The sequence below is a fragment of the Urocitellus parryii genome, chromosome X, assembly GCF_045843805.1.
Source record: "Urocitellus parryii isolate mUroPar1 chromosome X, mUroPar1.hap1, whole genome shotgun sequence".
NCBI classification, from domain to species: domain Eukaryota; kingdom Metazoa; phylum Chordata; class Mammalia; order Rodentia; family Sciuridae; genus Urocitellus; species Urocitellus parryii.
The window spans coordinates 70765769-70909947 of NC_135547.1; the positions used below are offsets into that span (position 1 = coordinate 70765769).

The 144179-nt window shown below is 40.1% G+C and overlaps 1 protein-coding gene and 1 pseudogene across 1 annotated transcript; one reads left to right on the forward strand and one right to left on the reverse strand.

The window, feature by feature from the left end:
• Positions 1-28926: 28926 nt before the first annotated feature.
• Msn (moesin) lies at positions 28927-100485 on the forward strand. The gene is made up of 13 exons (XM_026379491.2): positions 28927-29124; positions 72151-72234; positions 84444-84539; positions 85848-86122; positions 87691-87774; positions 88404-88550; positions 89557-89653; positions 91370-91533; positions 94694-94824; positions 95095-95255; positions 96702-96794; positions 97138-97362; positions 98105-100485. The coding sequence occupies exons 1-13, from the start codon at positions 29113-29115 to the stop codon at positions 98267-98269; spliced, it is 1734 nt and encodes a 577-aa protein (XP_026235276.1). The 5' UTR covers positions 28927-29112; the 3' UTR covers positions 98270-100485.
• Positions 100486-134944: 34459 nt separating this feature from the next.
• On the reverse strand, positions 134945-135700 carry LOC113175240 (serine/arginine-rich splicing factor 10 pseudogene; annotated as a pseudogene).
• Positions 135701-144179: the final 8479 nt, after the last annotated feature.

The window sequence follows — 144179 nt, forward strand, 5'->3', positions numbered from 1 at the left end:
TGAGACTAATGTGAATGTTCATGTATATAAAGTGTTTGGCACAATTAGAACTGTTAACTATGATTATTATATAGGTACAGATGGCATGGTCCTCACCCTCAAAATGGTTATAATCTCATGGAGAACAAAGACATGGAAACAAATAATGTTAATCCAGATTGCTAATCAGAGGAGTCATGATTCAGAAATTCTGTGACCCCAGTCTAGGGATAGAAACTGCTGAGGAAAAATTTCACAGTAGAACTGATACTCAGCTAAGACTTGAAGAATAAGTTAGTTTAGCTAAGCAAAAGGAAAGCTGGCATGGATGCACTTCAGGCAGAAATTACAGATAAAGAATACTGTGGTAGACAGAAGACGATTAAAATGGCTATAGGTCAGCTATGGCCATAGGGAGAAACCTGACACAAGGCTGGGGAGGAGGTGGTGAGGAATTAAACAAGGACTCACAGGCTACAAAATAGAGTTTGGACTTCACCCTGTCAGCACTGGAAAGCCATAGAATGCTCAAGAATGTCTTTGGCTAATGAGGGGACTTTGGTGACACCACTCATATCCTAGGTTTTCCTGCTCAGATGCCTGCTGACTCCTTCCTGGGTCCCTGGTGGGCTGGATATGCTCTTTTTCCAAGGGTTTCTGTTACCAAAAGCTTGTTACATATTAGGCATATTTATAATTCCTCTCTAACCCATCACCAAACAAAGCCCAAACATGGCCACAAACACTTAATTCATCACATATCAGTTCTTATTAAGACAATAAATGCAGACTTTCATTTTTTAACTCCCTACTTGAGTTTGCCCTTATTTTCCCCGGCTTCCCCTAGGCTTTTTTGATTTCTACTTTTGTTCCTGCTCTGGTGAAATTCAGAAAGCCCTAGATTAGGAGCTGGAGGTGTAGAGGTTTAGCTTAGTGGTAGTGTTCACCTAGAATGCTTAAGGCCATAGATTCATGAGGGCCAGGGGGCTTGGACTGAACAGGACATTTGCATTCCAGGCCTGGTCTTCCCAGACTGACTATTACCTTGGGCAAGCCTCTTCTCTATCTGAGTCTTAGTTAGATGCTTGTCTGTACCAGGAAAGCATGTTGACCTTAATTTCCCAACATTCTCTACAACTTTTTGCCATAAAAAAATCTTTTCATACTTGTAGTTTCTAATGGCACATTCTCATGCAAATCTCATGGGTTTCCATTTTATTAAGAAAGGGGGTGGGAATAGAGTTCAGTTAGAGTGGAAATGCTTAATACCACAAAAAAGTCTTGGTTTCAGAAGGATGAATTATGTTCTCAAGGTCATAAAACAATTTAGGGTCAGAGTTGGGCCTTAAACCTACATGATCTGATGCCTTACCACCAGACCATTCACTCTTTTTTCACCCTTTTGATCAATTACTTTTATTCACCTCCTTACTTTCTCCAACGGAACCGTATAACTTTCCCCCTATCAAATGAAAATTTTTTTGCTACATTTTTATATTTTTGTCCAGGGATCCAAAAATCTTTGGCCTGTCGAAGGTACTGAGAAGAAACAGTCTGAGAAGCATGCAAAAAAAAAAAAAAAAAAAAACAGGAAGAAAACAGGTTCTTCCCATTGTCCTACACTGCCACCCAGAGCCATGGCAGCAATGCCAGGTAAGTACCTTAGAAACATAGATGATAAACAGATTAGGATGTCCCTGCCTATATGCAATTCAAAAATTTTAAAACAACAACAACAAATCAGTGAAATCAGGGTGAAGAAATACATTGTTCTCATCCTTCTCATGACAACAAATTCAAAGTGTTTAAAAATATTAACTAGGAAAACATTCTCAATTTGAAGGGCTGATTTTTTGTGCACTTCCTTTTTTGCAATACTGTGGATTGAACCCTGAACCTCATGCATGCTGCTTAAGTCCTCTACCACTGAGCTACAGACCCAGCCCAGAATACATGTTTTGAAATTATGTCTGTATATTTGCAATACATGATGGATATGAATAACTGATGATATCACTATGAAAATATGGGGGCTGCTTGGGCTTACTGCCATTCTTACTTGGGACCTATGTGTTTCCTCTGGTGTTCCTGTCAGCAACCTAGAGGCACTGGACTTCAGAGAGACCACCTCCAGAGTCTAGCCCAAGGCACCAGCCTCAGAATGTTGGCTTAATGCAAGGATCTAGGATGGTGGAGAAGTGCTAAGGAGTAATATTGACCAAATTATATTGTTATATTTTGTGCATTTGTTATTATATAACAATAGATCCCATCATTATATACAACTATTAATGCACCAATAAAAATGTGGAGAAAAAAAAAAGATTTAGGATGAGCAAGGTACGAAGGCTACCTTTTTTTCTGACCCTTTCTGGCTTCCATGGTCCCTTGCTCTTTGCCTCTCACTCTGTCCATCTTTTTTTCTATTTTTCTCTGATTTTATCTTGTCTTCTCTATTCCTCCCTATCTTTCAATCTTTCTTTTTTTGCCCAGTCACTCAAACTCTGCTTTTTTTTCTGTTTTTCTCTCTGCCACTCTCTTTCCTTCAATCTTTTTCTAATATTCCATTCTCTTTCTTTCTTTTGTGACCTACATGGGTGTGTGTAATCTCAACTTCTCCCTATGTCTCATTTTCTTTCCTGTTCCAAGGCTCACGGGGACCTTCAGAGAGAATAAGCTGCTCTCTCTGTAGAGAAGTTAGGGGTGGAGATTTAGGGCTAAATTTGAAAGTTTCAGTTAGGGAAGAAGGAGGGAAAACTGGCTTATTCAGTCAGGGGATGGAGCCTGGGGTGGGAACTTGGCAAAGACTAAAAGTTCCAACGTTCAGTCTGTGTTCTGGCCCTGCAGTCTCTGACTGAAGCCTTGAGGCTATTTTTAGAAGCTTTCAAAATATCCCAGAAGGCGGCATCTACCCCCTCCATTCAGCCTGGGATGCTGGAGGATTCATTGAAGATAGAATAACTGAGGCCTGTCCTATACTCTTCCTCATTTCCACTAGCCACTGTGAAAACCATCCTAACTTTGTCCCAGATTTGAGCACCACGGAGGAGAGGGAAGGTAGCAGTAGATGATGAGCCATGCAGAGATGGGAAGGGGTGAATAAAGTGCCTCAAATCCCAAGATCCCAAAGCATCCTGGAAGGGATTCTAGAGGTCAGCTAGTCTTGCTCCCTCAATATTTATATGTGATGACTAGAAAGGGCACTATTAATATCTTTCAAGAAAGAAGGCAAGAAAGAAAAGAATCTCTTAAAACCATTCCTTCACCTCTGCCCTAGTTTACTGTCTCTGGTAGGGATTATAGCAACAGTTTGGTTTCTCTGCCTCCAGTCTCTCACTGAAAATCTAGTTTCCACCCTGGCCAGAGAAACCTATCATATTTTTGGGTGGGGTGGAATTGGAAAGGCAAATTTGACTGTGTTACTCCAACTTAGAGTCTTCACTAGATCCTCAGTATCTACTGGATAAAATCCTAAATCCCTTACCTGGAAGGCAAACCCATTTGTGATTTTGCTCCTTTTACAAACTTCTCTGACTTGATGTGTTTTCCTTTGGGACTTTCAAACTCTGATATTCTCCCAAACCAACCTTATATTCCCTCTTTTCTCTCTCCTCTCTTCTCTCTTCTGTCTTCTCTCTCTCTCTCTCCTCTCTCTCTCTAATTTTTTTAAGTTAATACATGCCTATGGGTAGAAATTCAAACAAATTGTACAGTGAAATAAAAAGTAAAACTCCTCCAGTTTTCTAGGCCCTATTCCCATCCAAAGATAACTATCTCCCCAAGTATTCTCCTTTATCCCTTTCACAGTGATTCAGCCTAAAACATATGAGCTCCCAAATAAGGACTTTGCCCTTGTTACTTCCTCTGTCTGGAATGATCTTTCCCCAGATATCTTGCTTCTTCCCTCAGTTCCTTCCTGTCTCTGCTTAATTGTTGCCTCATTGTTGAGGTGTTCCTTGACTTACCTTATCTAAATTTGCAACTTCTGCCACATCTCTTATCTCCTTCCTTGCTTTATTAATTAGCATTTATCATCATCTAACATACTATATATTATACTAATTTTATTGATTTATTATCTGTCTCATTCACTAGGACATATATTCCATGAGGGCAGTAATTTTTCACCATGTCTATCTCCCTAATACATGATTGAACACATGCTACATCATGGGTTTTAAATAAAATATATAACTGATGTTCAACAGTTATTAACCATAAATTCTCTTGGGTAGTTCAGAATGTTTCTGGATTCTATTCTGATCAATTCATTTGGTTCTTCTTTCTTTTTAAAATACAATTCTGTAAGTTTATGTATACTCTCACAGTTCTGGTTGTTCCCTCTGCCTAGCATGAATTTTCCCCTCACTTGTCTATGTGGAGAATTCCCTCTTTTGTAAAATCTTTTCTACTACTCCAAGTCTGGATTAGATATCCTCCTACATTCACCCACAGTCTCATTGCCATTTTTTTCTATTACCTCATGCCTGGATCATCAATTTACACATCAATCTTTCCTGTAAACTGTAAGCAACCTGAGGGACCAGGAATTATTAATGGTGGTATCTATGCTTAACATAGTCCCTGCCATTTAGTAGGTGAAAGGAAAGCAAGGAAGCAGGAGATGGGCGAGTGAGAAATGAAAGATGGAGACCAGGCAGAGATATACAAGAATTTATTTGTCAGAGCTGACAAATAAAGGTCATCTCTCTATAGGAGAGAGGCAAAACAGGCTTGGGGTTTGGGACTTTTATGGGGCAGGCTCAGGGATTAGAGCCTGATGGGTCCTAATGCAGGCAATTGAGGGTGGGGTTGGTATGAGGGAGTGATAAGCCTTTCTCAGAAATGCCCTTGGGCGGAAAGTGAAATTTTTCCTTAAAATGGCCATCCAGATGCTAACCAAGGACCTTATAGTAGGAGCAACCATAATCAGACAGATGTGGATTTTAATCCAGCTTTGTCACTTCCAAACTGTGTAACCTTGGACAAGTCACTTTATCTCCTGAATCTTGTAATATAGGCATCATAATATTCAGCATATGGAGTTGTGGGAGATAAAATAACTCCACATGCATAATGTGCTACAACAGCCAGGTGTGGTAACTCACCAATGATTCAGGAGGCCCAGGCAGGAGGATCACAAGTTTAAGATCAGCCTCAGCAACTTAATGATACCCTGCCCCAAAATTAAAATATAACTCAGTAGTAAAATGACCCTGGACACAATCCCTAGTACCAAAAAAAGTGCTGTATCAAATGTATAGACCTCTAGTTACTTCACTTGCCCCTCATGAGGGAAGTAGGACAGCATATGAGCATCCTTTTTCAGGAGAACCATCAGAGGTCCTGAGATGTGAAAGTTTACTTTCCTAGATGATAGGGTAATTAAGTGGCAGATCCAGTATCCAAATCTGAATCTTCCAGATTGGAAGCTTGTTCTCTACCTGGGAAGTAGAAACAGTATAGACTGCAGGGCTTCTGGCTCCTAAGCCATTATGTAGGTAATGTGTGTGGCTCATAGAGAAGACTAGCACCTCCTGGACTGCATGGCTAGCTTCACTGAGGGAAGTAGAGTACAGGTCCAGCCTCTCCTTAGCCCTGGGTTGCTTGGCTACGTCAGCTTCTTAACCAGTGAGAAAAGAGGCAGTCCATATTGTGTGAGGTTGGAAGAAGAAGAAATTTAAGAGCTTTCTTCTAGGAATGGCAGCTGAAGGCTGGGCCTTCTCTAAGGGGAATTTTGAGAGGAAAGGAGATCATAAGAACTGCTGCACATAGTGCCTACTGTTTGCCAGCCACTCACTTGTGTGTCTATTAATTCACATAATAAGCATCTACTGAACGCCTGCTTTCCAGGTGCTTTCCTGGATGCTGGAGGAACAGCAGTGAATGAGACCAGAGGGGGAGGACAAAAGTAGCAAATAGGTGATAACTACAAAGAACTCATGGTAGTCCTTCATTTTATGGAGAGGAAATTGTAATTCAGACTGTGAATATGAATTGCCCATACCACACAACTACTGTTGGGATCCAAATGTGAAGATTTGTTCAGTTTATTTTTTAAAATTTTTATTTTTTTTTATAATTTTTTTTTACAGTACTAGGGATTGAATCCAGGAGCTCTTGACTACTGAGCTTCATCCTTAACTCTTTTTTTCTTTTTAGACAGGATCTCAAAAAGTAGTCCAGGCTGGCCTCAAACTTGTGATCCTCCTGCCTCAGGCTCCTGAATCTCTAGGATTACAGGCATGAACCACAAACTCAATTTTGCTCAACTTTAACCTGGTATTTGGCCAGGGATACAGCTCAAGGGTACAGCACTTCCTAGCATGTTTGAGGCCCTGGTGTGAAAAAACAATACTGAAAAAACAGACAAAAACAAAACAAAACAAACCTACTATTGTTTTGGCTATACTGTTCCACCTCTCTGAATTGGCTGCCTCCAAATCATTTTTTTTCTATTGCTTTCAGCCTTCACAATGTCATCACTAGAAAGGCACTCCTGTGGGGTAACACTTCTTCAAGAATTCCCTATTAACATGTCAGAACAGCATACCTTGGAAATATTAGCATATTTCAGTTTACAATTTTAATCTAGCAGTCACCTAGCAGGAAGCAAATGGGATTAGGTAACAGATGGTAAGTTTTGGTGGAAGGCAAAGGAGGGAAGAGGAAATGTAAAGTAGCTGAGAAAAGGGTCTAAATGTACTAGAAGAAAATATAGGACCTGGGAGTGTAGGTCAGTGGTACAGTGCTTAACTAGCATGTGCAAGGCCTTGGGTTCCACCCTCAGCATCACAAAAAAATCTACAAAAGAAGAACTATAAACCACTAACAACATGAAAAGACACTTAATCTCAGTAGTAATCAAATAATAAAATAAATACAATTTTTTCAGTCTAGTACATTGGCAGAGATTTAAATGACTGATGATACCTGGTGTTGGTGGGCATGTGGAGAGAAAAGTACTTATACACATTGTAAGTTATGCAATGTAAATTAGAAAAAACTATCTGAAGGTTGGTTGACCACAGGTGTCAAAATTCATTTTTTACCCTTTTGCCCACTAAGGAATAAATGTGGATGAGTGTATAGAGATATATGCATAAGTATATAGAGATATATCACAATGTTTTTTTGACAGTGCAAAACTAAAAACAACCCACGTATCCTTTGATAGCAGAATGGGTAAATAAGCTATAATACATCCATGCAATGAAACACTATGAAGCTACTTAAAATGGTGAAATAGACCTATATTGATACAGAAATGCCCCCAAAATACTTCTGAATGAAAAAAAGCAGTAAAACAGCATGCAGAATGTAAATTATTGTGTGTGTGTCTGTATAGAGTATTGATTTAACATTCCAGCTGCCATCTTAAATGTTAACCACCATCTTATGAGATAAGTTTTGCTTTCCTATTTCCTCTTACCCAACTCCCCCCACCCCCCTTAGTGACCTATGACATGGTACCATAACCCTAAGCCAATCCCAGAAAGACACAACCCCTCGACTCTGGAAAGCCCCATGGTGCTATCGACCTAAACTAACCCCATGCTATTCCCCACCGACCTAGCTCTGACACAAGCACCGTCCCCCTCCGGCCTATCCTATAGTGCCACAGCCACAACTACAACTTCAAACCCCTACCCCATAAAAGCTGAACACCCAAACATCTCAGGGCCTCTCTCCATCTATGGAGAGATGTGCCTTTATTTGTTAGCTCTGACAAATAAACTCTCCTGTGTATTTCTGCCTGGTCTCTGTCTTTTATTTTGCTTGCCCATCTCCCAGTTCCTCACTTTCCTTTCAGTGTGCACATGCACACACATGTGAATTATCCTAGACAATATTAATAGAAACATCATTTCTAGAAGAAGGGAGGTAACATTTCATTTCTACATCAGGCAGTTCTCCAGGGTCCAGCTTTGGGCACAGCATATTAAAAGGTACAAAGATAAGTGACAAATTGGAGTCTGTCCAGAAGGAAGTGAGTAGGCTGGGAGGGAGTGGAACCTGAGTCAGGGAAACAGTTGAAGGAGCTGGAGCCAGAGAGGATTGAAACCCCAAGGAAATTTATTTTGATTTACATAAAAGAAGCTCTTTGTATGGCTCAGGTCTTCGTGATTAAATATGTCTAGCTAGGGATGAGGAGTGAGTGAGTTTCTCACTCAGGAAGTGTGTTAGGAGAGGGTCAGGGAGTCAGTTGGATGACCCCTAAATCCCTTTCCTTTTAGCTTTCAGACTTGACAAATGTTGTATACTTGCACTGCCTGCCTGAGACTGATGAAAAAGGCAAAGATAGGGGGGCCAGGAAATAAAGCCCATTGGAACCTTCAATGAGTTAGAGCAAAGGCCACAGTCAACTTGATTTTCTACCCTCAACCCCTTAAAAAGATCCCCCATCTCCCTGCCCTACCAGCCCCTCCCTCTCATGGCCTCTGAATTGTAGAAAAGATAGGACTTCTACCACAGCTTGGAACTCCCCCCCTTCCCCTCCCTCTGGGTCAGAGTTTAAATTGGCTCTACTATTAGGCTGAATAGGTAGGTGGTTAAGTAGGTGGTGTGGTTCCAAGGGCACTAGACCTACCCCCCTGTTTCAAGATATCTCCTCAAGGTCTGATTTTTCATTAGTGCTCTGTCCTTTGAATCTTGAATGCTTTCCAAAATTCCTTTGCAAAAATGCCAATAATTCCGGGAAGGGGATCACCTTAAGCTGCCAGGAAAAGGGAGGGGTGGGGAAGGGCTCTGCATTCTGCAAGGGCCTCTTTTGAGTGTCTAGAGGAAGTTTTGTAGGCTGGTAGGCTGGGCAAGGAAGGAGGGGAGGAGGCCCTTAGGGAGGAGTTTTCTATCCAGGGGCCCAAGTATTCTGTGGTTAAGGCTTAGAATGGTTAGACTCTGTAGTTCCTAGGCCTGCCCACACATTAGAATCACCCAGAGAGTTTTTAAAAATATTGATGCCCAGACTTCACTCAAGCCAGAAGGTTCCAATTTAATTGGTCTGGGGTGGGATCTGGGTATAGTTATTTTTGTAAAATCTCCCAAGTGATTCTAATGTTCAGCCAGGACTGTGAGCCACTAAACCAAGAGAAGCTCAGACAGATGCAATCTAGCCTGAAGGAGAAGAAATAGGGGCTGGGTAAGCTTCTTGATTCCTTGTAGGGCAGGACCTATAGAAAAGGGAATGGTACTACTCCCCTGTCCCTCCAAGTACCAGCCCCTGCCTCAAGGATGATTGAGGGCTAGTAGGTTAGTTAATTTCCTGGTTTTAATATTAAAAATTCCCACATCCCTGGAAAACTGGAAAGATTGATCATCTTACAGAGGGCGACTGTAAGTATTTAAATCTTAAGTCATCTGAGCTCTTATTGGGATAACCACCTTTCCCCTCCCTCAGTTTTCTCTTCTGTAAAATGGGACTAGTCTTTAAACACTCATTCTGCCTCTCTCCTGGCTACTGTAAAATGGAATAACATTAGTGAAGGGGCTCAGTGATTTGTGAAGCACTGAACCCACTTCTAGATGAAATGTTATAAATAATGAGCAAAACCTGACAGACTGAAAAGATCGTAAGATGTTTGTCAGTTAAATCTGTAAAGTCCACTGTAATGGCAGACTAGCTTTCATTTATCCTTTTCTTCTTCTCCTATGGGTTACTTTACCTCTTCCCCCAACTTTAAAAAAATATTCTAGGATATCAGGAGGTCTGGGATGTGGCTCTAGCATGTGCAAGGCCCTGGGTTCCATCCTCAGTACCATAAATAATAATAAATAAACAAACAATCCTAGGATATCAGGGATCAAAGGGACAACAGGCAACTTTCAGTCCTATCCCACCATCAAACAGATAGATTGAAACCTAGAAGGTAAAATAACTGACCCAAGATCATATAGTTCATTAGGGGCAGAACTGAGGTTCAAACTCGACATAACTTAATGCTTAGCCCCTTCATTGCAGAGTTGTGTATTACTTCTCAAGCACTGCTCTGACCCCCATAAGCCCATATGTCCATTTGGGGGTATTGTATTTAACATCTCCTACAAACATGCTCTCAATACAAAGAGAAAAGGGACTATGGGAAGCTCAGCATGGGGGAATTTAATCCAGCTTAAGGCAACTGGCTATGGTCAGGGAAGACTTCTCAGAAGAGATGAGCTGAGACTAGAAGAAAAGTAATAGTTCTTCAGGTAAGCAGAGAGGGCCAATGGAGGAAGGACATTCTAGGCAGTGGAAACTGCATATACAATGGCCTATAGGAGTAAGAAAACATAGTTTTTTTCACTCCACTACAGCATTTGGTATAACTGAAAGTCAGGGCTTGGGTAGACAGATAGGAGATAAAACTGGTCATATTTACCCTGATTCTGGACTTTAGCCTGTAGGTGTCAGAACACCATTGAAAAGTTTTAAACTAGGATCAGATATTTGATGCTATTTAACCACTTGTAACTCCAGGGCAAACAGAGAGGGATTAACAAAAACAATGGGAAAGTTACAGAGCACCCTCAATCTCAAAACACAACTAACACACTCCTGGCCCAAACCTCTGAATACTGGAGCTGACGCCTAGCCCTGACTCATCCTTGGGATACTGGGCTGGGAGGAGGTCCAACCCCACCCTCTCATGTCTGGGCTGAGTCTAGGCTGAGCCATGTAGACTCTGGGCCCAGGCTGTCAGACCTTCAGGCCATCCCTCTCAGAATGTGCTTCTCAGGCTGGTCTGGGCAGAATCCTCGAACCTGGCAGGGACCAGTACCCCAGGATCTCTGTTGTGGTTCTTGTTCTCATATATATCAGTGCTGTTTTTTTTTTTTTTTCAGTCTTTTCTCAGGTTTCATGTAATAATCCCTTGTACTTCCAGGTTCCCATAACAGAGTTCTCTTTCTTTCTAGCCCATGGAGTTTCCCTGAATCATGTTCTTGAGGGAAGTGGGTGTCCAAAGCATTGTGGCAGCACAGAGAAGGAAGAGAATTTGGATGAGTTGTGAGGCTGAGGGTGGAGTAGCTACACAGAAAAAATGACACTTAACTTGGGTTGTGAAGGTGAGTAGGAGGTGGTCAGGTGGAAAAAGATTATAAAACTGAGGCACAGAAGGCTTGAAGGCACAGAATTTTGAACTTACATGGGAATGCTTAGTGGCTCCAAGAGAGACGACATACATGGTGTTGAAAAGGAGAACAGGCATAGGGAGGAGACTTGAGAAAAGACTACTCAAGGGTCTCTTGAGAATCACCACCTTGATACTTCATGGGTACCTCAAATTTACTATGTCTAAAAATGACATCATTTTCTCCCTACTTCCATAAATGAGTCCTCTCCTAAGACTCCAAATCTCTGAGCCTTGTTTATTCTACTTCATTTAATCTGGCTCCAATTTATTCTCTTCTCTCAATTCCTGATGCTACTGTCCAAATCTATAGCTGAAAAGTGAGCACCTCTAGGTTAAATCCCCAGTACAAAATATAACAAAACAAAAATCTTAATATTATACACAAAGCCATTTATGAACTTAGCACCTCTTATTCATTTGTACTTACTGAGTACCAACTATATTAAATGCCAAGCACTGTACTGGGCACTGAAAGTGAATATCTATCAATACCAGACAGTTCTTATTCTCATGGAATTTATGGGCCACTTATAGAGACAAACATTAATCAACTCAACAGTCAATTAAATGTATACTTACAAACTCTGGTAAATTCTCTTAAAGAAGGGTGGACAGATCTTTAAAGATGTGACAAGTGTCCTGATACGTGGCAGGGTTTAGAGAGTTCCACAATAATTGATTTTTGAGGGGCTGGGGTTGTAGCTCTGTGGCGGAGTGCTTGCCTAACATGTGTGAGGCACTGGGTTCAATCCTCAGAACCACATAAAAATAAATAAAGTAAAGGTATTGTATCCATTTACAACTTAAAAACATTTTAAAACTGATATTTGATTTAACCAAAGGGTTGGATTAGTGTTAATTAGGTAAATAGTGGGAGTGGGGAAGCATGTGCCTTCTCAAGAATAAATAGTATACAAAGATCTTCTTGGGGGATAGGTTGGAAGAAGCATGACACACTTTAGAAACAGAAAGAAAGGTAGTGTGGCTAGGAGGCAAACACCAAGAGGCAGAGTTGGTTGAGACATACACTAGAGAAATAGGCAGAAACCAGATCATAAGATAATTTCCAAGGCCATGACAAAGATTCTCTGTTTTTCATCAGAAGAGCAAAAAGAAGGAGCCATTGAATTCGTTTAAGTTGGACAATGACACGATCAGATTTACATATTGAAAAGATACCTCTGACTGCATTGTGGAGAATGGGTTGGAGGAGTGCCAGAAAAGATGTGGGGAAATCAGTTAGGAACCTGCTGCAGTTATCCATATGAGTTGACTGGGACCAAGGTATTTAGAGTGGAGATGGAGAGAATCAGGCAGATTTGAGACTTACTGAGGAGGCTCAGTGATAGGAATTGGCAATAGGATGAAATGGGGGTGAGTGGGGACAAAGGAGGTATTAAGGATGATTCTTAGTTTCTGGAAGGAGATAGGTTTGAGAGGGAAGATCAGAAGAATTTTTGCAAATGCTGAGATGGAGGCATCTGTGAGGTGGGACATATTTGTTACATGGACCTGGTCCTCTAGCTTCATCAGTCTGCTTTCAGATCTTTACATTTCCAAGATCTCTCTTGCTTCCTTTACAATTAGATATTGTTCCTTCTGCCTGATGCACCATCTTCATTTATTCCCACAAGCCTCCCTTTTCCCCTTTCTAGGAGAAAAGTGTCTTTGTACATTTATACTGCTATTACTAACACAGAAAGCACTCAATATAACAAAATACCTCAGACTGAGTAATTTATAAAAAACAGAAAAATATTTTTCATAGTTCTGGAAGCTGGAAGATCACAGTTCAAGATCATAAAGCCAGCAATTTCAGTGTCTGGTGATTGCCTGGTCTTTACCTTTAAGATAGCACCTTTAATGCTATATCCTCATAGGCAAGAGAGGATGGAAGGGCAAAAAGGAACCTAATTAATTCCCTTCATCTTTCTTATAGAGTTATTAGTCACCTTCATGATGAGAGGGCCCCATGACCTAATCACCTAAATGTCCCTCCTTTTAATATTGTTCTTGGGGCAATATGCTCTTGGGGGCAATAATTATGTTTCAACATGACTTTTGGAGGGAATACAAACATCAAATCACAGACAAAAGAACAACTAGGGGAAAGTCTCCAAAGTGTATGAATAGGCAGCGTGAGTGTGTGTGTGTGTGTGTGTGTGTGTGTGTGTGTGTGTGAGAGAGAGAGAGAGAGAGAGAGAGAGAGAGAGAGAGAGAGAGAGAGAATATACAACAGCCAAGAGAATATAGTAGTCGAAAGTGTGGGACTGACTGGCAGTGTAAATAAGTGGTAGAATGCAGGTTTAGTGTGTATGCATGAGGTTCTAGGTTCATTGCCTAGCAACGAAAACGAAATAAAAAATGTAGACCTTGCATCAGAGCATCTGGGCTCATATCATATCATCTTCAGGGGCCAATGACCTTGGACAAGTTATTCTTTCTTGGCTTCAGCTTCTTCCTCTATAACATGGGGATAACAATAATAACCTATGATTTGAAGTTGTTCTGAGGATGAAATAATTATGTATATCAATTCCTCACATATAAAAAGCACTCAATATTGATCATAGTTATTGTTGTCGAGTTTTTGTGGGTATTGGGAGGGGTGGACAAGGTCAATGAATATACCAATCTGACTAGAAAAATTCAGTGGAATTTATTTTTTTTTCATTTGATGTGTTAACTTGTTAATTTGTTTTGAGATGGGATCTGGCTATATTGCTCAGGGTGGCCTTGAACTCCTAGGCTCAAGCAATTCTTATGCCTCAGCCTCCTGAGTACAGGTATGTGCCACCAAGCCCAGCTTCAGTTGCACTTAAAGGAAGAGATGTGACTAGAAATAAAAGGCAGGGCCTGGTGGTAGACAGGGAGAGAATGCCAAAGATCATACTGCCCAGATGTTAGTGAGTGAGCTTACAGACCTAGGCTGGGATGCTAAATCCTGTGACCTTTCTATGTAATTTACTGCCTATTTTCACTAGGAAGAAAATGGAGGGAAAATGGTTGTTAAAAGGCAGGGCAGGGCTGGGAATGTGGCTCAAGCGGTAGCGCGCTCGCCTGGCATGCGTGCGGCCCGGGTTCGATCCTCAGCACCACATACAAACAAAGATGTTGTGTCCACTGAGAACTAAAAAATAAATATTAAAAATTCTCTCTCTCTCTCTCTCTCTCTCTCTCTCTCTCTCTCTTTAAAAAAAAAGGCAGGGCATATCACTTCAGCAGGGAGAAGGAACAGTGTTCAGGATGTGGTCTCTAGGTCCAATATGCAAGCTTGTATTTAAGGGAGCACTGGATGTACGTGGTAGTTAAAAAACAACAACCAAAACATTAGTGAGTAGCACATGTGAGGCACTGGGTTCAATACTCAGCACCACATAAAAACATAAATTTAAAAAAAAACAGAAGTATTGTGTCCATCTACAACTATTTTTTTTAATTACTGAGTTTCATATCTAGAGAATAGGATTCCAGTTCCAGCTTTTATGGTTGTATGGTCCTGGGCAGGCTTATATGTTCTCTGAGCCATTTTGTAGAAGGGCTAGGAATCCCTACACTGTCAAAGCAAAAAGCAAATGAGCTAATACAAAATAACATGTGGGAAAACAGACTGTCACTGCTACCATCCACAAATAACATATGAGCAAGCTCCTGGCATTGCACATGGCATATACCAGGTGCTATAGGAAAGATTCTTGGATAAGCAGCATAATCTGATTATATATATATATATATATATATATATATATATATATATATATATACACACACACACACACACACACACACACATATATATACATATGTATGTAAAATATGTCCTCACAGGCAGAGAGGATAGAAGGGCAATGCTATGATACACACACACACACACACACACATACACACACGCATGCATGCGTGTACATGTGTGCATGTGTGTGTGTGTGTGTGTGTGTGTGTGTGTGTGTGTATGTGAGAGAGAAAAGGAGAATGCATGTACATTCTTGCATGGATAGACAAAGGGAGTCCATAAGACTCTCTTTCTGAAAAACAAAAGATGTACCTGAGAAATAAATGATGTATGTTCTAGGTTATCTCTCCTTTCAGGTGTTCAGGTGCTGACTAGGGAGGCATTGGCCTCCCTTGGACTTAGCCTCTTAGGTGAAATACCACTCCATATTGAGGGACATTGTGAAGGATTGATGTATAAGGCATGCCAAGATTTCACCCATTTATCTCTACTCTGTGTCAAGTGGAGGGACTGTGGTGGCAAGAAGAAAAGGTCCTGGCCTCACAAAAATCATGGTTTAGCTGGGTGTGGTGGCATATACCTATAATTCCAGCTACTTTGGAGGTTTAGGTAGCAAGCTCAAGCTCAAGATCCTAGGCAACTTAGTGAGACCCCATCTTAAAATAGAAAGTAAAAAAGGGTCGGGGGTGTATTTCAGTAGTTAAGCACCCCGGGTTCAATCCTCAGAACCAGAAAGCAAAAAAAAAAAAAATGTGGTCTAAACTAGATATGGTGGTGCACATCTCTATTCCCACTTGCTGGGAATAGAGAAGCTGAAACAGGAGAATTTCAAGTTTGAGGTCAGCCTGCACAACTTAGCTGAGACCCTATCTCAAAATAGAAAATAAAAAGGGCTGGAGATGTAGCTCAGTGGTAGATCACTTGTCTAGCATATGTGAGGCCCTGAGATCAATCCCCAGTACAGAAAAAAAAATAATCACAGTCTCATTGGGGGTAATAGTTTTCTGTAACTACTGTTAAAGTTATAATAATTTTAATGAGTTTATAATAAACTTAGTGGCTAAACACAATTCTTTTTTACAATGCCGGAGGCCAAAAGTCCAAAACAGGTCAGCAGAGCTGAGTTCCTTCTGAAAGCACTAGAGAAGAATCCATTTCTTTGTATTTTTCAGCTTCTTGAGACTGTCTGCATTCCTTAGCTTGTTGCTCCTTCTCCTTCTTCAAAGCCAGCAGTGTCACATCCAGTTGTCACATCACATTACTCTGATTTCCTCTTCTGCCTCTCTCTTCCACTTAGCCATTTTGCAGGTAGGGGGATAGGGGTCTTGCTATGTTGTCCAGGTTTGCCTTGAATGTCTTTCCTCAAACAATCCTTCTATCTCAGCTTCTGGAGCAGTTGGGACTATAAGTGCACACCATTGTACTTAGCTTCACTCTTCCACTCTAAAGACATGTGATTGTATTGAACCCACTTTAGCAATCCAGGATAATATCCCTATCTTGAGGTCAGTTGATTAGCCACCTTAATTCCAACTGCAAACTTAATTCATCTTTATGATATTATATAACATATTCATAGGAACATCTTTGAGGAACCAGTATTCTAACTACTACACAGAGGTAGATATTCAACAAGTAAACACACAGATAAAATACTCTTTTGCAAACTACAATAAGTGCTGTGAAGGAAACAAAAGAAAAAAATTATTTTGGTATGAGGGATTGGACCCAGGGGGTTTAACCACTGAACAACATCCTCATCTTTTTTCATTATTTTGAGACTGGGTCTTTCTAAGTTGGATTTAGGGCCTCACTAAGTTACTGAGTCTGGGTTTGAATTTGTAATCTTCCTATCTCAGCCTCCTAAATTGATGGGATTACAGGTGTGCCACACTTCTTGCAGGAAACAAATCTTTGAGACTGAGAAGAAAGGGTTGTTTTTTTTTTTTTTTTGAGAGGTGAGGGCATTCTACCTTACAATGACTGAAGAGAGAAGTAATATTTAAGCTAAGACCTGAAGCAAGGGAAGAAGCCACCTTTGCAAAGCATCAGAGGAAGAATTTTCCAGAAAAAGTGAACCAGAGGCTGGTGTCATTGTGCTCTCCTGTAATCCCAGTGACTTTGGAGACTGAGAGAGGAGGACAGCAAGTTTGAGGCCAACCTGGGCAACTTAGCAGGACCCTGTCTCAAAATAAATAGATAGAAAGACATTTTTTAAAAAGGGCTGGGAATAGAGCTCAGCAATGAAGTGCCCCTGGGTTCAATCTCCAGTACAAGAAGTAAAAAAAGAAAATAAAAATAATAGTGGACCAGGCAGAAGAAGCTGCATCTTTAAAGGTATGATACTGTGCAGGGAGTAGAAACAACCCAATTCTAGCATTGCCTAGAAAGTGGGAGAGCTCAGGTGGCAGAAAACTTTATAAAAGTAGAATAGATGATGAATGAATAAGTGTGATGATGTGAAGGTGTCTCATTACCTCCATTCTCATCCCCAGTGAGGTCTATGAGGTCAGAGCCTGAAGATTGGAAGCATCTCCCCTAGGTCATCAGACAAGCTCAGATCCCCCAGGGTGTGCTGTGCTCATCCAGGCCCCTGAATGATGGATATAACTAGAATGAGGAGCATCAGAGAGCGGGTGCAATTGCAGCACAGGGACACTGCCAGCCAGTGGGTGGATCCCAGACAGAGGCCTTTGCCCAGGCAGCCAGGATGATCTCATCTCTATGGCAAGCATCATCAATCAGGAGGCCTGGCACTGGGCAAGTGTCTAGGAGATGAAAAGAGAATGTAAGCCACAACCCTTTCCTTCAGGAGCTTTCGCTGGAGATCTGAATCTGATTTCACAGGAGGGAGATCTCCCCTGTTTGCAGATCAGTGCTGGACAAGAGAAACCCACATTTCTCCTGGGTCTTAGATCCTGCTCTTAGCAATGTCCAGGTTGACTCTCAGCAGAGAGACCCACCAGACAGCTTCTGTACCTTTTTCCCTCTCCCTAAAATCTTCTTGATTTCTATTTTTCAGATTTATTCCAATCAACAGACTATAGGACCATTTGTCTCTTTACTAACTTGCTTGATTTTGTATTATTCTTGCATCTGCAGGCCCAGTGGAAACACTTGCATAGGAGTCAGGAGAACTGAATTTTCCCTGAGCAAATTCATTCACCTCTCTTAGCCTTAGTTTCCTGACATATAAAGTGGGGACATGTAGCCTAGATGATGTTAAAGGTGTGATATTTTAGGATTCTGTTTTCACTCTTTTACAAGGATATAGAATAGGTGGAGTTAGGCAGTTATGAAGGAATATTCTCTAAGATTCAGTGGTTCTGTGAGTTAAACACAGGGTGGCCTCTATTTTGTCAAACATTCTAATACACAGAATAAATGGCTGGACATCATTGGAGCCAGTTATCTGGAAGCATATTTAAGGCTTTGTTGAACTGAGGAAAGTAGAGTCAGAATGCTTGGCTTCCAATCCCAAAGGCCTTGGAGAAGGGGAAGCTGAGGAGTTGGCAGTGGGGTGTGTGTGTGTGTGTGTGTGTGTGTGTGTGTGTGTGTGTGGCGGGGGAGGGGGGAACAGCCACTCCTCTTTCCCTGCAGCATTAAACTGCCAGCACCACATCCTCTGGAGTCACTGGAGAGGCCCAGGAACTCAAGATGTGGCTGGTTTGAGGCACACTTCAGACCCTGGGGAGGGCCTAGCATTTTCCCCACCAAGACACAGCCACATATGGGCTCACATCTGCATGGACACATGGTTCAGTGGAATATAAAACAGTACTTTTGGCTCAGTGGGAAGTAGCGGGAAGGCTCTTAAAATATAGTTAGGGATGTTTTGAGAACTGCATTTCTCAGCTAAAAGAATACTAGTATTCTTTCTAGTCTGAGACTAGGGTTTAAGGAATAAGAAAAATTATTTTAGGAAGGTGGGCTATGAGAGGAAGAGGCTCATTTGGAAATATACATTAGGCACAACGATATACTATAAGCAAATTGACACAATCAGGCAAGCATGGGAGCATATGGACAACACCCACATTGCTAAACAAAGGTACATCTGGGATCAGGAAGACATTGGAACTTATATTACGCCCAAAATACACATAGCTATGATGCCTCTTTTTCCATGTGCAAGCACTTGGATTTGTGAAACACTTCTCATATGCAACCTTATATATCCTATTGACACAATCCTGGGAAGTGGTATATATATATTTTTTTCAATTTTTACAGGTGGGGAAACTGAAATTTGGGTTAATTAGGTGATTTTCCTAAAGTTATCAAAATAATAAATAGCAAAACTGAAACTAAAACCAGGTCTTCTGTTTTCCAGATATGCTTTTCCCCCCAGTATTGAGGATTGAATCCAGAGGCCTTCTACCACTGAGTTACTCCCTTGGCCCTTTTTATTTTTACCTCAAGGCAGGGTTTCTCTAAGTTGCTCAAGCTGGCCTTGAACTTGCAATACTTCTGCCTCAGCCTCCTGAATTGCAAGGATTACAGGTATCTCTGCCACTGCACCTGGCTCCAGGTGTACATTTTCTCTCTCTCATACACATAGAAAAAATTGATACAGCTAGCTCCATGCATGTATATAAAGGCATGCATGTATGTATATAAAAGCATAGCTTGGCATGGTGGCACACACCTGCAATCCCAGCCGCTCAGGAGGCCGAGGCAGGAGGATTGCAAATTCAAAGCCAGCCTCATCAATTTAGCAAGGCCCTAAGCAACTAGGGAGACACTGTCTCAAAACAAGATATAAAACTGGCTGGGGATGTGACTTAGTTGTTGAGTGCCTATGGGTTCAATCCACAGTACCCTCCTGCAAATAAAGGCATATACATAAAGATAAAGCATGTATACCTCCAACAACAGTAGGAGTTGTGGGTCTGTGCTGTCACAGAGGCCTCAGCAATGGGGGAGTGGTCTGTTCAAAGCCATGGGACATCCTCCTTTATATTTCTTGTCCAATCACCTATATGCAGCTTTCTAGCCCCATTGAGGTGAGAGCTATTTATCCTGAGTAAATTTTCCACTGACCCTACTAAGATGAAGCCTTTGATTCCCATAACTCAATACTTAGAATGCAAGGAGTGGTGGAAAGGAGACATTTCACTAACTCATTTTTTTTTTTTTTTGTCTTTCTCACCAGTTAGTGAGCTCTGTGAGGGTAGGAACTTCTATCTTTTCATGTCTATATTGACAGAGCCTATTACAGTACCTTGTGTATAGTAAACATACACACAACATTTTGTTCAATAGATACATGAATAATAAAAACAAATGGCCTGATTTCAAGTCCTTATTTGTAGTGTGATCATGGCCAAGTGACTTTACTTTTTAAAATCTCAGTTACCTTATCTGTCAAATATAGAGTGACATCTATGCTGTCTACCTAAGCTGTTCTTAGAAGTGAATGAAAAAATGATTTGAGATGTTTTTGTTTGTTTGTTTGTTTGTTTATTTATTTACTTATTTATTCATTCATTCATTGTACTGAGAATACACCCAGGGCATTTAACCACTGGGCCACATCCCCAGGCCTTTTAATTTTCTTATTTATATTTCGAGACAGAGTCTTGCTAAGTTGCTTAAGGCCTTGGTAAGTTGCTGAGGCTGGTTTTGAGCTTGCAATCCTCCTGCCTCAGCTTCTCAGTATTACAGTGTACACCACCACACCCAGCTCACTTGAAGGTTTTCAACATATTGGTTGAAATGATTTCATGATTCTCAGAGCATAGAAATCTCCTCTCGCAGCCCTGCTGGCTGGGCAAAATAGCCCGGGGGGGGGGGGGTGGTGACGAATAACTTGTGTACGTTGATACAGCAGGAGTGGAAGCCATTTATTGTAGGACAACAGAGGTATTTATACATTTTGCACAGCTTATCTTAATTAGCATAAACTAGATACATCAGCCAACCAATAAGGAATCTCCACACTTAATGGCTTGCTTTTGTTACTTCGCAAACCACTCCCTCTGGCATTTTGCCAGGCACCATCCAGACTTGTTTACAAACTCTAACATTCCCCTGGCAAAATACCAGGTATTATTTTGACTTGTCTACAGACCTTAACATCATCCAACTTTTGTTCACACACCTCCAATTATGAGGACCTCAGTGCTCTCTGAGTGACTCTCTGTAGTTTGTGGCAAGCACTGCCCTAAGAACCCTTTCACTTGTGTTGCATTGTAGTTTTCTCTCACTGGTGCTAAATTCACTCCTTGGCATGCAAAAATCCAAAGACATATATAACATCCCTGTGAATCTTCTCAATATTTAACAGCTTCAGATCCTTCAGTTATCCTAGGTCCTTGCTCCCTCTCTAGCTATCTCACACCACTATGGACAGACTTGTGTGTGTGTTTGTGTGTGTGTGTGTGTGCATGCACACATCTCTTAAAGTTGGGCAGCCATAGCAGAATACATTTCTTCAAACAACATTTTTTTTTAAATTTTTTTAATATTTATTATTTTTTTTTTTTTTAGTTCTCGGTGGACACAACATCTTTGTTGGTATGTGGTGCTGAGGATCGAACCCGGGCCGCACGCATGCCAGGTGAGTGCGCTACCGCTTCAGCCACATCCCCAGCCCCTCTTCAAACAACATTTGACTAGGGCACAAGAAGGCAGAATGGCCCCCTTTCTTCTTTACACAAATAACTCCTAAGTTTGAATCAACTCTCTTAGCAGCCATAACCCATTTTTAACATCTATAGAATTCACTATCAAGTAAAACCTCAGAGATGTTTTATCCATACTGCTGCTACACCACATCTTTCCTATCTTTTCTTAGTGAGGTTGGCTGATTGGACTCAAGCACAATCTTTACATTTGTTCCACTTTTAAACTTTATTATTATTTGTGCTTGCCGTAAACTTTTTGGACCTTGTTTTTGTTGCCCAATTAATATACATTCTTTCCTGATTATTCTTATTTTTCCTTTCTCCCTCCTCCTCTTTCTTTTCCTCTTCTTCTACCTCTTCCTCTTTTTCTTTCATTTTTACTGTTTTACATTATTACAAAAGTAATTTATGTTCATCGGAAAAATCAAAATATACAAACCATATACATTAAGAAGTAAAAATACTCCTTTTAGTCTCTTCCTTCTTCCCAGTTCCATCTGCAGAGATAACTATTATTATCAACTTTCTCCTTTTCTGTTGTTGTTCTTTTTTTTTTCTTGTACTGGGGATTGAACCCAGGAACACTGTACCACTGAGCTACATCCCAAGCTCTTTTATTTTTTTTTTTTATTTTGAAACAGGGTCTCATTAAGTTGCTTAGGGCCTCACTAAGTTGCTGAGACTGTCCTTGAACTTGTGATCCTCCTGCCTCAGCCTCCTAAGTTGCTGGAATTACAGGTGTGTACCACTGTGCCTGGATTTCTTTTTCTAGGAACTTATAAACGAGTAAAAACCTGGGTATTTTAAATCATAAATGGGACTATCCTATTCATATTGTTCTGTGACTTAACAGTGGATCAAAAGTCTTATTTTCATTGTAGCTCATGTTTTCAAAAGGCTGAACTGCATCCTGTTGCTCAAACCCAGAACCTCACAAATGCTAGGCAAATACTCTAACACTAAGCTACATATTCAGCCCTACCATAATGCATTTAGTCAGTTCCCAAGTGATGGTCAATTAGGTTGTTTCCTTTAATTATTATAGCACTATAGTGAATGTCCTTGTAAATGCTTTTTGTGTGTGTGTGTGTGCATAGTACAATGTTCCTCTAAGGTAAACTGGAACAAAGCTGGCATAGTGTGTGTGTGTGTGTGTGTGTGTGTGTGTGGTTTTGGTTGTGATTTGGGCCAGAGGAAATATGAGATAGGAGGCTCAGTTCCATTGGTTTTGTCTCCTAACAGGAGAAACTGAGGTAATGTGAGGGAACTCCAGTTCTTAGAGAATCTGGACATAATACAAGTTGATAAGCCCATAGGGCTGGAAATGATAAGAACAGATCCTTCCTCTTCTCTGGTCTTGCTGAGAAATCTGGCCTGACCTCCCAAGGATAGACCTGAATGGAACACATGATATATATGACAAATGTCATTGCTGTAGCAGTGGAATGAAGGAAAGAAGAGCAGTAGTTAACAAGAGAGCACTATGGACCTACTGAGGGTGCTACAGGATTGGGGGCAGGCAGAGAGCACAAGGAGGGAGGAGCAACTGAGGGAGGACTTCATGCTGGAACTGAGACCCAGGAAGACCATTGCTGCATGTGGTGAGAGTATCCTGGCTAGAGGGCAAGGCCTGTGCTGAGGGTCTACACCAGGAAGAGAGAGCTGGGAAGGGAAGTGTGTGTGTTGGGGACCGGGTCGCCTGCCAACTGAGCACAGGTGAAGGCTGCCTGTCTGAAGATCACCATGGTCCCCGTGGTGGGGGCTGGGGTAGGGCAGCATTGAGGCAGGGCAACCAGGGAGGAGGCTGTTTGGACAGCTCAGGCCAGAATCTGTGAGGGCTGGCCTAGGGCATTGGCAGGGGAGATGAGAGGGAGAAGCTGGGAAGGACAGACAGACAGAGAGCAGGGCTTGGTGACCGATGGCAAGGGTCAGGCAGAGGGGAATTAAAGATGATGACATTGTGCACACAACAGACGGTGCTAACAACAAAACCACCAACAGATACAGTCGCTGGGGAGGAAGAGGGCAAGCCTTCCTCATGGAGCCTTGCATAGAAGCTAGCACCTACCAGGCACCCAGGCGCTACTGGACAGGTGGGCAGGGCGGAGGGATGGGGAGTGTCCTTCCAGGTGTATGGAGTGTGAACTGCATGGTTCATGGAGGGACCACGTGTCCAGTGGACTGTCTGTTCTCTCAGCACCCAAGGATTGGTCAGATATGCCCGGCCACTGGGCTGGGGGCTAGGGACTTGACTGAGAGAGTATCTCTGCGGGCCAGTTTTGTACTCCATGAGGACCTTGGTTCAAACTGAATTGATATTGGCTGGCTGTGGGGAGCTCTTGAAAAGCTTCCAGCTTTATTAGAGGAAAAGCTAGAGTAACTCTCTGCCCTCTCACTGTGGTCCATTAGTGTGATTAATAATAAATATTCTCAGGCACTCGATATTGGCAAGAAGCCTTATCGCCACTGTTTGTTATTACCCACCCACCATCTCCAGCTATCCAGTCGGACCACTCAGGTGCAGGGTGATACAATTTCAAAAGACATTTCCTCCCTTGTGTATGCCTGGTCACAGCTCAGGACTGAGACAGTCACAGGTTCCGGCTGATGGAAAGAAGGTAGACTTCAAACTGAGAGGACCTGGGCCCAGATCCCTGTCCCACTGTCCACTGTATAAACCATGTGACTTTTGGATAAGTCACTTCACTCCTCAGAACCTTGATGTCCTCATTGTTATCACTAAAGATTTTTGTGAGGGATATATGAGTTTAGATATTGAAATGATCTCCCCACTGTTCAGCACATGGTAAGTTCCTCATTAATATTATCTTCTTTCCTCTCACCCAAACTTTGTTTTGTGTTTCCTAGAAGTGAGTAAAAACAAGTGGTTAAAAACAAGATTTCCCTACTGCATCATCTATGCTTTAAGTCATATTGTACCACAAGGAGATCTTGTTCTTTAAGTGTATTCTTAAGTCTATTCATATATATATATATATATATATATATATATATATATATATATATATATATATATATATATATATATAACTAGGGATTTAACCCAGGGCACTCATCCACTGAACCACGTTCCCAGCAGTTTTAACAATATTTTATTTAGAGACAAGTTCTTACTGAATTGCATGAGGCCTCTATAAGTTGCTGAGGCTGGCTTTAAATTCATGATCCTCCTCTCTCAGCCTCCTGAGGTACTGGGATTACAAGCATGCCTGGCCTTAAGTCTACTCTTAAAGTCTATTCTTTTGTTTAAGAGACACAAATTGGGCTACTGACCTAGAGGAAGAAAGAGAGCAAGATGTCAGACATTAAGACCTACATCAAAAAGAATGACTTTATGACATTTGCCAGTAAATGGGTGGATCTGGAGACTATCATGCTAAGTGAAATCAGTCAATCCCCCAAAAAAACAAAGGTTGAATTTTTTTCTCCAATATGTGTAAGTTAATCCACAATAAGGGAGAGATTAAAAATGAATTTCAGTGGAGGAGACAGGGGAGTGAAGAGAAGGGAGGGGGATAGGAGAAAGGAAAGACAGTGGAATGAATCTGACATAACTTTCTTATGTACATACATATGAATGTGCCACAGTGAATCTCACCATTGTGTACATCCACAAGAAATTATTTTAAAAAATAACTATGGGTAAATTGCAGAAAGATCATTAGAGGGGAGGGAGCAGTGAATGTGGGGAAGGAAGGGGAAGGGAAGGTACTTGGGACTGAAATAGAACAAGATATATTCCATGCTTTTATAGTTATGTCAAAATTGATTCTACTGTCAAGTATAACTACCAAGAACCAATAAAAATTTAAAAAATACCCGATATCAAGCTGATGTCTGTCCTCTTTCTCTAACACATTTCTTTTCTATGAATGAGAAGAGCAGCCTCAGATGCTTAGTTCATTCCTTCCATGATGATCAACAAATGTGCTGAATAAAGTTCAAGGGACATAATTTAAACATAAAGAAGAACTTCCCAACAATGATGAAAATGATAAGCAGCTCCCCAAAAATTCTTATTGGTGGGGAACTTTCAATTATGCTACCAATCCAATGTATTGGGTGGAGGATTTTGTCATCAAAGTATCCCAGGATTCAGGACTGCTTCCCACCCAAATCCTTTGTGGGTATTGTCTGACCTGCACTGCACTGTGTCCTCTGAGAGAAGAATACCATTTAGAATGCAGAAGCTTCTTTACTGCAGTGATCTTAGATCTAGGGTGGGAATGATATATGGGCAGGTGATTACAAGTCCAATTTCATTTCTTTCTTGAGCTTGGCATAGCCTTCCACATAAATCAACCTTATGAAGTTCTTATTGCCATTCCCTTGACTTTGATACCCAGACTCTCTGCAGCTCTGGAACAATCTCAGACTGCAAAGAATCCTGAGCCTTCTCAATTGGACCCCAAGTCCTGCAACCTAGAGCCCAGGTCAAATCACCTTCTTTTGTATCTCCTGCATTCTGATTATGATAGTCCCAGCTTTGTTGGACTTTAGCTACAAAATGTCCCTGTTTCATCCTCTGCACCCCCTCACCCCAACTTAGCTTTACTGTTTGAAAAAGGCTTGCTTGTTCTTCAACTTTCCAAATTCAGATCATCTAAAACATCAAATACCTCTTCTCCTAGGGTAGCCAACCTTTATGCAGATAGCTAGCCTTTATTTCCATGTATTTCTTTCTACAATCAAGGGCATAAACTTCATCATATATAAACTTAATTTGGGGAACTAATCTGGTCCCAGGAATATTGGTCTAACTTTCAAGTCACATAAGATCATAGTGGGAGGAAAGACCAAAAGTTACATATAGGCATAGGGTAGTATACAAAGAAGTAGGAAACTAAGGTACTGCAGCTGCATCTGCTTTGCTTTGAAAACATGGAGACAACTGGGATGAATGCTTTCTAGCCAGAGGGTTTCTTTTTTTTTTTTAATTATGATCAGCTCTAATCCCCAAATTTATTAATTAAATATATTTTAAAGAATATATGTATGATCCTTTAAGAAGACAGAATCATAATTTTATTTTTCTTATTATTCAAGTTAGTTTATTATTTTATTTTTAGTTAAAGCTTTTCAAATCTAACTTCTGAGCACTGTCCGGTTGTTCAATCATAATCACCATAACTGACTTTGTTCTGGTGTAGTAGGGAGGGGGCACCTACTTACCTGGTTCTACCTTTCTTGCTTGTACTATTGTAAGAGCTTTATTTTTGCACTAGGAATTGAATACATTCTCACTTTACCACTGAGCTACATTCCCTGTTGTTGTTGTTGTTGTTGTTGTTATTATTATTATTATTAGTAGTAGTATTTTGATACAGAGTCTTGCTAAATTGCTGAGGCTGGCTTTGAAATTGCAATCCTCCTGCCTCAGCCACTCTAGTCATTGGGATTACAGGTGTGTGCCAGCAATACCTGGTTGCAGTAACTTTTTGATTTTAACTCTTTTTCTCCTCTATTATCTCATTCTTCACACCAGTAGTTAGGCCTTGGGTAAATCCTTTCCTTTCTGATCTTCAGTTCTCATGACTCATATTGAGGGCTGAACTAAACAGAATCTGATAATCTGTGCTCTCTATTTTCCATCCTTCTCTTTCCCTGAGATCCAACCCCACTCTGTCCCTCAATCCCTTTTTCCACTTACTTTGCTAGCTCCTGCACCCTTTGACACCACACCTACACTTGGACTCTTGTACCCCCTTTCCCATTTAGTAGTGTGTTTAGCTGCTGACACAGTATCTAACTCTCCAGTGTATATGTGTGTACATGCACACAGAGGTGGGAGTTGGCATGGAAGGTGGGAATAACACATAGGGAGTTTCCACTTTCTAGAATGTTGGACTCTCCAATCAACTTCTCCTTTGCCTTTAGGCATTTAGCCTAGTGCTGAGCTCTGTGGGCTCTAGATGAACACAAATGAAGGAATCCGTGAGTTCCTTGAGCTCCTGGGGAAAAGGGGGCCATGGCAGTACCAAGGAGTGCCATTGCTAATCCAGTTGTTGAGATTTTCTGATAAGTGCTGCTCGTCTTCAGAATAAATGTTCACCTTAAAGAGATGGTCTTAGTGGGAAACTTTGTTTATCCTAGAATCCATTAATGAATCTTGGCAGTAGTGAGAAAAACTGAGGCAAATAGATTCATGCACACTGTTAAGTTGAGAAAATCAAGGAAGAGGGAATAAAACTGTTGGTTTCTGAATGTAAACGAAAGCCTTTATGTAGCCCTACTAGGTTGCCCTATTGTCCTAAGCACTCTACATCCTTTCCCATCCTTTTTATAATGAAAGGACCTTGGAAGCCCAGGGGTTCAATCCTTCTTACAGAATGGGAAACTCAAGACCAGAGAGGAGTACATACTTAACCATGACCATACAGAGGTACAAGTAGAGGCAGCGCTACAAGTACAAGCAAGGTGTCCTGACCACCCCTCTCAAATGTCCTTTCCACTGTCCCACACTAAGGTATGTGGTGCCCTACTTCACAAAAGATACTCAAACCATGCCTCTGCACGATTGCCAGTGGAGAGGAGAATAAAGGACTATGGCCAGTTACTTTCAAACTAAAACTCAGACTTAACCAGGTTAACTGCAGGCTACAACACTGCTGTACAAGAAGTACAAAGGGAGTTCATGGACACACCCTAAGGGACTGGAATAGAGAGGTACATCTCACCTGAGGGAATTATAGCTTCATCAAAAAGGGAATGTGTTGGGGAGGGGGCTGAAGAAAGAGGACGCTGATTTGAGAAGAGTGGCGGCTGGGATATAGAACAAAAGTGAGTAGAATACAGATGTGGGGGAAAAGGTTCTTGTGAAAATGAAGACCTAACAAAGATGCAGAGAAAATGAGTCCTACAGAAGAGAATAGATGAAGTTTGGCGGAAATAAGGCATTTAGTCAAGAGACGTTTCCTGGGGGGATATAGGATCTTGAGACCTCTGAGGAGCTGTTAGATTGTAGGAGGATAGTTGTGGCTCCAGGGAACAGAGCTGAAACCCAACGATGGAGGTCACACAGAAAAAAGAGTTCAGACGCGCCCAGGAGGAACTTTCTAAGAGGCAGGATTGCATTGAGGAACAGGCTGTGATAGATAGTGAGTTCCTCATCAGTGAAAAGTTGCAGTCAGGGGCTGCCTAAGCATCTGCTAGGGTGCGGCCCAGGGTCCCGCTCTGGCTCTGAGCGGGGGCGGGGCAGGATGGCCGGGACGTGTGAGGCTGGGGACTGAGAGGGAGGTGGGAGACGAATGGGCCTGGTCGGGGGTGAGAGCCCCATTTAGGCAGCCCAAGCCCAGCCTGGCCCCCCACGTGGCCAGGCTGGCTGGGCTGGGCAGGGCCGGGCTGGGCGGGGCAAGGCCAGCGGCCCGCGGGGAGGCGGGGAGGCGGGCGCAAGGGCGGGGAGCGGCGCGGAAGCCGGGCCACATAAAGGAGCGGGCGGCGCAACGGGGGTGGCTCTTTCCTGGGTGGGGTTTGTGAAGTCGTGGCCCGTTAGCAGGAAGCCGAGCAGTCTCCCCGACGCTAGAGAGGGACCCAATCCGAGCCCCCGGCCCCCGGAGTCTGAGCCGTGGGTACTACGTGCTCAGCGCTGCCCGACAGTTTCTAGCCAAACTTCCTCAACTCCGCCGCCTTTGCCGCCACCATGCCCAAGACGGTGAGTGCTGGGGGTTGGCGCTGTAGACGCCTGGGGTACTAGTTGACCCTCGTAGCCCTATGTTAATGGTCATGGGCTTGGCCGGCCACCGGCCTGCCTGGGACGCCACACTCTCCCTCCGCCATGGCCCGAGGTGGGGAGGAGACCTGGTCCTGATCTGGTGCGCCCTAGTGAGTGAGGGGATGTCCAGGCTAGAAGTGCGGTCAGGGCGGGGCCGGCCCCTTTTCTCAGGTTCCAGTTCCCTGCATCCGGGATGCGACAGTGGGGAAGGTTTCCTTGGCGGGTCGGGGTACCCTCTTCCCCCAAAGGGCCCTGGACTCGGGACAGAGGACTTAAGTTGTGAGGAGTACACTTCCTAGGGCCCAGGAATTGGCGCCTTTTTGGGGCAAGGCTGCCACTTTTCTAGAGGGGCTATGAGAATAGAAGCAGGGAGTAGAGACGGAGCTGCTCAGGGCGGATCCTGCACCCCCCCCCCGCCCCCACCTTTCATACAGCCACCCAGGGCGGCTCCTGCTGTTTCCCACTAGGAGGTGAGGAAAGAGATGTAGAGGGACTCATCATCCATATAACCCCCTTTTACCCAGGAGTACTAACACTTGACTAGGCACCAGTCTCAGGAGAGGCCTACTCAGTCTACTGGGAGAGAGGACCAGTTTCTTCCTCCCTTTTACCTGCCAAATCCCTGGCCTTCCCATTACTTAATGCCTCTCTATCCCCTCCTGACTGCTCTTTGAGGTGTAGTAGGTTCTCTCCTATGGGGCCACACCTTTCTAGAATGGTGGTTGATTTTGGGATCTGGTCTCCACCCCACTGGCTATTATGGGAAGAGCAGAAGCCTCTAGGGAGTGGGGCCTAGGGGGGCCGGATGCCCAGGAGGGAGGGGCGGGGGAGGGGTGTGCCTGACTAATGAGCTCTGCTTGCTTTTGTGCAAGTCATGCCAAATGGCTGCTGGGGCCCTTCCCTTGTTCAGGAAGGCACAGTGACCACCTTGGCTTGAGTCAAGCAGCTTATTGGGCTGACCTACAAGGTACAGTGTTCCCATATATATATGCTGGGATTGCCTGAGCCTTGTAGATTGGAGATAGTGACTAGTAACCTTGAGAAAGGTTGTGAGCCCATGGGATGAGAGGAGAAGACTGGGGAACCCAGTTCTTTGGGTGCATGCTGAGGTTTAGTAGCCACATTGCTATATTCCAATATCATTGTCAAGTTATTGTTGCCTTTCCAGAACACTGTCCTTCAGAAACACCAAGTTTTCAACAAATATATATTTTCACCATCTCTTTTGAATTGCCTGTGGTTTTATGACATGGGACTTTTCCACATTTTCTAACCAAACCCCTCCCCCTACAAAGTAAGAGAGTGGTTTTGCAAAAGGATGAGAGAAAACCCACTGACTGCCAACACAGAGGACTACAAATATCCTCCAAGAAGCCTCTTTTCTGTCTATCTCACTCTGTTGGTTCTTGCCTCTTCTTAAGGTATGGCTTTGTCCAGTTTGATTTAGACTCCATTCTGTGGCCTCTCTTCTTTAGTGGTATATCTCATCCTCAATTCTGAGACATCTAACTTTAAACGCAACTTGATGGGTCTGGAAGTCAGCTCAAAGTTGCAATAACTAGCCCAACTTAGTCAAAATAGGAAGAAGGAGTGCTGATCCTTTCCCTAAATATGGAGACAGAGGAATGTTTGGAGTCATGCCTGGGGTGCTAAAAGTACCTGAGTTCTGAAGTATTTTTATGCATATTGAGAAAGAGAGAGACCCTCATTCTGTTAAATCAAGAAATGGCAATTTTTTTGGGGGGGAACAACTATGTCATGCCTGTTAAGACCATAGAAAAAGGGACTTTGGAGACTATCTAGTGTAATCCTCTTTTTCAAAAAATATTAATAAGAATATTTAGGCCTATAAGAAAGTACCCTACCTAAGGGCGCATGGTACTGAGCCGCAATTGGGGTTCAGGCCCACTAATGCTCACTCCGTTGACCCACTACCATGACCCATTCATTGGTTCTTGAAGTTTGAGTTCACTTTCTTGCAGAAAGCAAATTGTGTACTGTTCTCAGGACTTCTTTGTCACCAGATGAAAGGAAATATGTAATTTGGGCAAAGTGACCTATGCTGGCATTTGTGTGGTCTCTTGGTAAGATTTGGGCGTGTCACAAGGTGCCTCTTGTTACTTTTCTTATTCCTCATCCCAAGGCTGAGCCATCCAGGGACACACCCTAGTTCACTGTATACCAGCCAGTAACTTTAATGAAGAGGGGAAAATTCCCTTTTCTCACCACTCCTTCTCCATTGGTGTGCTTTAGGCTATTTCTGGAGTATGACAGATAGACAAAGGTAGTGGAAAAAATCAAACCCATTCATTCATATGAACCATGTCTCTGGTCTCTCCAGGGCCAGTTTCACTTTTAGAGCCAATTGTTTCTCCTAGTTAAGCCAGCCTCCCTTAAATGTGTTAAAACATGCACAGCCCCCTTCTTGCCATTCTTGGACTCTGCTTCTGGTTGCCGGTTTCCTGAGTCTGCCGTAGTAGCCAAAATAGAGGAGCTTATTAACTGTCAGCTGTGATTTCTGGTGATAAGAAAATTATGAGTAAAAAGGTTTTTCCATCTCCCTACCTCATTTAACATTTTTTTCCCCAAATCAGAAAGATTTGGCAGTTATCTTGGATTCCATAGAAAGAAATTATTTTGAATTTTCAAAATGTTCTTGAGTTTTTTGGCTCTCCCCTTATGATTTATTAAATGTCAACATTTAAAAGGCTTTCTACAAGTATCAAGTCCAGTCCTTCCCATTGTACAGATGGGGAACTTGAAACTTATGATAGGGAAGGACTAATTTAGATGATATAGTATGTCAGTGGCAGTGCTAGGACTTGAGTCTAGTTCTTAGAGGGTCAATCTTGGTAAGATCTCTTTGATTTGCTGGGGTTTTAGCCATAGAGCAACAGGTCAGGGGAATGGTGATGGAGTGGTCCTTTGATGGCATCATCCATGTTAGCAGACATAGAGCATAGCTCCTTGAAGTATTTGAGAGCTTCTCAGTCTATATTCAGCTAAACTTTAACAGGGGCTATGTAGACTGTTTATTCTCCTTCCATTCCTAACATTACTTGAGCCATTCAAGTGGCACTAAAGTGGTACTTTGTAAATAGGAGGCAGAATCTAAGTCTTTCAACCCTTGAACCAGACCTACCTATGGACTTCAGGGTGGAGCAAGTGATTAGGAATGGAGGTTGTACGAGAGAGGCTTCTACCTCTCATTTTTTTTCATGTTTTAGTTCACTGCACACTTCTTGAAAGCATGGATTATACTGACCCATCTTTGGGATTTTTTAAGGCTTGTCTTTGAAGAGCATTCTGGGTACAGAAGGGCTGGTTGGGCAAGAGGGCCTTTGTGGGATCCTCAAGGACACCAACTAATCTATGTTCCCAAGTTAGGCTTGAGGAAGGAATGTTGCTCTGTCAGTGGTATTGACCATAAATCTGCTAACTTTCCATTTTTTACTAGATGTTGAGGGTGGTGTTCTTTTTTCTCTCTTACCTCCTCTTCTCATGCAACTGCTTTACAGAGGTCATCTGGTCTATCCCTCTGTCTCTAAACCTAATTCTCTTTGGATGAGATGAGATGACAGCTATGATTATTCTGAACTCAGTTCTAATAGTGTTGCTTGGCAACAGCTTCTCTTAGGTCCCTTTGTGTATTCCTGGGAGTCACATTCCTACTGGAATTTCTAGACTCAGTGTCCCTGGAGGGGAGAAGATTTGTACCAACACTATCAGGGTTGGGCCTTTCATGGACAGAATTGCTCTGATCTTCAAAGATAGACCTGTGTCAGTCTCTGATTTTTCTAAGATAGAACTGGATTTATCATGTGCCTCTTTCTTAACTCAATCTTTTCTTTCTGCTACCCTACATCATTCTTTTGCCCTGAAAGGAAACACACACACACACACCAGAGTACAAAGGTAGTCTTCTTTGGGGAGTCTGTTGGTCAAGTGATGGGGCTGGTGTTTTCATGATTGACTGGCTTTGCTCTTCATCCCTCCTCCCATTTCATGCTTGGCAGAGCTGAAAACCTTTTTAATTCCAGGTTCCAATGTGTGGTATAGGAACTGCCACTTTGGAGGGTTAGCTCAGGATTATGTGAATTTGAAAGGTGTGTGCTGGGAAATGGAAAGTAAAACTATATTGAAATTTTTTATTCCTTTTTTATGTAAGAAGATACTTATTCTTTTTTTTAGAATAGTTTTAGTTGTAGTTGGACACAATACCTTTATATTTATTTTTATGTGGTGCTGAGGATTGAACCCATGGCCTTGCATTTGCTAGGCCAGCGCTCTACTGCTGAGCCACAACCCCAGCCCCAAGATCCTTATTCTTGTCCTCTGTAAAGTGATCCAAATGAAGGCCCTTTCTTAAGTTCTTTCTTTAGTCTCTCAGTGTCTCTAGTACTAGGTAAAAACTCAAGGGACCAATCTAGTAATGATGTTCTTGAGAGCCTTGATGGTACTCCTTTTTTAATATTTATTTTTTAGTTTTAGGTGGATACAATGTCTTTATTTTATTTTTATGTGGTGCTGAGAATCAAACCCAGTGCCTCACACATGCTAGGTGAGCACTCTACCACTTGAGCCACATCCCCAGCCCTTGGTGGTACTCCTTGGGGCTTCTGTTCCTATCTTCATTTCTTCAGACAATCTTTCCTAAAAATTTGAGTAACTTCTATGTACCAGGCAAAGTATCTTCTTTCCTAAAAATTTGAGTAACTTCTATGTACTAGGGGATACAACATTGAACAGTTTACTAAAATGTATCTTGTTTCCCTAAACTTCTGGAGTGCTGTTACTTCCAGAGCAAGTTCAGAATGGAGATTTTCTAATTTGGGAGTTGATTTGTTTCATTAGTAGATCTGACAAGACCCGGGTGAGCACTCTTGCCTCTTTCTTCCCAAGTCCTTGGAGGGGAAAAAACTGTGCTTTACTAAGGAAAGAAAGAAATGGAGAGAAAATATAAGCTTTATAGGTTTCCTTGCCTTTCTTCAAACATTTCCCAGGGCCTGCCTGAGGGTAGGGTAGACCCCCTACAGTTCTGCTGAAAGGCCATGAAGATACTAGGTCAAGTTTCAAATTTCTTTCTAACCAGGTGAGAGTGATAGATACCTTGGTAGACACTGAGAAGCTGGAAGACATAACCAAAGCTGGGGACTAGCTGTGTAGAGCACAGCTTTTCAAATACACTTAAAATAACCCAGAGCTTCCCAGCCTTAAGCTTTCCTTTAAGTGATTGTTCTGGTTGGTTAGGGTTTCTCACCATCCAGAGGTATTTCACCACAGGACATTTAAGTTGGCCTTAAACCTTCCAGTTTAGCCTGTATGTTTTCAGTGAGGACGTCAAGGCACAGATTTGAATGAATTAGTAATAGGCCAGGACTAAATCCAACCTGCCCAGCTGCCAGTATAGGGGAGGAACTTTAAATACCTTCTTTCTAAAAGGTGCTCACTCCAGGGAGTTCTATTTTCTCCCTCTATGCTGGAGTTGACTTGACCATGATGGTCAGGGAAAGAACAAGCCCTGAGTGTTTGGGCTTCTTTATACAGAGATGATTCAGGCCCTGATTTTAGGTACTCTTTATAGAATTTCCTAGGAAGATATTTTGCTTTGGCTGTAAAGGATAGTGGAAGCAGATGTGTAGGCTGAAAAAAAGGGAAACCTGCTGTGTTTTCTTGCTAGAGACCAGATCATGCTGTCCTAAGAATCTTCAGGGAGTAGAGTTATATATTCTCTGGCTTGATGGCCAGAGGGCTTAGGTAGCTTGTTAGGGGTTCCATAAATTGGAAAGGAGAACTTGACTTTCTTAAATCCCAAGTTAGTGATCTCCCACTGAAGATCTTCCCACTGCTTTGGGAAGAAAAGTCTTTTCACCCAGGGGGCATAAACTTCCAGAGAATTGGCTCCATGGTGATTACATTAACAAGATGGCTGCAATGGAGTTCCCCTAAATACCTTCTGCTGTGGCAGGTTCCAGTGAGTGGGTGACTCAGTTCTTCTGGGACCTTAGAATGACTTTCTTCTCTTCCTGCCTGCCCCTAACCCAAATTCCCCTCTTTCTCTTTGCCCTTTTTAGTTTAGAGCTCTGACTTCTTTGAATTCTGACTCAGTGTTCTACACTTGACCTGTCCCTTGAGTTAAAGAGAACATTATGGTACTTTCCTTTCCAGTTTGGTGACAATATTTGCTGCCATAGAAACCCTTTTGGATACAGACTGGAGACTCCTGGCCTCAACTCTTCCCACTAACTTCTAGGTGCTTGTAGGCGAAGTCAGTGGTAGGTAGCTAGCCAAAAATGGACTTTCCAGGCTTTCATAGAATGGGAGCACACAATAGTATTGAAAAGAACAGACTGTAGAACCAGACTGCTTGGACTCAAATGTCCAAAGTGTGAATAACTAGCTGTGTAGCCTTGGGCAAGTTACTGAATATCTTTTTCCTTCCCTTCCCATCATTTCTCTTTCCATTTTTCTAAAGTTTTGTTCTTTCTTTCTTTCTTTTTTTTTTTTTTTGAGATGGGATCTCACTGTGTTTATCCATGCTCATCTCAAACTCCTGGGCTCAAGTGATTAATCCTCTTCCCTGAGCCTCCAGAGTAACTGAACTGTAGGTATAGAACACTGTGTCTGGCTAAATTACTGATTTCTGTGCTTCATTTTCCTTAAAAGTGAAGATAATAATGATTCTTGTATCATAGGGTTGTTGTGAGAATTAAATGAGGTAACTCATTATAAAGTGCTTATGACTGTGCCTAGCATCTAATAATGCTATACAAATATTAATTATATGTATTATTATTATTATTATTAGTATAACTGTTATATACTGATATAATGTTGATATGATTATTGGTAAAGTGAATAAATGATTTATTATTAATATATTTAATTTTTTTAGTTGTAGGTGGATACAATACTTTTATTTATGTATCTGTGGTGCTGAGGATCGAACCCAGTGCCTTAGACATGCTAGGCAAGTGCTCTACCACTAAGCTACAACCACAGCCCCATGATTTATTATTTATTATGTCCAACCCTCTGCTAGATAGGATGAATAAGAAGGAAAGCAGGAAGCTCCATTCTCTTCTTTCTTATTTCTTTTTTATATGGGGGAATTTGGTTTAAGAGCCACTTGAAACCACTGAGCCACATGCCTATCCCTTTTTATTTTTCATTTTGAGACAGAGTGTCACTAAATTGCTTAGGGCCTCACTAAGTTGCTGAGGCTGACCTTGAATTTGGCAATCCTCTTGCCTCAATCTCCTGGTTGCTGGGATTATAGGCATGAGCCACTGTGCCTGGCACAGGAAGCTCTATTCCTATCATTTATTGAGTGACTTCTGTCAGCTTTCACTGTAGATGATATAAACAAATGAATAGATGAGGTAGTTGCTGCATTCATATCTACTTAAGGGCCTGGATTGCAGCTCAGTGGTAGAGTGCTTGCCTAGCATGTGTGAGGCACTGGGTTTGATTCTCAGCACCACATATAAAAATAAAAAACTCCATTGACAACTAAAAAAACTATTAAAAATCTACTTAAATGGGGATTTAGGGTTAACCCAATTATAAACTGTTTGAGACAAATGTATGCCTAGGATTGTCTATAGATTTTGATAAGGAAGGGTTTACTAGGATAGTAACAAGGCCTTAAAGGATGTATATACTTGGGGCAATGGATATTCTGGTTGAAAAAGTGATGTGACTTTTGTACATGGATATAAAACATGTGACCCTAGATTAGCACCCTCATGAAAGTGAATTTATTTGAAATAAAGGCAGGCTTAAGGTACTGATTCTATCAAAGGGAGCTGCAGAAATGTACATGGATACATATACTAAGTTGTTGGTATCTTTCAAGAATTATTTAGAGCCAATAGTCTGTTCTTAAATGGCAAACCTTCTGAAAAGATCTGTGGGCTCATTTGTAAAGAAGAATGAAAGTATGTCATTTGCAGGAAAATGGATGGAGAACATCAAGTTAAGCAAAATAAGCCAAACTCAGAAAGTCATGGTCATTTATTTTTTCACATGTGGAAGCTAGAGCAGAAAAAATGGAAAAGAGAGGTTTGGGAGCATCTCATAAAAATCAAAGAGAGACCAATAGAATAGAGGAAAGGGACAAGGGGGAGGCAGGAGGGAAGGGAAAGAGGAAATACTAGGGAAATATATTGACCAAATTACATTGTTATATAATGTGCAAGTATGAATATATCACAAAAATCCCACTATTATGCATAATTATAATGCACCAATAAAACATGGCAAATTGTTTAAAGGTTTTTTTTTTTTTTTTTTTTTTTTTTTTAAAGAAGTCTGTGGGGAAGACTGTACCGTGGGTTTTCCAGAATTGTGTGAATTAATTTTTATAAATCTGTTGTCTTTTACCCAGTACAGTGGCACATGCCTATAATAAACAGCTTGGGAGGCTGAGACTGGAGGGTTGCAAGTTCAAGGCCAGCCTCAGTAACTAAGCGAGGTCCTAAGCAACTTAATGAGACCCTGTCTCAAAATTTAAATAAATAAATAAATAAATAAAAAGGGCTGAGTGTGTGGATCAGTAGTTAAGTGCCCCTGGTTTCAATCCCTGGCACCAAAAACAAAACAAAAAACAAAACAAAACAAAATAACAAATCTGTTATCTTTCTTGTCCAAGTAGGTATATAAAAGGGTCCTTCCTTCATGCTTCCATCAGAATCAAGGAATAGAGCTCATTGAGGACTCTGTTTAGGTCAGCAGACTAGAAATAGCTTTCACTTCTTCCAGTGGTTTTGCTGTGAGATCAGGTATTTGGGAAAAGGGGGAGATAGGAGAAAGAATTCTCAGTGTATGGTTGTGATAAGTAAAGGACTGTGGCACTTTCTGGCCAGGGACCAGTTGTGGCATTTGTGTCTTTGAACCTGGAGACAAGGCCTTTTGGGTGATTTTCAAAGCACAGATTTGGCTGTGGCTGATGACAGAGACTCTAGAGTTGTTGCTCCTTTCAGTGGACTTGTAGCATAAAGTAAGGGCTACTAGTATGGTAAATGGCTCTGTTTCTGCTTAGTACAACTGTTTTATCAGGGAGCTCCTGGGATTAGTGACTCCCCCACAATCTCTGTGTAATACTCTACCTCTGAACTACATTCCCAGTCTTTTAAAATTTATTTGAGATAGAATCTCACTAAGTTTCCCAGTCTGGCCTTAGGTTTGTGATCCTATTGCCTCAGCCTTCCAAGTAGCTGGAGTCATAGGGCATGCACCATTTCACCTAGTGGGATTGGTGACTTTGAAGGCTGGCATTTCTTCCCATACCTGGCAACACTTTTGCCTTGTGGGAATTTGCTAGATACTTTGTGTGTTCAGGGCATTGATCAAGACCAAATCAGAAGAGTTGAGATTGTGAATATTTGGTCATAAAAAAACAAATATTAACTGAGTGTGGTGGCTCATTCCTATAATCCCAACAGGAAGATTGAGGCAGGAGGATTGCAAATTTGAGGCCAACCTCAGTAATTTTAGTAAGACACTGTCAAAAATAAAAAAAAAAAAATAAAAAGGTTTGGCTTAGGAGTAGGGTGCCCTGGAGTTCAATCCCCAATACAGAAACAAAAATAAACAAATAAACAACAACAAGAAAAAACACCATAAAATCCAAGGAGGGAGAAGAAGGCTTATCTAGGCAGGTTTGGTCAGCATTTTTTTTATCCCTCTTTAGTTTTGGCTTCCCCTAAATACCTGGGAAAAATGAAGTAAGTCAGTCTTTCTTTCTTTCTTTCTTTCTTTCTTTCTTTCTTTCTTTCTTTCTTTCTTTCTCTCTCTCTCTCTCTCTCTCTCTCTCTCTCTCTCTCTCTTGTACTGGAGATTGAACCTAGGGGCAGTTAACCACTGAGTCACATCCTCAGCCCATTTTTACTTTTTATTTTGAGACGGGTTCTCACTAAGTTGCTTAGGGCCTTGCTAAATTGCTAAGGCTGGCTTTGAATTTGGTATCTTCCTGTTTCAGCCTCCCAAGCTGCTGGGATTATAGGTACGCACCACCACACCCAGCAAGTCTTATTTTTCTTGACTTAATTATGTTTAGATAGTTTTGGATCTTACTTTTTTGGTCTAATCTGCCCCACACCTGGCCCAGTCCTTTTTCAGAACTCTCAGCCTTTTTTTTTGATGAAGTATACAAAGAGGCTCTTTCTTACTTGTAATCTTTAACTGAGATTGACTAATCTGTGGTATGGAGTTGGAGGGCGGGTGTCAAGGTAAACAGCCAATATGGTATCATTAGTTTGCTATCTTTAAGGATTTAAAGTGAGCTGAACTCCTCTTTAAACATCATTGTAGATACTTGTGAGAGACTGACTAGCCCATAGAAGTTTCCTTAATGAAAACAAAAGTCATGTGACCACTTTGCCTTTTAATTTTTCATTTCCCCTACATGAACATATCAACAATATTAGTTGTATGTAGATGTAGTAGAGAAAAGCCCCTTTTCTCTGGTTCCTTATTCTCCTTGGTTTCTGGACCATGGTGGATCTAGCATATGCTTGGTGAGAACAGAACACTAGCCGTTTTTGAATATCGCATCTCTGCTTTGGGTACTTGGCGAGCTGTTTGAGGAGGGCCTGAGGTGGGTCTAGGAAAAATCTAGCCTAGTTGTCTTTTTCGCTGCCATAGCTTGGGCATTTTCCTAAGATTGGGAGTTTGCCTCCTGGCCTTAGTCCAGTTGCCAGAGGAAACCGATGACTAAAGGCTTCCTCCCTGCGACGTCAGCTTCTGGAACCTTTCCTGATGATTCCCTACCAGTCAAGTCTGCCTTATTTGGCTATTTTTCTCCCCCCTCAAATGGCCCCCTCACCTCAACTAGTCCCCTGTTCTCCTTCAGTACAGGGAACGCCTTCTTCAAATTTATGCAAGGCTACCTGCAATCTTTTCTCCTTGGTTAGAGCCCTAACAGGGGTAGGAATGGGGAATGAGAGAGAAAGATGAGAGAGCTCTGGAATGACTGTGATTTCCCCACCCTACTTTCTTATCTGTTCTTGTTCTCTTGACCCTGCATGGTCACCCCTCTCTAGCTTCTTACCTAGAATTCTGACAATCTAGGAGTGGTCTTGTTTGGCCTGAAAAGGCTTAGAGTGTGGGGGTTGGGTGGGGCTGGGACTCTCAACATCTGAAACTATTCCTTTGGAGTAGGTAAAGTAAGTAAGTAAGTTGGTAAGTCCAGTTTTTGGCATGTAACTGTTGTATGCCTAGCATTCTTGCTTGGATTTCCCGAGAGGGCTTAGTCCAAGGTCCCTATCCCAGCCCTGAGCTTAGGTTAGACGAGTTGAGCCTTTGACATTTCAAGCTTGGAGCACTTGTCTGATATCTTTCTTTAAAGTATACATTTTAGTAGAAATGGTATAGTGGAAAGAATAGTGGACTGAATCAGCATATCTAAGTTTTGGTCTCTGCCTTTGTGACTTTGGACACATCGTTTTTTATGAACCTTAGTTTCTGTCTCTGTGAAATGGAGATACTATCTTTTTCTGACATTCTGATAATTTTTAAGAAATTCTGAACCCTTTAAGAGAGGGTTCTTGGAAAGAGTGTAACAGCAAACAGTAATGATTGTAGAAGTTGCCATTGTTCCCCTTTAGAATGGCATCAAGGGTGTTATTTTCACCCCAGCTATCAATATATAAGTGGCCCCATTTATTTCAGTGAGCTCTGCTCTGAGCTACCACTGAGCTTGCTGTGGGGAGCCTGGCTTGGAGAAGCAACTGTTGACTGAGTGCCTTGGGTGGGGCCTTGGAGTCCAGCCTGCAGACTACGGTTGCTGGCTATTTTTGGTCATTGGTGACTCCAGGAAGAATACAAGACCCTTGGATTGGTCATTCTTCCATCAGGGAAGGGGAAGACCAAGAAACAAACCAAAACTGAGCGTAAATGAGATTTGACTTCCTCTACCCCCCACCCCTACAACATCCTTCTCCTTGAGGCTATGAAATTGCTTTTGGCTGAGTCTTAAATTGCTAAGCTCCCCTTCCCCTTCCTCTGTCTGAGTCACTGGTGTCTATGTTGCCCTTGGATGAGGAAAACTAGGTAATGTGGGTTTGGGTGGAGGAATTTCTAGCCAGGGAGTTTTTGCCACATGCCTAGTGCTTAGTGTTGGGTTTTCAACTAGTCCTGCATTTTATGAATATGGGTTAGAAATATAAATAAAAGGAAAGGGGATTCTGAATTTTCTGCTAGGATGATATGGCATAAGCAAGTTCCTGGGGATGCTGTACCTTTGTCTGGATCTGTTTTTACCATATCTTCCCCTCCTACATCATTTCTTCCTCTTCTTTTTCACTGTCATTTTGTCCAGTGCTTGCTTGTGAATCAGGGACCCCAGGTTGTCTCTCAGCCACCTAGGAGGTGACCATGAACATGAGCCTCACCTGCTCTGAGCCTCTGGATGGAGGGCAAGATAGAAGTATTGGCACCTATATACCATTCTTTAGGAACAAATTTCAAATGCAGTTTTAATAGAGAAGACTTAGTTGGGTAGAGCTGGACAATGCTGTTGGGAGCAAATTTGTTTCCCAGCATCGAGCTGGAATGGCCTCTGGGTCATGAAGGTGCTTGCTTCTGTGAGCAGCTGCCTTATTGGCAACTTCTTCTTCTTCTTAGGGGCCTCATATGTATTGTTAAGGATGCCAGTTGCAGATGGTAGATCAAAGTGGTCTTGATGAGTTAGGGTAGGCAAGCAGGAGGATGAAGGAGAAGGAATATGAAATCAAATGGAAGAAGAGTGTTTTTTTAATTTTCATATCTCCCTTTTTGACAAAACCCAGCATGGCATATGGCAATGTTTTGCGAATACAGGGAGAAAATCATTCATAAACCCACCACTTTAACATAGCAATTATTATTTGTATTTCTTGTCACATCGTGTTTTTGTACCTTAGTTTTCCATGATGAAATCATAGTGTGTATAAAAAGTCCTACTTCTTTCCTCCTATTAAACATATCACTAAAAGCTTAGATAAATGCTAGTTATTCATTTTTATTCTTAAATTTTTTTTTTAGTTGTAGATGGACACAATACCTTTATTTATTTATTTTTATATAGTGCTGCAAATTGAACCCAGTGCCTCAAAAGTGTTAGTCAAGCACTCTACCACTAAGCTACAACCCCAGCCCAAATGTTAGGTTTTAAAAAATGAATATTTTAATGGCTTTATAAAACTTCATCCAATGACTATGCCAAATTCAGTTAACTATTCCCTTTGGGGGTCATAGTTCTCTCAGTTTTAGCAAGTTATGCAAATGTAAGAAAATTTGAACCTTTTAGTCTGGCATGTAGGGAGGGCCCTTTGATACCTGGCCCCATTCTCCCTCCCTTTCTAGGCTCATCTCCCACTTATTCCCACACTCACACTATGTTTTAGCTTTGTGGGATCAGGGTTTCCCAAGTAAGCTATAATTTTCTCTCTCTCTTTTTTTTAAACTGTGGTAAAGCCATCATGCCTTTTTATTTCTTTCTGCTTTATCCTATGCTTCTTTTTTTCAGCTTGAAATGTTAGGTGCTTCCTCTTCACTTTCCCTACCTATGCTTGAGACTTTCCTCTTTTTTTCCCTTGGCACTTTCAATCAAACACAGGGCCTTGCACAAGCTACACACCCATTTTTACCACTGAACTACATCCTCAAACCCTGGAAGCCTTACTTAATACTCCTAAGTAGATTAATTACATCAACTTCTGTGTGCCCAGTGTACTTAGTTAAGAACTTCTGTTATGATGTTTATCATGGTTTTGCAACCATCTGAACTCCCAGACTTTCTCCTATGGCAAACTTGTGGATTTGAAAGCTTCTAACTCCTCCTGCCTCAAGAGGAGGCCATCTCCAGATGCAGATGGTTATGGAAAGTTAAACCTTTGAAGACTGTTTAATCAGTGATAGACATGGAGAAGAGCAGCAGCAGCAATGTATGCAAGGAATCTCACAGCACTGGTTGAGCACTTGGTAGAATATGCTAGGCACCAGTCATAGAAGAAACAGCACAAAGAAGGGGAGAGTGAATTTGTACTTATACAGAAGAGAGGCCTGAGTATAAGTACAGAGAAAGCCTGGCTGGTCTCAACTCACCAGTGCAAACTTCTTTTATTTTCTCTCTCATTTTTCTTTTGTGTTTGGTTTGATAGGATCTTGCTATGTTGTCTAGGATGGCCTTAAATTCCTGGACCAAGTGATCCTCCTGCCTGAGCCTCCCAAGTAACTAGGAGTATAGGCATGCATCGCCACACCCAACTTTGCAAGCTACTTAAAATATTCCAGATCTTAGTTTCCCATTTGTCTAATGGAAAGGGTAATAGTACTCTACTTCTTTAGGTTATATATAGTGAGGATTCATTCAGAATGTTCATGCTTCTGAATATGCTCTGTGAGGTATAAGACCCAGAGAAATGAGTGGTAGGCCCAGGATATTCCAGAAATTTTGTTCTAGTTGGCCTCTTAAAATTTTGTCATGTGTGTATCCCATCAAATCTTCTCTGAGCCATGAATGCCAGATGCTAGTTTCTCTGATCCCCCCACATAGGGGCTCAACAGCCTCATTCTCTTTATTAGGAGGCAGGCAAGGAGGTACCATTTCCCTGCCCATCTGAGCAGCATAGCTCCAACTATCTCCAGCACAGCCCTGCTCAAGAATGGCGAGAAGTGACTGGGGAGAAAGAAAGAGGTGGGGAGGTACCACCTTCTTCTTAGCCTTTTTTTTTTCCTTTTACATTATTGAGGATCAGAATGAGGACCTCACAAATGCTAGGCAACTGCACTACCACTGAGCTACATCCCCCACACTTTTTGATTTTGAGATAGCATGTAGCTAAGTTGTTCAGGCTGGCGTGGAACTTGTAATCCTCCTGCCTCAGCTTCTGAATAGCTGGGATTATAGGTGTGCACCACTGTGCCCAGTTTACTTAGCTCTTTAACATCAAACAAATGCTAGTAGAATAGAGGGTTTCCTAACATCCTTTTAGATGGATGTAGAGGTGTTATAGAAGCTGCAGTGAAACTGGTACCTTTCAGTTCTCCTGGGCCCAAGCCTGCCATGCAATGTTAGGACAGATCTTCATGTCTTTCATTGCCTATACACTCTTCAGAGGCTTTCCAATTCCACCTTTGTGGGACAACTGGCTCTCGGGGAACCCTGCAAGCTAAATTTAAGATCTTTGAGTGGAGATTTTTGATCTAGTATTCTTTTTGTTTTCATCACATACTTGTTGCTGTCTTAGATATTTGCAAACTCCTATTCTACTCCAGGATTTTATGTTTTATAAAGAAGCAAATTACCTGAGCCTGTTGAAGATCTGTTGGTTAACCTTAAAACATAACAAGATAAAATGACTCATTCGAAGTCATAAGTCCGGAGCAGAAGTTGGACTTGAAGCTGAAGCTCTCAGGAGAATTGTCTGTCCATTACCTTAGCCTGGTCCACTAGAATAAGAACAAAGATAATTTCTGTTCCATTACCCAGTGTATCCCCATTACTTAACATAGTGGCATAGAGGAGGTTTTCAACAAGTATTTGTTGAATAGATATATACAATATTTGTTGAATAGACTCTTGTCAAGTTGGAATTGTCTTAGATTCATTTAGCAAGGTTTGCCAGTTAGCCAAACATTCCCAGTGGTGTACTTGAAACTACCTAATGTGAACCTATCTGGATCCTGGCAGAATGGGGCTTAGTAGTGGTAAGGAATGACAAGGCGTTGTCCCTCTTATGCACCTTGGAGAGCCTGTTTATCTGTGAGTTGCCAGCTTGTTCACAGCCAATTTCCACTCCCTTTTTCCATGTCTTCACATAATACAGTATTGTTCATGCCAAGGGGAATATTTGAATCAAAGCTTTTAGTGGATTCGAACAGGCAGCCATGAAAGCACTTCTACTGCCTTTGTGAAACAACCCAGAGTTTGACCGTAGAGTACATATTTGAGGCATTACCCAGTTTTTAATGTTTTTATGTGCACTCTCCTTTTGCATGGCTAGCAGGGCTGCCTTGTATCATCTAATCCTAGGTGATTTGTGCTCCAAAGTTTAGGAATTGGGTTGGCCTCTGTGCTCAGGGATGAGCAGAGCCAGTCATGGATCAGGAAGGAGCAGGGAAGTCCTGGAGATCATCATGTTGGGGAACCCAGCAGCTGTTCACTCCAGCTGTTGGCACCACCATCACCACTACCACCGAGCCTGCCTGAAGGCCCAGAGCTACATATACTTACAGATTCAAACATGTTCTGCTCAAGGTAGGCTTATTTGAGGGGCAATAGGAGGATTTTTTTTCTCTTGCTCCGGAAGGAAGAGCATGACCAGCATTTAGGAAGTATAGGTTTAGGCTTACTAGGTAAGGTTGGATGCCCTAAAGTAGAGATTCTGAAGGTTACCTTATTTTTAAAGCACTTTTTTTTTCCTGTCTATCTTTGCAGTGCTGAGCTAGACACTGTACAAGGAATGTTAACAGACAGTTGTTTGTGGGGCAGACTTAAATAAAAACAGACTTTATTGTATAATTTTGGATTCGTTTTTTTCATTATGAAACTAATATATATTTTTGTAATAAATGAAACAGTACTGAAAAATAAAAAGTCCTTGTCTTCTATCTCTGACTCTACTTTCCAGAGTAAACCACCATTAACCATTGATGTAAATGTATTTTTCAATGCATTCATACGTATGTACCTTTAAACACACAAGTAACACTAATTCATATTGTTCTCCAACTTGATTTTTTGCCTTATCATGTGGTGGCCATTTTTTTGGGTCAAACCAGATTTTAAATTCTCTTTGGGCTCCTTAATAAGCAAATTAACAAATGAGAAGAACACATAACATCTGTACAAATAAAGGGTCCATATTCATTGAATGGAAAATAATGGCATTATAAAAGCTTGCTTTCTTAGGAGTGAAGGCTTTCTGAACAAGATGGGATTTGTGGACCCTGCTGTTGGGATAAAGCATGCTCCCCTTTCAATGTTCAGTAGACCATTGTTCTAGATATTACTGTAATTTCACATGTGTCTAATTGATGTTGGAGTTATTGGTGGATAGGTAAGACACTTTCCTGTGAATAAAGTGGTGGTCCCATCTCTGGTTCTGTGGTTTTGCCAGTTTGGGGGTCCTTTGATTGCAGGTAATTCCTAACCGAGAACCCTGCTCATCAGACATCTGGCTCATGGAACTGTCTGAGGTAAAGGAAAGAAACTGCGAATGTATGTGTATGTGTATGTGTGTGTGTGTGTGTGTGTGTGTGTGTGTGTGTGTATGTTGGTGGTGGGTACACATTTTTCCAAAGAAGAGAAGTGGGAAGGTCTGTCATTAATCAGTGAAGCTGAATTAGAATCTTCCCTCCCTCCTTCTGCATGCACAGCAGCAATCTTGTCCAGGTGGTAGAAAAGTGGAATTTTGCAGAATGCTCATCTGTAGCTGAGCCACCCAGTTGAAGAGTTTAGGGAGATAGAGATTTGTGAAATTTATATACCTGTGCTATATTTTTTAAATTTTTAAAATTTTATTTATTCTAATTAGTTATATGTGACAGCAGAATGCAATTCAATTCATATTACACAAATAGAGCATAATTTTCTATATTTTTAATGTAGTGTAAGTGACCACTGGTCCTGGTCTTAGAAACCTTGTTAGCTTGAGGATATTGATCATGTTGAAGGAGCCAAGCTGGGAGAGGAGAAGCAGAATTACCAGAAATGCTGGCTCGCTTCTGCCCACTCATGGCAGGCCCCACCCTCCTCTTGCCTTCTTAGTTCCCAGTTCCCAGACTTCCATGGTGGGTGGAGCAGAGCTGCTTCTTGCCCCGCCTTTAATCCTGGAGCCTCTGCCACCAGAGGTTGACTCTGGCTGGGCTGGGCCTACAGGCCACTGCAGGCATTATTGCCTTCCCCTTCAGACAAACAGGAAGCTGCCTGCAGACTGAGTGATTGGAGGTTTTTGAATCCTTGTGGGGCAGGGAGAGCAAAGCTCTGAGATCAGCCTCTAAAAAGGGAAATGGAATGATATTTAAATATTATTTTGGCTGTTTAAGAAAACTTAGATCCCATGTATCTTCAGGCACTTACTGTAGGCCACACTTTTATGAAGTTTTGTGTTTCTATACATACTGGCTGCACAACCTTGAGGAAGTTCCTTAACCTCCCTGAGCCTCCTGTTCTCCCGTTGATGAAGTGAGAATGATAGTGCTAGCCTTGGAGTTGGTAAGAAATTTGGATAAGGTAAAATTGGAAAGTCCTCAAATGTTACCTCTGTAGAAAATCATGCGTACAGGATTCAAATGCCTAGAGTAGTTTAAATCATGTTTTAATAGCTTCTGTTGACAAAGGCAATAGAGTGTGTCAGTAGATGAAAGACTTTCAGCTCACCATTAAGAATGGTTATGATCCTTAAAAGGGCAAGCCTCAGTTATCAGGAAAAGTTCACTTCTGTGGAATAGCTCATTTATAGACCATTGGGGACCAATGAAGCATTGCCATATAATTGGCTCTCAGCTATCCATAACAAACCTTATTCCAGCTACCTGTGGACTACCTGCCCTAAGTCATGAGAGCTCAGGGAATACAAACTCCCTTGACTCTTATGATAGTCCAAATAAGATATAATTATTGGGTAGACATACCCCCAAAATTCCCAAATTAAAGTGGTTAGATTGCTATTGCTTGTGGGTATTACTTTTAGTTGACATGTAACTGATTTTAATCACAAGGAAAATGTTGAATAAGTTGCCCTCTGAAGTAATGGATATAATAGACTTCTACTTCACAAGTCATTTGTGACCTCACTGATCCACCCTTCAGGCTGTGAACTCAGGTCAGGGTGACAAATTTGTGAAACAGGGATTGGGAGGGGTACAGCTGTTCTTAGACTAGAGGCAGATATGACCATGCGTGACAGTGCTCTCTGTGGACTATATTCCAGGTAGCGTTTGAATAGTCCTCCCTTCCCGACACTCCCTTGGGATTCAACCTTTGGCAGGAATAAGTCAGTGCCAAAGAATATCTTGAAAGGGTCTTCCTGGACAAGATCCTCTGAAACCTCCAGCTCTTGAGCAGCCCAAACAAGAATTAGGAATTAGGATTAGGAAGCTGGGAGGGAGTTATAAGTTTAGGGGATAGCTGCCTACATTCCAAGTAGTTCCCTAATTAAATAGACAACTCAGATATGAATTGAAGGAATCCTCTTACATGTTGACTGGTATTGCTCTGTAATTATTTTTCAGTGTTTTTAAACTTTTTTTTTTACCTTGTCTGGACCAGAAACAAAATTCCCCGATATAAGTGGTGCTGATTCTCTACATTTGTAATATTCTTCATAGTTGTAAAGCCCTTTTTAAAAATTTTATTTTGAGGCAGGATCTTATTGCTAAGTTGCCCAGACTGGTCTCAAAATTGCTATATTCCTGTCTTAATCTCTCATGTAGCTGGGATTGTAGGAGTGTGTCACCATGCCTGGCTATAAAGTTCCCCTCCATTTACCACTATTATTATATCACTTGATATTCATTAAGTCTCTCCTGTTGTCAGATTAGGAATTATCCCCATTTTCTCATATGGGGAAACCAAGACTCAAAAGAGTCAAGTGACTCTGAAAATATTACTCAGATAATGAGTAACATGCACAGGACTTAAACAGAAGGTAGAAGACTTTGATTTTAGACTATGTACAGGGTGGGGTATGGGAAGGGGAGGGAGATGTTCTTTCATAAAACCTGGACTTAAGCTCTGGTGATGCTTAGGCCAGATTTCTGAGGCTAGCAATGAAGGTTCATCTTTAAATGTTTGGCCCTTTCCCCATTCCAGTAGTTGCTAACCTCCCTTTAGCCTCCCTTCTAAAAGATCATGAGTCAAGAAAAATGATTAGAGAGAATTCAGGCTGTTGGGGCTGTGTAGGGATGGCCACCTGTTATGTTGTTTGTGTTCTGCCAGCTTGGGGTTGGCCTAACTCTTGTTTTGCAGCTGGCTTCCTGTGTCACCCTCTTGCTAGTGTCAGACCACTGCCTTCAAGGATAGTTGCATTTTCCACCTGGTTGAGCCAATAACTTGCTTGACTTTGCCATGCTCATAGACACGTAAGAATTACTTGTTAGCAAGCAAAAATTGTTTGGGGGCTACTTAGACCTAACTAATATAGGCTCCTGTTTATACCTTGGCAGGAATATGAACATTGATCTAGTTTCTTGTTGAGTTGATGAGGTGTTGGGGGAATTGTGCAAAGGGGACTTTTTGGATTTGAAGGATTGTAGTTTAGGTTCTGCTTCTAGCTTCCCTGGGTGTGTGTATGTGTGTGTGTGTGTGTGTGTGTGTGTGTGTGTGTGTGTCGTGTGTGTGTGTGTGTGTGTGTATTGATTCAACCTAGACCCTCGTGAATGCTAAACATGTACTGTACCACAGAGCTACACCTCCAACCTATACCAAGGCAATCTTGTCCCTTTCTGGTCTACCATCTCTTCTATAAAGTGTTGTACAACTTTGACTGATCTCTGAGGGCTGAGGGCTATTTTTTTTTTTTTTTTGGTACTGGGGATTGAACCCAGGTATGCTCTACTACTGTGCTACATCCACAACCCTTTCTATTTTTTTTCTTTTTGAGACAGGTTCTTGCTAAGTTGTCCAGGCTGGTGTCAAACTTGCTATCATCCTACCTCAGCCTCTTAAGTCACAGGGATTACAGGCAAGCACCATGTCTGGTTCTGAGGGCCATTCTTATTCTAAAGTTCTGACTTATTGAAAAATAATAGGGACCTGTCTGCCCTCCCATGGGCAGAGGGATGGTTGGCAAACATCTTTGAAATGGTCTCATTCTTTGGGAAAACTGAGCCAAATAGACAACTGTATGAATTATAGGAGGCTAGAAGTGTTTATCTGTATCTGACTTTTGAAGTGGAAAAGGTCTTGGGAATGTTCAGGAGCATGACTGGGTGAAGGGGTAGGCAGGTGAGGGTAGCAAGAGTCAGTCTAGGCCTGATGTAGATGAGGAGGAAAGAGGTTCTCTGGAGAGAGAATTCTTAGGGAACCCACCAGAAATGGGTTATAGACTGACATCCTAGAGTAGATAGTTTACCAGTTCTTGGTCACAAGCAGTTGATAAGCCCTCAGGAATGTGACACCATCACATGGGAATGTGTCACTAGAGCAGGCGAAGGTTGTGGAGGCAGAAAAAGCAGCTCCCCCTTGTCACCATACACTCTGAATAGGATGGGAGGTCCTTAATGTTGGGCCATAGTGACCTATGTGGTAAATGGAAAAATACAATTCTTAATGGCAGAGAGAACTGTCCTTTAGAAGAAGGAAAAGTCTTAATACTTGTTTGATGTCAAATCATGTACAGTTAGGTTTGCTAGTGATGATACATTGTATTTTATTTGTGAACTTGATACAAGTGTTAAAAGAAGGGAGAAACTTGAATTCTTGATTGTAGTGACCCTAGAATGAATCTGGAAATTAATTTTTAGATCTGCCCTTGTTGTAGTAGAAGGCTAACTTTTGCATGGACCTAGCTAGGCTCCCTGTCTTCTGATCCATTTTGGCCAGAGTGTGCCTGGGGAAGTCCAGCTTGCCTGTGCAGCTGGTCTAGGCCAGTGTAAGTAAGTACCCATAGGCCTGGTTGGTCTGGGTTAGGTCTGTGGACATCGATATTTTCTAACAACTCCTATAAGGGATTCTTTTTTGTATTTTTGTTGCTGTACTAGGGATTGAACCCAAGGGCACTTTATAACTGATTTACATTCCCAGTCCTTTTTATCTTTTATTTTGAGACAGAGTCTTGCTGCATTGCTTAGGGCCTTGCTAAGTTGCTGAGGCTGGCTTTGAACATACAATTCTTCTGCCTCAGCCTCCTGAGTTGCTAGGGTTACAGGTGTGTGCCACCATGCCCAACTCCTGTAAGGGATTCTAACTTTGGGCAAATGTTTATAATTATATCTCTAATGGGAGTTTTTCTGTCTTACCTGCAAGAAAATCAAACCTGAGAAAGGATCTTATCAGAATCCAGTGCCCATACAACATGGATACAGCTGAGCTGAGCCGAGACTTTGTTTAGGATTTTTCTACTCTGGTAGCTGGAGGTAAAGTTGGCCCGACAGCTTAATTGGGCATCCTCTAAGGTTGGTCAGAAGGCCTGGAGGAAATGGCAGTAATTTCCCCCAACCTACAACAGCTGGAGCAAGGAGTGGGGCAAGGTAGCAAACCAGACTTTTAGGAAATTAGTAGCTCTCTTTATAGGACGAATTTCACTGTCTGGGCATGTGAAGACCAGTGATGGTGGGGGAAGGATAGGATAGAATGGGAGATGAGTAATGCTGTGGGCACCAAGGCATTCACTTAGTGGGAACATTACAGGCAGTTGGTGAGTAAGAGCCCAAGGACCTGGTGACTTCACTCTTCAGCTCTGTATATTAGTGCTAAGCTGGGGCTCTGTCCTGTGTCCAAGGCAGAATTCTTGGGAACTGAGGATTGCTTGTTCTCTGCTTCCTGTTTCAGCTGGATGGCCTTTATACCTGACCAGCCATAGGGTAGCTTCTTCTAGGCTCCAGCCCCTGCTGCTCCTGTACTTTCAGATTGTATCAAACTTTTGTACATGCTGTGGCACTATGTCACAAAGTGATCTTTGACCTGATTAGAGAATAAGCTCCTTCTTTGGTAGGGCAGGGGGCTTTGTTCCCCCCCCCAGGGGCATGAGAAGGTGTTTAACCCATTATGTCACATTGTCTTATAAAACTTAAATTGAGCAATTCATAGGTGTCCTATAAAATTTCATAGGTTTTATAGGTGTCCAATATATAGGATGATAGAACATAATGGGTTGATGTGGAGAATCAAGCGTCATCAAGAAGACATTGAGTTTGTTTTCTGTCTCCAACCTCCAAAAGATAAAGGTGATTGGGAATTTTAGTGTAGATGTAGTACATACTTTATTCTGGGAGGTTCAAGAATTATGTCTTTTTTCTACTAGCTGGGGAACAACTTGAATTCAGGGTTTGTTTTAATCTCTGTGTTCCCAATTTCTAGTAAAATGTCCTCACATTTATCAGGAGCTCAATAGCTGCTGAACTGATTAAAGGCATTTCTACTCTTATGCCCTTCTTTGGGTCAGATTAGATTCCCTAGATGACCTTTATCTCATGACTGAAAAATGTGGAACCTAATAGGGAAGAAAGGATTGCATCTGAGGATTGCCTGCTTGTGGTATCCCTTATATCCAGAAGCCCACAGTTATAGGCAGTACTTGACTTTTCAGGTGCACACACTTTTACATATACATGTTTTTCTTTCCTTTTCCTATAGAAGTAACAATCAAGGTGCAAAGTTCAAGAAATGGATGTTAGAAGGTGGGCACTTCTGAATGGTTGTGTTTTCTCTTTAGTTCCTTGTGAGAGAAGTGCCAGACAATGAGCATCCTAGACCTAGTCCAGAGAAGAATGGCCCTAGCATAGTGTTGGCCACTAATGCAGGTCTTTAGCCTTGTAACTTTGTGGTTGGCATTAGTTTTGTTCTTTTTTTTTTTTTTTTTTAAGAGAGAGTGAGAGAGTAGAGAGAGAGAGAGAGAGAATTTTTAATATTTATTTTTTAGTTCTCGGCGGACACAACATCTTTGTTGGTATGTGGTGCTGAGGATCGAACCCGGGTCGCACACATGCCAGTCAAGCGCGCTACCGCTTGAGCCACATCCCCAGCCCCTAGTTTTGTTCTTTGTCTCTCCCTCCCACTGAGTTTGGCATCTCCAACTTGATTTCCTTTTATTCTTCAACTTTTTCTGAGGGAATAGAAAGAAAAGCAAGCCATATGTGTCCCTTTGTTTCTTGAGCCCTTAATAGGACAGCTGGGAGGAGTCCCCTTGCTTTTCTTTCTTCTCCTATGCATGCCACTTGCTCTCCAGGGTCAGGGACTTAATCCAGAGGCTTAAGAATTGGGAGAACAGTTTAGCCTAGTGCCTTCCTGGTATGTGAATGAGCTTTTGGGTTGGTGGTATAAGCATATTATCTATTTTCTCCCAATGCTTTTGTATGGGAAGGGAGTAGGCTACTGTGTGAGATTATCCAGTATGTGGGCTAGTTACACTTGATTAACTTTTAGATGAGACCTTTGTTTCCCATCTTCTTTGGTAATTAGAATTGAAGAGAGTTATTAGTCCAGGGTTGAGACCTTGCAGATAGTCAATGGAGTTATCAGCCTACCAGTATTTGGTCTATCCTAAGAATTGGCAGATTTGCTTCTATAGGGCCCATTTTTGAATGTATAGTAAGAATAGGTTTTACATTTTAAAAAATTGAGAGAAAAAAAAGCAGCTAATTGGGAGTCCTAGGCAGGAGGATCACGAGTTTGAGGCCAACCTGGATAATTTAGTGAAACCCTGTATCAAAATAAAATAAAGGAAAACAAAGGGTGAGTGACATAACTCAGTAGTAGAGTACTTGCTTAGCATGTGCAAGGAGGCCCTGCATTAAATCCCAAATTACCCCCCCCAAAAAAAAGCAAGTAAGAAAAAAATAAAAATAAGTTAAGAATATGCAATAGAAACCATATGTGGCCCACACAAACAGTGCCAAACCCTGGTAGACTATGCTTTGTGCCATCAATTATTGTATACCATTTCTTTTCTTTTCTTTTTGGCACCAGGGATTGAACCCAGGGGCACTCAACTACTGATCCACATCCCCAATACTTTTTATTTTTTATTTTGAGTCAGGGTCTTCTTAAGTTATTTAGGGCCTCACTAAGTTACTTTGAATTTGGCAGTCCTACCTCAGCTTCCCAAGTCACTATGACTTACAGGTGTGCTACACACTTCTTTTTTATTTTTATTTATTTTAATTTTTATATTTTGAGATAGGGTCCCTTTATGTTACATAGGCTAGCCTTGAATTCGTGGGCTCAAGTAATCTTCCTACCTTGGCCTCCTAAGTAGCTAGGACTACAGGTGCCTGCCACCACACCCAGCTTATGCCCATTTCTTACATTCTCATGACTCCTTTACACTTACCTCTTTCCTGAGACAGGCACATTGAAGGACTTTGATTTTTTAAAATTTTTAATTGTGGATGGACACCATACCTTTATTTTATTTGTTTATTTTTATGTGGTGCTGAGGATTGAACCCAGTGCCTCACACATGCTAGGCAGGCGCTCTACCACTGAGCCACAACACCAGCCCCTAAGGCCTTTTAATTTTGATTTTTGTTTGGATTGCTTGTCACAATTCTTAATCCCTTCCATGTTGGTTCCTAACTAAACTACTATCTCCTGGGGTACACTTGGGGTCATAATTATCTGAGGTTAAAATTAAAATTGTATCCTCCTTGGAGTAGAAAGAACCTGATAGATAAAGCTTTCTTCCAGCTCACTGTTCTTTTGTAAAACTTTGCTTTTCATCCCAGATGGCCCCAAATCTGATAAGTATGCAGCTGCTGTTGATAGTAATTAAGGAGATTTGAAAACACAAACACAAAAGTCCAAAGCTGTACTCAACAGGAGATTCCAGAACTGGGGCCAGCTCTTCCTGTTCCTTCCCCCACACTCCATCCCTGGCCTTGCTGAATCAAACCTGGTTTTTTGAGAAGGTGCTTCCTTTGTGCTATTGTGGAACTATGTCCAAACAGAGCGAAACTTGGCTACTTTTGTAGGAAGATACTATGACTCTTTGGAATTGGGGTGATACTACAGTATGGCCTTAGTGGTAAGCTTATCCAGCCAGGGAAACATTCCCAGTTCCATCTGTAGTCCTTATTCCTTTTGCAGTATGTTGCTTGCTGTGTGTTTATGTGGATATATACCTGTTTGGTCACTCATTATGTTGTGCCTTTGGGAATCTTTTAAGTGAAAGGAGTGTGGAATCAAGACTAGGTCACTTTCTTGCAAAGGTCAGGGTTATAAGAGGATTTACTCCAGGTCTGCTGTGGATTGTCTTCTTGTCTTCTTGGTGCCATGCCTGCCTTTCCATTTGTAGATGCCCACCTAGCTGTAGGCTACTAGACCTGGGAGACATAACTACTGGGCTTCTGACCAGGAGTAATGCCCAGGGCACAAAGTGGTAAGCAGCACTCATCAAGGCTGCTTATCCTCTCCCATTCTCTAGTGCTCCCAAAGCCTTGCACCTCTACCCACAATAGTGGAATAGATTGTGAATAATATGCAAACATGCTTCCACTCCTTAAGGACTGAAGCATATTTGTGAGTAGACAGTAAGTAAAGTTGGCTTAGATAATTTTCACGTGACAATAATTGACCATCCCAAGCAGAATAGCCTCATATTTTCCTGTGACTTTTGGGGGGTTGGTTTCTGCTCTAAATCTCGTATTTTGCCCTGAGATCAATGAGTTTTAGGACCATGGTTAGGCTCTGCCTCTACATGATTTTTTTTTAAATAGATAGGAAACTGAAAGAGTTAGTGATGCCCATGACTGATCTAGTTTGCAGTGAACTCTACCCATGGTGCTTTCTGCTACTGCCCTTGGGTGGAGGGGAAGAGAACAGTCTGAGAATCTGCATGGGTGTGTCTATCTCTGTTAAAGAGGAACCCCACTTCTGGGGCGTCTATGAAAGTCCCAGGATGAGGTAGTGGGGGAAAGGAGAAGAGGTGTATGACACTCAGGGTAGAAAGGATAGTTATGGTGGGAAGATTGGAGGATGTACAGAAGAGAAAATGATTAGAAGAACCCTTACTCAAGAGGGCAAAACAGTTTGTGAAATCAGTGGGCCCCTGTCCCTTTGCAGAAGCCAGGCAGCCTTGGCTGGGGCCCACCCCAGGCCCTTGCTGTGCTGGTAGCTTTCACTTCCTCTTTGTGTGAACGTGGGGTGGGGATACTTGGGTGTGGGTGCAGGGGAATCTTATTCTGGTCGCCCCTTCAGTTCTATCTGTAGATGGATGGATTATATATAAGGATTAAAAGCATGTTATAGTTGGCTCTCTTAGTTCTGGAAGGTCTCCTATGAGGTCTGTGGGAGCTAGGGGAGGGCATGCTCATCAAGTTAAATTGTGGCCTCAGTGGGGCTGTAGGAACAGAGTCAGCTGCCTACCTATATATTGGGCTACCTTGTCTGGTTTTATCTGTCTGTGGCACATGCCCCATATCTGATAAGCTGGTGCCTAATACCAAATTGTCAAAGCGGTCTCTAATTTTTTTTCTTTTCTGATGGATTTTTGGGAAGGACTTGATCTTTAACTTCGTGCCTTTTGGAGGGTTTTCAGTTATCGTGTTTCTCTGTTGCACTGCATTGTGTTTCTTGCTCTGTGTCCTTGTACATGCTGTCTCTATCCAGAACGCCACAAGCTCCCCTCTCCCATTAACCTTTTTTTCTGTGACAGTCTTATTTATCCTTCAGGATACATTAGCTCTTTCTCTAGAAGCTTAAGTTCCTATTTGCCCTTGTCTCTTTACTTTACCCATTATGGACTAGATGGCCCTTCTTTGTGTTTCCACAGTTGCTTCTGATTACCTCTGTCACTGATTATACCCCATTCATGTATATTTATATGTTGACTCCTTCCAATAAATAATATTTTCACACACTCCTGTGTGTTCTCTCTCACATGCACACATACACATGATTAAAATAATCTTTAATTTCATCCATATTGGGTTTCTGATATGGGTCGTATATGGAACCAGTATCTGTGTGTGTGTGTATATGTATATGTGTGTGTGTGTGTGTGTATATATATATATATATATATATATATATATATATATATATATATATATATATTTATGTCAGGGGTGTAGGTCCTTTTTTGAAACATCTGAGGTAAGTAAGAGCCTTATTTTCCTTCCCAGGTCCTACTAGAATTATAAGCAGATTTTTAGGAGTTTCTTTAGATTGTAGAGGAATATATGTTGTTTAGCACTTTATATTCTTGTGGGGCTATTTTCCTGCTACTTTCTGAAGAAACTAGACAAAAGTTGGGGGATGATAGGAATGACGGTTCTTGCTCTACCCAAAGAACTGTTATGTTATGTGGGGGGAGGGGACTGGGTGGGTTCATGCATGCTCACCTCAGCATTAGGGGGTGCAAAAATATATGTTTATGGTGGTAGGAGTGCTAAAACCCTGGTATTGTTGCTGGATAGGTTAAATACTTTTTACTGGTCTCAGTAAATTGGTAGCTGAGTTTGTGGTTTACAGGGCAAGATGTGGTTTTATCAACTTAAAAAAAAAACACAAAAAAACAAAGCCAGCTTTTAGAGAAGTTATGTCAAGCCCTTTTAGGGACCAAAAATTAATAAGCTGGATGCCATGTGTTCTCTTACCTTCTCACACCCCCACCGCCTTTGTCCATCAAAGGGACTTTCGAAAAACAATCACAGATACACAGAACCCGAGGGCATTATTTGGGGGTCTCTATACCTCTGCCTCCAGGAAGGCAGGCATGACAAAAGTGAAGATGTGATCCAGTGGCTATAAACAGAGACACTTGGGGAAGATCAGCCTCTAGCTAATCCACTGGAGGTAGGTATTCTTGAAAGTCTATATTTTCTTTTAAGTCTATTCAATAAAACTTGTTTCTTAATGTGGACAAGAGTTGGATTGGGCTGCAAGATTAGTGCGGGGAACTAGCAGGGTGGGTGACACTAGGAACATCCTGCTCAGAAATGGCCAGCCAAAATCCCTTTTATAAGCCAGCCAAGGACCATGCTACACTGAAGGTGTACACTTAGGCAGTACTGTGGAATGGTATCTGCCTTCTGAGTTCTTACCCCGGTTGGGTGAGGAGGCCCTCCCTGAATACTGAGATGGAATGTTCTGTCACATTCTTTGCTATATTTACAAGCTGAAAAGGAAAGACAAAGGGGAGCCAGGGAGTGAGCTGATTATAGAGGAGTGAAGAAAGATTTAACAATGAGTGGGGCTGTGGTACCCCTTCATCATTTCTTCTTTGTTTTTAGAGCTGCTCCTAAGGGTTTGAAGTCATTTTCTATTTCCAAGTGGCCAAAGTCACTCTTTGACTATTAAATCAAGCTGCTTAAGCAGAAGTGCCAGTGTTAGCATCTAAAACCCATGTTTAGTGAAACAGTAATGTTTGGGATCCTTTCTAAAATATCAGTTTTATTGTCTTGGCATCTCCTTATTCATTAGTCAAAGAAGAACCCTGGCTTGTTACGTCCAGTTCCTAAATGTAGAAGAAGTTGCTAATTTGTGTTTTTCAAGAATGTTGGTTATAATAGAACTGTTTTTGACCATTATCATCTATCTGTAGGCATGGATCATCCAATGTAATGTGGACATTATTCCCAGTGATAAGTCACCTTTTTTTCATCTTTTTTTTCTTTTTTCTTTTCATATCCAGATAGATGTTTTATTTATTTTATTTTTTGGGGGAAGTAACCCTTCTAAGGGTAGTAGCAGGCCCTTCTTATTCTCATCTGTGAAACTGGGAGATTTACTGCAGATTATTCAGCCTGGTCAGGCAGACAACTCCAGCTCCCTCCCCAGTCAACCAAAGCCTCATCCAGGGAGGGGAAGTGTGGTAATGACATTATCTTTCCCCAGGCAGCCACGTGTTCTCTGAGAACAGGATGTGGGGAGGGCTGGGCCCCAGTCACAGGGTATGGGGGCGGCGCAGGAAAGTAACTAGCAGTGTAGCCATGAAAGTTGGTGCCTGCCTCCTTGACAGAAGCTCAGTGACATAAAGTGAGTGGGTTCATATTGGTCGCTGTACCAGGCCATGCCTTGTGACTTCAGCACCCTATAGGTCATTTTGGCAAGGAGTTGTTAGAGTGTTGGGCCCCAGTAGACAATGGGGCTATTTTGCTGCTCTTTCTCAGGGCCCTAGTTGGTTATCTCCCCCAGATGGCTCCTTAGCACACTGAGGTGATTTGCATGTTCAGTTTCCTTTTAGGCCCCATCTTCTTCTCCCTGCCCCCACTGCTTCTACTGGGGACCTTTGGAGATGTTCTGCCTGGGGTGGGGAAAAGAGGATGTAGCTAGCTTCCTGTGTAAGAGAGGGTGGGGCGCCCGCCTTCCTGCCTGCCTGCCCACCGCCCAGCCGCCATTCACCCAGTGCTTGAGGAACTGCCTGAAGAGTTCATTTCAGAGTCACCAAAGGCTGAGGGGGCTTTCTGGGGCATAGGGATAGGGCTTTGCTCATGCTGGTCCCTCTTCATGATGGGGATAGCTGGGCTCTATTTTTTTTTTTTTTTTCTGGAGTCAATGATGCTGAAAGAGCCTTTAAAGGCTAACTTGTTTAACTATTCTCATAATTACAGATGGGGAAACTGAGGGCCCAGAGAACCCTATAATTCCCAGGAGGAATTATTGGCAAGGTTAATATGCATAGAGTTATAGAAGGTCAGACCTAGAATTCTCTCCCTCTCCCCAAGTTGCTAGTCCAGTGGGTTGTAAACTATTTTGCTAAGCTGTCTGGTAAGCTGCAACCCTGTTCAACCAGAACATCTTTGATTTTATGTACTTCATATTTTGAAGTTTCATGTAATTTTTTGTTTGGGAGAGTGAGGAGGCAGGAAGCTGCTAAAAAAGTTGGAAACCACTGAGGAAGACCTACCAAGTACAGTTGGGGATAGAAAAACCTAGAGGGAATAGGGAGTATACCAAAGTTACTGGGACCAGACCCAGACCTGAGCTCTGGGCCACCATTCTTGGCTGGTTGCTCTCAGGTAATAGTGTGACTGTCTCCACCACAAAAGGACCACCCCTACCATGTGCTGCTTTGTTCTTCTCACATCTCAGTGAGGACCCTTCTTGTAGCATTCTAAGACAGAGCTAGAGGCTAGAGTCTACTAAATTTCTTGGATGGAGTAAATGATAATAGTTAAGCCTTTGGAAGGATCCTCTGTAACCTTAGATAAGAGCAATTTAGAAGGACAAACACCATTGTACTTGTAGTTGAGGAGACCTGGTTTCTAGTTTTGTTTCTGCATTTGAACAAGGTGCTTTTCACTTCAATGAGCCACTATTTCTCCCTTCTGTAAAATGGTGCTTATCTGTGCCCTTCCTTTCATACAGGGTTGAATCCAGTGCCAATGCATGTGTACACATATCTTTTAATCTGTAGAGCTGTGTGTGATGGAACACTCCTATAATCTCAGTGATTTGCGAGGCTGAAGCAGGATGATAGCAAGTTTGAGGTCAACCTGAGGAATTTAGCAAAGCCCTATTTCAAATTTAAAAGGTGAGGAGGGCTGGGGATATAGCTCAAGGTAAAACTCCCTTGGGCTCAATCCCTAGTACCTAAGTAAATACAAAAATAAATAATTTGTACAACACTGTACATGTGGAGATAAGATTATTATTGTATATAGATGGGCCAGAGACTTGGCCATTGAGGTTATAGGAGAAAGGAACTAAAATGTATCAAGTATCTACTTCATTCCAGTTGTTTTCCTATAAGTAAAGGGGGTAATGCTAACCTCACAACAATCCTATGAGATAGGCATTACTACTCCCTAACACTAACCCTAAAGCTAACCCTAGCCCCAGCCCTAAGCTAACCTTACTTGTAGGGAAACTGAGGCTTCAAGAGGCCTAGGGACTTCAGAGCCCCAAGTCATTTTCAGATATTTATTAAGAAATCTTAAGAGTGTGCAATGATTTCTATTGGAGCTTTCAGCACATTCCATGCCCCACTCCAGCCCCTCACCTCTGGTGGAGATGGGGTTGTCTCTTATTTTCTTCATATCTCAGTTCTGGGCTTTTGATCCCCAGCTTTTTTTGTTGGTGCACCAAGCTCCTTTAACCTTAAGCTGATGGCCCTTGTATCAACTGCCTTTTGGCCAATAAGAAGGGCCTGCTACTACTCTGGGAATGCTGATAGGGAAATACAGGGTTTTATTAGCTCACCAAACAAACATGGTTCTTGGTGAAGATTATGTAGCTAGAAGATGGCATTTACTTCCCTTCCATAAAACTCAGTTTCCTCATTGGTAAAACAGGTTGAAGGATGCTTGTTTTGCATGTGCTTCTTGGCTAGTATGCTTGTAATAACAATCAACTCTCTGAAAAAAAAAACATGATTTGTACTGTCTGGCAATTCCTATGTTGTAAATACTCCCACTGTGGCCGATTCAAGCTGCCAACACAAAGTCCTTGATGAAGAAGTTGGGAAGAGATGTGCCTGATCAACTCTACTGTAAGCTGGTTCCAGTGTACCATTGTTAGTCATGCTTATCTTAGACTCCCTCCTCTCTTCTCCAACTTGCTCATATCAGTATGCAAATGCAGCATCCTCTACTACATCCATTTTGTTCTCTAAATTCCTACGTCACCCAGGAAAGGAAGAACATCATTTAAGATCTGTTTCTTGCCTGAAAGTTCTCCCAGGAAAGAGTGAATATGCAGTGTTTGAGAGAGACAGGCAGGAGGATCCTGAGTATGAGGCCTACCTGGGCAACTTGTCTCTTGTCTAAGAAAAAAAAATTAATAAGTAAAGAGGCTCAGATCTTAAGAGGATCTAATTGGGGCCTGATTTAGAGCATTTTGATCAATGTGTTTTGGCTGTTGAAGTATCTGCACCAGTTGTTTTCTCCCACTGTCTGGTTCTTGACTAGATGGGAGGATGATTGAAGACTCTGGACAACAGCCAAAGATTTGGCACACTTAGTTTTCTGACTAGAATTCTGAAGTCTCCTTCTCCTGTCTGCAGAGCCTGCTCTTCTGGGCTAACTTCAAGGTCCCTGACATGGGGAATCTCTGGCCCAGAAAGCATTTTTGAGGACCAGACTTGTATGGTCCTATATTCTCATCTTACCACTGTCTGTGCCAAGGGATGTTACTTTAAATTTCCAAGATGAGGCCAGGCATGGTGTCGCATGCCTGTAAGCCCAATGACTTGGGAGACTGAGGCGGTAGTATCACAAGTCGTAGGTCAACCTCAGCAACACAGCAAGACCTTGTCTCAAAATATAAAAAAGGACCAAGGATAAAGCTCGCTGGCAAAGTGCCCCTGGGTTCAATCCCCAGTACCATAAAAATAAAAAATAAGATAAACTTCCCAGATGGTAAGAATCACTTGGGATACTTGTCAAAATATAAATTCTTAAGCCTCTCTTCTGGGGTCTATTTTATTAAGCTTGGGGTAGGATCCAGGAATCTAGGTTGTTTGACTAGCAACACAATGCTACGTATGATCAGTTAAGTTTCGGAAACAATGTAATAGCACTTCACAATACTCTTGCCAACTTGGCATCATGATGCCCATCTTACAAGTGCGGAGAACTGAGAGCTCATGGTTTGTTATTTATTCATGGAGCTGGATCTTATACTCAGGTTTTCATAATATAAAGCCATATTCCTCCTAATACAAACATATTACTTTAGTGCAAAATAGTGTCTGCAGTGGTGGACAGTAATGATTCTTGATAGGGAGGAGCAGGCATAATTCTTACCTTACTTTACAATTAGGGAAAGCAAACTGCAGAGGGATTTTGGAGCAGTAGCAGGACTGACTACATCCTTGATCTTTTGTGAATGTGGGTTGTGTTTAACTCGGGAGAGCTATTTACCAATCACTGCAGTTCTTTACTTGCTGTGTTTCCCTTTGATAGCCCATAAGAGGTTCAGGAAGCTATAATCTATGCCATGGGCTCCCAAATTTGGTTGGGTCTTAGAATTATCTGAGACTTAACTTCTGATGCCTGGACCCTATTTCTAACCCAGTAAATCAGAATCTCTATGCATGAGGCCAAGGAATCTGTATTTTATAATTTTTCCCTGGCTAGTTCTGATGAGCCATTCTGCAACTTGGACTGTGATCTCTGGGTTACCAACCAAGGGAGTTGGAAGTCCTGGTGGGTTGTGTTGAGGGATGGGGGCTTGTGTATATTCTGGGACATGACTGAAGAAAATGGACAGGCAGAGTCCAGAATAATGAAAGAAGATCAAGCAGCCTTTGAAAAGCATAAGGTAACATAAGTGCTCTGCCGTGTTTTGCTCCCCATGTGACTCTGCTTCTTTCTGGGTGGTGGGGAGATCCCTATCCCTCCCAAGAGAGAAAGCATTTAAAATAACTTAGGGGTATGTGTGTGCATCTAACTATTGTTTGTGGTTTCACATTGTCTAAGCCAACTTGAAATGTAATTACATTTTAGAGTTTACCCCTAAAGGAAAAGAGTCCTTTATGCTAGAATGGCTCTTTGGAGGTTTTCTCAGGCAGTTCCTAGTCTTCTGTAGTCAAATGAGTTTTTGTTTTAAATCATCTCTGACATCTAGGATATTTGTAACAAAATGGCTAAAAGAGGAGGAGTTAATTATTACATTCTATTCATGATGCGCCAAGTACTTTCATGTCTATTTTTTAAGATAAACTGTTCAATGACCCTGTAGTGAGATTGACATTATTAGACCCACTTTATACATTAGGAAACCAAGTTTTGTTGTTTTCAAATAACAACAAAACCCAACAACAACCTCAACCTCAACAAACCCTAGATCTCAAGCATATCAGGCAAGTGCTCTACCACACCAGTCCTAGAAACTGAATTTTAGAAAGAGAAAGGTCAAATAGACTCCAAAGTGTCTTTCTATTATATCATAATTTGCCTCTCTGAAAGAGCTGAGACCATTATTTCTTGGAAAAGGACTTCAATTTGGGAGGTTTCCCAGGTACCATGTTTGGATACCAGCTCACCAGCAAGGTAAGTAGGAAGCCAAACTTAGCGTAGTCTTTGGTTGAAAACAGAGCTTTTGTAAAAATTTTGTTTTGCTGTTTCTTCTGGTACTGGAGATTAAACCAAATCCTTGCACATGCCAGGCAGGGATTCTACCTGTGAGCTTTTAATTTTTATTATGAGACAGAGTCTCACTTTTTGGCTAGGCTGACCTCAAACTTGTGGCCCTTCTGCCTCAGCCTCCCAAGTAGCTGGGATTGTAGGCATGCCTGGTTTAAATGACTTTTTTTGACTAAGTTAAGAAGCTACCTCCTTCCCCTGCATAGTTGACTGATTGTGGCTTCAACTTCTTTAACACCCAGAAGACAGGGTAGGATTCCCATGAGCAATTGATGGAACCCAAGCTAGGTCTTGGATCAGCTCCAGTGTGCTCGAGAGATGTAAAGCTGGAGGTTGCTGGGGTATGCTCCTGAGCAGGGGAAATAGAGCCCTCTTCTGGTGCCCTTGGCAGAACTGTCATCTTTAGGGATCCAAAAATGGTCTGTGTCTCCAGTCTACCAATACTTCCTGTAAAACATGCAAGCAGGAAGCTGGGTCAAGCAGGAAACTGACGTGAGAGAGAGTAAAGCCCAGCTGGGTGTGGTCCCAGAGTACAGTTTTGCCTATTTGGAGACTTTATTAATGGTGGACCTGCTTCCTTTGTATTTCAGCACCTTCAAAATTTTATGTGAATTGAAGGAATCCATTCTTGGCTGCACTGATAAAAACATTTTCCTGAAATTCTCTGCCTCTTTCCTTCCATGTTGTTATAAAAGACTGAGCTTCCCTAAAATGTATGATGGTGAATGTCTCAGCCTGAAAGTTAGGCCTGTCTTCTGTTGGAAGCTAGACTTCGAAGCAGTGCCAGCTTAGAATTTTTCATAGAAGTAAGCTGATCCAGCCTCTTCTACATAAGTCTTTCCAGATCTGCAGTAGTGCACATGAATTGTCTACTGTGTTCTAAGAGCCAGGGTGGCACTATAGCTTATTAAATAGGCTATTCAGTCAAGAATCAGGTTTTCAATCCATGCTCGCATAATACTTATAAGCTGTGTGACCCTGAGCCAGTGCCTCCCCTTCTCTGGAGCTAAGTGTCCCCAGCAGTATTTTGTGGGCTTTGAATCACATGCTCTCTGAGGTCCCTTTCAGATCTGAGTTTGGGATTCTGAAATGTTTATTGTCTTGGAAAACCAGAGATGAGAAGTTCAGAAGGGAGAAGTCAAATGATAGGGTGAGTGGATTAAAACCATGAAGAAGTATAAAGAGGAGGAATGGCTATGCTAACTAAGGACATGGCCCAGCAGCCCATGTGCCTGGGAAGGAGATTTGTGATAAGGTGAGGCAGTTTGCTCTTAGGGACTTATTTTTGTCTTGGGTGAGCTGCTTATGATAGTGAGACCTGGAGTAAGGTGTAGATAGTAAGGATCTTTTTTCTTTCCTATTACATATGGTCAGAAAAATGGGGGGGGGGTGTGCAAAAGATCATGTAATTAAGTCTGGGTTGATGAAGAAGTTTCAGCTTGCTAAAATGATATCACTGTTACTGATTTTTTTCAGCTTTGTCCTCTGCCCTGAGCTCCCTTCTCATAGTGATAAGGTGGTTATGCTCTCATGGTTAAGATGGGTTAATACCTCACACATGATAATTAGAAGATAACACGCAATCTCCAGTATGTTCTTGTCTCTCAGTTGGAATGGTTCTTGGGGAACTTTTGGAGGTCAGGGCTGGGGCAAAGCAAATGAAAGAGTCCCTTGTCTCCCATGCCTTCTGGAGCAGTTGGAGTGGTTAAAGAACTAATGCTGACCCATTAAGGTATGGGTGTGGGTGGGTTTACATAGGTTTTCTTTTTTAGAAACTACTGGAAAAAGGCTCAGGCACAGGAAAAGGTTAACCCCAGACAGATTTTGCCAGATAATAAAGATCTGGAAATGGGCATGAAGAGGTCAGAGCAGATAACTGTACCAGGTACTAATTCCTGAGGGTTGGAAGAGGCTGAATTGCTAGAAAGTGAGTCAGTGGAGGAGGAGGAGATGAGGATGAGGAGGGGGAGGAGGGGGAAGGAGGAAGACTAGGGGGAACAGGAAGAGAAGGAGAATGGCTCCTAAGCTAAAGATTCAGAGTGACTCTTATTTTTCCACTTATGGAAAACAGCTGCTTGAGGCAGTGCTGTCATCCCAAGAAGCAAGACAGTCCAGGCCCCTAACCTGCCCTACCCTGGCACACAGCACAGGCAGCAGGAAATCGTGGGTTCTGGAACTAAAATAGTGGGGATTTGCCTCCAGGCTGATGAAGGAGTTTGGGTGACATAGTGGTGACTACTCTGGCCAGGAAACAGATTGGATTTCTAGCATTGCCCTGGTAGAGCCTCTCCTTCCTCTTGCTTCCTTTCCCCCAAATTATAATTGCCTTCTTCTTCACACTATCAGCCCCACCGAAAGCCTAGAGGGAGTGGGCACCAGGCGAGAATGGGGAGATGGCAGGTGGGAGGTGAGGTCATTGAGCTCAGACCAAACTGGGCTGACTCACAATTTCTGCCCCAGCAAGGCAAGGGGGCCTTCCCAAGTAGTGTTTCCCAGATGTACCCAGGCTTCCTATGCCAAGAGTGTTTGGGCCCAGGCCAAAATAGTTGCCAAGGCGGTGTCTAGAGACAGCAGTGAAATCAGCATGACTAGAGAGGTGGGTGGAGTTGTGGAAGGAGCTCCAGGAATGTCCAGAAGACCCGCCTCCACCAACTGCTGTCTGAGTAAATGTGACTTTAGTGATGTTAAGTCAGACTGTGGGTGATATGGCTGGCATATAGTTGGCAGACAGTAAGTGTTCATTTCTATTCTTTGTCACCTGCATCTGTGCACTTTGGTTATTTATCTATGAAGTAGGGCCAGTAATGCTTATCCCTTCTGCCTAGAAGGGCCATGTATTAGGCTAGTTACTTGTGATTTTTTGACTCTCTCTGTTTTCCCATCTGTTTCTCCCAAATTTCTCTCCAGAAAAGAGTCACATTGTAGTTCAGTGACAGTAGGAAAACCATCACCAGAACCCCTCTGTCACCTGGGTGTTCCTGGCTATAGTGAAATACAGTCCCTTATGTGAAGCTGGCCAGGCCTATATAACAAAGCATTTCAACTGCTGCTGCCAAGGAAGAGTTAGCATTTGACTTGATTATTTTTGTTTCTCAGGTCAGCCAATCAGGTATATGGGAGAGATCCCAGTTAGTTAAAGCCTTGGATGGTGGACCACCAAGATGGGTTTGTTAGTACTCAGAGAAGAGCTTGGTGTGGGAAGTGTCTATGTTCAATTGTTCAATAAATAACAGTAGGTTTATTGTTCTTGGACTAGAGTGGGAGGGCTAGTGCGTGTGAAAGGATGACACCCCCCCCAATAAATACCCAGACATTTTTTGTTTCTTAAACCCTTCATGTTCTCCATAGACACAATATTTTACCTCATACTGTGCCTAGATCCTCAATCCCAGCTTAGGCAGGAGTTTAGCTGTATTAGAGTTCTCTGCTGGGGACTACATCTTAAAATGCTACTCCTCCCAGGTTAGCACCTCTACTCCTGCCAAGCCAAGGGGCTGCCTGTGAAGTTTCTGACAAATTCAGAGGTTTCATTTTCCGGTTTTTGCCTCCCAAACTAGACCACACTCTTCTCAGTGAGAGAGCAGATACCAGACTTAAAAGGAGGGCAGTGGGTACCCACAAATGAGTATCCATTGGGCCTTGTGTGGCAGTGGGTCTGTGCTTACAGCTCATCTTGTACATTTGGGTCCCAGAGATCAGAACTCCTAAATTACCCCTCAACTTCAGAACCCAGTTATGTTATTACCCTTATTCTCTCCCACCCCACATCCTTTTTTGGGGGGGGGTTTACTAGGGATTGAACCCAGGGGCACTTAACCACTGAGCCACATCCCCAGCCCTTTTTTATATTTTATTAGAGACAGGGTCTCACTGAGTTGCTTAGCGCCTCGCTAAGTTGCTGAGGCTGGCTTTGAACTTGTGATCCTCCTGCCTCAGCCTCCTGAGCTTCTGGGATTACAGGCATGTACCACTGTGCCTGGCTTCTCACCCCAATTCTGACACACAGAAAGCAGAAGAACACAAACCCATGGCCTCGTCCTTATGACTCACATTTTCTTTTGAGTTAAGTGTAGCAAGAATGGAAGTTCCTTTATATTTGTTGTTTTTTTTAATGTCTCCATAATGAAGATCAGAAACCTCAGGATTCAGTCATTAGAGAAGCTCCACAGGAGTGACAGAAACCCTGAGCAGAATTCAGAAGAAACTCATTTTAGTTGGGTTTCATATGGACAGCTTCAGATTTTAGGAGATCCCTTGTTCCAGGTTGATGTCTGTCTAGGAGGGAGGAAGCATGGCCAACAATGGCCTCTCTGGCATGCTTATTCCTAATGAATTTATTTAAGAAACATTTCCTTAACAAATATCTGAGAACCTCCTAAGGACTAGTAGTAGGCCTCACCCTTTGTCAGATTGACATGACCTTCAATTGACAAGATTTGCAAGAGATGCTGACATACTTCCTTGAAAATTCTTTTCAATAGTTTGAACTAAAGGGAACGCCTAGGTTGTGGAAAGTTTCCCTGGAGTTTTACCTCTTTCCTCAGTTTCCTCCCCACTTTCTTCCAAAAATCCCAGTTTTTATTTTATCAGATTTTTTTCAGAACCTCTAGCCTAGCTGGCTAGTAGTGACAGGATTAAGATCCAGCTTTTTAGCAAAGTAGTTTTCTAGCAAAGTCTTCAAGACCTTCCATTTGCCTCCCCAGCTTCTTTGTTCACTCTTTATTGTGAAAGCCTCCTTCATCCTGGAATAAATCTATATACTTGGTTTTAAACAGGTCCTCTGTGTCCCTGCTTTCATCTAGGCCATCACACATATTGGTTTCTCTACCTGGGATACTTGAGTACTCTTTAATCCTACAGTCTCCCTTTTTGAAAAATCCAGCTTGTCTTTAGAGACTGGTACAAATACCACTTTGAACTCAGATTCTATTTCCACAAAAGGTTTTTCTGTTCTTCTGGTTTGATACTTCTTAGAGCCTCCCTTGTACATTTTTAGTTTTATCGTTACTCATCAAGTACTTCGAGGGCAGGGAATTGTTCTACGTCTCTACTATAACCACAGTTTTCCTTAAACATTGTGTTCCATCAATATTGAGTAAATTAAAATAAATGTATAGGAAGAACTTTAACCTGAAATCCTTGAACCTCCATGGGAATCATGGATAGAGTTTATAATGAGAAGGATCTATGAAGTTGAATGGAGGTAAAATGTATACAGTTGGCACTCTACATATGTGGATTCTCATACATAGATCAACCAATTGTGGACTGAAAATATTTGGGAAAAATTGAGTCAATACTGAACATGTATAGACTTTTTTCTTGTTATTGTCTAGGTAATATATGTATAACAACTATTGACATATCTTTTACATAGTATTAGGTGCTATATGTAAACTAGAGAGGATTTAAAGTATACAGGAAGATGTGCATAGATTATATGCAAACACTATGCTGTTTTATGTAAGGAACTTAAGCATCCATAGAACTTGATATCTGTGGTGGGTCCTGGAACTGATCCCACATATATATTGAGAAACTGTCTTTGTTTTTACTGTCTTTGTTTTCACTAACCTCTAACTTATAATTCATCTTCTTTTCCAATTAAGAATGTAGGCAAAAACAAAAAACCAAAAAAATGCACCAGAAGTAAAAGTCCCTATGATTTTCTCACCATTGGGAATGTAAAATAGTTTTATGTCATCACTTAATCATTATAGATTTCTCAAAGTAACATTTATATTCATGAATTTGAAATTATAATAGTAATAACTTATTAGTAAGACTGTTCTAGGTAATTAACATAATAAATAAACATACATTATCAAATTTTGATTATCTTTAAAATAATTGACCTCCTTATATTTACTTTATTTCATGAATTTACATATATTCTAAGAAGGGGGTCCATGGACTTCACCACATTAGCAAGATTGATATATGGCATGAAAAGGTAGAGATGTAAATTTTCTCAATCTCTCTATGTGTGTACTGTTATATCTGTCTATGTGTTGTACCCCTCAGTTGCTACCTATTCATATAATCGACATTTTGTGAGTACCCACTGAGTCTTGGGTACTAGAGAGGTAATTCTAAGTTTTATAAAAACCTTAAGGTCAGAATGAAGTCCAGTGTACTAGAAAGCCCACTGTCTCCATTCCACTCTCTCCTGTCCCCTCTGTCATTGGTGTTTTGAGGTCACCCCTGACCCAGCTCAAGGGTGATATGAGGCTAGATACAGCATGGTGCCCCCGAAACTCCAGTCCACTTGATCTTATTCCTGCTGCTTTATAAGGGACCATTCTATTGGAGTCACTGAATTGGCAGGAAGCCTAGGGTAACACCAAGTCAAGATGGCCAACCTTGCCTTACTCCCACGTGGTACTTACTTACTTGTTCCTGCCTTCAGGGCCTTTCCTGTCCCATTGTCAATCCTGAAATAGATTTCCTCCCTGGATCCCTGGTGAGATTTATTTACAAAGTTGTTCCCCCAGCAGGGCCTGATCTTCAACAGAATTGTTTAACCAGCAAAATGGTTGCTGGCCCCCTCTTCCCGGCTACCTGACCCTTGTGCTCAGGAAAGGCTCAGAGGTTGAAAGACTATTAAAGCTTTATGTCTTACCCACTATGTGGGGATTTACTTCTTTGAGAATATAGAGATCTAGATTTAGTCTTTCCTTCAGTAGTATAAGTAGTATGGCACCAACCTAGAAAATTAGATTTTGTGTGTGTGTGATTTTAAAAAAGAGAGAAAGCACTCTATCACATCACTACTCAAAAAATACCCTTGACTAACATTTGTACATTATTTCAATCATCTCTCTGTGTGTGTGTGTGTGTGTGTGTGTGTGTGTGTGTGTGTATATATATATATATATATATATATATATACATACATATATATTACGCAGTTGAATTATTGAAATGTATTATATGAAATCTTATTTATACTTATATAATATAACTAAAGTATCTTCTCTGGGCATGAAATAGTCTTTGTAAAGATTTTATATGAGTATATAGTAAGCCATCTTGTGGCTGCCCCACATAGTTTACTTAAGCAAAATGTCTGATAATTAAAAAATTATATTTGATTTCTTTTAATGGGAGACTTTCACACTTTGTAAGAGAAAATTACATATTGCTTTAATCAGGAGGTTTGCTCTTTGACCTTAATTCAAATGTGTCTCTCCCACTTACTAGTAATGTGACTTTAGGCAAACATTTATTTCTTTATCCCCAATGTGGAGATAATACTTTCTACTTCACAGGGTAATGTAGACTGATATGAAGTGTCCAGTGAGTAGAAAGTTTGGATACATGAATGCTGATGTGTATTGTTACTATCAGTACAATTATCATCACTACCAACCTTTTAGCCAAAGGAAAAAAATATTTATTTATTTATTTATTTTTTTATTGGTTGTTCACAACATTACAGGAAAAAATCTTTAAGACCTAGATTAGGAAGTATATTTGTAAACGCAGTGGCTATGTTTACTAGTGTTGATGAAATCGTGTGTGGCTACCTGTTATTTTGTTCTGGACTTATCCTTTTGTCCCTTCCTTCGAATAGTTTTGGTAGAACCTCTATGTTGTCCACACCCATCTCTGCTGAGGCTCCCTTCCTCTCTTGTGCCTAGGGAGGCCAATGAAACATAAATACAGGAAGTATTAACAATGCAAGGCAGTGTATAGAACCACATACGTCACCCACTGGAATGGTCCTTGGAGATCAGCTACTTTAACTAATTGTCCCTGCCCCAGTTCTGCCCTTGCACAGATAAGGGAAACTAAGGCACAGGAAAGGGATGAGAATTATCTGAGGTTGTATACTTGAGTCAGTTACAGGTTTGTAATCCAGTGTTCTTTATCCCACCATTAACTTGCCTCCACAGTTATTTCACAGTACTTTAGATAATCCAAGTAGTAGATCAGAGTTGAGACAAGAATGCTGTAGGATGGATTTGGCTGATGTAGGTGGAGAAGACTTCCGGGAAGAAGTATAGTCAACACTTTCTTCTCTTGGTAGTAGGCTGATTTGCATTCTCATTTGCCCTTTGGTAAACATTGTTCTGTGTTTGTGTGGTTTTTTCTTCAATAACCTGGTTGGGTACAGGGTTGGGTTGTGGCTTATGTTAGTAGCCCCCCTTCTCCCCACCAATATCTAAGTTACTCAGGTTCTTAGCATCCTAGTTCCTTCCTATGTAGTTCACCAGAGACACTTATCCTAGTCTCTGCTGAGCACAGATTGAGTTGACCAACCTGCTTTCTTTAATCTCATTCTAGATCAGTGTGCGTGTGACCACCATGGATGCAGAGCTGGAGTTTGCCATCCAGCCCAACACCACTGGCAAGCAGCTGTTTGACCAGGTAAGGGAGGGATTTATTGCTCCTTAAACACCTTCCCTTCTCCCAGTAGCTCTCATCACAATGCTGACTACCCATGCCCTTGCTTTTTGTCAGAGAACTTCTTTACCTATTTGATCCTCCTAGATAGGTCTAAACAAACGCTGACCCCAGACTTAATAGAGAAGGAAGGCAAAGTTTAAGTTTGGAAAACTGTACCCCCATGGCCCTAATTATCCTTGGTCCTAAAGAAAAGAGAGAAGAGGAGGAGAGTATGATTCTGTACTAGATGCTCCAAAATCAAAAGCATATGGAGCCTTCCTTTAAGTTATGAAATATGTAAGTGCTCTCTTCTTCATTTTAATGATGAGATTCACAAGTTAAATAACTTCTTATTCACTGTTGGTGTCTGATTAGAATTTTGAACCCTACATTCTTTTTTTTTTTTTTTTTTTTTGTACCAGGGATTAAACCCAAGGGCACTTAATCAATGAGCTATCCCTTTTTATTTTTTGTTTTGAGACAAGGTCTCACTAGGTTGATTACAGCCTCACTAAGTTGCTAAAGTTGGCCTCAAACCTGCAATACTCCTACTTCAGCCTCCTAAGCTGCTAGGATTACAGGCGTTTACCACCATGCGTGGTTGAATTCCACATTCTTGTGGGGATTTGAAGCCCTCATTCTTGCCACTGCAACATACAGCCTCTGTCACTTCTTTTTTTATTATTTTTAGTAGAAGGAAACCAGCTTATTCTCCCTGAGGTATTGAATTCTGTGTACATTTCTTCTGTATTATTTTTTGTTTGTTTGTTTGTTTTGCAATGAGGATTGATCCCAGGGGTGCTTAACCACTGAACCACATCCCCAGCCCTTTTTTATATTTTATTTAGAGATAGGGTCTCACTGAGTTGTTTAGGTCCTCAGTAAGTTGCTGAGGCTGACTTTGAACCTGCAATCCTCCTCCTTCAGCCTCCTGAATCTCTGGGATTACAGGATGTGCCATTACTCTAGGCAATATTTCTTTTAAAGAAATGTTGTAACATAGGAAACACTGGAGGTGATACAGTAGGAAGGTAGTTTATCTCTTTTGGCCATGCTATGGAGATAATTGTTTACTCTCCATTGGTGAAGCATTTATTCCCATTTTTAACTCAGGGGATGTGCCTTCACTATGAATCACCTTTGTCAGACAGGTGTGCTGGATGTTTTAGCTTGTCACTGCTGTGATCAAAATACCTAGCAAGAAAAACTTAGTGGGGCTGGGGTTATGGCTCAGTAGTAGAGCGCTCGCCTCGCACATGCAAGGCCCTGGGTTCGATCCTCAGCACTACATGAAAATGAATGAATAAATAAATGAAATAAAGTTTAAAAAAAGAATTTAGAAAAGCATTTCTATAAAAAAATGAAAGAAAATCTTAGGGAATGAAAAGTTTATTTGGGTCTCATATTTTCAGAGGTATCAGTCCATAGATGACCAACTTCATTGCTCTTGGTCAAATAAGGCAGCACATCACGGGTGAAATACCCAGCAGAGGAAAGCTTCTTGGCTCATGGTGTGGTCAGAGAGAGAAAGAAGGGGGCAGGGGCTGCAGGGAAGATGCACCCTTCCAGGGCATACCCCTAGGGACCCACCTCTTCTAGCCATAGCCTACCTGCCTAGAGTTAGCACCCAGTCAGTTTAAACTAAGATAGACTAATTATATTGCAACTCTCACAGTTCAGTCATTTTATTTCTAAATATTCCTTCAGAAATTCAGGAGCTTTGGGGGGACACCTCATGTCCAACCATAACACCAGGTAAGGGCTACAGAATTTGGTGGTATTTGAAGACTCTGCAGGAGCCAAGGGAATGTGCCATCTATGACCAAACTTCCAGGAGCAAAAGTTGGACTACCATTTCCAGAGACTGGGGCCCCATTAGATGGACCATTATCTCATTTTCCAATGGCCTGTGATGGGATGAGGTTTGATTTATTGTCCAGAAAATCGGGACTATTCATCGCCTTGGTGGATTCTCTATGATTTCTTGCTTCCTTTTTCCCCTTGTTCTCTGGGTCCTTCTACTGTATGAGAAATTCCCCATGGTCAGTGAGGGGAAGGAAGAAAGAAGGGGGTCATTTTCAAATGGGCTAATTCTGTTCTTGTGAATAAACCTTCTGGTACAAGGAAAGACAATGGGAGAATGGAGATGGGGGGTGGCTTTTTTTCCATGCAGGTCACTATATAAGAAGAAGGAAGGAAGAGATGACTAGAATTATGAGGACAGCTTTGGGCATGTCTTCTGAGTCCCTGATATCATGGCAAGTGGAAAAATTGTTGTCTGTAGCTAATACAGATGAGAATTAACATTTGCCCAGGGGTTATGTATATTGGGTGCTATGGCAAGCATTTGACTATCACAAAGCAATCTGAGTGCAGGAATTAATACTGATATTATTTTATAGATGAGGAAATAAAATTCTCATTTACTTAGTTAGACCTTCAGAAAATTCTTAAATATCTCTGGACTGTTATCCTCATTTTGTAAAAAACAACAACAAAAAAAAGTCTTATATCTACCTCACTAGATTTTTGTGAAGGTGCAAAATAGTATATTATTATTTATACCTCTCCTGCTACTCCCCAAACAAGTTATAGTTACATAAGATCAAAAAAGAAAAATTAGAGGGCTGGGGTTGTAGCTCAGCGGTTGAGCACTTGTTTTGTATGCATGAGGCACTGGGTTCAGTCCTCAGCACCATTTAAAAATAAATAAATAAAACAAAGATATTGTGTCCATCTATAACCAAAAAAAAAAAAGAAAAGAAAAATTAGAAGAGAATGACAATAAGAAAATACAAATAGGAAAAGAAAGTGTTATGTAAAGCATCCTGTGTGTAGTAAAGATGTAATAAATAATAGTTCCCTTCCCAATGCTGTGATGCTTCTTGTCTCACATTCATGAGATACAGTTGAAAGATAGGCTTGATGATCCTCAGAATATCTAACTTTGGATTTAGCTGGTACTTGCTTCTTCTCTAGAGTTTGTTTTATGTTTTTGTTTTGAATGGTACAGGGTAATCATTGATATTTAATTTATAAAAATACAAGTTAGTTTGATGAATTTTTAAACACATGCATTTACTACAATTAAAGTAATGTGCTGACATTCACATAGCTCACAAGTGATTACAGTGCTAGTCTGGAATGACTGAATGCATTTTGATTATATTAAGGTTTTGCATTCTCCCTTTGCATGCAGGTTTTACATTGGAGAGCTTTTAAAGGGATAGCTTGGTGAAGTCAAAAGGGCACTGAATGGAAAGTGAGCCCTTAAGCTCTATGGCTGCTCTCACAATAACTCCCTGTGATACTTTATATAAATCTTTCCCCTCTTTGGGCCTCAGTTTCCCCATCTCTACATTGTGTAATGGATCTCTCAAATCTGATTATCTCCCCCAAATTTATCTCTGGCATTTATGTATTCCATATCTCTTTTTCTCCTGTTTTAATACCCACTATTTGGATTTCAGGCAGCCCTTTTCTGTAAAAGGAAGAGAAGTGCCTCATTTAAGTATGATTAGCTATTGGCATATGCAGGGGTTGAGGGAAGGCAGCTGGCAGGGGGACACCTCTTCTTGGGCAGGTCTCTGTCTCTAAGACTGAAGGGACTAGGTGCCTAGAGACTACACAGGCTGTTGGGCCCTATGTTTCAGACAGCAATATCATTATGTGCAACAGCTATAGCGGGGAGGATATCATTCAGGGTGCATTTTGTGGTCCAGCTGAGAGCCAGAGGCTCCTTCAGCCTCTACCTAGACTTCTTCCCAGAGCCCTGATTCTACTCAGTCCCCCTCCCAAGCCAAATGACGCCATCCCCTGCCCTCAACACTGGGGGCTTTGTCTGTTTGCATTGGAGGGGGATGGCTGCGGAGGGTGAGGAAGGCATGGTTTAGAGCCTTGGGCAGAAAAATTCTTGAACAAAGAGGTTTATTAACTTCTAAAAGCCACAAGGCATGGTAATTCTTTGTGAGTGTTGGTTTGGTTTGGTACTGTGGGTGTGGTTCTGAAGGAAGCTCAGATGGTAGGGAGCCCTAGTTAGATTGGTATACTGGTTTTGAAGGCTACTCCTTCCCAAATTGAGCCCTTGAAAGTTTCATAATGGTTGAGAAAAGAAGAGAGAGGAAACCAGGAAGTTCATGACTTCTCATCCAGAAGACCAGTGTTTGTCTTGTGAGGTATCATTTATTGAATATCTCTGGCCAGGTGTTCTAAATTAATTAATTTTAATTGGCAAATAAAAATGGTATTTTTATTTTTTTGCATATAATCTGATGTTTTGAAATATGTACACATTGTAGAATGGCAAATTTGAGCTGAGTATGTGACCAAAGGAAATGAAATCATTGTGTCAAATAGATATCTGCATTCCCATGTTTACTTCAGCCTTATGCACAATAGCTAAGATATGGAGTCGACCTAAATGTCCATCAACTGATGAATGGATAAGGAAATTATCAGGGTATATATATATACACACAATGGAATACTATTCAGCCATAAAAAGAAGGAAATCCTGCCATTTACAACAACATGCATAAACCTTGAGGACATTATGTTAAGTGAATAGGCCAGACAGGGAAAGATAAATACTACATAATCTCACTCATATGGAATCTTAAAAAGTTGATCTCATAGAACTAGACATGGTTACAATGGCTTGGGACAATTAGGAGATAGAGGTCAGGTTGATGTTGGTCAAAGAATATAAAATTTCAGTCAGATAAGAGGAATAAGTTTAAACGATCTTTTGTACAAAACAGTGACTGTAGTTAATAACAATATGTTTTAGCCTTGAAAATTGCTAAGAGTAGATTTGAAGTGTTCTCACCATATAAAATAAGTATTTTTAGTTAATGTACATGGCTGGATGCACTACTCTTCATAATGATCCTGCCTTTGAGAGGTGAAATAACATGAGGTCAGTAAGTTGTGATATGGAATTTCCAATACAGACAGCTCTGACTGAACAACTATACTTTCCCACCAATGCACTATTCAGCTTGGGGTGAATGAGACTGTTTTAGCTTGAAAAAGAGAAAAGATGTATTGTTTGTCCTCAGGTCTCTGAAGGGCCATTGTAGGAAGGAGGGGGCAGTCACTTTCTGTGAGGTCAGAAGGGGCAGATCTAGGACCACATAGGTGAAAAACATGGGGGAAAATATTTAAACTCCAGGGGTTGGGGTTGTGGCTCAGTGGTAAGAGCTACTCACCTAGCATGTGCAGGGTACTACGTTCGATCCTCAGTACCATATAAAAGAATAAATAAATAAATTAATAAAATAAAGGTCACACACCTTGAGGCCAAAGGACGCCAGAACAGGAACACTGAGGTCTGTATTCATAGGCAGTTGGAGGACCAGAGCTCTTCCTTGTAACTTAAGATATAAGGGAGGAAGTCCATTTTGCCTGACTCTTAAGACCCATCATTCAGGAGGTCCCTGTGGCAGAGCCAGGACCTGGGGGAAGTAGCTTTATTCCTTGAGAGGAATTGACAAAAGCTCTGGGGCCATCCTGGAACTCAGAAGTCATCTGGCTGATGACCAGAGAGGAAGCAGACTGGAGAGGAAGCACCCTCCTTGGCACCAGTGATAAATAACAGGCAACAATGGGAAGCCATAGCTTAAGGAGGCTCAGGGCCTGGTGGGAAAAGGAAGTGGGGCCCAGTTCCTCCCATTTACCTCTGTTTCTTCTTGTGAATGTGCTCACTGCCAGGGAAGAGAAAGAATACACAATATAGTGATTCTCTTACTTGCCTCAACCTCTGATGGCTAAGATTCTTCAAAGGACTTGATCTTGGGTTATCTAAATGCCACTAGGGGGCAGTGCCACCACTGTGAGTTCCATTTTTGAGACCCTTTCTGCTTGTTTAGTCCCCAGCCAGCGTCTCCAGCTCTAGATATAATCTGTCACTACTTGCCCTCTTCTTTCATGGTGTTTGAGCTCTAAGAGAGAGGTGAAATCTCAGAGCATCCATTCATCTATTCATTAACCTATCCAATATTGACTGAAGGTTTACTGTGTCTCAAGGAGAATCCCTAAACCTAGTTAACACCATCTCTGCTCTTAAGGGCTTGGAGTTATTTACTTATGGAAGCATAGATAAGCACATGCATTTGTCTTTCCACAAAGAATGAAACACCTGCCAGGCGTGGTGGCACACTGAGACAGTACAATTGTGAGTTCAAAACCAGCCTCAGCAAAAGCGAGGCCCTAAGCAACTCAGTGAGACCCTGTCTCTAAATAAGCTACAAAATAGAGCTGGGGGTGTGGCTCAGTGGTTGACTACCTCTGAGTTCAATCCCTGGTACAAAAAAAAAAAAAAAAAGAAACGTCTGTGAGGCTCAGGTTACATGAAGAGATATATACAGCACAGCATTTGGAGTCAGTCCTGGGTTCAGATTCCTTCCTGCTGCTTAGGTGTGTGACCTAGGATGATTTGTTTAACTTTCCTCAGTAAAATAGTAATCATATTAAAATCTCAGAATTTTTATGATTTAATCCTGAATTAAGTAAAGGGCTTGGTGCATAGCAGGCATTCTAAGATGTGTTGTTCTTATTAAAAGCTAAATAAGTGGTTGGGAATTGTGCTAGGAGTTCAGATGAGGGAGCCATGAGATCATGGAGATTTTCTGGCTCTGGAAAGCCACACTTGATGACTTTACATTGAGAACAGCAGCTCTTTTCTTCTATTTTTTTTATTTTATCAAATCACTAACATCTGTTATATGGTACTAATGTCCTCATCTTACAGACGGAGGACTAAGACTTTGAGAGGGGAAAATATTTATTTAAGGTCTCATAGCTATAGGAAGTGGTATAGCTAAGACTTGAACCAGGGCAGATAGCATTTCCACTTTTCCCGGTATCTTTTGTCAGCTATGTCCTCTGTGATTCCCCCCCATCACCCCACCACCATCTGCTCCTAAAACTTAAAACCATAGCCAAGTGTGTTCTCTGCTATAGAGCAGGAGCTCACTAGTGCACAGGCAGTGTGAAGTAGCAGAAACAGCAGTTGTGGTAGCCTCTCTTGGAGCTTTCCAGTTGTGCATTGATTTGCTTTCAGGTGGGTGGCTGACGCAGCTGTTGCCTAGTCTATAATGGGATCTCAGTGGGCCTCAGGTGTTTGGGCATTGACGCAGTTTTGCACATAATTTCTCACAGTTTTTCTCTTGAGGCTCTAGCCTTGCTTCCTGATCCTGCACCGGGCTTCTGAAGTGGCTGAGACGTCATCACTGGTTTGTTTATTCAGATGCATGGCGGGTACAAAGAAGGAGGCACTGAGCTCCGGAACTGACCTGATATGTCCCCCTATAGACCTCAGATGTATGCAGCCTCCACATGCACAAGAGATTTAAGGGTAGTGGGGGGTGTTCTTTTCTTACTTCCAGAAGCTCCTGGTAATTAGTAAGGATTTTCTCAAAGGCAGATCTCTTCTACTTCCTGGACTTCAGTTTTCCAGTTTATGCTGCTTGAACCCTATCAGTCTCCACAGCCTGTTTTAGGGATTTGTGTTGTGGGGCTGAACAGAATCCATAGCCTCCAGTTTCTTAAGCCAGGGTCTTACAAACTGATGTCCTAATCCCTCTAGGAGAAAGTGGCAGATTTGAGGAGGGGCATAAAGCTATGGGATAAATGTGATTTAGTACATATCTGGGATCATTCATTTTACTTATAATAATTTAAAATCATTATTTAAGAAGTAGAATGTAAAATTTGCACAAATGCAAAGCCTAACCTGAAGCTTCAAAGAAATTTTGGCTGGCTTGCAACCATCTCCCCTCTCCTATCTTCTCACCCCATGAACCACCCCCACCCCTGACCCTGGGTGTATGCATTTGCTTGTTTTCTGCTACTTAAAGATTTCTCCCATGGCAGGTTTAAGAAATACTGGTTCAGGACAGATGAACTGTCTTTCTGGAGTCAAAAGGGAACCAAGAAAGATTTTTGCCCTCTTGGGATGGAGTCATTTCTCAGAGTAGAATAATAAAGATTCTAGTAACTGGATCCACAGAGATTATTCCTGGAACCAGGAGTAGATACTTCCCTTTCACATGAAAATGAGGTCCACCCCTCCCTTTTGGAGTGGAGGTCTCAGCTGGAAGCAAAGCTGGAATTGAGCAAAGCTTAGCCCTACCTCCATGTCCTGGGTTTTGGAAATGGGGACAAGAGTTGCCTGACCAAATGCCCGAACTGCATGGACCTTACTTGGAGATTGCCTTATGGCTTGTGGTTGGGGTCATCTGTTTTGTCCTTTGTTCTTTTTCAGTATTAATTCTAACTTCAGACCATGTTTTCTCCACCCCCCCCCCACATCCTCACTTCCTTTGGAACTTCAGTACTGACTGAGAGAGATTTCTCATATTTCCAACCCCTAGAGCCTGAGGAAATGGAAAATTGATATTTCTGTCTGATATTTCTGATTCTGTTTCTATGTTCATGAAGAAACAGACAGTGCTCAGATCAAAATGCCCCACTGATCCTGAAATATTTCTCTAGACATTGCTTTAGCAATTTGTGTAACTTTTCATAACTACTCTGGATCCCAGAACTACTTGGGTCATCATGATTCTCTTCTTCTCATCATATCTGTACCCATCCCACTAGTGAAACAGACAATGTAGTGCAAAAAGGGGTAAGGAACTCACTCCCAGGACCTCCAAGACTGTCTATATAGTCTATTCCTGTCTTACTTACCTTTAGTCCTGGGTTCTCCGAGCCTCTGCAACTGGCCTATTGGTAATTGGCAAAGGCCAGTTACTGCTCTACTAGTTCTTTTTCTTTTCTTTTCTTTTGAACTCAGGAGCACTCGACCACTGAGCCACATTTCCAACCCTATTTTGTATTTTATTTAGAGACAGGGTCTCACTGAGTTGCTTAACGCCTCACCATTGCTGAGGCTGACTTTGAACTCTCAATCCTCCTGCCTCAGCCTCCCAAGACGCTGGGATTACAGACATGCACCTCGCCCCCAGCTGCTCTACTAGTTCTGTTGCCAGTTTGCTCCACTCCTTCATGACCTAGCATCCTAGCTTTAATGCTTCTTCCTATGTTTAGCGTTATCAGTGTGTCTTTCTTTCTCTTGGGACTGGATTGTTTCTTGGAACTTGCTTCTCCCCTACCCCATGCACACTTGTAATCAGACACACTGTTTATCTACAGTCCTGTGGAAAATTAGCAGAACTGTTAATTGGATCTTATGTTAGATTTAGGATAAGACATGCTTTAAAAATTCTTTCCTTCCAGGCATGGTGTGCAGACCTATAATCCTAGTAACTCAGGAGGCTGAGACAAGAAGATCCCACATTTGAGGATAGCCTCAGCAATTTAGTGAGACCTTGTCTAAAAAAAACAAAACAAAACAAAAGTAATCAATAAGGACTGGGAATGTACCTTAGTGGTAAAGTGCCCTAGGGTTCAATCTCCAGTAACACCTCCTCCCAACATTTTTTTCCTTGTTCATAACCATCTTTTTCCATCTTTTGCAAAAAAAAAAAAAAGCCAGTTCAGAGCTGGGGTTGTAGCTCAGTAGCTGTGTGAGGCACTGGGTTCAATCCTGAAAGAGAGAGAGAGAGAGAGAGAGAGAGAGAGAGATTATGTCCATCTATAACTAAAAAGAAAATTTAAAAAGCCAGTTCACATTTCAACATAAGCATTCATATTTCTCCATCTAGAACTTGCTGACATTTTGTTGTCTATTGACTTAGAGTAAGGGACTTAACTAGCCCTTGAGTCCTGGAAACCTTTTGATCTTTCCTCCCCTCACCTCATGTATCTTTTCTGTCTTTCTCTCATTCTCTCTTTCTCTCCCTTTCTCTTTCCTTCTTTGTTTCTTTGTTTCTTCTTTTTTTGTGGTACTGGGGATTGAACCATTGAACCAAGAACTACATACATGATAGGCAAGCATACCACTAGCCCATTTTATTTTAAGATAGGGTTTCACAGACTGGCTTTGAACCTGTGATCCTTCTAAGTAGTAGGATTACAGGCATGCACTACTACACATGGCCCCATTAATTTTTTTAAACATGTTCCTAATTTTCCAAGTCAGCAAGAAGTAGGTGGGAAAAGGGATTAATTTTTTAGCAGTTTTTGCAAAATAATGTTGTAACCTAATTAGTAGAATGATAGAACTTGAGAAAAATGTGATGTAAGACACACCTTTAAATTAGATAGAAGGGAAGCTAAGGCTCAGAGAGGGAAACATCCTGCTTTAAGATCATATGGCAAACTGGAGATAGAAATGAGACTTTTGTTCTTGTTTCCTGATATCTGACATTAAGTATGAAAGGAAAGTGTAACCAGATGAGCAACAAAAGTTGATGACTTGGGGACATGACTTCTTCTCAAAGTGGTTGTTGACTGGGCCTACTGGGAAATCCAGAAAGCATATCTAGATGCAAAGGTAGTCAAAGATCATGATCTGGATGGGATGTTTGAGCCAAAATAGAAATAACACAATCACGTGAGAACCCCAGGAGTCCTAAGCTCCTATAAGCTCTTGGCTTTAGAAGATAGCATACTAGAGAAAAAAGGTACAGGCTTTGGAGTCAGACATAGTAGTGTTCTATGCCTTTATGATATTAGACAGGTTTCCCCTTGCCTTAATTTTTTCATCTATAAAATGGGGTAATAGCTAGTTCACAGAATCATTTTGTGTTCAGTGCCTGGCATGTAATCACTCACACTTTTTCTTTAGAGCCTCTGAATGTCTAGACTGTAAGCTCTGGGTGTGACTGTGGGACCTGACTTTGAATGAATAGTGGAAACTTTGTGACTACAGTGGAAGTGTATGTGTTAGGAGGAAAAATATTAATTTGTTCAAGGGGGAGGACATCAGCAACTCTGGCTTCTTGTTCTTTGCTTATATTTCTAGTTATATCTCTTAGGTTTCCTATTCACCCCACCCTCAACCCCCATCTCCACTCCCCAAATGGTAAAAAAGACTGCTTGGTATCATCCTGACCTCATTAGGATGTGACTCAGCTTCATTGCCACAATCCCCAGTGGTAGGCATGCTGGGATTGAGCAGACAGCCAGACCATTAACATGCTAATGTCAGGGACTAGAGAACAGACCCCCATCTGTCTTTTCCTGGCAGGCTTCCCTTCCCTGCCCACTGCTCAGCCAGGAGGCCCAGGGCACCAGGGGGCATCCTCAGCTACTATGCTGAGGTATCCACCCCCATTACTGCCCTCAACATGTGTAAGTAGTAAGGAGAATCTTGACTGGGCTCTGACTAGGGCTGGAAAAAAGCATCTCAGTACCCAGGGATAGCATAGCTTTGGGATGTATAGATACCACAGCCCTGCTTTGTCTTTTCAAACATTCTTTTTTGGGTATTGTTAATGGGATTCAGTCTTAAGGGTGTGGGCATTACTCCCAGTTTCTAAAGATAAAGGACAATAGAGAGAGGCTGAAGGTTGAGTTGATACCAATGGTTGGTGATGTAATCAATTATGCCCACATAATAAATCCTTCGTAAAAACTCAAAGGACTGGGTTTGGGAAGTTCCTAGAGAGGTGAACATGTGGAGGTTCCTGGAGAAAGCAGTGCTTGAGGACATACAAGCTCTGTATTCCTCCCATAACTCATCTTTTGCATCTCTTCCATCTGATTATTTATCTGTATCTTTTGTAATACCTTTATAATAAATAGGTAAACATTTTTAAAAAGATAGACAATATATCAGAGTAACCTCCAAGAAAAAGATGCAGGAATTAGCCCAACAGTCTTTGTCCTCAGCCCTTAATTCATTCTGACAGCAGATAGCTACAGGGCCTTGTAGAGGGAAGCAGGGGTGATAGAAAGCACTGGATCTGAATGGTTTTCAAGTCAAACAGAGCTCATTTCAATCCTGACTGCACTCACTCCCTGAACCTTGGGCAAATCATTTCACTTCTCTGAACTTTAATTTTACTGCCTATAAAATTGGTCTAGGTATAATTTTATCAAAGGGCTATTGTAAAAATTTAAGAAGGTAATAGATGTGAGGCTCTTGGTATATGATAGTGCTCAGAAGCAGAAAGATGGTGACATCAGTTCTTGACTGCTACCCAAGTATATTTTCTTTCTGGACCTTTAGCACTTAAAAACCTTTGAGGGCAAAGAACAGTTTGGCTTTACCTTTGTGTCCTCTGCCTGGCATAGGGATAGGTATTCAACCAATGGTTATTTTGTGTTTTCTCTTCTAGGTGGTGAAAACTATTGGTCTGCGGGAAGTTTGGTTCTTTGGTCTGCAGTACCAGGACACTAAGGGTTTCTCCACTTGGCTGAAACTCAATAAGAAGGTAACTACTTACTCTTATGTCAGAGTTTAGAATTTCTTCCTCCACCAGAACTTGCTCAGGGAGATAGTATATGCTAGCTAGCAAACCTGGGATACCTAGGGCTATGTTTGACACTGGGTGGTCTGTTGATCATCTGAATTAGATAAGGGCAGAGTTGGACAAGACAAAGCTCTTGTCTGTCTCCACTTAGAATTCATTTTTTCTTACTTTGAATTCTGATAGAAGAATGGCCATGTACAAGGAAGAGGAGGTCCTTCCCTTCCCACTAGAAGTTATGTCTCTAATTTTGATTTATTTGGGACCAAATCCATTAGAGGCTCTTCAGGAGGGGATTCCTATTTCTTTCTTCTTTTCAAACTCTGGGGCTATAGGAGATTTGTTATAAAAGAGAGCCACAGACTTACATTCTGGAAAAAAAAATCTTAACCATCTCGGTATTATCATGCTCCCTTTTTCTCACTGGCTAAATGATGCCTGACCCTATTATAATGCTCCCCTCATTGTTGATCTTCCACCTCAACTGGACTCCATGTGGGATGATTTCATCCATTCAAGCTTTCTGCTCCAAGTGTCATCTCAACAGGAACATAGTAGTCCTCCATCTCAGTATCCTCAAACTGGCCAATTTTATCCTTAGAGGTCTCCATACTGTGCTATGACTTGTTTTCTTGATTTTTGTCTAGTGGATGCTTCACTTTCTGCTGGTTGAGTCTTGTTTTCCCATATAGTTGAGACATTTACTGGACAAATATAAAGCCACTAGGAGCCAATTTCAGGCTTTTAAAGGTGATCTAGCATTTTTTATTTTCAGTCTTAGGATTCAAACCTGGAGCCTCACACGTGCTAGTCAAGTGTTCTTCCACTGAGTTACATCCCCAGCCCCTAAAAGTTAATCTAGTTTCTGTTCTTGCCCAGCCAATTTCGAGACCTCAATCATAGTTCCCCAGTCTTTACTGTGCTAGTTTATTGAATTAGAAGAACCTTAAAAGAATTTTCTTAAATCTGCCCTTAGAATATGAGGCCAGTTGTATATATGGACATATAACAGTGGCTTGACAACTTCTGATCATCAGTGGGTATTAAGAAATTTCAGGAAAATAATTCCCAACAGAAAGTGATAATTGACATGGGATGGGATCTCTAAAGAAAGTAAAGTATTTTTAATATGAATTATTAGAATGGTTGCCCCCTAGTTCTCTTGGATTACCCAAACTGGTGACCTTTCAATGTCTCTTTTTTACCCTGTAGCCATCCCCTCCACCACTAAAACCTTCTTTTTGAGGGTCTATAACCCCTTGCTTCTCCCAGGTGACAGCACAGGATGTCCGGAAGGAAAGCCCCCTGCTCTTCAAGTTCCGGGCCAAGTTCTACCCTGAGGATGTATCTGAGGAACTGATCCAGGACATCACCCAGCGCCTGTTCTTCCTGCAAGTGAAGGAGGGCATTCTCAATGATGACATTTACTGCCCACCTGAAACTGCTGTGTTACTGGCCTCCTATGCTGTCCAGTCCAAGTATGGTGACTTCAATAAGGAGGTTCACAAATCTGGCTACCTGGCTGGAGACAAGTTGTTGCCCCAGAGGTGAGGTGGTACCCTGGCCTCCTTTGCCCTAGCCAAAGGGGGCTGCAGCCCACAGTTAGCTAATCTCTGCTCCAAAGAGGCTGCCAGATCTATTCCTCTCCACTAGGGTCTGTCTGAAGACCATGTTATGCTGCTCAGAGAGACATTTGCATATAGCGTCATGCCCTGTTGTTTCTCTGACTCTCAAAATAAAAAGCTTTTTTCCCCTCTCTGTCTGATTACAGAACTTCATTACCCTGGAGACAGGTGCTTATAACTGAACCAGAGATGGATTGATTTTTTTCCTTCCTCCCCCGTTTCATTTTCTCGATCCCTTTCACTGATTTAGACCTTTTATTTCAGAAGTTCACAGGGGAGAGAGAGAAATACGCAAGCAAGGGACATGGGGAGCTCAAACAGTCTTTTAATATTGATAACCACTGTACAGGGCTTTCTGCTTTTGTAAACTTCAAAGTTGAGAGCTCTCAAACACTCATTATTTTTGTTTTAACATCACGACAACACAGAAAATGAATAAGGCAAGCATTATCCTTATTTCCTGGCTCAGGAAATAGAGGTGTAGAGATACTTGTACTGACTTGCCCCATCTCCCACAGCTCATTTGAGGCAGAGCCAGACCAGAAACTCTAATTTCTTGATTTTTTTTTAACCCTAAGATTTTTCTATTGCATCCAGTGGCCATTTACATAGGCTTATATATTAGAAAACAAAACAAAATTAAGCCTCATTCTGGGATCCCTAGTGCCATTAGGGCTGTGGCATGTGCACAATCCATCAGATGGTATTAGGGATAGAAGTTGTACCCTCGAACATTTCCTGATTCATTGCCCCAATGTCTGAGATGGCATGTTTAAAGCAAGCCTTATTTATAATCTAGTAGATCTGAGAGGTTTGGCCTTTTATTTTTTTCCCAAAGCTGTTTGGGCTTAGTTCTCTGTTCTGTAGCCAAAAGCTGTCTGTCCTCTCATCCCTGAGAAATATTCTTTTTTTTTTTTTTTTTAGAGAGAGTGAGAGAGGGGAGAGAGAGAGAGAGAGAGAGAATTTTTAATATTTATTTTTTAGTTCTCGGCGGACACAACATCTTTGTTGGTATGTGGTGCTGAGGATCGAACCCGGGCCGCACGCATGCCAGGCGAGCGCGCTACCGCTGAGCCACATCTCCAGCCCTGAGAAATATTCTTAAAAACACAACCTGTTGACCCCAAGAGGATCTAGGAGAGAGTGTGTCTGGGTCTGTGGCTCATCTCTACTCTCATCCCCTCAAGTCAGCACTGACTCCTGATACATTCCTATTGTGCTTAGAGAACACAGCATGTTATTGTATTTTGTTGTTAAAGGTACATAGGAAGGTGATCTCATTGTCTTTCTTGTCCATCCATTCATGTAAGTTCTCCTACCTCTTAAGCAGTTACTTATGTCTAATTTAATACCTTCCACTGTAATCTGAATCTGCTTTAAGTGTTACCTCCATGAGCTGACTCCATGTCTTGGAGAACTAAGTGGGCTTCCCTTCTCTCCTGTACATTGACTTTGCACTTTAAACTACTCACTACCAATTATCATTTCAGAGTCCTGGAGCAGCACAAACTCAACAAGGACCAGTGGGAGGAGCGGATCCAGGTGTGGCATGAGGAACACCGAGGCATGCTTAGGTAAACCTCACCTAGCAATTGTGAGCCCCACTGGTCCTTGAAGGGAGATACTATAGAAAAAGAAGCAGGGATGATACTAGCACTTAAAGATAGAAGGCAAAACCAGAACCATCATAAACCTGTTTTTTTGTTTGTGTGCTTTCATGAATAGTAGAAGTCGAAAGGCCAAATACTTCTGAGCACTGAGTAATTGAGAGGACCATAGGATATCCAGGGAGCTTCTGGGTCAACAGCGGGCTCCTATGCAAAAAGGAACTAGGAAATGAGCTCTCTGAATATTGCAAAGAATTGGAGGGTTGTCTATTTGAAGAACAGATCTCATCATTTTGCCATCACTACTATCCTGTCTAAGCTTTGCTAAGAATGTTCTTGTATAAGAGACTGTCACATTGAATGGGAGGAAGAAAATAGATTCTATGGCAACTAACATGTCAGGGCCTAGGTTCCAGTTGGTTTATTTTGCTTGGTAAAAGTTACATGTGCTCTGTTCTCCATTATTTGTTTACCGTGCACCCCATGTCCTTCTACTGATTAAAAGATCCTTATCAGAAATACAGAGCAAGTAGGCTTTTCTGTCCCACTGGGTCTGATTCAAATGCTTCCCTCTGTGACCCCCCCCCCTTGCCCAGAGAGGATGCTGTCCTGGAATATCTGAAGATTGCCCAAGATCTGGAGATGTACGGTGTGAACTACTTCAGCATTAAGAACAAAAAAGGATCAGAGCTGTGGCTGGGGGTAGATGCTCTGGGTCTCAACATCTATGAACAGAATGACAGGTATACTTTATACTTCTTCTAGTTTATTTGGGTCATTCTGACACCTAGCTTACCTCTTGAGTTCCACCAAAGTTCTTCTTGTACCTAATTTAATCCAATCCAGATGGTTGTACCACCTCTCTCAGACGTTGAAATCCTGTATTGACTAGACTTGTTCTGGCTATGATGGTAGTCAACTAGCCATAGGTGGCCAATGAACACTTGAAATGTGACTACTTTGAATTGAGACATGCTATAAGCATAAATTATACACCAGACTTTGAATGATTAATGTGAAAAACAGAATGTGCAGTATATCTTTGATATTTTTTTAAATATTGATTTACATGTTCAAATAATAGTAGTATTTGTTGTATGTTAGATTAATTTGACTATTTTAATTCCATTTATTTATTTTTTACTCATTTTCATGTGGCTACTAGAAAACTTAAAAGTAGATATGTGATTATTATTATAAATTTTTGGACAGTGCTGCTCTAGAACCTACCTTGTCAGGATTTGTAATTAGATACAAGCCCCATGTGATAATAAGTGGCTTTGGCCTATAATACTCATGCTATGACCTTATCTCACTTGCTTATATTTTTCCCTTTTGGTATGTTCTTGGTGAGGATTGAGATCAATAGATTATTGTTCCATATAACTTCTGAATCTCAGAACTCATTATTTACCTCCTCCTCAACTTTCATAACCTTGGATAGAAGAGTCTCTGTTTAATAGAACTAGGGATGCTGTTAAAGGATTGTTACAAGGTCCATGCCTCAACAAAAATGAAAACTAAATCTCAGAGATTGGAACAAGGAATAATATGTTGGTTGTGGTTTTGAGTCTTTTGTGCAGCCTGAGTGCTAGCAATTAACCTGCTGGCATGTGATGATATTGTCTGCACTGTAGTGGGTCTACCTCCTAAAGGGAGAGGTTTGGGGGGTGGTGAGGGCAAGGCACAAGCCTCTGTGTACTTCTTGTCTTGCCCTTGTCCTAATGTTGTTGATCTCCATTTCTACAGACTGACTCCTAAGATTGGCTTCCCCTGGAGTGAAATCAGGAACATCTCTTTCAATGATAAGAAATTTGTCATCAAGCCTATTGACAAAAAAGCCCCAGTAAGTAACCCCTCCCCCTGACCATGACAGGTACTCATCAAGGCCTGGATAATGCTAGAAGCAATCATATCATTGTATTCATCTCTCCTTTTCTGGTTTGTGTGAATGTCTGTGTGTGTATAGGTATGTGTGTGTGTTGTGTGTACATGTACATGTGTGCGTGTGTACATGCACACATGAACAGGAGGCACAAGTGATGATTGAGATACAAAGGATGTCAATGCTAAGAAATGACCAAGAGGCACCCTGTGCCTACTGTCATTCTGCTACCCACATTTCAGGTGCCACCCTGATACTTGTCTCACTCTGTGGGTGAGGGAGAGCCACAGGCAGTCCTAAGTGCTGCTTCTTAGTTATTGTCTTGCTGCTCTGAGTATCTGTGGTGAAAACAGAGTGTATCTCATCTTTTCAAGCCCTTGGGCCCCAGAAAGTAGATATATAGTTGAATTATCTTAATTGTGGAAAAAGGAAAGAGCCAGCAGAAGTCCAAATCTAAAAATGACCTTCCAAATTTGTTCTTTTGGTATAACTTTATCTTTGCCCTCTCAGACTTCTCTCCAGAGAAGAAAATTCTGAGTCCAGTCCTTCCTTTTACACATTCATTATATTTCTCACCCACTCAGTTGCCTGCATCTGTCAGGACTGGAAAGCTGGTGATTAAGGGTAGGATAGAAAACTGAGATGAGTGTCTACTCTTCTGGTATACCTTGTATCCAGCAAGGCCAGTGACCTTGTTGAGCTCAGCCTTATTCTCTAATCCTAAGATATCTGAACTTTTCCTTAATATGTTGTCTCTTTAAAGCCTCAACTATGTAATCAGGTAGGTAGTAGCATTCCAATTAAGTTCATGAAATTGAGGTTCAGAAAGATGAAATGATTTGCCCAGGATCACACAACTGAAAATGGTAGCACTTGGATTTGTACCTAGGTCATTTGACTTTGAAAGCCTGTGCTCCTTCCACTGTACCCCAAACTATGAGATGATAGCAGTTTGGTTTCAGTGGCAGAGGAGGTGGTTGTTAGCCCGTCAGAGAGTGACCTTGGTCCAGTGGTATTTGTAGCAACAAACTTAAACTCACTGGATTTTCTTGTGTGTTCTTTTTTATTGCTGCTGTGCTCAACTTTCATCAGAAAAAGGTAAGTAACAAAGCCAGCTGAGCTCAAGGGCTTATTTAACAAACAGCAACCAGGACAATCAATGTTTAGGAGATTTATGTATCTGTGTATGTATTTACAGCCTATCTTGTTCCAAAAAGGATTTAAAGGCTGGGTCTAGGATATGCTTTCTGGAAATTACAGGAACAGTCTAGCCACCCATACTGCACCCACTGGGTGCAAGGATTGTTTGGCTTCTAAAAGAGGCCTCCTGAGACTTAGTAGGATCTCTAATTAGCAGATAAAGGCAGTTCTGATTCTTTAACTGAGTATATTAGGATAAATGTATTTTAGGGATCCTCTTATAAATGTATGTTGGAAGAAATTGTGGTTTGGTGGAAAGAGCACTGGTTTCAGAGTCAAGAAACCTGGGTTCTAGTCTTGGGTCTACCCTTGTCCTGCCATCTGACCCTGGGCAAATCACTTCACCATTCTGATAATTAGTCTTCCCATCTATAATGTAAAGCAGTCTTTCCAGTGCTTGTGGATTTAACATTTCAGAATATAGATACTCATTTTCATTTGTTCTTCCAAACATTTTCATTGCTGTTTTCCCACCAGGACTTTGTCTTCTATGCTCCCCGGCTGCGGATTAACAAGCGAATCTTGGCCCTGTGCATGGGGAACCATGAGTTATACATGCGCCGCCGTAAGCCTGACACCATTGAAGTGCAGCAGATGAAGGCACAGGCCCGGGAGGAGAAGCACCAGAAGCAGATGGAGCGGTAGGTGCTAAAGAGCTAGAGGAGATCCTGGAGAAAGGGCCAGCACTAGGGTAAGGAAGCCTCACAGATGCCCAGACTGTAAGAGGTACCCTGGATATAGAAGTCAACTCAGGACTAGAAGTGAGTGAGCTGTGTATGCATGATACCACTAGGTTTAGTTTCAGGCAAAGGCATCATTGTTGCTCAAAGCAGGCATTGGAAACCTAACGTTTCAGAGGTTTATTGGAGGAAAGGATATTTCATAGTTCCCTATTATCTATAGCCCTCATGCCATTACTGTGTTAGGACTAGTTTGCTCCAGACTAACCTACCAGTATAGTGGGAGTAGCAGAGGGTTCCATGCACATTTAAGTTTGGATTCTTCAGGGTGCTTTTTGTTTTTTTAAGCAGAAATGGGCAGGGCTCCCAGAATTTTCCATACAAAGTGTCTAGTCCTTGCACTATAACCCCTTGCAACTCAAAGTGTAATGTGAGCCTTAGCATCATTAGCATCAGCTTGGGAACTTGGTAGAAATGTAAGATCTGAGACCCTACCCCAGACCTACTGATCAAAGTCTGCCTCATAAGATCCCATTGGATCTTTGGAAAGTTATCATGATCATATGATATGCAAATGGCCAACAGATACATCCTTAGTCACTAGGGAAAGGCAAATGGTAATCTTAATGAGTTACCACTCCATACCCATTTGTATGGATATAATAAATAAAACTAGAAAACAAGTGTTGAAGTTGTAGAGTGATTGGAACTGATGTACATTGCTGGTGGGAACATACAATGGAATAAAAGAGTGTGACAGCTCATCAAAATGTTAAAGATAGAATTGCTCTATATATGATCCTGCAAATCCCACTCCTAGTTAAGTATCTATTAGAATTGAAAATGGGTGTTCAAACACTTGAACTAGCAGTAGTATTTCAATAGTCAAAAAATTGAAACAGCCCAAAAGCCTACCGATGGATAAATGAATAAACAAATTGTAATATACAGTAGGGTATATTTTAGCCGACTTTGTGTTGCTATAACAAAATACTTGAGACTGAGTTCTTTATAAAGAAGAGGCATATTTTAGTTTTTGGAGGCTGAGAAGTCCAAGATCAGGCAGGCACATCTGTTGAGAGCCTCAGACTCTAATATTACACTGCAGATGGCTTCACAAAGCAGGAGCATGTGTACATGTGGAAGAAGGGATTCAGGGTAAGTGCCAGACTCACTTATAACAAACCAGTCTCACAAGTACTAATTCAGTCCTATGAGATCCAACATACTCCCTCCTGAAAGGCATTAATTCGATCTGAGGATAGTTCCCCAATGACCTAATCACCTCTCACTGGGCCCCACTATGTAAAGTTTTCACCTCTCAATACCATTACCTTGGGAACCAAGGCTCTTTGGGGAACATACATGCTATAGTGTGGATGCTCCTTTGAAACATTATGGTAAGTGAAAGCAATAAGACAGAATGTTGCATATTGCATGAATTTATTTATATGAAATGTCCAGAATAGAAAAATTTATAGAAACAGAATGTTAATTAGTGATAGTCAGAGGCTGGTAGTGGAGGGAGGATGGGTAGAAACTGCTTAATAGGTATAGGATCTTTAGAGGATGAAAATGTTTTTGGAACTCAAAAATGGTGGTTGCAGGGCTGGGGTTGTGGCTCAGTGGTAGAGCACTTGCCTAGAACATGTGAGGCAGTGGGTTTGATCCTCAGTACTACATAAAAATAAATAAATAAAATAAAGATACTATGTCCATCTACAACTAAAAGAATTTTGTACAACATTGTACAACATTTGTGAAGGTATTAAATGCCACTATTCATTTTAAAGTAGTTAATTTTATGTTATGTATGTTTCGCCTCAATTATTTTAAAAGATCCCAGGTGATTCCTATGCATATTAGAGTTTGAGGAGTGTTGCTGTACTAGATACTCTGTCATAAAGAGTTTGGAACCTGCCAGGTGCAGTGACACACACCTATAATCCTAGTGGCTTGGGAGGCTGAGGCAGGAGGATTGCAAAGTCAGCCTTAGCAATTTAGTGAGACCTTGTCTCAAAATAAAAAATAAAAAAGGGCTGGGTATGTGGCTTAGTGTTTAAGTGTCCCTGGGTTCAATCCCTGGTACCAAAAAGTAAAAATATATATAAATAAATGTTTCAAACCTTGGAAGGCTTCAAATCTAGTAGACTAGAAATGACTCCATATATGATAGCTTAGACCCTGAGGTTCACATTTATTTAGGAAAAAATTTACCAGGATTGGGAGGCAGTTTATGGAACTGCATCTGGTAAGAACCTACCCTCTAGGTCCTCACAGTCCTGGTAGGACAAATAGTTTTAAATGTATATGGTTTTGGAGCTTCATAGTGTATATGAAACTTAAGTTACAAAGTTGTATCATTCATTCACTTAGTAAATAATTAATGAGTACTTGGAAAAATACCAACAATCCCTGTTCTTATGAAGCTATAATTTTATTGGGAGAAGACAGACTAATAAATAAGAAAATTACATAGTAAGTAGAATATTAAAAGTGCTATGGAGAAGAGCATAACAGGGAAGAGGGGTGGGGAAGAGGGTATCTCAAATATTCTGAGGACTCAGAGGGATTAAAAAACATATTGTTAAGGGATAAGAAGGCTTACTGGAAAAAAATGCTATGGCTAAGAAAAACAAATTCTTATTTCAGATTTGCAATAAACTCTGAGGAAAAGGAGCCTAGAGCTGGGCTTTAGGACAGGCAAAGTGAGCCATAGATACTTGAAGCATAGCATATTAACATGGAGCCAAAACTTGTCTTCCTAAATTCCACAGGCAGACAGAGGAGGACTTATTAGACTGCTTTTACAGATAGGGGAAATGAAGACAGAAGTGAAGCAGTAGTATAGCTAGGTTCACCTAGTGGGTTACTGGCAGAGTCGGGATTCTAGTTTGAGTTTCCCTACTGGGCCCTGAGTATAATATAATATAATAATATCCTATATGGGGTTGTGATATGAGGGCAAGGATGTGGAAGTAAGGGAGAATGGTTCAAGTTTACAAGCCCAGGGTTTATTGGAATGATGTTGACTGAGGAACTCAGGGCCAGGGAGCCCTGGGAATCTCTATGCTTCCATGCAACCTTGCTATCTTGCTCTATACCTCTTTCCCTTCCCCAGTGCTCTGCTGGAAAATGAGAAGAAGAAGCGTGAAATGGCAGAAAAGGAGAAGGAGAAGATTGAACGGGAGAAGGAAGAACTGATGGAGAAGCTGAAGCAGATCGAGGAACAGACTAAGAAGGCTCAGCAAGGTAAAACTGGAGTCACACTGGAGATTGGGTTTTCCCAAAGCCTGACTCTGTGAGCTGGAGACTCTTCTGCCTAAACTGCAGACCCAGACCATAGAGACTAGATGTGGCCACAGAAAAGTTGAGGGATGGGGCAAGAAGAGTTCTCAGAACCATCTGCCAGCTGTACCGTGGAGTAGAACATTTCCAGGAAAGATGTTAATGTGCTATCATCTCTGTGCCCTTCACCTCATTTTTTTCCTTCACCTTCCTTTTCCTTCCTTTTCTTCCCAGAACTGGAAGAACAAACCCGCAGGGCTCTGGAACTTGAGCAAGAACGGAAGCGTGCTCAGAGCGAGGCTGAAAAGCTGGCCAAGGAACGTCAAGAAGCTGAAGAGGCCAAGGAGGCCCTGCTGCAGGCTTCCCGGGACCAGAAGAAGACCCAGGAACAACTGGTAAAGCTGCATGATGGTCTGGAATTGTGGGACCTGTGTTTTCTCTCTTGTCTGCCAACCTATTTATAGCTACCTCTGCCTTCAAGCCTGGCTCTTCCCAGCAGGATTCCACTCCACAGGCTTCTAACAGCTCATTCAGAAACAAGCTGAGGAGTCACTGGTGTGGCCCAGAAACCTTTGGAAACAGTTTTCTCTCACCCTTAGTTTTTGTTCACTTTATTAACCCTTGGAGATATGAAATGGTAATCCTACAAAGGAAAGGGATGGAGGAAAGAAGTAAAGGGACTCCCACTCAATTAAGTACCTATTGTGTGTTGCTATTCTAGTCATATTTTCCTTTTTCTTACTTTCTCATCATTTCTTTCAGTAACCTTATGCGATTAACCCCTACATGGAATAATATGGCCAGATAAGAAAATTAGGTCTTAGGGAGGTTTCCCAGAGGCCACACAGTTGTGGTTGAGCATGGATTGGAACCCATTTCTACCTCCATTTTAAGGGTTTGCTCCCCTGAAATCATTTGCAGAACTATGTCAGTGTATTTGGGGGCAGGCTTTTGTGATTTACAAGAGAGGAACCCATGGCCCAAATTCTTGGACATAAACACTTCCTTTATATTATTTTTTTAAAGAGAGAGAGAGAGAGAGAATTTTTTAATATTTATTTTTTTAGTTTTTGGCGGACACAACACCTTTGTTTGTATGTGGTGCTGAGGATCGAACCCGGGCCACACGCATGTCAGGCGAACGTGCTACCCCTTAAGCCACATCCCAGCCCTTCCCTTATATTATTTGAGGTGGGAATAGAGGGAACTAAGACCTATCTCTCAGGAAGAAGCTATCATGGGAAATTTGTTGAAGGTGTGATTGTGTACATAAGCATTTTCCCTTATTCAAATCACCTTGTGACACTTGAGGCACTGCATTTTAGGCAGTGATCTCCACAGCTTTACTGAGGTCTAAACCACATTCCTACTTGGCCATACTGAGGGGCGGGTGGAGGAGAAGGAGAAGAAAGGGAAGAAGAAGAAAGAAGAGAGAAAGAGTGATAGATACAAAGAAGAGATTTTTTTTTTTTTTTTTTTGCCTCCAGGAATCCTACAGTCTAGGAGGGGAGCTATGACTTACAAGAAGGTGGTGGGTGTGGAAGATGGGACTGGAGCGGAGTGGTCTGGTTAAAAGAGCCGCGGTGGGGGGTGGCGTTGTGGCTAAATGGTAGAGTGCTTGCCTAGCACATGTGAGGCACTGGGTTTGATCCTCAGCACCACATAAATAAATAACTAATATAAAAGTATCATGTCCATCTACAACTAAAAATAAAATTTATAAAAGAGCTACCAGGGTAGCAAGCAAGTGGAACATTAGGTTCTCCACTGGTTCCCCAAGAGAACTTGGGTGGAAGACACCTATGCTCTGAAAACCAGAATGCCTTTTAATCTGTCTGTAGGCTTCAGAAATGGCAGAGCTCACAGCTCGGATCTCTCAGCTGGAGATGGCCCGACAGAAGAAGGAGAGTGAGGCTGTGGAGTGGCAGCAAAAGGTAAGATAGTGGCCAGAACAAAGCATTGTGGGAAGGGGTACTATATGTACATATTCCAGCTCCTTCATTTGGGCTCCTGCTACTTCCAGTCTTTCTGGACAGCAGAAATTGTGTGAGAGGGGGTGCTCAATGCTGTCTCAAACACTTTCCAAATTCCCTAGTACTCCTAGAAAGTTGGTACATTTGCTTCTATTTTATAGCTGATGAAACTAGAGATTAAACAGATGAAGCTGTTTGCCCTACCTGGTATCTGTCTTTTACCAGACTATTTTAAGCATGCACATGTTGCCACAGGTTACCTGATCTGACCTCTGTTCCTTTTCTTTTTTTTGTCACTGGATAGGCCCAGATGGTACAGGAAGACTTGGAGAAGACCCGTGCTGAACTGAAGACTGCCATGAGTACACCTCATGTGGCAGAGCCTGCAGAGAATGAGCAAGATGAACAGGATGAGAATGGGGCAGAGGCCAGTGCTGATCTGAGGGCTGATGCTATGGCCAAGGACCGCAGTGAAGAGGAACGTACCACTGAGGCAGAGAAGAACGAGCGTGTACAGAAACACCTGAAGGTACCTAGACAAGGCCAAATGGTCCAGAAGACTTTGTGTATTGACTTACTAGCCATGGTCTTCCCTAGATCATCATGAAGGAATAGATATAGGGGCCTGTCCCAGTGCTGTACTAGAGTCTGAGGCTATCTTAAGTAAAACATTAAAGAGGGGGGCATGTCTCACTTATTAATCAGTCCCTAGGTTGCCTCTTCAATTTTTGGGGGGTACTGGTGATTGAACTCAGAGGCACTTTACCACTAAGCTGCATCTTATCCCTTTTTATTTTTATTTTTATTTTGAGACAAGGTCTCACTGAATTGTTTAGAGTCTTGCTGAGTTGCTAAAGCTGGCCTTGAATTTGCAATCCTCTTGCCTCAGCCTCCTGAATTGCTGGGATTACAGGCATGTGCCACCATGCCTGGCTGCCTCTTCCATTTTCAAGATTTTATTTTTGCCCCACCTTCCACCTACTCCTTATCTCTTACATTCATAAAATATTTACCTGAAAAAAAAAAAACTTACCTGATAAAATTCCTACCCAAATCTTTCTTTGGTATGTTGTTCTACTCTCAGAATATGCAATATCAACTGGTCCCCTAAGTTTATATTTAAAAAAGAAACAATTCTTGCCAAACTGCAGTGCTAATGGGGCTGGAATTGGCAGGGAGAGAAAAAACAGAAAAGAAGAAAAATCTGATCAAGTATGTATACTTTAAATGAAAAGAAGCCATTGAACATTACATTGCTTGCCTCCTCACAGGCCCTTACTTCAGAGCTGGCCAATGCCCGTGATGAATCCAAGAAGACTGCCAATGACATGATCCATGCTGAGAACATGCGACTGGGCCGAGACAAATACAAAACCCTGCGCCAGATCCGGCAGGGCAACACCAAGCAGCGCATCGATGAGTTTGAGTCCATGTAAAGGGCACCCAGCCTCTAGGGACCCCTCCTCCCTTCTTCCTTGCCCTGACACTCCTTATACTTTTGCCTAACTCACACTGTGCTGGAGCCACTAACTAGAGCAGCCCTGGAGTCATGCCAAGCATACAGTGCAGCCATGGGACCAAACCTAGCACCTCAGTTCCCACTCTTTTCCCTGGGCAGTCAAATAGCCCAATGTGGTGCCAATGGGACCCTGTTTCCCCTCTCTGTTCCATTTAATCTAGCTTGCTAGAACCAATCACTTCCCCAGTTCAGAGGCACTTTCACTTCAGTTGGCAACTGCCCACCCCCCACTTACTATTGTCCTTTGGAAGTCAAATGTGGAGTGTGGTGAAAGCTAGCTCCTCTCCCCTACCCCACCACTGACTTCCTCTTCCAGGGCCTATGATTTACAGGGTTAGGGTATTACAGGGTATAGGGAAGCAGACAGGTCCCTGGTTATCTGTTCTAATGTGTCAACTTACATAGGATTTGGCCTCCCAATGCCCATCCTTTTTAGAGTAATTTAGGCTTGGTAATGATTGGAGGATAAAGAGATGTTCAGTCATTCTTATTTCTACCTCCCAGATTGGGCCTGTTACAAACTCAGTCCCAATAAGCCTTGTCCCTGAGTTCAGGGACTCAGTTTCTCCCCAGGGTGGGATGAGGGAGATTGTGCCTTCAAAAGGCTTCACTATCATTCTGGAAGGCCATGGCACTTTTAGTCAGCCAATGCTGGGTAAAAGATCCTGCCCCAATGCCTTATATGAGCCTAGGCTTATCTCAATTGAGCTCTATGGGCAGAAGTACCCCTTGTAGTTCCAGGTTCCTGGTTCCTTCTCTGTATCTACCCATGCCCCCTCCAATCCACAAATCCCCACAGTTAGAATAATAGGGATAAGTACCCAAAAACTCAGCCACTCCCAACCACTGCTCTTGCCAAAAGGGAGGAAATGTTCACACCTGCCTTCAGGATTTTCCAAGCCAGGAGCTCTAGGCCACTTCCCCTATCAGAGTTACATGGGCCACACACAGCTCCTGCCTCACAGCTGTGTGGGCCTTGGTATGGTGAGCCTTAGATCTTGACACCAGTAGGCTCAATTGGGAAGTGGATAGCAGAAGCTGCATGTGGTGAGAGAAGCCCATGCCTCTGGTCCTTCAGTTTACTCAACCCTCTCAGGTGCCCAGTAGCCCCTTCCTATCATCCCCATCCAAGGTGGTGACTGGGCCCTACCTCTGACAAACCTTTAACCAGGTCTTGTCACCAGCTGTGGTGTCCCTTGGAGCTACATATCAGAGAGCTGCTGGGGATTCTAACCTGGTCCCTTCAACACCCCCGACCCCTTGCTCTCAACCCAGAAGTGGCCTCCTCCTCTCTGTCTTGTGTGCTCTCTTTCTTTCTACCAGTATTATATATTCTAGTGATATCTAACTCATTATTGATTTCTGCCTTTATTGCTAATGCACCATTAGAAGATATTAGTCTTGGGGCAGGATCATTTTGGCCTCATTCCTTTACCTGGGAAGCATATACTATATTATAAAAGGATACTTTGCCAGAAACAGTAATGTAAGAAACTTTCAGTATTAGTGATATTACCTGTCACTATAGGTCATACAATCCATTTTTAAAGCACTTGGTATTTGGTTTTAATGTTCCTGTTTGCCTTCTCCCTAGGGCTCAGTCCCCCATGGGGCTATCCTTTCCCTCCATGCAGTACCCCTAACTGAGAGCCTTCCTCAATACCTGCCCTCCACCTGACCCTGGGGAGTCTTGTGTGCATTGCTGTGAATTATATTGATACTCACTTGGTGATATGCCCTGTTTTGGCTAAATTCAAATCTGGAATTGTGGGGCAATCTAGCTGCTTTAAGGGCAGTAACCCACCCCCAGGGAGGCTGGGGAGAAAGGTTAGATTTTTATATTCAGGTTTTTTTGTGTATTTTTGGGTTTTTTAAAAATTGTTTTTGGCAGGGTTTATGCTCAACCCATGTTCTATTTCAGTGCCAATAAAATTTAGGAAGACTTCACTGTGACTCAGTCTTTCTTTGTGGTATGGGTGGGCGGCTGTAATATTTCAGTGTAACTTGCACTCTCCAGACCACCTTTTCCATCCCTGATCTCCTTTTTATCTTTACTTTAGTTTTATGGGAAGGAGGGGTATGACCACCCCCATTTTAAGAGGTGGGAACAAGCTCAAAAATACAGGAAAATTCCAAGGTCACAGACTGTCTGGCTTAATTGCTAGCTTCGCTAGTGTGGTTATGGGTCCTACATTGACCGTGTGGTGTTTCTAGACTTGCTTGTCATCAGGACCTAGGGACTTCTTACTTTTATCTCTGAACTCCTCATGGGTGGTCAAACCCTGTCCTTCCCCCTTATTAGGAAGGCCTCAATCTTGTCCCACCTCCTTACTTATTGCAGTGCCAATAAAGGTTGTGTAAACTACTTGGGTCTTGTTACAGAAGGGAGTGCAGTATAAACTGAGGATGAAGAATGTATGTACATACAAAATTATTAAGCAGTACTTTAGAGTTTATAAAAGGTGTCTATTCTGTAACCTAGTTATGTTATCCTCATTTTGCCTATGAAGGAACTAAGAAGCAAATAAACCTAGTCTATCTTGGACCTGGCACTTTCACTTGTACCAATCTCTTCTTGGTCATCCAACACTGCAAGGAAAGTTCCCACATGTGCTTTAAACTCTCACAATGACCATTTGAGACAGTGGCTCCCAAACTTGTCTGCAAATTAGAATCCTTTAAAGTTTCCAAAGTGCAGATCACATCCTCAGATCAAATTATAATCTGTAGAAGGGGAACTCAAGCATCAGTATATTTTCTGATTCCAATGTATTCTCCTAGGAGAGTTCCGTCATGTACTTGGAAAAGGACAGTTTCACAACTTCAATTCTAAGGTTAGAAATGGAATTCTAGGTCCCTATAGCATCCATCTAGGAGGAAACATTAAGAATCTCTTAATGATCATCCCAACTATTGTTGTTGCCTTGGAAGTTAAAGGGCTCTAGATTCCCTCCAACCTCAACCAGAGGATTCCTCTGTCTGTTTTTACATGTTGGGCTCTATATGTGTAAATAGTTTGTAGTTTTAAAAGGGGGAAAGAAGATGAACTTCTTCCAGGAAGATAGATGTGATAGGCAGGATAATGACTCCCCAAAGATCTTCATGTTCTAATCCACGGAAACTGAATGTTACCTTAAATGGTAAAAGGACTTGAGTATGATTAGGTTAAGGATTTTAGGATAAGGGGATGATGCTATGTTATCCAGATGGTTCCAGTGTAATCACAAGGGTCCTCAAAAGATGGAAGACTGATAATTCTAGAGATCTGAAGATGCCATGTTGCTGGTTTTGAGGTTGGAGGAAAAGACCACCAACTGAGGAGTGCAGGTGGCCTCTGGAAGCTTCGAAGTCAAGCAAACAGATTCTCCACAAGAAGCTTCAGAAGAAATACAGTCCTGCTCATACCTTGGTTTTAGCTCAATTATAGCCTATTTTGGACTTCTATCTGACCTCCAGAATCATAGAGTAATAAATGTGTGTTATTTTAAGCCACTATAACATTGTTCTCCATTTCTTATGATTCTCCTTTTTTTCCCCCCATACTGGGAATGGAACCCAGGAGTGCTTTACTCCTGAACTACATCCATGGTCCTTTTAATTTTTTTTTTTTTTTGAGACAGGCTCTTGCTAAATTGCTGAAGGTCTCCTAAGTTGCACACACTGGACTTAAATTTGCAGTGTTCCTACCTCAGTCTCCTGAGTCACTGGGTTTACAGGCATGTGCCACTGCACCAGGCAGCTTTTGCATTCTTGAAATGGCAATGCTATATAGAAATGGAGAAGAGAATAAATGTGGTTGCCAAAAGCTAAGAACAAGTTAGAGGATGGAGTGTGTATAAGAAGTCGCTACAAGAGACTAACATGAAGTATCTTTGTGGTGACATTCTGTATCTTAACTGTCAGTATCTTGGTTGTGCTACTATAGGAGAATTTACAAGATGTTACCACTGGGGGAACCAGAGTAAAGTATACCAGAGCTCTCTATTGCTTCTTTCTTTCCTTTTCTTTTTCTTGGTTCTGGGGAATTAACTCAGGGGCACTTAACCACTGAATCACATCCCCAGCTCTATTTTTGTATTTTATTTAGAGACAGGGTCTCAGTGAGTTGCCTAGTGGCTCTCCTTTGCTGAAGCTGGCTTTGAACTTGTGATCATCCTGCCGTAGCCTCCCGAGATGCTGGGATTACAGGCGTGCATCACAGCACCCGGCTTTCTATTATTTCTTAAAACTGCCTGTAACTCTACAATGATGTCAAAATATGAGATTTAATTTAAAAAATAAGGGGTGAAGGTCCTCCTGGTTATATATTGTTGAACAATGAGTGCTTATATCTGCTAAAAGTCATAGGGGTACTATTTGCAACAGTTTAAATTGAGAAATGACCCAACTTGTATTAGTAAGGGAAAGGACAAGCTGGGTATGGTGGCACATGCCTGTAATCCCTGTGGCTCAAGAGGAGGTTCACAAGCTCAAAGCCAGCTTCAGCAATTTAGCATGGCCCTAAGCAATTTAGTGAGATCCTGTCTCAAAAAATAAAAGGAGCTGGAGATGTGGTTCAGTGGTTAACCACCCCTGAGTTAAATTCCTGGGGAGGGGGGAGAGAGAGAGAAAGAAAGAGAGATAACAGAACTATGGAATGTTCAAATGGTGGTATATTGTCCAAAAATAGAAACAGACTACTGATGCACACAACAATATGGGTGAATCTCACAGGCATTGTGTTGTATAAAATAGGACAAACACACAAGAGAACATATCACCTAATTCCATTTTTATAAAAAATTCCACGCAGGAATGGTTACTTGGAGTTGGCTCAGGAGAAATTGACTAGAAAGTGGCATAAGGAAATTTATGGGCTCATGTAAATATTCTTGGTTTGAATGATGGTTATAGACAGGTAAAAATTCATCATGTATTATATGAACTATAAATCATTTTAAAGGGAACATTCATTCATTGCAAAAATTTGAAAATATCTAGAATAATGGTTCTCAAAATTTTGTGTGTATTAGAATCACTTGTGGGCTTCTTGAAGTATGTCGAAAGTAAATCCTGAGAATGTGTATTTCTAACAAGTTCTCAAGGGTTACAGAAGATCTTGATGGTTCAGGGACCATACTTGGAAAGCCCCTGCTTCTCTAGAGTAGACCAATATTGGTAGAGATGGAGTCCTGGGGGTTGGGGGGAGAGAGAAGGGAATTGTCTTAAGTTCACACAAGCCATCAGGCAGATATGGGCCTAGAATTTGCTTCCTGGCTCTTTTTCCTGGGTCTTCAAGGCCTGGAACAGACCTTCCCTATTCTTAAAAGGCTACCTTCACCTTGCAAGTAGTGCTTCTTTACCTGATTTCCAAACTTATCTTTTTTTACCGTAAAATTCAATACATGTTGATTGCTAGTCAACAGTTTTAAAAATAGAAGTAGTCACATGAAAATTTCATTAAAACAATTTTAAAATAAACAGATGAAAAGTCCAGTGTGAAGAAGTAACTGCTTGAGCTAAAGCTGACCTTAAAATAATTTTAAATTAATAGGTGAGAAAAAAATCTGTTAGAAAGCAGATAACATGTAAATAAAATCTCCATTATAAAATTCTCTTTTCACAATCTTAGTAACTCACCAAGAAAAGAGAAATATTTGTTTTTGCTTTGGTACCCGGGTAGAATCCAGGGGCACTCAACTACTGATCCACATCCTCAGTTCTTTTTATTTTATTATTTTTTTTAATTTTGAGACAGGGTCTTGCTAAGTAGCTGACGCTGGCTTTGACATGCAATCCTCCTACCTCAGCTTCTGGAGTCACTGGGATTACAGGCATGCACCACCATGCCTGGATGGTATTTCTTAAAGTTATATTGAATTTTAGCCTAAAACAAATGTTAATCTAGGTGTTAGAAAATTGTGTTCAAAATTAATTATAATATCTGGGTAGGAAGGGGCCACAGAGACTCAGACTCCTAGATCAAATTCTTTCTTACCATTTTATTAAGAGGGAAACTAAGACCCAAGCAAAAGGAACTTGACCATAGTCACAGTGACAAAATTTGTTCTTAAACAATTTCTTGCCTCTGCAAAGGCCTGTACACAGTCTACTGTGTAGTGCCCTTATTATTTCAGTTGCTTTGTTCCCAATCTTTTTAGAAAGATTCCCTTCCATCATCATTGCCATTTACATGCACAGTTGTTGGCTTTGGAGCTAGCCACACTACTTCTTTATCCATTCCTATAGGTTAAACAGAGAACTCCAAGCTAGTCATCTGAGAATATCTCCTTTTTCAGGGATCCCAATTGATCCATTGTTTTCTTTTAACCTAAACTAGATTGTGTTCTGGAGAACATCTTTTCTTTCCACTGTCTCCAGAATGGTGTTGAACACAAAGCTAAGCCAATTACTACCTTGATTGAAACTTTACTCCCCAGTTCAGAGAAGCCAAATTTCCTTAGCCTAGGAGCATTCATGGATCTTCACAATTTGACTTGTCTTATCTCCCACTATCCATCATTATCCGTCTCCCTCTAGCACTTTAAATTCCAGGCATACTAGACCCGGGCAAGCCCCTTAAAATCCAGACTTGATCATGCCTACATGCCTTTTTAAATAATCATAATTAATGTTGATGGAGCACTTACAGTTTGCCAGACGTTATTCAACATCCGTTATAGTTATTATCTCAAGTTGCCTTCACAACATATTCAAGGCCAAGACAATAATTACAGATGAGAAAACTAAAGCACAGAGAGGATGAGTATTTTATCCAAGATCACACAGCCTGCAGTGAGAGAGGCAAGATTTTAATATTTTCTTGACCTCAACCTCAAAATGGCAAATATATTATCTTTATTCTCACTCTACTCTGCTTCTCATGCTCCTCTCTCATTTGGTGGCATAACTATCCCCTCATTTTCCCTGTATATGAACTTAAATATTTTTCCTTGACAATTCCTCTTCCTTACCCTGTCCCTGTGCTCAGTACTTGTGCATTCCACACTGCACCCTGAATAGCTTTTTAATGCTACACGTATTTTACTCCTCCTTTGCAGCTGTAACAGTTGCCTCTAGTGAGTGACCTCCTCACTAAATCACCAGTCTGATTTCTATTCTGCTGCCAGCCATCTGGCCAGAAACCCCTATTGATCTTTCACCTTCTTTGCTTAGTTTCTCAATTCCTACCTAGGTTGGTCTCACTCTGAATATTGATCTTCTGTCCTAAAACTCTATTGAAGTTGTTTATAAACGCTGATTTTTGGGAAGAGTCTTTAAAAATTTCCTAGATTTTCTATATTTTTAGGTCATGTCATTTGCAATTAGAGATAGTATTACTTCTTACTGTGTTAGCCTTTATTTCTTTTCTCTTGCCTAATGATCCTGGCTAGAACCTTTAATGCTAAATAGAAGTGGTAAAAATAGAGTTTCTTGTCTTTTTTCTACTCTTAAAGTAAGGCTTTCAGTCTTTCATCAAGTCAAATGATGTTAGTTATGGGTTTTTGTAGAGGCCTGAAGATGTTTCCTTTTATTCCTATTTTGTTCCATGTTTTTTTAATCATGGAAGAGTGTGAATTTTGGAAAATATCTGCATATATTGAGATAATCATGTATTATTTCTTCATTCTAGCATTGAAACCATCTGATCCTGGGTTTTTCTTTGTGGGAAGCTTGTTAAATAATAACACAATGTCTTTACTTATTATGAGTCTACTCAAAATCTCCATTTCTTCTTGAGTTAGTTTCATTAATTTGTGTTTTTCTAGGAATTTGTCCATTTCATCTAGGTTATCTAATATTTTGGCATATTAATGTTTATAGCATCAATTTATAATCCTTTTTATTTTTCTAATCTTGGTAGTCATATATTACTTTTCATCCCTGATTTTAGTCACTGAAATCTTCTGTGTTTTACTATGGGTCAGTTTGACTAAGGCTTTTTCAATTTTGTTGATCATTTTGAACATCCAATTTTGGGTTTGTTGACTTTATTGTTTTCTATTCTATGTAATTTATTTCTGCTCTAATATTTATCTTTTTCTTCTTGCTTGTTGTGTTTATTTTCCTTTTTAAAAATTTTTTAAGGTATCACATTATTTATTTAAAATCTTTATTTTTAATATATGTATGCAGCTATAAGTTTCTCTCTAGAAAATGCTTTAGCTACTTTCCATACATTTTCTTAAGTTGTATATTTTGTTTTCACTCATCTAAATGTATTTTCTAATTTCCTATATTATATCTTCTTTGACTACTTGTTTGTTACAAAATATATTAAATTCCACACATTTGTGTGAGTTTCCAACATTTTCTTTTTATTGATTTCTAATTCTATTCCATTGTTACCAGAAAGTGCATTTTGTATTTTCTCAATTGTCTGAATTCATTGGTTTTCTTTACAATATAAATATATAGGTAGATAGATTATATTCTGGAATGAGATTTTCACCCCTCATAAGGGTTTGGTCTGTTATCTCTGTGTGTGTGTATGTGTTTTGTTCCTAATCCTAATCCTTGTTTTTGTTCCTAATCCTAATTCTGCAAAGTACTTTTTGTCTCATGCTCAGCCATTGAAGTCTCATTAGCTTATCTTAGTTGTCGGATAGTATGGCTGTATAACCAATGTGATCCTGCAATCTGTTCTCGTGGATAAATGAGAATTCATACCCCATTTGAATCAAATGTATGATATGTCAAGATCATTGTATTGTCTTGAGCAACAAGTAAAAAATAAAAACTAAAAAAAAAAAAAAATCCTGGAAACAAGTTTCCCAGTCTTTGCTGAAGGGCTCTGTGTACATATTGAAGCATGCCTTCAACATTCAGGCAGTTTACAACTTCACATTAGCCTTCACTTCCTGCTTGTTCAGAGCCTAAAAGATACTAGAGGTAAGAGCTTAGAGTGTTCTGAAGTCATGACCATGTACACAACCTTTACCATTAATACATCCCTACATATGTGCATGAAAGCTTTCCAAATTCCTAGGAATATGTAAGAGATTATCAAATCTCCAAAGGATATCTCATTTCCCATTCTTTTAAGATTTTTATTTAGTTTATTATTTGCTCCAACTCTTACTCACCACTTCAGACCCATATATTGATGAAACAAGAGTCCCTAACGATTTCCAACAAATCCCTTGTGAAAAATGTCTTTTTGAAGTATATTAGCTCAGAGTCTGGTCTTCCAAGGAACCATTGAACAGGTCAAATAATGACAATCCTCCTCCAATTGGGACTTTGAAGTATCTTAACCCTGTTCTGTACTAACAAGTTGTTACCATTGCTGCTGACTTTAACCATGATAATAGGCTGTTGATTTTCAAACTACTATAGAACTGGGGAAGAGGAAATGTAAGCCCCACAAAATAAAATGCCACAGAACTCATTGCTCTTTTATTTATGGTTCTACTGGGCATTGAACCCAGGACCTTGTGCAAGTGCTTTATCACTGAGTTACATTTCCAGCCCTGAGCTCACTTTTTTTTTAAAAAACCAGGAACTGAACCCAGGGGCGCTTAACCACTGACCCACATCCTGAGCCCTTTTTAATTTTGAGACAGGGTTTCACTAAATTACCGAGGGCCTCACTAAGTTGCTGAGCCTGGCTTTGAACTTCAGATTCTCCTGCCCAGCCTCCCTAGCTGCTGAGATTACAAGTGTGCCCACTGTTGTTAATGAGATTCAACCACTTTTCCTTGAATGCTATGAGCAGTTAATTTCTAGATCTCAAAAACCAATTTTCTCATTGTATTTATAGAGGACAGATCATTTAGAGTCCTTTCATTCACTCACTGAAAGAACATCTTGGTTGCTGTTTTAACAATTATGACTAAAGCTGTTATAAACATCCTTGTATGTTTTACATGCATGTATGTGTGTGCGCATACATAAATTTTCACTTATTTGGCTAAATAAAAAGAATTATAATTGCAGTATCATTATGGTAAGTGTATGTTTAATTTTGCAAAATATTGCCAAATTACCAGTGACTTTTCTCAGTTAATGTCCTCTCCAGAGGTAATTATTTCTGAGCTCCCTCATGATAGATTTGTTTTTATCATTTTGTACTGAATAAATGGGGGCATACAGTATGTTCTTTTTATATGTGGTTTCTTTTCTCAACATAATGTGTTTGACTTTAATCTACATTACACCATGCATAGCTGTAATCCAGTGTATGAATATATGAAAATGTATCCACTCTCCTTTTTACAAGCATTGAGCAGTTTCCAGTTTTTGTCTGTTACAAAAAAACTTGCTATGAACATTCTTATAAGAGTCTTTTTATGGTACTATACATTCATTTCTCTTGGGTATATTTCTAGCATCTGTGTGTATATATATATATATATATATATATATATATATATATATATATATAAACTTTGACCCCCTACTTCATGCTATACATATACATGTGTATATATATATACACACATGAATATGTATGTATGTATACATACACACACATATATAGTTTTAATAGATACTTCCAGGAATTTTTCAAAATGTTGAGCCAATCTACATCCCCACCAGCAATGTATGATATTTTCAATTGCTCTACATCTTCACCAATTTATGTTAGTCTTTTAAATCCTAGTCATTTTAAGTGGTGTGTAGTGGTATCTTACTGTACTTTTAATATGAATTTCCCTGATGACTACTGATGTTGACCACTCTTTATGTGTTTATTGATATTTGAATATCACTCTTTGTGAAATGTCACAGCATGAGTTCAGTTTTTAATTGGATTGTGTTTTTCTTATTGATTTGTAAAAGTTCATTAAATATATTCTGGAAATATCTCCCAGCTGTGACTTGTCTATTCATTTTATTAATGATGTATTGTGAAGTAATTTTAACAAAGTCCAACTTTATCAATTTGGGGACAGTTGTTTGTGTGTGTGTGTGTGTGTGTATGTGTGTGTGTGTGTATGCACATGCATGCTAGACATCAAACCCAGGGCATCATACCTGTTAGGCAAGTGTTCTACCATTGAGCTCACTCCAGCTCAGGGTTAGTGTTTTTTATTTTGCTCTGTTATTAAATTTTTCCCTACCCTAGGTTTTTAAGACTTTTACCTATATTTTTCTAGCATACATGTTGTTTTAGCTTTCCTGATACTTTTTTTAAATTTAAATTTTATTTTATTTGGGGTGTTTCCTGAGCCACATCTCTAGTCCTCTTATTATTATTATTATTTTTTTTATTTTGGACATGGTCTTGCTTAGTTGCTTAGGGCCTTGCTACATTTCTGACTTTGAAATTCTGCATTAGCTTTCCAAGTCTCTGGGATTACAGGCATGTGCCACCATCCTCTTTAATGAACTTTCGTGTATGGCATGAAGTAGGGGTTTAAGTTCTTTTTTTATCACTTTGTATATCAATTGTCTTTAGCAAGAGTTATTGAAAAAATTATTCTTCTACACCCTAAACCTTAAAATGCAGTAGTGGCTTTTTCATATATCAAGTGTATACATGTGAGTTTATTTCAGGACTCTATTCTGTTTCATTGGCCTATTGGCTTATGCTTGCATTAACACCACACTGTCTTAATTGCTTTGTAAAATTTCCTGAATGTTGGTAACATGAGACAAAACATGGAAGGACAATTGCATGTTAAACCATGTTGTCCTACATGACTGGGATTGGAGGATATATGCTAAGTAAAATAAGCCAGGCACAAAATGAAATACGACATGTTCTTATTCATATATGGAAGCTTAAAAAGTTGCTCTAATAGAAGGAAAGAGTAGAACTGTGGTCACAAGAAGTTAGGAAGTATAGGAGGTAGATAGGGCAGGGAGAAGTAGAATAAGAGATATCAAAATCCAGTTAGATAGGGGGATCAAATTCTGGTGTTCTACAGCACAGGAAGGTGACTACTGGTTATTAACATTTATTATATAGTTCAAAGAGGTTCCAATATAAAGAATATTAAATATTTAAGGAAATAAAAATGCTAATTACACTTAGTTGATCATTACTGTTATATGAAAGTATCAAATTATCAAACTGTAGCCCATAAATTTATGTACAATTAATTTTTTTTAGTTGTAGATGGACACAATACCATTATTTATATTTGATGCCAAGTATTGAACCCAGTTCCTCACACATGCTAGGCAGGCACTCTACCACTGAGCTACAGCCCCAGTCCCACAATTAAACATTTGAAAATGTGTGCTGATAATATCAGACATGAGCACTCACAAAGGAGGTTTAAAAAGAAAAGATTGTGTGGGTAGCTGCAGCTAAGGTGTTTAATAAAGGTTCATTGTTAGTAAAGTAAAGACAGCTGGACATGGGGCTGGGAGAGGGAAATGAGCTCCAGACGATGAGCATCATGGAGCTGTACAGAATATCCAATGGACAGAGACATGTGAGGGTGGAGGTCAAAGGCAGAAATCATTTGTCCAGAATTTACTAACTACTAAGCTAACTGAATCTGAAGACAGCTCAGAGAACCTATAGGATTGGGCCAGGAAGTATCAGCAGCCTTTGAAATCAGGTCAGGGTCAGAAGAGTAATCAGGCAAGCAGGCTAGAAGTGAGATACTATGTTGATTCACAAGAATAAAGAGACAAAGAGGCCAGTGAGTGGCTGTTGAGGGTGGTACGGGAGATGGGGCCAGGCTTACAAGCTGTGGCTCCAAGATGAACATGTCCAGGACTGGTATAAGCACAATGTACTAGTATAGCAATATCAGCTATTAATATATTGCAATATTTTGATGTCATGTACTTTAGTGTTTCTTCCCACCATTGCTCTGGTCACTCTAGTCCCTTTCCCACAACTTGATCTTCCTATCAGCTAGCAACCAAAAGGTTAACACCTGGCCTAGCAGAAAGACTTCTGAGATCCTTCTTCAGCTCTATGGTCAGGTTGATTTTTAATGTTAGTGCCATATCCCTTTAATATTGCTAATTATTAAAAACATACCCTCTGAATACATACCAAGCAGGAACACTGAGGCAGGAATCCATTATGGACCAATGGGGGAAAGTAATTGTGATTTAGACTCAGAAGTCACCCCTATAACATGGCAAAGCTAAGACACAGTCCTACTATCTGAGACCACTAAGCTTCAGCTTTGATTGGGACTTGTTTAAGAATGGGACATGTAAACATACATGGAGATCTTCAAAGTTACAATTACTACACTCATCTTCACAACAGCATTATTCACAATTGCAAAAATGTGGAATATTTCAAGTGAATGAATAAACAAAATGTGGTGTATCCATACAATGAAATATTAGCCATAAAATTATTCAGACTAAAGTTCTGGCCTAAGCTATGACATGGGAGAACCTTGAAAACATAAGTTATATAAGCCAGACACAAAAGAAAACATATTATATGAGTTTACTGAAATGTGATTATTATGGTTTGGATGTGAGATGTTCCCCCAAAAGCTCACATGTGAAACAATGCAAGAACATTCAGAGGTGAAATGATTGGGTTTTGAGAGCCTTGACCCAATCAGTGAATTATCCTGATAGGAATTAACTTGTTAACTGAAGATGAATAGGGTGTGGCTGGAAGAGGTGGCTCACTGGGATGTGCCTTTGGGGTATATATATATATGATATTTCTTATCATCATGTGAGCCACTTTCCTCTGCCACACTCTTCCACCATAGTGTCCTGCCTCACTTGGAGCCCCTGCGGAATGGAGCCAGCTATCTATGAACTGAGACCTTTGAAACTATAAGCCCCCAAATACATTTTCCTCCTCTAAAATTGATCTTGTCAGGTTTTACATCCGTGAAAAAGCTGACTAAAACAGTGATATCTAGAATAGGCAAATTAATGGAAAACAAATTTAGAATAGAGATTATCAGATGCAGGGAGAGAGGAATGAGGAGTTTTTGCCTAATGGTTAAATTTTCTGTTTGAGAAAATGAAAAATTTCTGGAAAGAGTAGTGAATGGTTAAAACATTGTGAAAAGTTGATGCCACTGAATTGTGCACTCAAATGCATTTAAAATAGTAAATTTTATGTACAATTTACCACAATAAAAATATAGTTTTCAAAATAAAGAATGGAATAGCAGGTTATGAAGGCAAATGGGCATTAATGACTCTAACTAGGAAAGACAGAAACAAAGGAAATACAATTAAGCTAATATCAGGAACACATGAAAACATAACTAGAGGCCTAGAATCCTCAAAGTCTTTTCTTACCAACTGAGCCCCATCATCTCTAATGCTATTTTCCTGCCTACAGACAATGTTAGGGTCCTTGTGAATTCACTGCCTCTGCATTAGTCTTCTTTGGGATAAGAACTACCTGGTCTCAGTGCTTCTTATTGTCCGCATCAGACCTGACAGCAGGCAGGTGATCCCAGTCTGTTTTGAGTCTCTGAGAGCCCAATAGCATCCTTAGCCTTTTCCCTGATCCTCAATAACGTAGGAATGAAAATTGAAACAGACAGTAAGGTGAGTTCAAAGGCCCCCAGCTCTGCCATCAGCAACACAGGGGAAGGTGATCACTAGCCAGGTCTAAACAAGTAAGTGTTCAAAACTTAGTGGCACTGGACCACCAAAGAAGAGAAGTTCAGCTGACAGCATGGGATCATGGAGATACGTACCATATAAAATTATTATTATGAAAATAAAGCAAGCCCCTGATAGGCTGGAGAACTTGGGGGCTTGTGCATTTCCTGACTTCTTCTTAGCCAAACTGACTGGTAAAATCACTTCTCTGGGTGGAATATGACTACTTTCAGTCTCAAATGTGAGAGACAAATATAAATTAAGACATACAAATCAGAAACCAAGCAATTAAATATTCTGCTTGCTTTTGAATTGAGAGACTGTTGAGCGTGAGATTTGGATTCTAATGCTGGACGAGTTAAGTCACTACAGCATTTTGCACAAGTCCCTTCTGCCTTTTAGGCCCTAGTCTCTCCATTGTGTTAATTTAAGTGGGTATATTACATGTCCTCCATAAATCCTCCTGGCTCAGGTGTTAGCTTTTCTAACTTGAAAGTCAACATCAGCTTCTTATACTTCTCAGATCTTAATCTCCCTTCCCTATATTTAACACGGAATAAACATATAAAACCATGCTGGCTATGTTTTTTTAACTGCTTAGAAGACTACATCTTGACTATTTGTTTATTGATTGATCGATTATAGTACTGGAGATTGAACCCAGGACCTTGCACATGCTGGGCAAGCACTCTACCACTCAGCTACATCCCTGGAACTTTTTTTTTTTTTTTTTATATTGGGGATGGAACCCAAGGCGTGCTTTACTGCTGAGTTATATCCCCAGCCCTTTTTATTTTATTTTATTTTTATTTTGAGGCAGGGTCTCACTAAGTTACTGAGGGTCTTGCTAAGTTACCCAACGGACCTCAAACTTGTGATTCTTCTTCATCAACCTCCCTAGTCACTGGAATTATAGGAATGTCATGCATTCTGACATTTTAAAACATGAGGACAGGGTTGGGGCTGGGGCTCAGTGGTAGAGCGCTTGCCTAGCATGTGTGAGGCACTGGGTTTGATTCTCAGCATCACATATAAATACATAAAATAAAGGTCCATTGACAAATAAAAAATATTTTTAAAAAACATGAGGACAAAATGATGTCATAGAGAAAAACAAAGTTATTTAAAAGGATCAGGACTAAAAATGTAGTCATACTTCTCAAGACCAGTGCCTTTGATTTCTGGGGCAAAATATTTTCAGAACAGAATTCTCTACCCAGAAAATTTTGCCCATAAAATATGAAGTTAGGAAAAAAATATTTTCAGGTATGAAAGATGTCAAACAATCTACTTCCAACATACCCATTTTGAGGAAGATATGGGAGGATATGCTAAGTAAAACAAATGAACAAACAAAATAAACAGAAATATGTCAAATAGAAAATCAGAAACCCAACATATCATGGTGAAGGAAATCACCAGGATAATAAAAGGATATCTCAGGATAATAGGTATGTACCAGTTATAGAAGGCAACCATTCTAGGTCAGAGCAGATCAGAAGGTTCCAGGAGAGACTTTTTCAAGAAGATACAATTGATCACCATCTAAATTGTCTGTAGATATTAAGAGGAGATATAGACAACTGACAGAGTTTGGTATGAAGCAGTGATAGTGTAAACAAAACCCCCAAACAGCTTCAGGGAAAACAAAAAAAGTTGTTTAGAAATGAAAATGTAGTGATAGTTCACTCTATAACTCTTCTTTGAATAAAATAGTCAAAATAATGCATGTTGATATGTTATAAGATTGTCCTCCAAAGAATTTGTACCATTTATCCTTTCAGTAACAGTGTAGGAAATACCATGTTTCCTTATATCCTATCAAATCCTGCCCATTATCAAATATTTTCATTTTTTTAGTCTGTGGGGGTGAATGTTTTTTTTAATTGTCCCACAATTTTGACTGAAAAATAAGCATCTTTTCAATGTGTTTAATATCCATTAGTGTTTATTTTCCCATAAAATTTACCTACATCCCCCATTTTCCTATTTGGTTACTGGTTTTTTACTTATAAAAATTTAAGAACTGTTTAAATTATGAGGAAATTTTGCGTGATATTCTTTTTGATACTTACATAAAATTACATATATCATAAATTATTTGTTCTTCCCTATATCAATGGTCACTTGCGTTGTTCCCATTTTTTTTTTGCTACTTTAAAAGAGAGAATGCTAATTCAACAGAATATACATTCAAAGCTTTAATGCATGTGTCAAAACTGCCCGCCAAAAAGATTGTATTGATTTATACTTCTGTGTGGCTCTTTTAGCATTTAAAAAATTATTAGGTTAATAATTAATTAAAATTAATAAATGAAAATATAATAAAAATAAAAATAATAAATAAAATTAATAAATGAAAAAAATTAAGTTTAATTTTTGCATATAAATTACCATGTTTGTATACACTTGCTAATTACTGGTTTTTCTTCTTTTCTTTCTTAAATTGCCTTTCATGTCCCTTGCCACTTTTTAAATGGGGGAATTAGACTTTTTGCATTTTAAAAGAACAATGTACATACTAGATCATTGAAATATATCCTTCATCTCATTTGTCAACATTGTTTATATGTATATATATTTACAAACACATGTGTTAAAGCAATCAGAATATTTTCTTTTTTTGTCAGATCTATAATTCTTCCCCTAATTTGAACTTGATTCTAGCATTTGTATTTGTTAGTGCCTCAAGAACAGAAAGTAGAGTTTTTCTTATCCTCAACAGTGTCTAGCACAGGATCTTGCAAATAGCAAAGGCTCAGTAAATATTTCACAAAAATCAAATTTTTTCCTGGAATAAAGGAATGAAATTTAGAGACAAGTATAATTTGAAGAATGCAGTGGAATGAGTCAAGGAACATATTTTTCAAATGATCATAACCTGTACATGATTTATGTGCATGCTTTTTTCCCCATCCTCATAGTGGTGGTTAAGTGTTGTCTATCCAGCTGCCTTCGTGTTCTTGATGTTGTTGGCACTCATATGGTCTGTCTTGCCAATGCACGGGGCCTCATTACGATTACAAGAAGCATTCTGATGGTTACAGTCAAGGACGTGGAGGAGGAAAATGAAGAGGAGAAAGAGGGGTAGAAGAAGGGGAGTTGGATAAATAAAACTGCCTTGGGTACTAAGAAGTGTAAAGTGAAGTGGCTGACACATTCTGGATGTCCCTGAAGTTAGGGCATTGTGATCCCACTTTTGCCAACTCCTTTCTCTAAATGAAGATCCTTCCAAGTGCATGGGCAGCAGTGGTGGAACACATACCAGCCCCTGAATGCAAAGCCACAAAGGGAATGGGGAAATTGTGCCCTCTACTGTATATGTAGGAGAGGGTAGGAAAGTGAACTGGTTTGGTAATTATAAACACTGAGGTGACTCCTCCCTCTTAGGCTCCAGCTTCATTGCAGAACTGAAAGCTATGTTTACCTTCACCCAACATTTGATTCAAAGCCAAGAGGCTCAGTCAGCAGGGCCTATTAGTGCTAGACAGGAACATTCTTCAAAACAATGCATCCTCTATAGTAAACAAGCCATGATGTACAGGAAAGATGTTTAATGGTGAGCAGAGAAGTTCTTCCAGCTGAACCTCACCCCCACCACAGTAAGTCTGTTAAGGAAACATAAAGTCCCATAAATTAAGGTGATGTCGTCAAAGGGCTAGGAATGTACATGGAAGGGACAATGCTATCTCTCAGGAAATCAGAACCATTGTGAATACCAAGATATGGACATAGATACAATATACAGGTCTTATTCAGATTTCACTGTTTTTTTTTTCTTTCTTTAAAAATTTATTTTTTACTTGTAGGTGGACCCAATATCTTTATTTTATTTTTATGTGGTGCTGAGGATCGAACCCAAGTGCCTCATGTGTGCCAGGCAAGCACTCTACCTCTGAGCCACAAACCTAGCCCCAGACTTCACAGTTTTGTTAGTACTCATTTGTGCATGTGTTGATGTGGGAGAGTATTTCATTTTATATAATTTATCAGAAAATGTAGGTCTATGTATCTAATACCAGTGCCAAGATTTGGGGCAGTTCCATGACAAGGATTCCTCATGTTACCCTTTAATAACCTACTCACCTCCCTTGAGTCCCTATCCTAAAACATCTGGCAACAGTTAATAGGCTGTCATCTCATTTGTCTTTTCAAAAATGTTAGATGAATGGAATGATAAAATGTGAAGATTTTGAGCTTGACTTTTAAAATTTGATATAGTTCTTTGTAGATTTATTCATTCAAATGTTAATTGTTCTTTTGCTTCAATTGTTGGAAAATATTCCATGATACAGATATACCACAGTCTGATTAACCATTCACCCATTGAAGGATATCTGGACTGAGTCCAATTTTTGGATATTACATAGTGACTATTCACATTTGTTTCGGGGTCTTTTGAGAATATACGTTTCACTTCTCTGGATAAATGCCCAAGAATGCATTTGCTGTGTCTACAGTAGTTGCATAGTTTTTTTAAAAAAAAACAGCTTTATTGAAATATAATTCATATTTCACAAATCACCCACTTGAGTTGTACAGTTTAGTGGCTTTTAGTATATATTGTGCATCCATGACTACAATCAATTTTAACATTTTCATTAGTCTCAAAAGAAGCCCCGGACCAATTTATCTAAGAAACCACTGCTTAATCCAAGGTCATTTTCGAATCTTCTTTCTGAATTTGAGCCATAATCCTGAATGACACGATCCTGAACATCATAATACCAATGTTAAAAATCCTATAAGATCAAACTCCTTAAAAATCTAAAGTCATGAAAGATCAAAATTCCAGAAACCTAATTCTGGGAAAAGTAATAAAAATTCTTTAAAAGTCACTTATTTACATTTTAAAGGGTTTTAATTAGAAAAAATGAAAATAGGACAGAACACTTCATAGGCTACTGTACAAAATAAAATAGACAATAATAATATACATTATATTATTATTTTTACAAGCATACACACTCAGGTGTACTAGTGACAGTCACACATCTATAACAGTTATGTCAAATGAACCATATCCATAAAGAAAAAGGTGAAAAAGTCAAATGTATAAACACATGTGACTTTGGTTGGTAATTATGTGCACTTGGCTTTATAACTGAGATCATTTGAAATACTGTGAAAACAGCCTAAATTTTATTGTGAGATCAAGCAAAAAGCAGTTGCCCAAAGAGCTAAGATCTCAAGAATTTTTTCTTTCACAAACGTACATGTATAAAAAGAAAATCTTTTCATTCACTAAAAAAGTCTTGATGTTTTTACATACATACACAGCTTACACACAAAGTAAATGTGGTGGGGCTGTGGACATAGTTCAGTCATAGAGTGCTTTCCTAGCGTGTGTAAAACCCTGTGTTCAATCCCTAGCACTGAAAAAAAAAAAAAAAACTAAAAAGTGAATATGGTGATGATGCACTTTTGTGAAGTCATACTTGGGGGAAAATGCATAAAATAAATTAATAAAATAAATGCATAAAATAAAGTCTTTACACAATTTATACATAAAGCATTGGAAATTTCATGAAGAAGAAAAACATAGTGCAACATATTTAAAAAGTAATACAGATAACTTTAAATAGTGGAGGGAAAAAAGAAAACTAAAGCCAGGTGCAGTGGCACACTACTATAATCTGAGAGACTTCAGAGACTGAGGCAGGAGCATTGCAAATTCGACTAGCCTCAGCAACTTAGCAAGATAATGTCTCAAAAAATAAAAAGGACTGGGTATGTGGCTCAGTGCTAAAACACCCCTGGGTTAAATCCCCAGTACCAAAAACAAACACAAAAAAAATTAAAAAGAAAACTGGACATGAACAAGTTTGCTACAGGAATAGATTATGGACAATTCTGTGGAGGTAATCTATAAGAGCTGGCTGACTTTCAAGAACATTAACTATATTTTGAAGTCTTGCAGTGTGATGAATAACTTTTTTATTTTAAGGCATGGCTTTCCTTGGAGAATACCCTCACATTCCTTTTCTACATGGTACCTCTCTTTCAGAAATTCTTTTATGATTTGTTATACATCAACATGAGTATTCCTTATTAAAAATTTCCATCTTCTGTGCCATTCTTCTGTGTTCTTTGGGTATGCAGCAAATATAGACCACAGCTTTGGCAGATTTGGTACATTCTTGTATATTTCTGATTTTTCAAACTCAGTGCCATTGTGTATCTTCCTATCCTACTAGGCATATAGTTACTTTTAAAATAATCAGTAACTTTGCTGAATTCTTCAGGCTAATGTGGTTTTAATTTATTAAAATTTTCTAGCTTTTTAGGCTGGGGTGGTAGCTCAGTGGTAGAACATTTGTCTAACATGTGTGAGGCCCTGAGTTCAATCCAAAGCACTGCATAATAATAAATAAAATAGAGATATTGTGTCCATCTACAACTATTTTTTAATTCTAGCATTTCATTAGCTAGAAGGAATGTCAATGCAGAAAAATGGCTCATTTTTAAATTTAATTTTCTGTTGTTGCTACAATGCACAGTCAATGCACTCATCTGAATTTTCCACCAAATGAATTGAACTGAATGGGAAAAACAAGCAAACTTTATTGGTAACACCTTGAATTTCACATTTAGAAGCTTGGTTACAACTTTTTCCAAATCTGGTATTATGGTTTGAGAATTCAATTGAAATCCTATTTCTTCCGCAAAGCCCACCATTTTTGAAGGCAAGTTTGGTACTATATATGAAGGAGCAGAAGTAATATTTGATTGAAAATTTTTTCAAGGGAGATTCCTTGTGTTTTTACCTATGTTTTCCTTTCTATGAAACACTTCAAAACACTTGCTGCACGTATATTTGAAGATTGGTTATCGTTATCAAATTTTATAAGTTTGTGCTCTACATTTAGGTATGCTGTCTTTTGTTTAAGAAGCAAAAGGGTAGAATAAGAAAATATAAATGCATCTCTTTATTTGTGCAAAATAAAATACCACAAGGATCAATCAGAAATTAATGAATGGTTTACTTATGTGAGTGGGTGGAAATGAAGCGGAAAAGATGGGGAATGAGAATAGGGTAGAAGTAAAGATTTTCAAATTATGCTAATATTTCATATAGAGAATGGGTCCCAAAACAAAATAAAGTCCCCAAAGACATGTCCCCCAAACCTACTCCTTCCAATGAGGTTCCACCATCTCTCAATAGTACATTCAGCTATGAATCTCTCAGTAGGGTGATATATTAGGTCAGATTTTCATTGCTATGACAAAATGGCAGAAAAAAATAAGTTAGATGAGGCAAATTTTATTTCAGAGATTTCAGTCCATGCCAATGGTTGCATTGCTGTGGGCCTATGGTGAGACAGAACATCATGACAGAAATGGCATGGTAAAGCAGAGATCCTTATCTCATGTCAGCAGAGAGAGGAGATATGGAGGCTTAAATGCATTGAGAAGGATATTTTTCTTTTTTATAAAAGACATCCATGGTAGTTGTCGAGATTTAAATAAGATCTAATGGATCTAATGCTAGGGGTCAGCAAACAAAGGTCAGCATTTGATTACTGATTAGATTGTTTTACTTTAGGTATGTTAAAATTGTCTGTTTCTCCTTTTCCTTCTCCTTCTTCATCTCAGTATTGGTTATTGAACCCGAGGCACTTTATTACTGAGCTACAACCCCAGCCCCTTTTATTTTGAGATGGAGTCTCAAAATATTTATTTTTAGTTGTATATGGACACAACTACCTGCCTTTATTTTATTTTATTTATTTTTATGTGGTGCTGAGGATCAAACCCAGTGCCTCACACATACTAGGCAAATGCTCTACCTCTGAACTACAACCCCAGCCACATCCCCAGCCCTTTTAATTTTTTTTAAATTTAGAGACATGGTGTCACTAAATTGCTGAGGGCCTCACTAAGTTGCTGAGGGCCTCACTAAGTTGCTGAGGCTGGGTGTGAACTTGCAATCCTTCTGCCTCAGCCTCCTGAGCTGCTAGGATTACAGGCATGCACCACTGTGACCCTTGTGAATAATCTTTTAAATATTCTGTTGGAGTCAGACTGATAGTATTTTGATGAGGATTTTTGAGTCTGTGTTCATCAAGAAGATTAGCTTGGAGTTTTTTTTTATTGTTATTTCCTTATCTGATCTTGGTATAAAGGTAATGCTGACTTCGTACAATGTGCTTGGAAGAATTTGTTCCTCATTTTTGGGGGGGAAATAACTTAAGGAGAATTCACATTAGTTCTTCTTTTAAATGTTGGTAGAATTCAACAGTGAAACCAGTAATGGTGGGCTTTCCATTGATGGGACACTTTTCATTACTGATTCAATTTCATTACTTGTTACTGGTCTTTTCAATTTTTCTATGTGTTCATGATTCAATTTTGGCAAGATTTATATGTCTTGGAATTTGCCCATTTCTTCTGTATTATCAAGTTTGTTGGTATGTAGTTGTTCATAATTACGTCTAATGATCTTTTGTATTTCCGTGTTGTCAGTGGTAACATTTCCCTTTTCATCTCTGATTTTATTTATTTGAGGTTTTCTTAGTTAATCTAGCTAAGGTTTTTTTGTTTGTTTGTTTGTTTATCTTTTTAAAGAGTCAGCTCTTTGTTTCATTGGTCTTTTTTTCCCCTCCAGTATTGGGGAATAAATAAACCTAGGGTACTGAGTTACATCCTCAAACATTTCTATTTATTTCTATTTATTTATTTATTTATTTATTTATTTTTTTATTTATTTATACTGTGAACTAAACCCGGAGGTGTTCTACCACTGATATATATCCCCAGCCCCATTTTATTATTTTTTAGATAGAATATCAGTAAGTTGGCCTAGACTATCCTTGAACTTATAATCCTTTGGCCTCAGCCTACAAAATACCTAGGATTACAAGTGTGTGTGACAGAATCTGGCTGTTTCATTGATATTATTATTATTGTTGTTGTTGATGTTTAGGCTTTATTTAATTTTTTCTACTCCTTGCTATTTCTTTTCTTCTACCAATTTTGCATTTAATTTGTTCTTGGTTTTATAGTTCCTTGAGCTGTAGTAATAGGTTTTTTACATGAGCTTTATCTAATTTTTTGTTGTTGTTGTTTGGTACTGGGGATTGAACTCAGGGGTACTTGACCTCTGAGCCACATCCCCAGTCCCTATTTTGTATTTTATTTAGAGACAGGGTCTCACTGAATTGCTTAGTGCCTCGCTTTTGCTGAGGCTGGCTATGAACCTGCGATCCTCCTGCCTCAGCCTCCCAAGCCGCTGGGATTACAGGCATGCACCACCGCGCCTGGCTCTATCTACTATTTTTTAAAATATTCTTATTTTTTCAGTTGTAGTTGGACACAATACCTTTATTTTATTTTTATTTATCTTTATGTGGTGTTGAGGATTGAACCCAGCATCTTGCATGTGCTAGATGCTGAGCCACAACCCTAGCCCTCTATCTACTTTTTTGTTGTGGATATTGCATGCTATAAAATTTCCTCTTAGTACTGCTTTTGTATACCACTACAAGGTCTCTGCCCTCTTGAAATATAAAGTCTAAGTGAGAAAGACAGATGATAATAAGTAACTATTAAATAGCCATACTTGCTATCAGGAAAGTGATTGAGTGTATAGAGGGATTAGGGATTACCTTATGTAGAATGATCAGTGCAAGGTGTCTAAAGATATGACTTTGAGTTGAGGCTTAAATGACCACATGGAGCCAGTCATGTGAGAATAGATAAATTATCATATTTAATTTCAAGGGACAGGATAAAAATTGGATCTCACACCAAGGCAATTTGAATCCTGAACTTGAACTGATATCCACTAGATTATTACAATATTATCCTCTATCATTTCCTGTAAATCCTCTTGACAGTGATATTACAGAAGAAATATGGACATTGGCCTGCTATGAAATCTTGGCTCTTCTTCATATTAATTGAGTGACCATAAACAAGTGAATTAACTTCTATATGTCTTGTTTTCCTCAATCATCAAATGAAAATGATAAAAATGTCTACCTTTAAGATTTCTCTAATAATTGAATGACTTATTAGATGTTATAGAAAATATTTAGAATATCTCTTATATTATAAGCACTGAAAACCTGGTACATATTACTACTATTAATATTAATCTACTGTATGAATGTGAGAAATCAGACATGTACAGAATTTCAGAGCTGGAAGAGACACATGGTCATATGTGCAGCTAAGGCAGATAGATGATTGATAGATAGATTCTGTACTAGGAAGTGATCTGGAAGTTGTTCACATCAATTGTACCCTCATTTCAACAGCTTGAACTTGTTTTTCTGGATGCACACGGCTGAAAAGGAGCCTTGGAAATACAGTAAGCAGCTATGCATCCATATATGTACCAGGCTCAAGTCCAGATGGTTATGTTACTGTTTTAGCTAGCTTTGCATCAGTGTGACAAAAAACTGACAAAAATAATTTGGAAGAGGGAAAGTTTATTTGGAGTTCACAATTTCAGAGGTCTCAGTTCATAGAGAGCCAAGTCCATTACTCTGGGCTCAAGGTGAGGCAGAACATCATGGTGGAAGGGCAGGGCAGAGGAAAATAGCTCACCTCATTATGGCCAGGGAGCTGGGAAAGGGAGGGGGGAAGAGGTTGCAGAGCAGATAAACTTTTCTAGGACAAGCACCTCCAGTGACCCACCTCCTTTAGCCATACTCCATCTGCCTACAATTACCAGTCAGTCAGTCCATTCAAACTACAATAGACTGATTACTTTACAGTTCTCACAATCTAATCATTTCACCTCCAAGTATCCCTGTATTAAAACAGGAGATTTGGGGGGATACTTCATATTCAAACCATAACAGTTACTAAAGGAAAAGGAGGAGAATGAATTCTTGGGGATAACTAACTTCATCTTTAACATTTGACTTCAGGTTGGGCATGGACTGCAATCCCAGTGACTGTAGAGACAGGAGGATAGCAAGTTTGAAGCTAGCCTGGGCAACATGGCAAAACCTTGTCTCAAAATTTCAAAGAATTGAAATGTATCTCAGTGGTAGAGCACCACTGGGTTCCATCCCAATATCACAAAAATTGTCTTTGGCCTTTACACTTCAAGTAATGGTATTCTCACTCTTTGAAGACAATGTATTTGATTCATAGCCAATTCTCTTTTCAATTTTTTGTTTATTATAGTTATATATAATATTTTTAAAATAATTTTTTAGTTGTCAATGGACCTTTATTTTATTTATTTATATGTGGTGCTGATAATCGAACCCAGTGCCTCACCCACGCTAGGCAAGCACTGTACCACTGAGCCCCAGCCCCAGCCCCTATAGTTATATATAATACTGGGGTTCATTTTGACATAATTATACAGGTATAGAATGTAATTTATTCCAATTCAGTCCATTCATAGACATCATGAAGTTTTTACTTCTGTTGAGTTAAAATCAATCCATCTTATGATCTTACTTCTGTCCCAGGGTCTACATAGACCATTATATGCTTCCTGAGTTCTGTGATAGAAGCATGAAACAGAAACATTCCCACTGAGTCTTCTCCAGGCCTAAGAGTGCCAACTCCTTTAATAGTTCCTCGTGATACTACACTTGATCTTAGCCAAAAGACTAAGAAGTGATCAACTGTTCCTCCTGGTCTTTAGCTTCCTCTCTAAGTACTCACTACTCTCTGAATATGCCCTGGGGTATCTAAGCCCAAATAGATCATGAAGTACAGTGCATTAAGATTAACAGAATATGAAAGAACTGTCACCATTGTCTTTGTAGTTACTATATTCCTATTTCATAAGTTGGTGTTTTCTGTATAGTCAGGGAAAGCATTCATTGTTTTGATGCATATTGAACTTCTCTTATGTTCTAGGTACTAGGAATTCATTAATGAGCAAAACAAAGTCTCTGTTGTCATGGAACTCACATTCTATTGGGGATCTAGACAATAAACATTTATATATTTATATCTTTATATTTATAAAGATATAAACAACAATCTAGTTGTGAGAAGTGAAATAAAAAAATATAATAATGGATAAGAGGACACAGAGGAAGGGCTAAACTACTTTTATAGGTTATGCTGTTTTATATGAGGTGGTCAGGGAAAGCCTCTCTGAGGTAGTTGTGATTTATTTGAAGCATGAGAAAAATTAACGGTTGACCTATGATGTTATGTAGGGGAAGAACATTCTAGGCAGAAGAAATATCATGTACAAAAGCCTTAAGAACTATGCTTGACATGTTCACAAAAGAGCAAGGAGGCTCCCAGGCTGCTTGCATATGTACTAATGCTCTTTTCTAGGGTCCTAGGCTTCCCTTTTCTGGATATGAATCTAGTTGCCAGGCTTGACATTTATCTATGTTAAATGTGCTCATTTCAAAAAAGGTGTAAACCAGTCTTCTTTCCACTGTTTGGAAAATGTTTTCTGATGTCTATTGTCTATTCCAGTTTCTTGTCTCAAATTCATGTCACATGCAGATACTCTAGATATTCTGGACTTTCTTTCTTTTTCTTTTCTTTTTTTTTTTTTGGTACCAGGGATTGAACCCAGGGGTGCTTAACCACTGAGCAACATTCCCAGCCCTTTTTATATTTTATTTTGAGACAGGGTCTCACTAAGTTGCTCAGGGTCTTGCTAAGTTGCTGAGTCTGGATTTAAACTTGAAATCCTCCTGCCTGAGCCACCCCCCCCCCCCGAGTCACTGGAATTACAGGCATGCACCACCACACCTGGCTAGATATTTCTTTCCTGTCTTTATTCAAGTCTTATGTAAACATATTCCTCACAAATAGCTAAATACAGAGACTATAAAAATTGCCATAAGTCGGTTGCCTCCTTTGGGTACCTCATTTAACCAATTACATAGGCACTTGAGTGACCTTGTAGTTTCATATTTTACCAGTTTATCCACAAGGCAATCTTTAGTTTATCAAAAAAGTTTTAAATTATGATATAAGTCTTCTTCTGGCAATTCTGTGGAGGGGTTGTTTTTGTGTGTTTGGTTGTTATAACAAAATACCATAAACTAGGAGATTTAAACAGTAAGACACTTATTTCTTGCAGTTCTTGACAGTGAGAATTCTGAGATCAGGGTGCCAGCATGGTTGGGTTCTGATGAAGGCTCTTTTCTTGGCTTGGGGACAGATGACTGCCTTCTGTTTATGCCCTTACATGGGGGAGAGAGAGAGAGAGAGAGAGAGAGAGAGAGAGAGAGAGAGAGAGAGAGAGAGAGAGAGAATAGAGGGGGGAGGAAAGAAGGGAAAGAAAGAGAGGAGAGAGTGAAGAGAAAGAGAAGAAGAGAGAAGAGAGAGAGATGAGAGATGGGGGAGAGAAAGAGATTGAGCCAGTAAGCTGTAAGTTATTCCATACTTTATCATGTCCAAAAGAAGTAAGTCACTTCTTTTCAAAATGAAAAAAAATAATATTTTGAACTTTTGTTTTTAAAAACAATACATTGAAAAGAAATCAAATAGAATTCAATAACCTTCTATCCCAAAATTTTTGGCAGGACTTCGATGGTCTTTTTACTGCCTTCTTTACACTTTTCAATATAACTTAGAATAGACAAATGATGCTACCAAGAATAACAAGAAAAGCCACCTAAAAGTAAAAACGGTGACAAACAAATATGTTTAAAGGTATTGGATAGTTGCTAAAACATCTGAAATAATACAAGCCAATATTGTGGTGAAAAAATAAATTGCAGGGAGGTGAGCTAATATTTTTATATCCACTTTTTCTCTGGGAATATTTGCTGCTTCAGGGTTTGGAAGAGTCTGAAAATAGACCCAAGTCAGAGGGCTGCTGTGGGTTGTAAAGAAACCAACGAAGTTTTGGGTAGTGTCTTGTGGCTTGAGAGAATAAGAAAAAGAAAAAATATAGATAAACTGAGGGAAAATTCAAGATAGCTGAAATCTATTTAAAAATGCAGAGAAGACTAGGAAAGACAGCAGAATGAATCGGACATAATTTTCTTATGTTCATATATAAGTACACAACCAGTGAAATGCTACATTATGTACAACTACAAGCATGAGATCCTAATTAGAATAAGTTACACTCCATGTTTGAATAATGTGTCAAAATACACTCTATTTTCATGTATATCTAAAAATAACAAGTTAAAAAATCATAAAATGCAGATGAGGTGGGTTGTGAATATAGTCAGTGGTAGAGCACTTGCCTAGCATGTGCAAGACCCTAGGTTCAATCCTTAGTTCTGGAAAAAAAATTAAAAGCAGATGGGAAATTTAGAAAAGGAAAATTATAAAAACTGAAATAGCTCAACAGAAAGGTTCAATATCAAGTTAGATATTATAGAAGAAATGGTTCATAAACCATCTATAACAAATTAGATATTGAAGAAGAAATGGCTAATAAGAGATAAATTATACATCTTCTAGTAGCTTGCAAAACAAGTAGACAAAAATTTCTATTTGAGATTGAAAAGTTTGATAGGTGATTGCAATATGAATAAGTGATAATTGGAAGTACAATAAGGAATAGTTGGAAACGAGGGGGATATGATTGGCAAAGAAAAATTTAGGACTTCAGTCCTAGAGACATTATAGCAGATAAGTCATGTCTTGATTCAAATTCAAGTTTATTTATCCTTGAGCAAATTCCTTATCCTTGGTTTCTTCCTTTGTAAAATGAAGCTTAGATAAACATAAACTCTTCACAGGGTTGTTATGACAATTATATTTAGATGAGACAATGCTTGTAAAGAATGTAGATGATACTAGGGTACATAGAAGTTGCTTTACAAATAGTAGTTTGGTAATAATAGATGGACTCATATACTAGGCAGTTTACTAGACTCAGAGAACTAATTAGCACCAGCCAGGTACAGTTTAATAAAGATATAGGAATAAGGAGCTAGGTTAAAGCGATCACTTTTTCTCCAACTTTCCTTTTCAATTCCCCATAAAAGCCCCTGTTTTAGGAGATATAAGGAACATCAGAATATAGAAAGAGAGCTCATTCTTTTCTTCCACAAATTTGGCCTCCCATCTTTGTGATCATGGTGTGAGAAGTGGTTAATGACCCAAAGCAATTTTCAATGGCTTCCAAAGGAACTAGAGTAGAGGAGGGACCACGTTCCCAACCTTCTTTACTAGGAACTCTCCTATGTGAGTTGCAGTCTTCCTGGTTGAGTTTCCTTATTTCTATGGAGTTGGGAGTCTTGCTAAAAAGAATTCCAGAGCATTCTGTGGCTAGAATCAGCTCTTGTTTCTGATCCTGCTGTACTTGATGGGGGACTCCACTGAGGGCTTGGCCATAGTATTAGCTTTCCATACTTTGTTTCTGCTCTAACTCAGTGGAATCTACCTGCCTTCATGGTGAAGATCAGAGGTCATATATCTGTGTGGAAGAGCAGGCCTGAGGTTGGTCCCTGCTTCTTCCAGGCCAAGATAAATGGACTTTCAGCTTCAGATCATGACTCCCAACTTTATTTTGACAATCACTTTGTCAAAAACCTGGTTCCTACAAGGACAGACTTCTTTTCTGAAAAGAGTATTAGTATGTTTATAGGTATTCTGTGATTATGTTTGTTATTCAAAATAAGCTTAAAGGACATACTTAATAACTCTAGAACTATTGTGACTAAATTTTCAATTCAATTATTACTATGGGCTTATGATCCAAACAAACAAAAATAATGATCCCATTAGTAGTTGAAGACTGTAATAATGTTGGTTGAGTGTACATTTTGCTTCTAAGGATACAAAAACACATGGATAATAAGTAAAAATTACACTGGTATTCTTGAGAAGACTTTATATTGTTATGACTAATGCCCAAACACTAATTCCATTAATACTTAAAAATCGCAACCACTCTCTTAAAAATAATTTTTATGTTAAAATGGAAAAACACAAAAGTTAAGAAGTAATTTTATCCCCAGGAAAGATGTAGGATAATTTAACCTTATTAGCGAGAAACCCGTTGATGTATTCTGTGGAAGCCAGAGTTACTAAATAGCAAGCCAAAAGGTCACTAATTGAAAATTTGACTGTCAGGATATAGTATGATATGCTCATAAGTGTTTGGATTAGGACAATGTGAGTCATAGGTAAATGTGATGATAATTTTCCAGCCCACCTAACCTGTTTTATTGGTAGCTTTAGAATTTCTATTGTGAAAAAGACTTAAAAGGAACAATCTAGTTAGAATGGTTGTAGACGGGGGAATTGTCTGGAGGCTGCAATTGTGTAAGCAAGTACATCTGTACTGACTTAAATTCTGTGTTTAGTTCAGATAGCTTGAAGAAAGGGAAGATGAACATTTGAGGGAAGGAAGGTTCATCTTTTTGGTGATGTGGTTCCTATCCTCTACCTTGAAATGCTATTATATAAACAAAACAATGATATTGTAGATGTTAAAGATCCACTGATAAGTGGAAACTGGAAGTTGCAGAAACAAATGTATATCATGGATTCTTGAAAAAATTAAAGAGAAGGAGAGAGAGAAAATAAACATGAATTAGAGAAGGTCCAAAGATGGTGGTCCAGAAATAACCTACAGTAGAGACCAAAAGACCAAACAAAGTCCTTTTACAGGTATATTTATCAGTTTCCCCAGAGGCCAAAAAATAGGAAAGTTGCTGTCTTCTGATCATTGAAGATATACTTTTTTCCTTTTCTCTTAAACTTTAGTGTTCCACATGGCAGTTCAGATATCTCACTCATGATATTTGTGGCTTAGGTTCTGCCCATAGCACTGAAAAGACCTGCTGGTTTGAATACCTATAATCTTACTTTTTGTTAAAAAAAGCACCTTGTCCTCCTCTTCCCTCACACACAACAATGTAGAAATTTAAGGAAATGGGCTTTTATTTTGTCATAATTTCAGACAGAATTTCAGAACACACACAAAAATAGAATATAAAATAAAAATTTAAAAACCCTGATATACCTACCTATGACAGAGACCCAACTTTCATCAACCCATAGCAACCCAGGCCCAAACCATGCTCCTACTCCTTTCTCTTCCCATATCATTTTTTTTTCTTTTTGAAAGATTATTGCCACTTTTGTTTGATACAGATTTTGGCCACATTTTTTAAAAAATTTTTTATATTTGTTCTAATTAGTTATACATGACAGTAGAATGCATTTTGACACATCATAAATAAATGGAGTTTAACTTCTCATTCTTCTGGTTGTACATGATGTAGAATCACACTGGTCTTCCCATATCATTTGAAACAAATTCCACTTTTAATCTATATTTCAGCACATATGTATAAAACATGAATAATTAGGGGCTGTGGCTATGGCTCAGTGGCACAATGCTCGCCTAGCTCATGTGAGGCACTAGGTTTGATCCTCAGCACCACATAAAAAAGATAAAAAAGCAAAATAAAGGTATTGCATCCATCTACAACTAAAGAAAAGCATAAAAAGGAAAATATGAATAATTAAAAGTATAACAATGGTGCAATCATAACCCATAAAAAATAAAATAATTTTTAATATAATCAAATTTATAGTCATTGTTCAAATTTCCAACTTTTGCATAAATATGATGATTTTTTTCACATAAATTTTCTAATTGGGATTCCAGTAAGGTATGCATGCTGGGGTTGTCTTATTATTTATTTATTTATTTATTTTGGTACTAGGGATTGAACCCAGGGATGCTTAACCACTAAGCCACATCCCCAGAATTATCTATCTGTATATCTATTTATTTATTTAATTTTGAGACAGTTCTCACTAAATTGATTAGGTGTTGAGGCTGATATTGAACTTGCAACACTCCTTCCTCAGCCTCCTGAGCTACTGGGATTATAGGAGTGCACTACCACACCCAGTTTATTTTCTTTTTAAATTTAATTTAATTTTAGGTACTGAGGATTGAACACAGGAGTGCTCTACCACTGAGATACATCCTCAGCCATTTTAATTTTTATTTTTTAAATTTGGAGACAGTGCTAAGTTGCTTAGAACCTCATTAAATTACTGGGGCTGGCCTCTAACTTGTGATCATCCTGCTTCAGCCTCCTGAGTTGCTAGGATTACAGGCATGCACCATCTTGCCCAGCTGTTAATTTATTTTTAAGTAAATAATTTAGTGGTTTTTAGTATATGAGCAGAGTTGTGGAACCAACACCACTCTCTAATTTCAGCACATTTTATCACCTCAATAAAAAAATCCCATACCCATTAAGCATTAAATCCCATTCCCCATTTCCTTCTCTCAGCCTCTGATAGGCAGTAATTTATTTTCCGTCTCTCCAGATTTGTCTATCTTGAACTTTTCATAAAAATAGAATCCTTTAATATGTCTGAATTCTTTCTGTTTGAATCCTGTCACTTAGGATAATTTTTTCAAGGTCCATATATGCTATAGCATGTATCAATACTTCATTTTTATTACTAATAAAATATTCCATTACATGAATATATCACAGTTTATTCATTAATCAGCTAATAAGAATTTGTGTTCTCTCCAACTTGAGAATATTATGAATAGTCTTATCATGAGCATTCTTGTACAAGTTTTTGTGTAGACATATACTTTCAATTCTCTTGGGTATATGACTATGAGTAGAATTGCTGGTTCATAGCTCACTTTTTGAAGAACCTTCAAGCTATTTTCCAAAATATCTGTAATATTTTATGTTGCCAATGTATGAGAGCTTCAATTTCTCCACCTTCTCAACATCACTTTTGATTTTCCATTTCTTTATATTATAGCCATTCCTTTGGGTGTGAAGTTGTGACATCACCAGAAATTGGCCAAGGAGGTCCCGTAGAGGGGGACCACTGACTAAGGAAACCAGGGTCCTTAATATACATGATGGTAGGAAAGGCAAAAGAACACAACAGACACTAGTATGGCAGTATGTAAAAAAGTGGATGTGTAACCAATGTGATTCTGCAATCTGTATATGGGGTAAAAATGGGAGTTCATAACCCACTTGAATCAAATGTATGAAATATGATATGTCAAGAACTATGTAAGGTTTTGAACAACTAATAATAAAATTTTTTTTAAAAAAGAATTTCAGCACACATCAGATATTGAGGTGTGAGGATTTATTTAAGAAAACAAGGAATTCAAGGGAGAATGTGGGCCATCTCTAGAGTAAGAGATGCTTCCAGGTTTCTCAGGCTCTTCCTTAATTTATTATCATTATTGTTTTGGGTACTGGGGATTGAGCCCAGGGGTGCTTTACCACTAAGCTACATCCCCAGACCTTTTAATTTTTTTTTTTTAGATAAGGTCTTGTTAAGTTGCTGAGACTGGCTTGGAGCTTGCAATCCTTCTGTCTTCACCTCCCAAGTTGCTCGGATTATAGGTGTGATCCACTACACCCAGCTCAGACTCTTTTAAAGGAGACTTGATAAAGGGGTGGGTATACAAAGGTATGTGGGGATGCTATCAGTCCAATGATCCCAAGATGGTTATGGTGGCCTGGCAATTCTCAGGATCCTTATGGTAACATCTTCTTCATTAACTGATAACATTGAGAAAATACCCTATATGATAGGTTTCTGGGAAAATATACTAAATTATAGGGATTTTAAAATCTCCCTTTGTTCAATATATTCTAACTATTCATGTATTAGTGGGCTAATTAACCACACAGGAAATTTTCATAAGTGGGTGAATTTAGCTAGGGATATAGCTCAGTGGTTGAGAATGTGCCTAGCATGTACAATGCCCAGGGTTCAATCCCTAGCACTGATTTTTTTTTTTAAAAAGATTATGAGCAAAGATTGTAAAATTTCCCAGAAATTTGAAAGCTACAGGACTAGAAGAAAGAACTGGCTTGGGGAGTGAAGTTATGAGAAACCTAACACAATGCTTTCAGATTAAATTTAAATTTCTATTTTCCTTCTGTTTGTCTCCTTTCGTTTTATACCCTACCTCAAAATTGTAGTTTTGATTTATTGTCTTCTTAAAAACTTTGTTGAATTAAGCAGTGATGAAATTTGATTTTGGGTTGCTATATATTGGAAGACATTTTGTTACTAACTTACAAACTAACTTTTCAAACAATGTTGAACACTTTTCATGCACTTACTGACCTTTTATGTATCTTCTTTGGGTAAATTATTTGCCCATTTAAAAATTTCACTCATGGAGCTGGGGGTTGTGGCTCAGTGGTAGCGCACTTGCCTGGCATGCATGAGGCACTTGGTTAGATTCTCAGCACCATGTACAAATAAATAAAATAAAGGTACATAAACAACTAAAAAATATATTTAAAAAATAAAAATAAATAAAAGTTTCACTCCTATGTCCTTTTATTGTTGAAGAAATGACTTTATTCTAGATATAAAGCATATCTATGCCAGCTTTTTGATTTGCAATTATTTTCTCCCATATTCTTTTCACTTTTTTCTTTCCTTTTGCTTTTATTATAGCACATTTGCTTAATTTACAACAAGCATAAAATAACCTGTGTCTTGTTTTGATGCAAACATTGATGTTTTCAAAGGTTGTATACAATAATTGTTAAAAGAACATATAAAAATATCTTTTCAGAAACTTCTATAAGAAAGAAAATACAAAGTTTAACCCCACAACTTTTCTCTTTGCTAGAACTACAAATACTGCTACAGTTTTAAATAGACTTTTTATTGTTTAAAATATACATTCAGGAAAATCTAAAAAAATTAAAGAAACGTGCATATAAATGATTGCATAGCAGAACATGAACTTTATATTAACTTCAAATAGTAAAGAAATGAAAGAAATAGTATCAAATATACAAAGGTTGTAGAATCAATCTTTTAAACACACAAATGGTATTTAAAAACCATCTTTTTGTTCTTTACAGGCTATACCTAGATTTCTAAAACCAAAATTGAAAAAAGGAATCATTTCCCCACAATACTTTTTACTTATATCTGCAAGTAAGCACATATATATGTAATCTGAGATTTCAAAAGATGCTAGCTTTTTACTCTGAAATGAGACTGGACTTTTCAAGTCACTTTTTATTGCCTCCAAATGATCATTCAGAGAAATACTAGAAATTATAAATAGTTAACTGTATTACTTCCCCACTTTTAGTCAGGTATGACATTGATAAACAAAAACTCATGAGGTGGCTCTTGCTTAAAACTAACCATTTTCCCCAAATTATTTAAAATTCCATGGCACCACAGAATCATTCACTTAGAACGGGAGTGTTGTCCTTCAACTTGCCTCATGTTAAACAAACTGACATGTGAAGAGAAAATCTCCCTCATAAAGAGGTAGGGAAATTGTGATAAAAATGTACACACTGAGTGCTGTAAGCATCAAAATTCAGTTCTTTTACAATATGCATGCACACGCACACACATACCCACAAACACCCCTACTTTGAAACAATTTACTTGCTCCTAACAGAAATAAGAAATCCAAGCAACAGTGCTCCTTAAATTTTAGAATAACTACATTAAGAACATTCTTTTCCCCTTAAAAAATATTTGTAATCACTGACCTTCTCAAATTTCAAGGGGAGCTTTTCTGATATTATTATATTCCAAACCTTCATAGAAACTAGAAAAAAAGCAGTGAAAGCTTCATGTTTCATTCAAAAATTATTACCCTGAAAATACTACTTAACCAAGTGGGCATCATTCCCCAAGACAGTGGGGTTAACAAAACTATTATTACACACTGTATCATAAGTAAACTATTATCATAGGCATAGACATTTTGATAAGACAAAAAGGTCCAACCTGGACCTAAATGTATCTGAGCAGTCAGTGTTGTACTGTGGCTACAACTTCACTTTTGTATTATTCCATCTTATTAATAGGCTATATTTCTATGTTGTGTTTAACCAAATATGGATATTGAAAACAATGCTGCAAACTATGGTCAACCAACATCTTTTCACCAAAATTTCAAGCATAAAATTTGAGAATCTTTACAAAAAATAACAACAACACAAATTTGGTAGCTGCCCATAACATTAAACAAAATGGACTCAAGAGTGTCTTCTCAACAGCATATCATTTTAATTATAACCATTGCCAGGTACAGGGAAAACTAACACGTATTTTTATGCATCATTGCAACATTATGTTCCCAATGTTTTAAGTATACCAAACTATGAGTAAATAAATGATACATGCCTAAAATTTATCATGGTTTATACCATCAGTGGCCAATGGACTTAGGAGTAGTCTAAGACCTTGATCTAGATTTTGACCTAGATCTAGACTGTGATCTTGACTGAGATTTGGATCTAAGTCTTTCTTTCTTCCTTGATTCCTTTTCATATCTTGCGCCAGACTTTGTTTTGGAATAAGTTTTAGAGGTGCCTCTAGTTTTGCTGCTAGATGCAGACCTGGAATGTGATTTAGCCTTCGTTTCTCTCTTGGGCTTGGACTTGGATGGTGATCTTGAATTGGATGTAGATGTTGAAGAAGATCTATTTCGGTGTTTGAATCTATCGCTGTCGGAATGGCTTCTGCTACGCCGTCGTCTTCGAATAGGTCTACTGTTTCTAGGGCTATAAGATCTTCTATAGTTGTAATCAAAAGACCGACTTCTTGATCGCCTCCTTTCATAACTTCGGCTTCTAGAACGTCTGTATCTGTCATAATCATCATAGCGTGAAGAACGGTACACATTCCTCCCTTCCTTGGCTTTCATTTGATTTGGTGTTTTTCGATCCCCCTGCGCAAACTGTATTTCGACTTGACGACCACAAATCCATTTTCTGTCCAAATTTTGTAAAGCATCTTCAGCATCGCGGACATACTCAAATTGAACATAAGCAAATCCCCTTGGCCGTCGAGTATAAAAGTCAAGTGGAACATACACATCGACTATAGGACCATAACGACCAAATTCCCGCCATAAATCTTCAGATCTAGTGTAGTCAGCCACATTTCTGATGAAAAGAGAAGTGTTGGGGGGGCGCTGGTAGCGGGACATAACGACTGTGCTAGTTTCTACCAGGGGCAGAAACTGCTCAGCGAATCGTTGATGGCGGCTCCTCAGACACAGATGGACGCACGCACGCACGCATGCACGCATTGCACGCACGTCTGAAGGCTCCACTATGGCATCTGCCTCTTATCGCGAGACTTCACTCCTGCCTCCACTACCTCTCCACTTCCCCTTCTTTCACTTTCTTGACAGTATTCTCTGAAAGACAAAAGGGTTTAACTTTGATGAAGTTCAGTTGATTCAATTTTTATTTTCTCATGTATGACTTCTGTGTTATCTCTAAGTAACGTAATCCAATGTCAAGATATTTCCCCCTGTATGTTCTTCTAAATTTTTATAGTTTTAGCCATTATATTTAGTCTTTTGATCCATTTTAAGTTTTGTGTATTTTGTGGGGTAGAGGGTCTAAATTCATTCTTTAGCATGTGGGTTTCCAGTTGTCCCAGTACCCTTTGTTAAAAAGACACTTTCCCCAGTGGGGTGGCCTATGCCTGTAATCCCAGCTGCTGGGGAGGCGGAGGCAGGAGGATCACGAGTTCAAAGCTAGCCTCAGCAATGAAAAATATTTTAAAAAAGGGCTGGCAATGTGGCTCAGTGGGTAAGCACCCCTGGATTCAAACCCTGGTACCCCCCCCCCAAAAAAAAAGATACTTTTCTCCTTTGAATCACCTTGGCACCTCTGTCTTTGTAGTTCATCAACTAATCATAAATGTGAGAGTTTTATCATTCCTCTTTTCTAGCCTTATGCCAATTCCATACAATCTTAATTACTGTATTGTCAAGGTTATCTACAAGAACTAACAGAATTTAAATGATTATAAAAAATAGATTTCTCAAATTGGCTTACAGGATCCGATGCTGGATAGTCCCACAATTGTTGTCTACAGACTGGAGAGCTGGAGAAAACAGTAACTGCTCAGTCCAAGAAGCTCTGGCCAGTGTCCTCAGGTGATCACAGCAGCATCTAAGAACCAGCTCAAGAAGAATGGAACTTGCATTTGCATCAGCTTATTCCTTCTTCCCCTTTTGTTATGGATATTAACAACCTATTAGACTTGTAATGCCAGGGTCCTGGAACCCCTGTAGACCTCCAGGAGCTGAATCCAATGCAATCACACAAGAGTCTTTATTGCAAGCTTGAGCCTGGACTCACAACCGGTTCCGATGCAGTGGTCCCAAGGAGTAAGTTCAGTGAGGATTTATAGGTTTTTTGGGGATACTCTATGCATCACAACATCACACAGCAAATCATTTCACACAGCGGGAAAGTCAAACAACAACTCTTAACATTGATTAGCACATTCATTGGCGGGAACAAGTCAGGTAAGGATGATTGGGTAGTTCAAGTGTTGGATTCATTTGAACTGATTGGTTTAGGCTATGAGTGCTATACTGCTAAACTACATGGCTTCCTAACATGTTATCAATCACTAAAACTACTGGGAGGGTCACCTGGCATTTCAGATATTTTCCCTGTCTCATGCTGACTGGTGGCGCTAGGGGGTTGCTATTGGTCCTCATTTAGAGTAACTGAGTCAGGGACACCTGGCACCACAGATCTCTCCTGTTATTTAAAAACAACTCAGCAGGGTGACTATGTGCCTAGCAGCGCTCTGTGGGTTTTTCCAAGGACAGGGGTTATGCCCCCTCCCTCTGGACAGGCCTTGAGGTAGATGCTGGTTTCTCAAAAATGGAGTCCTCAGTCTCTCAGACTATTTCTATCACTGAGTTACAACCACAGCACATGTATCATATATGATATATAATTATATATATATAATTATTTATTTAAATTTTTAAAATTAATGGATTCATTTTAATTAGGTATATATAACAGCAGAATGCATTTTGATTCAATGTACATAATTTCAGCACAGCTTTACATTTCTATGGTTATACACAATGTTTTATTTTTGTTATAGGACTATTCTTTTTTCCATTTTTTTATTTTTTATTTTTTTATTGGTTGTTTAAAACATTACAAAGCTCTTGACATATCATATTTCATACATTTGATTCAAGTGGGTTATGAACTCCTATTTTTATCCCGTATACAGATTGCAGAATCACATCAGTTACACATTCACCTTTTTACATAATGCCATATTAGTAACTGTTGTATTCTGCTACCTTTCCTATCCTCTACTATCCCCCCTCCCCTCCCCTCCCATCTTCTCTCTCTACCCCATCTACTGTAATTCATTTCTCTCCTTGTTTATTTTCCCATTCCCCTCACAACCTCTTATATGTAATTTTGTATAACAATGAGGGTCTCCCTCCATTTCCATGCAATTTCCCTTTTCTCTCCCTTTCCCTCCCACCTCATGTCTCTGTTCAATGTTAACCTTTTCTTCCTGCTCTTCCTCCCTGCTCTGTTCTTAGTTGCTCTCATTATATCAAAGAAGACATTTGGTATTTGTTTTTTAGGGATTGGCTAGCTTCACTAAGCATAATCTGCTCTAGTGCCATCCATTTCCCTGCAAATTCCATGATTTTGTCATTTTTTAGTGCTGCGTAATACTCCATGGTGTATAAATGCCACATTTTTTTTATCCATTCATCTATTAAAGGGCATCTGGGTTGGTTCCACAGTCTAGCAATTGTGAATTGTGCTGCTATGAACATCGATGTGGCAGTATCCCTGTAGTACGCTCTTTTAAGGTCTTCAGTGAATAGTCCGAGAAGGGCAATAGCTGGGTCAAATGGTGGTTCCATTCCCAGCTTTCCCAGGAATCTCCATACTGCTTTCCAAATTGGCCGCACCAGTTTGCAGTCCCACCAGCAATGTACAAGAGTACCCTTTTCCCCACATCCTCACCAGCACTTGTTGTTGTTTGACTTCATAATGGCTGCCAATCTTACTGGAGTGAGATGGTATCTTAGGGTGGTTTTGATTTGCATTTCTCTGACTGCTAGAGATGGTGAGCATTTTTTCATGTACTTGTTGATTGATTGTATGTCCTCCTCTGAGAAGTGTCTGTTCAGGTCCTTGGCCCATTTGTTGATTGGGTAATTTGTTATCTTATTGTCTAATTTTTTGAGTTCTTTGTATACTCTGGATATTAGGGCTCTATCTGAAGTGTGAGGAGTAAAAATTTGTTCCCATGATGTAGCCTCCCTATTGACCTCTCTTATTGTTTCTCTTGCTGAGAAAAAGCTTTTCAGTTTAAGTAAGTCCCATTTGTTGATTCTTGTTATTAACTCTTGTGCTATGGGTGTCCTATTGAGGAATTTGGAGCCTGACCCCACAATATGTAGATCGGAGCCAACCTTTTCTTCTATCAGACGCAGAGTCTCTGATTTGATATCTAGCTCCTTGATCCACTTTGAGTTAACTTTTGTGCATGGCGAGAGGAGGGGATTCAGTTTCATTTTGTTGCATATGGATTTCCAGTTTTCCCAGCACGATTTATTGAAGATGCTATCCTTCCTCCATTGCATGCTTTTAGCCCCTTTATCAAATATAAGATAGTTGTAACTTTGTGGATTGGTCTCTGTGTCCTCTATTCTGTACCATTGGTCCACCCGCCTGTTTTGGTACCAGTACCATGCTGTTTTTGTTACTTTTGCTCTGTAATATAGTTTGAAATCTGGTATGGCTATACTGCCTGATTCACACTTCCTGCTTAGCATTGTTTTTGCTATTCTGGGTCTTTTATTTTTCCATATGAATTTCATGATTGCTTTGTCTATTTCTACAAGAAATGCCATTGGGATTTTGATTGGCATTGCATTAAACCTATAGAGAACTTTTGGTAATATCGCCATTTTGATGATGTTAGTTCTGCCTATCCATGAACAGGGTATATTTTTCCATCTTCTAAGATCTTCTTCTACTTCTCTTTTTAGGGTTCTGTAGTTTTCATTGTATAAATCTTTCACCTCTTTTGTTAGGTTGATTCCCAAGTATTTTTTTTTTTTTTGAGGATATTGTGAATGGAGTGTTTTTCCTCATTTCCATTTCAGAAGTTTTGTCACTGATATACAGAAATGCCTTTGATTTGTGCGTGTTGATTTTATATCCTGCCACTTTGCTGAATTCATTTATTAGTTCTAGTAGTTTTTTTGTAGACCCTTTTGGGTCTTCTAGGTATAGAATCATGTCATCTGCAAATAGTGATAATTTAAGTTCTTCTTTTCCTATTTTTATGCCTTTAATTTCTTTTGTCTGTCTAATTGCTCTGGCCAGTGTTTCGAGAACTATGTTGAACAGAAGTGGTGAGAGAGGGCATCCCTGTCTTGTTCCAGATTTTAGAGGGAATGCCTTCAATTTTTCTCCATTCAGAATGATGCTAGCCTGAGGCTTAGCATAGATAGCTTTTACAATGTTGAGGTAAGTTCCTGTTATCCCTAGTTTTTCTAGAGTTTTGAACATAAAGGGATGTTGTACTTTGTCGAATGCTTTTTCTGCGTCTATCGAGATGATCATATGGTTCTTATCTTTAAGTCTATTGATGTGGTGAATAACATTTATTGATTTCCATATATTGAACCATCCTTGTATCCCAGGGATGAATCCTACTTGATCATGGTGGACAATTTTTTTGATGTGCCTTTGTATCCGATTCGCCAGAATTTTATATGGATTTTTGCATTTAAGTTCATCAGAGATATTGGTCTGTAGTTTTCTTTCTTTGAGGTGTCTTTGTCTGGTTTCGGAATCAGGGTGATATTGGCCTCATAGAATGAATTTGGCAGAGCTCCCTCTTTTTCTATTTCCTGAAATAACTTGAAAAGTATTGGCATTAATTCTTCTTTAAAGGTTTTGTAAACTCCGCTGTATACCGGATGGTCCTGGGCTTTTCTTGGTTGGTAGTCTTTTGATTGCTTCTTCTATTTCATCCATTGATATTGGTCTGTTTAAATTGTGTGTATCCTCCTGACTCAGTCTGGACAAATCATATGACTTAAGAAATTTATCAATGTCTTCACTATCTTCTATTTTATTGGAATATAGGTTTTCAAAATAATTTCTAATTGTCTTCTGCATTTCTGTATCATCTGTTGTGATATTGCTGTTTTCATCCCGTATGCTAGTAATTTGAGTTCTCTCTCTTCTTCTCTTCCTTAGCATGGCTAAGGGTCTGTTGATCTTATTTATTTTTTCGAAGAACCAACTTTTAGTTTTGTTAATTTTTTCAATAGTTTCTTTTGTTTCAATTTCGTTGATTTCCGTTCTGATTTTAATTATTTCTTGCCTTCTGCTACATTTGCTGTTGTTTTGCTCTTCCTTTTCTAGGGCTTTGAGATGAAGTGTGAGCTCATTTATTTGTTGGTTTTTCCTTTTTTTGAGGAATGACCTCCAGGCAATGAATTTCCCTCTTAAAACTGCTTTCATTGTGTCCCATAGATTCCAATATGTTGTGTCTGTATTTTCATTTATCTCTAAGGATTTTTTGATTTCCTCCTTTATGTCTTCTGTAACCCATTGATCATTCAGTAACATATTGTTCATTTTCCATGTGATGTAGGATTTTTCCTTCCTTCTTTTATCATTGATTTCCAGTTTCATTCCATTATGATCAGATAAAATGCATGGTATAATCTCCACCCCTTTATATTTACTGAGGGCTGCCCTATGGCATAATATATGGTCTATTTTTGAGAAGGATCCATGTGCTGCTGAGAAAAAAAGTATATCCACTTGATGATGGTTGATATATTCTATATATGTCAGTTAAGTCTAGGTTATTGATTGTGATATTGAGTTCTATAGTTTCTTTATTCAACTTTTGTTTGGAGGATCTGTCCAATGGTGAGAGAGGTGTGTTGAAGTCACCCATAATTATTGTGTTGTGGTCTATTTGATTCTTGAACTTGAGGAGAATTTGTTTTATGAACGTCGAAGCACCATTATTTGGTGCATTTGTTATGTCTTGTTGGTGAATGGTTCCTTTTAACAGTATATAATGTCCTTCCTTATCCCTTTTGATTAACTTAGTCTTGAAGTCGATTTTATTTGATATGAGGATGGCCACCCCTGCTTGCTTATGAGGACTGTGTGTGTGGTATATTTTTTCCCAACCTTTCACCTTCAGCCTGTGTATGTCTTTTCCAATCAGATGTATCTCCTGGAGGCAGCATATTGTTGGATTTGTTTTTTTAATCCATGTTAGCAGCCTATGTCACTTTATTGGAGAGTTTAAGCCATTAATGTTTAGAGTTACTATTGATATATGGTTTGTACTGCCAGCCATGTTTGATTATTTCTTTTTTTAAAAATTTGGTTTGTTTCTCCATGATTAGATTTCCCCCTGCCCTCTCATTACCGAGGCACTTCCCACTGATGGTTTTGGTTGTTGTTTTTCATTTCTTCCTCGTGTAGTGTTTTGCTCAAGACGCTTTGCAATGCTGGTTTTCTGGCTGCAAATTCTTTTAGCTTTTGTTTATCATGAAAGATTTTTATTTCGTTGTCATACCTGAAGCTTAATTTTGCTGGATACAGAATTCTTGGTTGGCATCCGTTGTCTTTCAGTGTTTGAAATACGTTGTTCCAGGATCTTCTCGCTTTCAGCGTCTGTGATGAAAAATCAGTTGTTAACCTTATTGGTTTACCCCTGAATGTAATCTGCCTCCTTTCTCTTGTAGCTTTTAATATTTTCTCTTTGTTCTGTATATTGGATATCTTCATAACAATGTGTCTTGGCGTTGGTCTACTGTGATTTTGTGTGCTCAGTGTCCTGTATGCATCTACAATTTGTATATACATTTCCTTTTTTATTTCTGGAAAGTTTTCTGTAATTATTTCATTCAGCAGGTTACTCATTTCCTTGGTTTGAATCTCTGTACCTTCCTCTATCCCGATGACTCGTAAGTTTGTTTTTTTTATGTTATCCCATATCTCTTGGATGTTTTTCTTGTGATTTTTTACCAGCCTTTCTGAGTTGGCTAGACTCTTTTCAAGATGATATATTTTGTCTTCATTATCTGACGTTCTGGCTTCTACTTGCTCCACTCTGTTAGTGATACTCTCAATTGAGTTTTTAATTTGGTTTATCGTTTCCTTCATTTCTAGAATTATTATTTGATTTTTTTAATAATCTCTATCTCCTGATAAAGATGCTAAACTTCTTCTTTCACTGTTTGGATTTGCTGTCTCGTATCCTCTTTAAGGTTCCATTCCATCTGTCTAAGGTATTCCTTGAGTTCTTTATATGACCATTTTTCTGATGACTCTAGGTCCTCCTGAATATTTAGGCTGTCCTTCATTGTTTGTACTCCTTTTCTTCCTTGCTTTTTTATGCTGCTCATGTTACTTCTTGTTCTGTTTGACTGCTGAGTTACTGTTTACTCTTATAAATTTATTTGATGCATGGGAGGAAAGATATTAGAAGGGAAGGGAAGAAGTCACTAAAGAGAATGAGAGTAGGCAGGTAGAATTCAAGAAGGGGGAATAAGAAAATTGAAAAGAAATGAGAAGGCAAAAGAAAAAAATAGAAAAGAAATAAAGAAAGAAAAAAATTTAAAAAAAATAATAATGATAATAAAAAAATGAAAATGAAAATTAAAAAAATAATAAAAAAAATAAAAAATTTTAAAAAATTAAAAACATTTAAAAAAAGAGTTAAAGAACAACAACAAAAAATGAAAATGAAAGAAAAAAAAACAAATTAAGAAAAAAAATAGTAAATGCAGTCATAGAGTTCTATTAACTTCTCTTCCAGTAGGTGGAGCTGTGCCCACTGGGCCAAGCTTCTCCTCTCAATAGGTGGGAGCCAATCACTGTGCAGCAGCTCTTCCTCCCAGGCTGGGCGGGTCCAATCCTGAGTGCCTAGGGCCTTCTCTTGTGTTTCCTCAAGCCAGGCCCCACTCACCTGTGACGCTCACCACAATACTGGCTACACGCCAGGTTTGCTGCTCCTGGGAGCCCTGTTTTCATGAATACCTGTTTGCCTCCCTCAGACCCTAAGTTTGTAGAGCTTGGGGCTGAGAACTCCCAGCGAATTTGCTTGCCCTCTGGTAGCCACGCCCCCGGTAGCTGGTGCAAGGGACCTCAGTTGTCAGCACTGGTGGGAGCGGTAGCCGGGAGTTCTGCGCCGCGAGTCCCGCGCCACTCCTGATTCCCTCGGTCTGGCTATCGCACTCACGGGAGAGCTGGGAGGGGCCCTTAAGGTTTCCCTGCTGTGTGGAGAGGGATGGCTAGGGGATTACACACCTGTCGCCACTGGTTTCAATGAAGTTATCTCCTCTGCCCGTGACATCAGTTCTCTGCCATGGTGGTATCCCATGCAAATGGTGTCCATTCGTTCCCTTTGCCGGGTGACCAATGCAACGGGTGGGTCCTGACTGTGTCTCCCAAGCCCTGTTTCAATCCTATGGCCACTGCCTATGAAGGCTCGGTTGGCTTTTACCTCTGTAAGTTCAGAAGGGCCGACCAGTTATTTCAGCGGGATCTTTAGTGCTGAGTCACGAGAAGCAGGCGAACAGGAGCTTGAATGCAGCCCATCCGGGCTCGGTGTGTGTT

What these genes read in the sequence shown, in the direction of transcription:
- Msn (XM_026379491.2), top strand. An exon ending in GGCTGAAACTCAATAAGAAG is followed by an intron (nt 84,540 to 85,847) that starts GTAACTACTTAC and finishes TGCTTCTCCCAG; the next exon opens with GTGACAGCACAGGATGTCCG. An exon ending in GAACACCGAGGCATGCTTAG is followed by an intron (nt 87,775 to 88,403) that starts GTAAACCTCACC and finishes CCCCTTGCCCAG; the next exon opens with AGAGGATGCTGTCCTGGAAT.